Source organism: Mycena indigotica (assembly GCF_014461135.1).
Source record: "Mycena indigotica strain 171206Taipei chromosome Unknown Mind.scaff0009, whole genome shotgun sequence".
NCBI classification, from domain to species: domain Eukaryota; kingdom Fungi; phylum Basidiomycota; class Agaricomycetes; order Agaricales; family Mycenaceae; genus Mycena; species Mycena indigotica.
Window position 1 is genome coordinate 595725 of NW_023503008.1, and position 134600 is coordinate 730324.

Genomic DNA, 134600 nt, shown 5'->3' on the forward strand with positions numbered 1-134600 from the left:
AACTGCAAGGTGTACCCCATCTCGCCCCTCGAGCAACGCGAGCTCGACGCGTTCATCGAGGAAGGGCTTTCGACGGGCCGGATTCCCCTCCAAGTCTCCGATGGCGTCTCCGGTCTTCTTCGTCAAGAAGAAGGAGGGCGGGACTCCGCTTCGTCCAGGACTACCGTGCTCTCAATGCGATGACTGTCAAAAACCGGTACCCCCTTCCGCTGATCAACGACCTCATCAACCGGCTCAAAGGCGCTCGTTACTTCACCAAACTCGACGTCCGTTGGGGCTTCAACAACGTCCGGATCAAGGAAGGTGACGAGTGGAAAGCGGCTTTCCGGACTAACCGAGGCCTGTTCGAGCCCTTGGTGATGTATTTCGGCCTGACAAACTCTCCCGCGACGTTCCAAACGATGATGAATGACATTTTTCAGGACCTCATCCTCTCCGGAGACGTCATGATCTACCTTGACGACATCTTGATCGCCCATTCCGACCTCCGGAAACACCGGCAGATTGTTCAGGGAGGTCTTGCGGCGACTCCGAGAGCACAAGTTGTACCTCCGAGCGGAGAAGTGCGACTTTGAAAAATCGTCAATCGAGTACCTCGGAGTCATCATCTCCCACAACCACGTCGAAATGGACCCCGTCAAGGTCGCAGGCGTCTCCGCTTGGCCGACTCCGGAAAACAAGAAGGACATTCAGCAGTTCCTCGGGTTCGCTAACTTCTACCGCAGGTTCATTCGGGACTTCTCGACCCTTGCGCGCCCTCTTTTCGTGCTCACCAAGAAGGACCAGCAATGGACTTGGGGCGACGCGGAGGCCTCCGCGTTCCAAGCGATCAAGGACGCGGTCACCTCGGAACCGGTCCTGGCGATTCCGGATGACACACGGCCTTTCCGACTCGAGGCGGACAGCTCTGATTATGCGACGGGGGCGGTTCCTTTCACAATCCGCCCCGGACGGGAAGTGGCACCCTGTAGCATTCTATTCCAAAAGCTTAAATGATGTCCAGCGCAACTACGAAATCCACGACAAGGAGATGCTCGCGATCATCCCGCACTCGAGGAATATAGACACTTCCTCGAGGGCGCCGCGCACCCTGTCGAGATTTGGACTGACCATAAGAATTTGGAGTACTTCAGGAAGACGCAACACCTCAACCGGAGACAGGCCCGGTGGTCTCTGTACCTCTCCCGGTTCGACTTCACGCTGCACCACAAACCTGGCCGCGATATGGGTCGGCCTGACGCCCTCTCCCGGAGACCCGACCACGGAGTCGATTCCGACAACTCCGACGTCGTCCTTCTGCGGCCTGAACTCTTCCACGTCCGCGCACTCGAGGGCGTTTCCGTTCCGGTCCCGGCTCTGAACTCCTCCGTGACATCCGTGATGCCCTCTCCGGTGAGCCTGACCTGGAGGAGCCCGTCGCACTAGCGGCCCGGCAACTTCTTAAGGTTCAAGGTCAAGCTCGAGGCCCCCGCTCCTCACGTTCTGACGAGTGGGCCGTCTCCGGCGGTCTTCTCCATTTCCGAGGAAAGATCGTCGTACCAAAAGACAAGGACCTCCGGAGACGCATCATCGAGCTCTGCCATGACACCCGAGTCGCCGGACACGCAGGTCGTTTCAAGACCCTGGAGTTGGTCTCCCGGAACTACTGGTGGCCTCAGATGTCTCGCCATATCGGCCGGTATGTTGCGACCTGTGACTTGTGCTGTCGCACCAAGGCACTCCGGAGACTGCCCCACGGAGAACTGCACCCCACGGAAACGCCTCCCGAACGCTGGCATACCGTCTCCGTCGACTTCATCGTAGAGCTCCCGAAGCCCATGGGTACGACGCGATCATGGTCGTCGTTGACACCCTCGGAAAGCGCGCCCACTTCTCAGAGTGTCATACGACGGTCGATGCAGTAGGGGCAGCCCGCCTCTACTACCGGAATGTCTGGCGGCACCATGGGACTCCGGAGAAGTACGTCTCCGACCGCGGCTCGCAGTTCATCGCGGACTTCACCCGAGAACTTTGGCGTCTAATCGGCATCAAGCCCGCCACGTCCACCGCGTACCACCCGCAGACAGACGGTCAGACAGAGCGCGTCAACCAAGAGCTGGAGCAGTACTTGCGGATCTTCACCAACTACCAGCAGGACGACTGGGATGAGCTGATTCCGGCCGCGGAGTTCGCCTACAACAACCACGTTCACTCCTCCACGCAGCAGGTCCCCTTCATGACGGACACGGGACGGCTCCCCGCATGGGCTTCGAACCCGGAGTCCGTTCCGCCATGGAGTCAGTGAACGAGTTCCCGACCGGATCGCCACTGGTGTTGCTGAAGCCAAGGCCGCGCTCACTAAGGCCAAAGAGGAGTACAAGCGCTACTACGACCGGAGACGGACTCCGTCTCCGGAGTTTAAGGTTGGCGACCGTGTTTGGCTGGATGCCTCTGACATCAGGACGACTCGCCCCTCGGAAAAGTTCTCCCATCGCCGCCTTGGGCCGTTCAAGATAGTCCAGGAGATCAGCAAAGGTGCCTACAAGCTCGACCTCCCTCCGCGCTACTCGAAGCTCCACCCGGTCTTCCCCGTCGTCAAGCTCGAGCTCGCTCAGGACGACCCCTTCGACGGACGCCCCGGCTACGACCAGCCCCCTCTGGACCTCGAGGACGGAGTCCCGGAGTGGGAAGTAGAGGAAATCCTGGACGCAAGGGTGAGGTATAAGCGGCTGAACTACTTCGTCAGATGGAAAGGCTACGACGCATCGCACGACCAATGGGTCCGCTTCGACCGCGTCTTCGCCCCGGAGAAAATTGCGGAGTTCTATCGTAAGTACCCTGGCAAGCCCACGACACATCGCCTCCGCGACCTTCGACTCGATTCCGTTCCGGTCTATGCGTCGGGACGCCGCATTCAAAGGGGGGTGATGTCAGGGGAACCTCCCTTTCGGCCCCTCGGAGACGCCTCCGATTCCGGTCCGACTCGGTTCCGTCTCCGGCCCGGCCCTCCATCTCGCCCGCACAATCACCGATCCGTCAACGCCCTCCCGACGGTCGCCCTGGGACCTCGCCTGCGACGCCGCCCAAGCCTTCTGTGCCCGACAGCGGCAGCTACGGACAAGCAGTATATAGCCAGCTACCTAGCAGGCGGACCCTTAGAGTTTCTTCTCTTTGGATCCTCCCCTGCTAGGTCAGCTTCATTTGTATTCGCTTACCAATGTTCACGCTTTGGATCCTCCCCTGCTAGGACCTTGATCTCAGGCCTCCGGGGTTGCCCTTACAACGAGACGGTATTGTAACCCACCACCGCCATGGAATCGTGAGGAACTTCCGGTTGTGGGAAGCGCGGGAGTTCTTCGAGATGAGACATGCATTGCTCGTACGACCACGATATGCTTCGCCCATCGTATATCGGAACTGCATTTACATCAGCATAAGGAACGGCCGTTTGACAGACATACCAGTATCAGTGAAGTCGAGCTGGTCTCGCCCGACTAGCCCGACGGACGAAGGTGCACGGGTTGAAGCCGTAGCGAAGCAGGGATTGTCGTCTTGTTCATCGTCCGATGCTGTTCAACATTAACTAACATCAACGGCATACAAGAATACTTACGTTCTTTGACCTCACGGTTTGTCGAAAACGTGACGATCCCCTGTCGTATCTGGACCGCAAACTCCGGTTTTTGCAACACCATACAAGTGAAGGACGCGAGCCGTTCGGACTCGCCGCGAGGTATCATGCAGGTGATGCCCTTTTCTCTGACACCTCCTCCAGCGGGCTGGCCGACATTTAGAAAGGAAGTGGACACTCTGACAACTGTCGTCATCGTGGCGACAGCGTTGAGTTCGGCGACGCAAATGGTATATCTAAAACAGAACATCAGAGATCACTTGCATATCAAAAAGCAAAAGAAATCGAACCGTGGTCGGAGCCCAGTGACTGGACGCACGGCAAGTACACAACGGGGAGACGCACGCGATCTGTTGACGAATGACTGGAACATCACGGCTTGCAAAGAGCTGATCAACAACCTGACACGCACACATACCGTTAGAAGGAATGAAGAGAAAGAAGATAGACGAACTTACTGGCCATTGGTGTTCTCCATGGTAACTTCGCTCCGAAGTTGTTCGTAGGTGTAATTAACCGCTTTTTCTTTACTCCAAGACCGCCACGTGCCCTGCCTAAAAATATATATCAGCGTAGAAAGATTGAAGGACATAAAACGTACACCAATGGCGGGAGCGCTTGGAATACAGCGAGTTGAGATGCTGGAATGTATTTGATGAAATTTGGCGTAACCTCGCAGTTAATCGGCAAAACCCTGGAATGAATTTCAGTAAATTTGCTGGATCGGGTGGGATACATACGGCAAAGGCAGTGTTGAAAAGGAAACATTATCAATATATTTGGAAGGAGGGGGTGGAGAGTCTCTGGTATCCATAGTCTTAAACGGCGGAGGAGGCGTTGAAGAGTTATCGTCGTCAGCCAAATCATCGGAGGGAACGCTAAAGATAATGAACACATATAACAACAGTTGGAGATATTCACGAACCGCTTGCGCTTGCCTTTATCCACACTGTTCAGAACAAGAGATTGACTAGCTTCCGCAACTCTGGGACCGAGGGGAGACATCGTAAGTGCCGACGACCCAGCTGCAGCGTGGTCGACAACGCTGATCACAGTGAGCAACAAACTAAAACGCAAGTGGTCGTACCTAGCCGTTAGAGTGGAATCAAGTACCGAGGGCATGGGAAAAGACCCATGCATACGGGCGAGATATTCGCTGTAGGACTTTAATCACTGCACTGACCAGAAAAAGAAGAAATTGCGTACGTGATTCCGGGGAAAGTAGATTCTAACAAATTAAAATTCAGAGGGGCCGCCGCCATACTTGGTGTTCCAGAAGCGCCTCCAGAGGCAGTGGTACTAGTAGTAGACGGCGGGACAAAAGTGACTGGGAGAGAGGTAGATAGAGGCGGCATATTGGACAAGTGCGGAGTACTGCAATGCATCGGTTTTGACATTCGGATTGAGAAATGGACAAACCTAGCGGCAGCCGGTTGGACGATCAGATGCGACTGAGTGTCTGGTAATTGATCTCCAAGTGCAAAGGTATGCTGTGAAGAGGTACGGGGTATAGAAGGAGAGGGTTGACTGAGTCGATTGGAGATAAGCGAAAAGTATTTTGGATTAGCAACATACCTCGAAACTGCAGAGGTTACCAGAACTTTGCCGCGCGTGTCAGTTTGAAAACTGCAAAAACGATTAATGAGTGATTTACTCGACACAGAGCTAACTGACAACGAATTCAACGCATTAGAATTGCCACCCTTGCTTGAAGACGACGCGGCTGCACGTGCCGTGTTATTCTTGCCAGCAGGAGTAGGCGATAGGGTATCGACGACTTTGAGGCGTGAAAAGAGAGAGCTGTTAGTTAGAGAAGGAATTAGCAATTGCAATACCGTATCTTTTTTGGCAATCTTGGCTGTCGTAGACCGAGTGCTTCGTCCGGAAGGAACCGGAGCACTATGAGGAGTCAGTGAAAGACTATATTTTCGCGAGAGGACGAACGACTTGGTTTTAGCAGGGGGGGTTGCGGGAGGATCTGAAAGATCCGAGCTGGAGCGTACGGAAACCGTTTTACTAGTGTAAATGGTGAGCAACACAAATAAGAAACACTAATATAGTGCGTTTACTTCACTTCATCTTCAGGTGGGTTTGAACCTTGCGTTTCTGAAGACGTATGTGAATCGGCGTTCGCAGCGTCGTGGGGTACCGAGCTGGCTCCAGTGAAGAAGGAGGAAAGGAAATCCTCGCGAGGAGGTATATGAGACATGAAGTTGGTTGACTATGAAGGAGAAGAGGAGAATACTCATATAAGTGACGCCGTTCGTCAGGAGTACCCAAGCATTCGATCGCATACAGCTGATGCAAAAACTGTGGTTGCCAGGAACCCGGAGCATGTCGCCAGGTTAGAGCTGATGCAGGGTAAGCTCCTTAAATACCCTGTCGCTGTTGCAAAGTCGCACTTTGACCGAATCCCGAGATGACACACCCAAAGCCAACTGACGCTGAAATGAGTAAGTCAGAGCAGATAAGCGAGAAGGAATTAACAACTACACTCAGCTGAAGCGATAGTAAAATGGCAAAAGGTTATGGTGGACCTCCCTAAAGATACCCAGATAGGCACCCCTGGAACTCAATGCGAAGTTAGTACCTTGTATCCTGAGAGATACGGCGAAGTACTCACGCTATTAGATTAAGAACATATTCATACGCGATGTGGCCGACGGAGCGTTATTCAAAGCGATGGCTAGAACGGCAAAAGGGGGGGCCGAGGAAGCCATATTCACAGTGGTCGGCGTTATCACCGATAAATCCTTACCACCGGTCAGTTGGGATAAGTGAGTGATCATTTCTTGACGACTCACTAAGTGGACTCCTCCATAGCGCAAAACATGCTGCCAGCGGCACGTTGACACAAAGCGTCACTATAGCAGGATATGACACAGACGCGTTCACTAAGGCCATAGGTTTAGCTCGCAAGGTGCAAGAACTCTTTCACGACAAAGTGGACGACGCACCTATAGTATCTTTCACTGGGTTGGCAAATTCTGAAGAATACGGACTTACGCTGACGGCCGATACCCGATATTTCACGCGTTCGACGAAGAACATTCCCGAAGACGCTCGGGTCCGTCCAGAACATCATGTCGACCCCCGCGGTATATTGGCAGAACGGGAGAGCGACAAACTGGCTATTTGCGCTGACAATATTGTGGCGTACCTGCAGTTAAACGATCAGGAGTAAGCAAATAACTTAAGTGGATGCTCGGTACTCACTTCCTGCTGAGGGTTGTTCTCAGAGATCCCACCGCCTTCAAATTTAAGGACGTTGTGGAAGTAGGCTTCACTCTCCACACATATCGAACATTTTCGCCCGACCTAGGTCCTCGCTACAAATGCAAGGTGGTACTGAGGAGCTTGATCCACCTAGATGCGATGTTTTCGAAGGTGAGATTGACACGGCAGGTGAATGTTAACTGAAATACCTGCTAGCGCATTGCCGCCGCTAAACGCTTGGAATTAAAGCGGAGAATCGACGAGGAGACCAATAAATCTGCGGAGGATAAGCGATGGAAGAGAATGCGAAAGAACGCCAACCCAATAGCTATGCGCTTCGCTGGGAAAGGGAAAGCAAAGGCGATAGAATTCGACAGCGAGACGGATGAGGAGCAGAGTGTGACGAGAATGGAAGAACTGAGAGTTCAATAGTCCTTGATGTGTACGGTTCAAAGCCAGGCAAAAGCCATACAGTGAAAAAGCGAGAGGACGTTAACGGCATGAGAAGCACGTCACACCCAGGTCACTAACAGCCTTTTACGGTGAACGTATACATTTTGCGTCAAGCCTTGCAAGTAGGGTTAGGGTCAGAACTGATAATTTCATTACAAAAATAGATTACTCTAGTCTCTAGATCGAGGTCCTGAAACGCGGACGACAGATATTGATAGACGATTACATAAGTACTCGTAATCTGCATTTATATACCGCTACAAGCACACTAACTGCTAAGACGCGGTGGCCAGGACAATAGAGCTGTTTGGCTGCTCGATGGGGTGTTGCGCCGGGTTTTGGTTCAGGCTGGTTGTGGTGTAGCAAATGGCGGGGAGGATGTGATCGTGACGACTCTATTTTTTGGATAACTCGCTACAAGTCGCTACATCGCTACATCTCATCTTCGTACGGCCGAATACCACTCATTCTTTCCATGAACTCCCGAACCTCTGTCTCAGCAAACACCGCAGCCTCCTGAGCAACGATAAGCTTTTTCTCCAATTCATCTGCCGTCATATTCCTCACAACTCCGGCCTCCTCAACAATGCCAATGTTGTCAAATCGACGCAGGGTGTTCCCAACTCGAGGTAAGAACCCAAATCGATCCCAGCCATTGTCATTGAACGACAGCACTGCACGAACGGCTGCAGTATTGATGTCACGGTGTAACTCTTCGAGTTTGGAAAGCTGGACCTCCATCCACCGAGCACGCCGCTCAAGCGCCAACGTTAGCGCTTCGACATTGTTATCTCTGGAGTCGTCCAGGTTGTTGTCGTAGTCCCCACCCTTTAACATCTCCCCCAATACGCCATCAAAATAAGAGCTTTCGTCCCAGGTTGTACGAGGGAGAAGGCGGAGCAACGCGGAGATAGTTTGCGTCAACGTCTCTAACAACTCTTGGAAAGACGAGATGGCGGTGTCGGCAGGTCCCGAGGCAGTGCCATTGGCAAATGAACCGCTGCCCACCGAAAGCGCTGATAACGCATGAACCAATGGCCCATATTCAAGGGGCATCTTGCTAGCAGGATTGATCTTATGAACATCGAAGAAAATATGGTTCGGGAGGTCAAGCGAAGGATTCATCACGTGCAAATCCTCCAACAAATCTTCCAGAGTGGTTGGTAATGCATTTCCGTCTACGGATTGAGCACGAGAGTTGTTTGAGCTTCCAGTTGGGAAAATCGTGGTCTCGATGGCAGAGGTTGGTGGAAGTGTATTCGTGTCGTCAACAGAGACAGGTTGATGATGCTCTTCTCTGTGAACCTGCTTGATAGGTCGCACAACCGGTTTGTTCTTTTTCGGTTTTTTGGAAAGGAGCGGGAGCTGTGATACTGGTTCCTGGGTTGTGGCTGCAGACGTTTGCCGCGTGGTACCTTCCTTTTTCGCTTTTTGTTCGCTAGTTTTATTCTTCTTCTCCTCCGCCACCCTCTGCTGCTCCAATTTTGCTAAACGCTCCTTCTCCCTCGCTACTTTCTCCTTTTCTAGTCGCTCCTTGGCTGTTCGTTCTTGCTCTGTCTTCAGAGCTGCTGCTCGATCCTGCTCTGCCTTCAGCGCTGCTTGTTTTTCTTCCTTTTCTTGGGCTAAACGAGCACGTTCTGCAGATTTTATTGCTGCCTTTTCTTGTGCGATTTTTTGTCGTTCAGCGGCCTTTTCAGCGGCAGCAGCCTTCCTGGCTGCCTTTCGTTCGGCTTTTTCGGTGGCTTTGTCATCGATAGGAGAAGGAACTGGTTGTTGCTCGACAATTGGTTCTTCGCGTCGGAGTGTCGAGGAATCGACCGAGGTAGATGCAGTCAAAGCCGGGAAGTCGGCAGCCGAGAGTGAAGGGGAGTCCGTCGTCGAAGCTGAATCGGACACAACAGCAGGTCAGCGTCAAACTTGGTCGACGATCACCAGAGGAGGGAGATGGGCGATGATTCATTATGTAAGCCGGTCGGTAGAGAGTCCATGCGTAAGGAGAGTGAAGTTTGAATCAATGCCGATAATAGATTTTCCGCACTGAGAAAGCACGGCACTCGGTATCCTGATCTCCCTCCCCTTGGGATAAATGGAAATGAACTCACCATGTGCGGACCCATTATTCTCCACGTTCTCTAACACCCCATGTTGCAGAATACCAGGAGGTCCTCCATAGGAAAGGCCAGGAGGAGGCGCATAAGCCATTGGTTCGGTGTTGAATCCAGGTGGAGGCATTGACGGTGCAAAAGCGGCCATGATTGCAGGATCATTGAAGGATTGAGGGGGATTCATCCCAAACGGCGATGAAGATTCTAAAATAGCCAAAGGGGGGGAAGGAAATACAGATTCGGGATGGCGAAAAGTAGGTACAAAAGCAAGCAAAGAAGAAAAAGTTCCGTCAACATCGAATCTAGACTTCACACAAATAAAAGTGTCATACCAGCTGGTGGGTTCATGCCCGGGGCATTGGCACGTTCACGACTGCTTTGGATGAAATCGCGCAACTGAGCCTCACTGACTTCTGCGCCGAATGGTTGGAAACGACTCTGTTGCTGGTTATACGCCGGCTGTGCTTGAGCTGGGGGCACCAGAGGAGAGCTACCAGCAGAGCCATTCATCGGATAATACGAACTCCAGGGTGGAACAGCCGGTGGATGTGGTGGCTCCGCAGAGTTATAGAATGAGTGGCTTTCGCCAGAAAGAGGTGAAGGCACGTGAACGGGAGAGTTGGTGGCCGCCGTTGAACTCTGCCGCCCACGGGCGAACCCAAATCGGGACATTTTCCTACTCGGATCGTCATCGTACTGTGATCGTGACGCATCTTCGGCCGAGTCTGAAAATGGATTGAACGAGCCAAGATAGCTTGAACCGCCAGTTGACTGTCGCTCAATTGGAGTCATAGAAGGTCGCATTGATAACGGGTCGTATATCGAGCGACTGGGGTTATGTGAATAGGGTAGACCAGGAGGGGTCATGAATGGGGAAGAACCAGGAGAAACACCGGTGCGTAAAGCAGGGAACGCATCCATGTACGAGCCATGGAAAGGCATCTTGGCCTCTGATTCGAAATCAGGAAGCAGATCGACACCCTCGTCCGTTTCAGCACCAGCCAACTTAGGGTCAAGATTGAAACTGAAGCCCCCGCCTCCATCTTGCCCATTGAGAACTTCGAGGGTGCGGTCGAAATCGGGAAGAGGCTGGGCTACAGCCAACGGCTTCTCCCATCGCTGAGTGACATCGTCGAGTAGCGCACGTGCTGCTGTTGACATCTGATATGACGACTGGAACGACAACAACGGAGTTTGTGGTGACGCAGTAGCAACGCGTGGCGGGCGACTCGGTCCTGATATTCCTGGTGGGCCTGATAGACCGGGAGGAACTGCGGGAAGTCCTGGCGGTACAGATGGGGTTGAAGATGTTATTGAGTCGGCGGATTGTGGTCGGACAGGCGACACAACAGATCCAGCGTCTGAATCAGCAGCAGCAGAGGGAGCAGGAGAAGATGGCTGTTGCGCATCTTTCTTGGATCGAGGCGGTTTGTCCGCTGGAGTAACTGGTCGGACTGGTAATGATGCCGCGGGAGTAGATGGGCGGGAAGAAGGAGCTTGAGGCGTGGCTTTGGAAGCCTTTCGTTCTTTGACCGTTGATGCTGTCGAATTGGAGGCCACAGAACGAGCTTGTCTTGATCCACCACGACGTGATGAACGTGTTGAAGTAGGCACAGCCGCCGGCGCAATTGGCGCTGCAGTCGGTGTCGGTACTTTGGCCCAGGCAGAAGTTTTCGGCAAAGCTACGAGCAAGCAAGTTTCATCACTGAAGAGGAGAGTAAACAATGAACAATACCTTCGCCGTCCTCTTTTTTGCTCACGACTGTCCTGGTACGACTTTCCGTCGCCTTCATCGTATGTTTCCTGTCACGCAAGTTAAAAAGGAAACAGCCGAAAGAGGAAACACAAACAAGGTTGTTAAATCCTCTTTAGTGAAACAATCTTTCTCGTCACCCCATTCGTGTAGATTCATACAGTTGTGATCATTGCATGTGACGCCGCGAAGGAAGGCCATGCAATATTTTGTCGTGCCAAAGCTTGCTCGCATCACCTCCCGACCCCCACCAGGGGAGGCGGTTCCGTCAACGGCCGAAATGGCTCGAGCTGCGTCCTCCCGTCGATTGTAGGTGATGTAGAGGCCGACGACAGGCGCCCCGCCGCCCGATGGAGTCCGTTTCACCAAAAGTATTTTGGTGATCTTGCCATACTGGCCGAAGTACTCGTTTGAGCGGAGAGTCGGAATAAGCTGCAAGTTTTATCAGATTTTGACATGAAACCTACTACTACATACCTCTTCTTTGGCAAATCGAGGACCGATTCCAACCACATACACGATACTTCGTTGCACCACCCGGACATTCGCCAAGTGTCGCCGGCCGAGAGTATCCAGCTCCTTGCGCTCTCGCTCGCGCTGCTTCTTCTGTTGTGTAAGACGCTTATGACTGAAGAAAAATCACGTCAGAGTCCAGAAAGAAGAACCTTTGGAAAACATACTCTTGTGTGGCTATGGCCTTGAACTCGACAGCCTCGTCAGTATAGATCCTACGACATGCAGGACAGCGCTTGTTGAGGTTTTCCTTGATGTGATGCCAGCAGAATTGGCAAATCTGGAGACGATATGAGCGCGAGTCAAAGAACTATGAGCAAACGCATCACCTGGTAGCCACAGATACAAGGCTTGAAATTGAGGTCCGAGATGTCCATCTCCTCGAGACAAAGAGGGCATTCCGCGTCGTCCTAATCAGCGGTCAGCAACAAAAACGCGCGCGAAAAAGAGATCTGGCGAACAGCTTCATCATCGCTCCAATACGCGTCTTGGACACCAGCCAACACGGTCGACTTGGAGTGGGGAACGGAAAAACCGGCGTGAACGACGGGCGCTGGGAGAGGGTGAACAACTCGGGACATGGCGAAGATGAGGGTCTGAGCGAGAAGCAATGAGGCGTGACTTGTTTGGTCATGTTTATCAGGGCCCCCCAGATCACACCGCTTTACAAATTTAGGTCTGCTACATCTAAGCTCGTGTCCGTCGCCAACTCCGTCCTTGCTCTTGTTGATACAGCGCTTCATGGGTAAGATACGCGAGTTGATTGTTCTCTTGCGTATGCATAGCCCCAACATTTCCATCAGGAAGTGGTGGCGGTTTAAAGTTCTGACAGCAATGAATAAAAGCCTGAGAGCGAAGGCGGCTTACATATTGACGTCCTTCTCGGTACAGCTCTTCCAGCTTATTGTCGAATTCGCCCGCAGCCTCCAATTCTTGATACGCCTTATAAAGATTCAACGCCGAACGCGCATCTTCAATCGAGTCATGCGTATCTGTCTGGATGTTTTCTCCGAGAACAAACCACGACAAAAAGCGAAGGGAGAGACGCCGTTGCCTCGATTGTAGAAAGAACAGGTCGACAGTGTCGATGACTTGATCTGGCGGAACAAAAATATCTGGTCTCTTGATTAATAACCAAGGCCAAGAAGCACTAAAAGACATACTAATGATCCTAAAGTCTTTCGATAAGCCGTGGCCTATGAAGACGCATCCTCTGTCCACCAAAAGACGCAACTTCTTATATACTACTTTCAGTGGTGTTAGAGTATGAGGCGAAAGGTTAAGATCTAGGTCGCCAACTTGAAAAAAAGGTGAATACGTGTAATCGGAAGGAGGTCATCTCTTACATCGAATGCCAGAAAACTCGGTCAGGTAATCGACGATGACTTCACTAGTGTGAATGTGGTCGTCGATAAAAGGGAGGCCTTGTCTAGGTCCCTCGCATCGCAGAACAGACACACGGGCGAGACTGAGTCTTGCAGGTCGAAGTACCTGTTTACTTCCATCGGATCGGTATTCGGTTTCTTCCTGGTCTGATCAGGAAAGCGCATGGTGTAGATAAAGGGAGTTGACCTGTTGCATAGAAACAAACTCGGCATCGATAGCTACATGAGTGCCAGGGGGAGGCAATTCGCTGTAAGTGAGACATTCATGTTTGATGAGGGCAGGATCGCGGTTGCTAGCGGACGAATATTCAGGTTCCCGGTCAAAAGAAAAAACAAAAAGGGAGTACAGAGATATTGAGGTATCCCGACAAAGGATGTCTGGATTCATTTGGAAGGGCAGACCACTGAGATCAATGGCGTCTGCGCCATCGATTCGCTCATAATAAAGAATTGCTGGAACCTAAAATATATGAGAACAATGCCGTAGAGTAAGCGAAAATTTACCTTCCAAGTATCAGGGAAGCTCAAAGCTTCTCGTTCTGAGATGCTCTGGACCACAAAATCATTAAAAACAACCCACGGAGTGGCTGGGTCATGTGGTTGCTGAACTGTGAGGATGAGCTAGCGCAGGCGGCTCGATAACCTGGAAAGGTACCTTTCACGATGGAGACTAAATGCGACTTACTGTCTTTGGTCACGATTTGAACGACCAAAGACTAGAATGATGAGTCCGTGGTCATGAATAAAACAAACAAACACTCACCCTGAGTAAGTAAACCGTAGCCTCAGGGTCGTCGACGCCGTTGACCTGGCCGTGGATCTCAAACTGAGGCTTAATGAAAGTCTCCTTGTTGTCGAGCCAGTAACTTAAACTCTCTGGCGTGTAAACAGAAGCGTTGACAGCCAAGACGAGAGGAAGATCTTTGGTAGCGATAGATCGACGGACGGAAAAGTTCGCAAAGTGCTTGCAAACCTGACATGATGCCTTGTGCGTCAAGTGGCGTAACAAAGAATTGCGGAGAATAGTGGGGAAATCGAGATCGCTTTGAACCTAGAAAAAAATGAATGATTACTTTGAATGGAGATTAAGATTAGGAACTGACGGGTCGAGGATAAGCGAGGTCAATGACATGAGACATATTCTCTTTCTCTCGTGCAGCACCACAATTCATACACGTGATCACATTCTTTGCATCAATGCCCAATAACTGAGTAATGGGTGCGGCGACGGGCAGGCCGCGATGCAACGCATTCTTGGCAACAACCAGGTTGTTTGGAAAGGTATTTCCCTCGATACTCAGTCGATCCAGTAGGAACCTGTGGAATGACTGGATCATGAGGGCGTAATTGACGTTGGCGGATTCGCGGCCATAGTCGATAAGTTCGATGGCATTTGCAGCTATTCGAGTGAGTGAAGTAACATCAGAAGGAGTAAATATTACCGTGGGCCAATACGCCAACGGCTTTGCAAAAATTGCTTGACTGGCAGTTGATTCCATGGGCATCTTCCAACATACGTACAACAAAGCCCAGTTCACACAACAAGCAGTGTTCTCTGGCGCAATTTGTAGTAATGTGCGATTTGGTAAGATGACGAATGGGGGGACAGTAGTGCATCACCTGGAAATCTCGTCATCCAGCCGAAAGGTCCTGTTTTGGAAACTCACCTGCACGAGTGCGTTCGTATATGAATTGAGGATGTGGGTTTCTAGTCCGCTGTACTCGGTTTTATTGTAGAAACTGAAGATTTAATCAAGTCATATTCCACAGTGTGAGCCTAGCGCACCCGAAGTCAAAGTCCTCCACTCCGAATTTGGAGTATTCGATCTCAACTTTGCGATACAGTCTAGGGATTGAACTAGAGCTGTCCCACGTTGGTGTATCAGGATCTGGCTGAAATGACAATAAGCATCACGTGAGACTGCACAACACACCCAAACCTCGTTTCCCCGCGATTTCCCGCTTCGAAATCTACCCTTCTTTCCTCGAGAACCGACAACGACCAGATTGCGCCTTCCCTTGAGTTCCTTGGGTAAGGCAGCGTAGGCGATGTTATCGTTCTGCTTGATGGACACCAAGACCTGTGGCGGAATTTTCGGTGGAGGGGGATAGTCCACTGCGCCAGAAATAAACAGTGGCGTCCAAGATGACAAGAGTTTCGACTCATAATATGGCATTCCGATTGAGCTGAGTGGACTGAAACAAAACGCTCAACAGTGCGTGGTCTGAGCAAACTGATGCATACGTTGAGTCAGACCACTCGATTTCTGGCAGGGGAGCAGGGGTGTCTGCAATTTCTACAGGCTGCCCATCAAACCCATTCAAAGGTAATGAACTCTCTTCGTCGGCTTGGGTGATAAGATGAACCATTCCTTCAGCATCACCGCAAGCAATATATACGCCTGTGGGAGATGCAGCGACGGAGGTTATGTACGACGCCACGTCTAGCTGAGAGAATGCATTAGTTCGCGACTAGTGCTTGGTCAACCAACATCCAACCTGGTAGAATTCGTGAGATGAAGTCGAGACATCGACAATGTTAACAAGTCCCTGGCTCGAGGTGACGACAATCGATGAAGATCGTTTTGGAAGGATGTTGATGAATGCAGGAGAGGCGGAGAAAGGGACCGGAGCAAGCGGCCTCATCGTTCTAAGGTCATAGACTTTGACGAATGAGTCGGTTATCGGACGAGACTGACTAATATTGATCAGTTGTGTTTACGTCTGAGGTATCAAATAGCACCGTATACTGAGCCCTATAGTGAATACAAGGTTGCCGTTGGTTTGCAGTCCTTGAATCCCAGCATAATGCGCTATGAACTGGCCTTCTGGTTTGTTGATGGCCGTACGGGAGTCATGAGTCCGAACTGATCCATCAGCACCACCAGACAATATGGCAGAATGTGAAAACTCAAGATGAGTTATTAGCGATGGCGTTGGCGCCTGGCGTAGAATGTTGCCAGTCATCGAGTTCATAAGCAGGAGCTCTGAGTTTGTAGAAGACGCAGCAAGGACTGAGGAGGCTGATGATACATTGGAAAAGGTATGCAATGTTGGAGGTGAGCTACAACATCGTTTATGCTAGGAAAGACGGAGATTCGATTCCAACTGACCGACAGAACCATTTGTTCATCCCGCCTTTAGTCCATGTACCCAGTCCTTGACCAGAAACGCCCAGACCCCTGACATATCCTTCGCCCACAAGCAACTTTCTAACGGCCAATGGTCCTCCAACAGGAAAACACACACCCGGTTGACCCTGTGCACCGTAGAAGGCGGCAATTCTACCGGAGTTGGAGCCTGTCCAAAGCGTGTCTGATACCGGATCGAAGCAAAGAGCAGTGACGGGTTGCGGTATTTGTGGAAACGCGACGACTGGAATCGTTCCGGCTGGTCGATAAGTCGTGGTGGTCATCCAGGTTGCATGTCACATCATCAGTCACACTACAACTTCAGATAATAATTCAGAACTACTAATGTTTCTTCCATTCAATCCACAACGCGGTCTCTCCGATATCAAATGCATGTTTACTCGGTCTACGTATGCAGTCGCCGCGTACTATAATCTCGGAACCGCCGGGCTAGTAATTGACCTACTAGTACTTAATACAGCTACGCAGGCAATGCCTCACTCGGCCGGTAGGCGATGATTCTCGAGCCAAGTCCACAAGTAGGATTCGGCATTCCTCCATGCACTCCCCATACGATGTCGAGCTCATTGCCGCGATGGGAAGACAACGTCGCCATCTCCCTCGGTCAAGGGCCTCAAATACTCAAACAAAGCACATACTCCCGTTTTGTAATCCATCCCCAGGTCGACGAAGTACGAACAGCTTAGTGGTTATATCTGCTCTTACATGCCCATAGCTGTCGTCTGCTGTCTTGCATGCTCTGGGAGCTAGTAAAGATCAACACTGTTTTCTTTTCCCAACTGCGCGGCTAGCAAACGAATTTCGTCTCTACCTCGATGCCAGCTTCTCGGCTCCCTGCGCCGTGCACAATGCAAGTGAGCTCATCAATACCCCACCTTGCCATTCCGTTTTTGCCGCCCTGTTCACTGCGGACTTTCGTGGGGCCATGAGATTCTATATGTTTACAGGAAGCGGTATATCTCCACGTCTTGCCGAGGTCTGTTTGCAACGGTTGAAGGGCCGCTTAAATCAACCTCTCAGCCTCCCGTCATCCAACGAGGGTCATTGTTTTGGAGACTATTATATCAGGCATTCGCCTCTAGTGTCCACGGAAGCAGCTAAGCAAGCAATACGGACTCGATTCGCGGGGATATTTGGCAACTCCAGTACCAGAGGCGTCGATAACATATCGGCAGATGACGTATACCTCTACTCCTCCGGAATGCATGCAATTTGGGAAACACACAAGCTAATTCATGATGTTCTGGTATCGCCAAGTAACAAGCTCAAAGTTGCTCATGTCAAGTGCGTTGGTTGCACGCTTCCTCAAGTCACATTTATTGACTGGACTTCATAGCTTCCTTTATTGCGACACATACAAGTTCATCGACTTACCCGGCGCCACCGGTCACCATTTCTTCACGGATGATACTTTGGATAAATTAGAGGCGCTACTCAAAACTGGAACACTGACCCATCCTGCCGTTTTGGCCATATTCACCGATTTTCCCGGAAATCCGCACCTGACGAGCACCGACATGATAAAACTCCATGTAGGGTCTCCCTGAGCGATTTCCAAACGCCTCTAATCCGCCGTAGGCCCTTGCTCGTTGTCACGGCGTCCCACTTATCGTTGATGAAACAATCGGTGGTCTTTTAAATGTCCAGCTCTTGCCACATTGCGACGTGATTGTGAGCAGCTTGACGAAGCTCTTCAGCGGCCTTGCCAATGTTCTAGCTGGCGCGTGAGTCTAATAAAAACCTTCGTTCCATCACGCCCATCTATAACGCAGGATTATGCTGAACCCAGCGTCACCTTTTTATTCTCGATTTAAAACAACTTTGGACGCGACGTATGAAGACACTTTATTTCGCCACGACGCACTGATCCTGGAGATGAACTCGAGAGAATATGTGCAGCGCACCATTGTTACCAATAGTAACACGGAGTTCCTAAGTGATAAGTTGTTTCCACTATCTCAAATGGGTGGGGCACACGAGTCTGTGTTGAAGGCGGTAAGATTGGTTTAGTAGTAAGCTCATGTCAGGTCTTTAACACCTCTTCATAGGTTTATTACCCCAAGTATCGCTCGCGCAAAAATTTCGAAATGATGCGAAATTCTCTAGCTGTTGAAGCTGGCCTGGAAGAAACGGGCTACGGCCCCCTTCTCTCTGTCACTTTCACATCAGTCGAGGCAGCCAAGATCTTCTATGCAGCATTGCGGTGTTACAAAGGTACAACATTGGGCACTGTCTTCACGATAGCAACCGCATTCTCTGCTCTTACCCATCCCCCGGAGAAGATGGATTGGCTGGAGCAACATGGTGTCGAGGAGTCTCTGGTTTGTTTTGTTTCGTTCTAGCCTTGCGCCACGAAGACTAAGACGCCACAGGTTCGGTTTAGTGTTGGGATGGAGGATCCTGAAGCCATCTACGAGTGTGTTCGGGACGCCTTAGATGCTGCTCAAAGGGGTGATGAAGTCGTGGAGATGGAATAGGGTTCCGTTATGGCAGTCTTCTGTTTTGTCATCACAACGTCCATAAATTTATGCACCCTCCACACTCCTTCCATCTCACCTTTCCATGCTCTTCTTTTTCTTCTTCGTATTTGCTGCGTTGGGCCCCGTCATTGTTTTTGGCGCCCAGAAACAGCTAGGGCAAGACGCTTTGAATGATATTCTTGCTCGTGGTGCCCCAATTCTTGGTGGGACATACCACACCGTTCTCAGCCAGCTAAACATAGCCCTAGGAATCGACAATGGATGCTCTCGTACGAGCAAGACTTGCGATTGGATGCGAAACGTGCCAGACCACACAAAGTTGGTCCATATGAACCTTCCTGGCACGCATGATTCGGCCACCTGTGTGTCTTCCCATTGTCATTTTCTGCCCACCGGTGACCTGGAATGAAGGGAACTACTCTCAGGCCACCCAAGACTCTCTTATCCGATACACAGGACCCAATGTTCCCCCGGCCGTGGTATTCCGATGTCAAAATCAGTCTCTGCTCGATTCTCTCAATGCCGGAATCCGTGTCTTCGACCTGCGCTTCGCATACAACCCAGGAATGTCATCAGCATTTACTGGGTCTTTAATTGACGCCCCCTCAAAGGCAACGATACCCTCGGTTTTCATCATGGTGAGTTTTCGTCAGGCTCATTGGGACTTTGCTCACTGTCGTAGGCAGGGCATTACTAGCACCGACAGCAACAGTGGACGATGTGTGGTTTGGCTTGTACAACTGGCTAGACAAACATCCGACGGAAGCAGTGCTCATCTCCCTGAACTACGAATCGGGCACTGGCATGTCCCGCGACCTCAAGCTCGAGCAGCTCATCTATAACTTGATGACGAGCAACCTAGCCTCTCGATACTGGGTCCAGGCCAACGGCACTGTTAGTCCAATCAACTCTCTCTCGTTCTTCGATTCAGTGCCACATTCAGCTTGGGACTCTGGGAGAGGCACGGGGCAAACTGACCTTCCTCCAACGCTACAACTATCAATTCCTCCCTAACACCGAGTCCAAACAGTTCGGAATCCACTTAGCGCCGGAGCAATGGACAGACAACAGTCCTTCGATTGAGATCGTCTACAACAACGCGGCCCACCAATCCGCATTCATCGAGGACTACTACGAGATAGGCCTGCCGAACGGGGCTGGCGTCGCTGAAAACGTAGGGCGGCACCTCACGCGTGGCTTGATGGTGATTGACGGGATGCGCTAGGTCCAATGGAAGTTGAACGCAACCATCGCCCATCTCGAGAATGCAACGACGCTTCATCCCGACCAACTCTACATCACATTTGCTAGCTCGGAGCACAATGACGATGTCCCACCCGAAAACCCCATCGTGAGTGTCTTTTACTTCGCGTAATAAACAACTCTTGATGCTGGTCAGGTCATGGCATTGGGCGATGGGTCAGTGCCCGGGGTTAACCAGAAACTTCTCCCGTGGTTACAACAACACAGGGGCAAGCGATTCGGCGTCATCAGTGAGCGTCCCTCGTCTTGGCGCCCCCGAAACTAAAGTAGTTTGCTAGTGCTCGACTTCTTTGGCGCAGTTCCTGGGCTGGTGGAAGCAGTTATTGGGGTGTAACCTTGGCCAGTTGCATTCAAAATGGATTTTTCTTTCAGAGTTCGGACACCCTTCAAATTTGTATTCTAACTCTACATGGCGTGTCCACGACTACCCTTGACGGAGTATTCTTCCCTCGTCTCCTGGTCAAACTCCTGCTCTACGTCGATCTGGATCTTCATCCTGTTGTTGCCGTCAGTGCGAGACAGTGGCAGTCGCGGCATGGTGGTGTTGAGCGTGCTGACCGCGCTGCCAGAAAGCGTCTTGCTGCGAGCGACGCCAATCCGCAAGATCACCAGGTAGAACGCAATACTGATGATTGGAGTAACCTGCAACACAGCTAAGTGGCGGAGAAGTAGAATGGGGTACGAGGTTACCATATCAAGTACCACGTATTGGCCGTTGCTGTTCAGTGCAAAACAGGTGAGGGCCGCGACGAGGGTCACAGAGTAGAGGACTCCCGCATCAATGACGATCAAGAGAACCGGAAGTACGACTCCCCGGCCAACTCGGGTTGCAGCAACCTGCTTGTTGATTGACCAAAGTTTGTATGAAAGGAGTGCTGGGCAAAGAAAGTGAGCAGAATACCCGAAATCACAGTGATTGACTTACCAGTAGCGGTGAAATTACACGCAAGTGTTGTAGAATAAAAGGCTTTGATCCAGCGACCCAGTTGCAGCGCGTAGATGCTTGTTGGGTCGGCGAGCGGCGTCGTACACGTATAAACACTGCCAGAGCCCGCAACTGTTTGTTCGTGGGCATTGCTATAGCTTAAATTAGAAGACACGCACTGGCGACACCACACCAGAGAATGCAAGGGATGACAATGATCCAGAATGACTGCCAAACTTTGTAGCACCGGAAGATCTGCCATCGCATGAGCTCGACGACTAAACGGCGGAAGCATAACTCTACCACGACGCCATCTCCCAGGACTGTTTGTAAAGTATAGACGGCATTCTTGAAAACCTGGATTCAAGTTCAGAACGGATGTATAGCTGCTGAGGACGACCGTACAAAGGATTTCTCGCTGGGGTTGGCAAACCAGGCTGCTGGGCCCCCGGGAAACGAATCGCGGTAGACGATGAACCCACTATTCAGCCTGTTGATATCAACCCCGATGTGCTAGAGAAAAGGAAACATCAGATAACGAGCAACAATGAGTCCACGACCCACAATCGTGCTCAAAATAAACAGTAACATGGAAACAACGACCATAGGTATGTTGATTTTTGATTTTCCGCGTCCGCGAATTAGAACCCACATAGTCAGGATGAACATTAAGACAGAAAAGCCTGCGAAAGTCTGTTAGCTTGCTTCAGTAGACGACATTGATAGCCTTCACCATAGAGTATTGACTCAAGAACGGTGGACAAGAGCCCCGCCTTGTCCGGGGAGATAAACTTGACCATGGAAGGGGGCGAACAGGAGGGAAGGCGACATGCAGCCGCTGCTATTTAACAGAGCGCGCCCGCGGCGTCTGCGTTGTGAGAGAAAAATGCGGAGACAGAATGGTGAGGTATGCCTAACGAGATGGTCTGTGTGTTTCAATAATGCCAATACCGGCGACACCGAGGACCTGCGGTAGCCGATGCCAATCGCATTTCAGAGCAAGCCAGTGTCGTCAGGGTATGCCTGCAGCGGCGGCATGGCCACTTTGACCACTCACGTGCAAGTAAGTTTAGTGTGGCGAATGAGGACGCAGGCATTTCCGGGCCCGATTCAGAATCGGAGTGATTCTATGTTGGTCAATAGTCAAGTTGTCTTGAGAGCTTCCCAAATTAATCGTTGACAACCAGGGCCGAAAGGCCTGACGAGACCGGGAAAATATGTATACGAGAGTGGGGCTCTTTCGGCTCTTCCGCTGGGGACAATTGAAAATTAGCGAGTGATTCCAGGTCAAGGCTGGCTTGACGAAGATCGTCGGTTGCACAAAAAAAAACCATTTCATGAAAGCGCCCGCCCTCAAAGAGGGTCTTGTGTGAACTTGCGGAAGGCGAATCACGGCGATCACAGCAGTCACTGTCGATCCGGATGGTGGACAAGAAAGTTCGGAATCCGCAAGAATCCGCATCAATGTGGGATCCTTGGCCGCGGCACGCTACCAGTAGTCCAATCAATTGAGCACTGACGGCGGTTCCGACGGGATGTTGCAAACATGTTGCCTCCTGGCAACTTGCTTGAATGGACTCCCTGAAGGTGGGAGACCGAACATTCGGAAGTGTGCTAAGCAGGCACCACTTGGGCATTTTTAGGACGCTTCTCAAGACGCTTCTTTTGTGTGTCCCCAACAGAGAACTGCCAGCAAAAAAAGATTGCCGATTCATTGACCTTGGTAGGTAGCGTTACTTACACATCCGACCAACCGGCCTTCGCGGGAGTAAGTGGTGCTGAGCTTTCGATAGTGAACACGGTTGTAGCATCCACCTCATATTCTGAGGAACGACATTGGTCTTGTGTGCGTTACAAAGCGACGCTAACCGCAAGGAAGAAAGAGAGTGAGTTTTAGAAGCCTCGGAAGTCGGACCTGTCGAATGTCAAAAGGAAGTTCCAGGCGCGGGGGTGCCGTGAGGAGGACCAACCCGATAAAGTTCGCTCTTGAAGCCTCTTCCAAGTTTCTCAGCCATTCCTTCACCCCCAATAGCGATATGCCTAGCGCCTCCGACAAATTGTACCTCCTTGGCGCAGGCGGCGCACTCGCCATTGCTGTATATTCCTATATTTTGCAACGCCGCAAAAACAGTCTGCCTTTGCCTCCAGGCCCCCGGAAGCTTCCACTCATTGGAAACCTGCTCGACATGCCAGCAACATTCGAGTGGCTGACATATATGGAGTGGAGCAAGAAATATGGTGAGTCCAGCATGTCTTTGTCCCCCAAATAGCACAAGAGCTTAAATTTGATGGCGCAGACTCGGATATAATGCACTTGAACGTCGCAGGGACGTCCATTATCTTGCTTTCTTCAGCCGAAGCCGCGAATGAGTTGCTGGAGAAAAGGTCTTCGATATATTCGGACCGGTTAGCCGCAATTCCGCGTTCCTGACAATCAGTGTGCTCAATAGCTGCAGAGCGAGATTGCCGATGGTGAATGAGCTCATGGGTTGGGATTTCGCGTTGGGTGAGCAACGTCTGCAAAAACACGACCGTATCTGACTCGTGTTCGAAGCGTTCATGAAGCACGGTAAGCTTGTCAAAATCGCGGATTGAAAGCATTGATGCACTGGTATGTTCGCAGGCGATCACTGGTATGTCCTCCAAAGCCGTCAGGATTGAGGGTGTCTCAATTCAGTCCAGGCGAGCCCACCGGAAGCTCTTCCATGAAGTATTCAACGCAGTTGCCGTCAAGAAATTCCGACCGATGGAGAAGAAGGCTTGCTACGAGTTTCTAAACGACCTGCTTGCCCGACCAGACCACGATGTTCTGGATCATCTGCGACAGTAAGTCAGCAACACTGCGATTTGTGGCGTCTGGTCTGACCTGAGTCTAGTATGGCGGCCAAAATTATCATGTCGATTGCTTACGGGATCGACATTAAACCTGCCAACGACCCGTATGTCGAGCTGGCTGACAAGGCCGTTGAAGGACTCGTCACTGCGATTGTACCAGGTCGCTTCTTGGTCGACAACATCCCCTTCTTGAAGTATGTCCCTTCGTGGTTCCCTGGCGCCGGTTTCCAACACCAAGCGAACGAATGGCGAAGACTCTCGCGCTCCATGCTGGAAAAGCCATACGCCGAGTCGAAGCAGATTATCGCTGGCGGGAAAGCACCACACTCGCTTGTCCTTGATGGCTCCCGAATGGTCGAAGAGGCGCCGGAGAATAAGGAATACCTCCAGCAGGTAGTGCAAAATACTGCAGCCACGATATATACTGCTGGGTCGGGAACAACCGTCTCTGCGCTGGGGACCTTCATTCTCGCCATGCTATCGAACCCTGAGGCGATGAAGAAGGCTCAAGAGGAAATAGACCGTGTCGTTGGGCCTGACCGCCTCCCTGACTTCGACGATGAACCGTCGTTGCCGTATGTCACAGCTTGCATGAAAGAGTCTTTGCGGTGGCGCAACGTTACTCCCATCGGTGAGGACCGTCTTGTCATTGCTGACATCGCCTGACAAGTTGTTGACAGCTATACCCCACTACCTGCCCGTCGAGGACGAGTACAAAGGGTACCGTTTACCCGCAGGCTCTATCGTCATTCCGAATACCTGGTCAGCCTCGTAAAATTTCTGCTGAACAAAGGCTGACCTACCACCCACCACCCACAGGGCAATCTTGCACGACGAGGTGATTGACCCTCTCCACCTTTTCCTCTCGCTTTGTTGACATGTTGTACCAGACAGTATACCCCGACCCGTACTCGTTCAAGCCAGAGCGTTATCTATTGCCCAATGGTCAACTCAACCCGGATATTCCCAGTCCCGACATGGTCTTTGGCTTTGGACGGCGCATTTGCCCCGGTCGACACATGGCGAATTCGTCGGTGTGGATAACGTTGGCGTCCCTGCTTGCCACTTTCGACATTACTAAGGCAGTTGATGGAGAAGGCAAGGTTATTGAGCCTCGATACGACTACTTCGCTGGTCTGGTGGTAATGCCTTTGCCATTCGAATGCTCAATCAAGCCGAGGTCAGAGAAGGCGGTTGAGTTGATTCGGACGAGTGTCAACAAAGTTTAGTTTTACTACTAGTACATAGTTCATTACCATCACTCTTTCAACAAAGTCACATGCACCATTCGTTTCTGGTGATGGAAAATCGATGTATTGGAAACAGTGTAGAATAAATTTATGCGATTTTGTATGTACGTGGATGGTAGGATGTGGGAGTGATGGAATATGCGCATGGAGAACCCAGAAAGGAAAGAAAAAAAATGATCGCTGAAGGCGCGTGTGCACTACTTTCGACACCTCCAATAGCGTCCTTTTGTAGATTATGGCTTGCGGAATTCGCAAAGCACAGTGTAAATCGTGTTGAAGGCCGTGTAGATCTCCTCACGGACCTGAGGGGCAAGCGAGGGTCAGCTACACGTCCTTCAACAACAACAACGAGGAAACCACGGCCTATTACAGCCGTGGATGCGAGCGAGCTCAATGGCCACGCCGCACGTTCCACAAAACGAAACGAACATACCTTGGCACCAGTCAAAACAATCTTGCCCGAGACGAAGATGAGAAGCACGACTTTTGGCTTGATCATGCGGTAGATGAGACCAGGGAATAACTGCATCGAGATGAGTCAACTAAAGATGATGACTAGATATCAACCCACCTCAGGCTCATAACTGCTGAACTGTCCGTGGCTGTAGGCGAGTCCCTCCAAGCGAATGGGGAACTTAACATCACAGCTGCCGACAATGTTCTGGATCTTGAACTCCGAAAACTTCGCATCGAAACCGAGCTTCTGGACAATGCGGGCGTATTTGCGGGACGCAAGGCGCGAATCATCCTCCGACTTCGCTCCAGTGACGACCATCTTTCCCGACGCGAAGATGAGGGCTGTTGTCTTGGGGTCACGAATACGCATAATGACGGCGGCAAAACGCTAAGCACACGCGAAACAGTTCGACGTGCATAATCAACGGTAAGATGTGGTACCAACCTTGGGATTATATTCGGCATTACGGGCGTGAAGGGCGATGGTTTTAAGGTCGAGGCGACAGTCGAGGTTCACGGTGGCAACAATGTTTTGAAGAGTGGGGACGATACCTTCCACGGCGGTGATATGCTGTTGCTCTAGAGTGAGGGGAGCGGGGGTTGACGGGACCGGGGTAGAGGGCCCAGCAACAGCGTTGGAGGTGGCGGTGGGGGTAACGGTTGGGGGAGGTGGTGGAGCCTGTGGCTGTGTCGACGACGCTGACGACGGTTGGTATGAGTTGGAGAGTGGCGAAGGCCCAGGAAGGGCGAGGCCATTCTGAGGTTGATATGCGAAACCATTCTGTTGCGTCTGCTGGTAGTTCGAACGACCAAAAGTGACTTGGCGAGTGGGCAGAGCAAAAGACATGGTGACGGTTGGGGATCAAAAGAGGCTCGGCAGGACGCCGAGGGCCCACTTATATACCTCTGAGGTGTCACATCACGCGTGACTGATGCACTGCCTCCAACAATGACTCTTACCCATCCCCGCCACATCATTCAACCGCTTGTCCTCCTTTGTCGCTGTCCTTGTTCTGCAATGTTGCTTTGTCTTTGGGTCAAGCACAACCTCAATCACTCCTTTGTACGTACAAAGCAGTCTTCAAACAGTCCTTTCACTATCGTCGCTGCTCGTCTTATCTGTCATCATCAAGCGCCATAACAACGTTTCCATTCTTCATCGATGTTCTTTTAGACGCTCAATTCAACCTATTGCGTTCTTCCCTATCGTCTTTGACTGCCTGAAGAATCTTTTCTGCCCCCGCCTCAATCAAGATCCTTGCCAATCGCGCTCCAATAGCCTCTGCATCTTCCCGCGTTCCAATCTTCTCCTTGAGAGTTCGCTGAATGTGCTCACTACCATCAAGCGCCGTGATGCATCCCGTCATCTCAAAATAGTCTTGTTCGTCAAGAGCCGTAGCGACACCCACAGGGACACTGCAGCCACCCTCTAACACATGAAGGAATGCCCGCTCGGCCATGCAGCGAAGGAATGTCGGCCTGTGTGTGATTTGCTGACAAAGTGCCAGAGCCTCGGTGTCGTCAGCTCGGACTTCAAACCCAATGGCGCCTTGGGAGACCGCGTGAAAGAGGATTGGTGGGGGAAGGTCCGATGTCAGACGGGCGCCTAATCCAAGTCGCACTACCCCCGCTCGAGCTAGGATAATAGCAGCATATGGGGAATCCGGTGCATCGAGTTTGGCGAGCCGCGTATCGATGTTACCTCTCTGTAAAATTGTTGCTGAAACCACCAAAAATCATATTCCGCACTCACGCAGTCCTTAAATTGCAAGTTAGGATAGTTTCTTTTGAGCTGAGCAATTCTTCGAACGCTGCTTGTCCCAACCACAGAACCATCTGGGAGGTCTTCCAACGTTTTCCACTCAGATCCTGGTCTAGTGATAAGGCTGTCCACGGGGTCCTCTCTCTCGAGGACTCCAGCTATCACACAACCATCCGGAAGTGTGGTTGGCACATCTTTAAAAGCATGCACCAGAATGTCCACTTTCTTGTCCAGTAGTGCTACCTCCAGATCCTTCGTCCAGAATGATTTACCTTCCGCGCTATTGAGGGTGTACAGCGCCTGGGTTTGATCTCGATCGCCAGCAGAACTTAGCCATTCTTTGGTGAATTTCGGGGAAGCATCAGACGAATGCGGATGTAACGCTTCGAGAGCAGCAAGGGTCATATTTGTCTGAGCCTGGGCAAGTTGTGAGGCACGGGAGGCCAGCGTAAACGTCCGAGAAGACATGGTTGTGAGCGGCAGGAACCGATTGTCGTTCAGACGCGTTGTGGCCAATAAAAGATCGCGCACGTGTTATGACTATTAATAATACGATTACGTGTCACTTTGCTGCCAGTGGATGGCAAGCCAACTCAGGTCGCTCATCGGCCTCCAGGTTATCTCTCGCGCATTCACCTTCATACTCAACCAGAGCCTCCTTGGACTTGCATCTCCTGGTGCCTATGGAACTGCTGCAATCCAATTCGAACTGATTTCGAGCACGATTCTCTTTCTAAGCCGAGAAGGTGTCCGAAACGCTCTTTTACGTGTCAATCGGGCCAAAGACGGCTCGTGGAATGTCGGAAATATCGTGTTTCTGCCTCTTTCCTTAGGAGTACCACTGGCTGTAGCAACAAGTCTTGGCTACGTGAGACTCGCAGCTCAAGAAACCAAGTCACAACCTGGCTTCTATACTGGTATCGCACTCTACGCGTTAGCGGCCGTGTTGGAACTTTGGTGTGAACCAATGCACAACCAGTACTTTTGCATCTCTCTCTCTCTTTACGCATGTTAATATCTGGTTAGTGCCATGGCCGAAATGAAAACGCACATCCGTTTTCGTGCAGAAGGCTCTGGTGTCATGGCCAAAACGGTCACAACATTCCTCGTCCTCTTCTACGACTCAAAAGCTGGGATGAATGGCGCACTAGCGCTCGTGGCTTTTGCCTGGGGACAATTGTCTTACTCTTTCTGCGTAATGGCGGTCTACCTTGCGCACTATGGGCTCTCTTCATTATTCCCCAAGAAGACCAGCCTTAGACCCGACTCCGATACGCTCCGCATATCTCTAACCATGACCTCTCAATCAGTAATCAAGCATTTTCTCACTGAAGGCGACAAATTCGTTTTGGGCTGGTTCAGTCCTTTGCAGGACCAAGGCGGCTACGCCGTCGCCGTAAATTACGGTGTGTAAGCCGAGTTTCGTGCCATATGACTCGCCTAACACCAACTCGAGGTTCGTTGATTGCCCGCATCGTATTTCAGCCCATCGAGGAATCGTCCCGTATATCATTCTCCAAGACCCTCTCCCCGCCCATCAAGGCAGAAGCCTTGAAGACTGCCTCCCGCGCTCTGACGACGCTGACTTCTCTGCAAACTTCATTCTCTCTCCTCTTACTCGTTTTTGGTCCGGCATATCTACCCATTGTGCTCCCTGTCATCCTGCCAAGACAATACCTCTCGACCAGCGCTCCGCGTGTTCTACAAGCCTGGATATGGTACATACCCGTCCTGGCCTTGAACGGTGGCCTAGAGGCGTTCATCTCCAGCGTTTCCACTCCTAAAGATCTGAACAGACAAAGCAGGTGCGTCCTTCGTTGCTCTAAATACATTTGTCGCTAATTTGACAGATGGATGGCAATTTTCTCGATCATCTACATGGCTGCTGCGGTCCAGCTCTATAGATGGCACTTTGGCGACAGTTCGTTGGTGTACGCCAACATCATCAACCTCACCGCCCGCATCGCCTACGCAGCGCACTTTACCACTGCATTTTTTGCCTCGCGTGGATCATCTTTGCAGTGGAGGGCTGGTTTGCCGGGGGCGAAGTTTGCGGCTGCTTGCGCCGTCTCGTTGGGTATCATCACGGCGAATGAGGGTCGCCTGGGTGGCATCAAAAACATGGTAACGCATATCGGACCGGGTTTGGCCATCGTTCGACATCGGGCGATCCAGATTCATATTCTTGTTGGCGGTATTCTGGGCTGCTTGTGCTTGATGGTATGGTGGTTTACAGAGGGACGCCAACTGCTCCGCGAAAGAAAGCATCCCAAGTCCGACTAAAATTACATGTAACATCATCAATAAGCCCCCAGCCATCGCTCATAGTTGAACGACGGCTGAACATCCTGCCTCCCGTCGAGGTACTGCGACGAATTCTGGCTGACATACGAGATGAACTCTTTGGGTGTTTCTGCTGGCCAGTCTGGGGTGTCGCCTAGTCCGGTGCGGACAGAGTAAGAATAAAGCTCTAAATCCTTTCGTTCAGCGGTTGTCGCGTCCAGTAATTCCTGGTATTGGTCAATATATCCTTGATACTCTGCTTCTTCTTCCTCCGAAACGACAGGATTCAGCTTCTGGCGCGCCATGGCTTCTGTCGACAGCCGATCTCCCTCTGGTTCCGCAGCCGGCTTGCTCGATTCAACACGGTCACTAGTTTGCTTGGTGCTCTTCTTCGAGCTTGTTACGGGGTTGGCTCCGATCCAGCGTCGGACACCTTGAACAACACTAGCATAACATCAGTTATCTGTGCTGATAAAAAAGTAAGACAAACCTAGGCTGACTGCGCGACACAATGCTCTGCGGCTCAAAGGGACTGTGATTCATGTCCTTTGCGGTTTTTCTGTGGATAAATAAGAGGCATGAAGCCAATACCTTCGTTTTACTCACCCCGGAAGCTTGAGCGTGCTGTTCATAGAGTAGGCAAAGTGTTTTCCGAGCGAGGTGAACAACAATGGTCGATAGTACTCGACCCAGAAATCACTCTTGTTCCGGATAAAGTCCCGCAGCCCACGATCACAGTCGTCCAAGGCATACGGCGGTTGAAGGTGCTCTTCGTTGAACCACCTCTGATATCCACTCCGTACTTGGGGTTGCGTTATGGGTCGCTCATCTTGGACCCCAAGGAAGAGATTGATGGCGGTTTGCTTGTCAGCATCTGCAGGAGTGATTCAGCGAGAGGGCTAGTTGTTAGAAACCGGCCGACCGAGTAGTGAGTTGGTATAGAACCGCCTGATATTCTCAATGATATCTCGAGAATGACTGTTCCAATGCGGCATTCGTCGGTAGGTCTCGACACGGTTCACAAGAGCACTTCCAGTATATTGCAAAGCAATGGCTTGGGCACGTGAGTAACTGAGATGAAAAACATATCCAAACTCACTATCGCCATGGTCATGGTACATTTCGGTTAACATGTTGACCGCATCGGAGTCAAATGCTAGATTTGGGTGCTCTACGACTCCCAACGCGTACAGTTGATGTCCAAGAGCGCGCTTCCCAAAAACGAACTGCGCCGCATTGGTACGGTCCAAGCAGTCGACGCAGTTCGTGCGACAAATGCCATTCTGGAGCGAGATAGTGTTCCGCCATGGTTCGTTATTGTTGCTAAAGAACATAAGTGGGAAGAAAATCGGATGTAGTTGGTATTACTCTGTCTGGTTTTGAAGATAATGCGAGTACGGCTCGGGTCCAGAATGGAAGAAGCTCGTGAATTGAATGGACTCCTCTGCCATATCCTCCAGGATGCTGATAACATCTTGGGTCTTCCTATGAGAAGACTCAATTCAAGCGGAATCCTGGACAACGAAACCTACTCCTTATACGCTCTAGACATGTCCCATGCTCGGTATTTCATGCGCTTGTCTGCAGGCAAAAATTGATTCAAATATTCGACGCAGAGCGTATATTCGTCCAGTAATTTCGATTCTCGTGGAACAGGCTCTCGTTTCTTGATTAGGTTCAGGATCATGATAGGTGCTCCATATCGCTTGAAAAGATTGTCAAAATGGCGTGCTGCAGCACTGTAGAAAGGATCGACAACACTGACTGCAAGAGAGTGAGCGTTGAGAATTGTTGATTGATACCCACGGACTCTCAATCGGCGGACGGGGACTCATGCTATTGGTCTCTTGAGTCCAATATACAGGAATACTGCCTCTATACTGGAAAGAGTTGAGAAACGTTATGGGTTCAGAACACACATACGTGGACATAGCTGGTATAATTTGGACTCGGTTGGCGGGTTTCAGAACCATCTCGTCGACATGGGTAGTAAAAAGGCGTAGTCAGCGCCTCCGATACGATCTGTTCTGTCTCAACTTCATTTGCGACGTTGCCCTATTGTGAAGATCAACGAACAAAAACTAGGCGCAAGATTATGAACGCGCCTCGTCGTTGACACCACGTTTCAAATACCGGGCTCCGGCAAAATGGCGAGACCTTCGAGCTATGAGGGTGACGTAGATGACCCGTCCAAGGACCGTCAACTCTAAGGTTGTTGAAGCAAATAAAGCTTGGAGCACTGGGTACTTACTTGCTTGATCTACGTGTCCGTGCACCATAGGCAATATCCAGTATGGCTTCAAATAGGGGTGCTCGTCGTTGCCAAATGGCGCGGTCATCATATGGAAATTCCATGCAAACCGGTCGTTGAATGGCCAACTCCCTTGAACAGAGCGGCTTGACCCGGTGAGATTATGCTGTAGAGTTGAGGTGATGTCGTAGGTATAACTGTGAAGAGTAAGTGGGAGGGTGTGGAAAGCGCGAGGGCGAACCTGAAATAGAAATTCTTGGACATATCGACCTGCTTGAAGATGTTCATTAGACGCTGCTCTTCCGCTGGCTTGTCAACTTTGTGGTTGAAACAAACGGGGATCATTTCGGTATTCTCGCAATGGTAGAGATAGTGGCCACCCAGAAGGGCGACATATGAACGCTTGGTTATGAGGATCATGTACCACCCCGCCGTGAATTGCACAAAGCCTGGCAGAGATGAGCTCACTCCGATTTCACGATGCTCAGACTCACCTGCGATACCGAAAAACACTCTCGCCTTGCCTAACCCTCCTGAGCTCTTGTTTCCGTCGTCGAGCATCTTGAGCATCGCGGTCATTTGTTTGCCGCTGTATTCTGCGTCATCCTCCACCACGTTAAGCTCATCCTGCGAAGTCCTGTCGACCTTGAGAATTCTATGCCGTGAATCTGTAGTATTGGACGCGACGATGAAGAACCGGACGCGGTTTTCGTAGAGAACAAACTTGTTGAAAGCTGGCGGTGCTTTACGTGAAGATGGCAGTAATGAATGCTTGGACTTGTTATTGAGAGGAACTGAAGCACTGGTCCTGGAGCTGAGAGATGGCGCTGGCTCTCTGGCTGAAGCCACGTCGTCTGCCTCTGTCTCCATTTGTGTATGGAGGTTTCAGTCAGACTGTGAATTTGGTCTGAGAGTGAGTGGGTCGACAAAAATAGTATGGACGGCGTGGTGGTTAGCGTTGAGCCATGTTCTCGTGTTGCCGTGAGCCGAGTTCAAGTTCGAGCCAATCTGGCAGCTCATCAATGGTGACTCAGCTTGTGATGGCTCCCCAATCGAGTGTCGCTGCCATTGTCACTCGATGATAGCAAGGGTCAAATAATATAGAACATCCTACTTTCGCCTAATAGAAGGAGTGGTACATTGGTTTCTCGATGCCCCAAAGCCATTGAGCAAAGGATTTCGTGTCAAAAGCAATGGCTTACAGTGCATTTCCATATTGGGCCACGCGAGCTCGATCAGACGGATTTGGGACGAGCCGAGAACGAGCCGAGTTTAGCTCGGCTCGTCGACGAGCTCGTCGTGACGGTCGTTCGCTTCCTTTCACCATGTTCAACCCACCCGCACCGTATGACCCTACTGACACCAAAGGCTTCTCGTTAGTCGACTGAATCCATTGCGTCAAACTATTTAGTATTCCAAGATATCAGACCGTTGTCCACCGTTGGCCTGTTATAATCACTGGGTTCAACACAGAACTGGCCTTTTGTCACGAGTTTTAATCCCAAATACACAGCGTCCTCGACCGACTACATCGTCTGAGCCATGACATAATCATATCCGACGGCCCCGAAGAGGGAGAATCGAAAGTCAAGGTCGATGAAGCAAAGGACATCATTGCAAAGATTAGCCGATTGAAGTACGAGATGGGACGCGATCATGTTCTGGAGTAGGAAATCTTTCGAGCACAAGGCATTCCACCAACCCTCTGTCCAGTCCAATTCCAGACGACGGGGAGCCTTTTGATAGGTATAACGCTGAACTCCAACGCTTGGCCGATAACTCCAAGAACACTTGGTTCACAGCGCCGTGGCTTTTTGCAGAGTATGTGTCTTGCAACATCCACCGCTTATGCTGAGTAACGGTGCCTTAGATGCTACCTGTGGGTATTTTTCAAGCCTTCATGAGGCAAAGGCCTGAAAATGTTCTAGATACCGACTCCTTCGCTCGTATTTCCTCCAAACGACACAGTGGTCTCAATTCGATCCGTTCTCCTTTCAGAAACAAGAAACCTTTCAACAATCGGGGAGGGCGATTGCTCGTATGGCCCTCGCCTACTTTGACCTCATCAACTAACTCGGATGGGTGTAGAAATCGCAAAGAGTATGCACGAAGTGGACATAGAGCATCAAACCGTGGAAGCAGACACGAGCAAGCTCGCCATATTATTCGCAGAAATGATTCAAATGTGTCTCTGGTAAGTCATGTTGCCCTTGTGCGATCTGTGCTTCAAGTTACTGCCAGGGGAAACGCCACCGTACTTCATTTCCTGTTTCTCCCTCCCTTTCTCATTGACTACAGGATCTTTCTCTACTTACCCACTTGTCTTCCGCAGACATTGAGCATCTGCAAACCGTGGGCAAGGATGCTCAAGATGCACGACGAGAATTCATCCTACGGGATGACCAAGCGAAGGTCTGGCAACATATCAGCGGTGTTCTCAATGGCCAAGTCGACTTCGTCCTTGATAACGGTACCATTATTCATGTCTTCGCTTATTCATCCACTGAGACTCTAACAGCTGGCTTCGAGGCTAGTTTGATTCTACAACTGCCATAGAACTCAGTAACAGTTTACAGCTGTATACGGATCTCGTGTTCGCGGATTTTCTTGTTACGCACACACCATATGTTTCTAGAGTCGTCTTCCAGTGAGTCGAGATACTGTGCCAAATCGTTTACTCAAACCATATGCATTAGTCCCAAACTAATCCCATGGTTTGTTTCGGATGTGAGCTTAGACGCATAACTTTGCGGTCTTATCTTATCTTGTCACAGGTCACGCCTAGTGACTTTGCGAGCACTTTGACCTCACTGCTTGATCCTACATTCCTTTCACTCTCTGAAGAAGATCAAGGATATGTGAATATCATGGTAAACCGGTGGAAAGGATATATCGACACCAATGTTTTCTCTCTTTCGGTCCCCCATTCTACACCACTTGGCGGTGGATCGGATTCAAACACGACAGAACTGGCCGGATTCTGGACGGAAGCGGCACCATACTGGGAGATGGAGACGTTGGCACCTCGTCTCTGGCAGACCTTGAAGACCAGCAACCTCGTAATATTCAAAGTAAGCCCCGAATTGCGTCGTGTGTCTCTAACTGATACTGTTGATCATTTACTAGGGCGATCTCAAGTGAGTGAAACACAACTAGTTCGCCATAAAAGTCATCTTTATCCTAGTTATCGCAAGTATGTTGTTGTTCAACTCTGGTTTTACCGTTCATCGTTGTGAGCGATTCACAGGCTCACTGGTGACGTGCAATGGGAAGCATGGACCGATTTCTCTGTCGCGCTCGGCAACTTGAGTGGGTCGTTTCCAATTTTAAGTCTCCGGACCAACAAAGCGGACGTTGTGGTTGGAGTTCCCCGCGAAGTTGCAGAGAAGTTAGATGCGAGCGGATCGAAATGGAGGGTGGATGGAAGGTGAGTGGCATCAGTATCCACGTGAAAACAACTCAATCTCTAGCAAGGTATGCGCTCATATCGTTCCTGCCAGCTGCATAGAAGATACGGCTATGCACAAATAACATCAATGAATTAGACGGCCTTTACTTTAATGACTCAGCAGGGCCAATATCCGCATATAATCCTCGCGCTGCCCTTGAAAGGTTTCCTCGAGCTTTTCCAAACGCTCTTCTTTGTCCATGCCAGTCAACGTTTCCTGTGAAGGAGATCAGTCGAATGTGAAAAAAAAACGCTTCAAAATGACCCACAAAGTTGAAGCGATATAATCGTTCCTTGACTTGCAGACGATAGGCGCGAATACTTGATTCGTCGGTGGGATCCAAACGAAGGAGGATTAACATTTCAATGAGACGGTGGAATTGACGCTAGTAGGATACTCTCAGCACCAAAGGAAAGAGGCGAAACATTAAGCCTACCGCGGCCATTTTTAGATCGCTTCGCCATTTTTCTCGCCAGGCTCTGTCCACGGGTGGCCCCAATTTTCCTTTTCCACCACTGGTCTGGCTACCCCCACGACCACTGCGTCCGCCCTTACCAACCCCTCCCACTCGGCCTCCACCATGAGAAACGGCGTCACCCCCGATAGCTTCTTCCATGAATTGTTTGTTTCCCAAAAGCATCAAGAGATCGTTTTTGTCGCGCAGGTCTTCGAACGCCTCTGCTGGATCTTCCACGGTCAGCTCAGCGATTTTCGGTTTAGACATGACGTATTGATATAACGCGTTGTATAGCTCAGCTGCAAATAACCTTGAGACGCAAAAATACGCGGCAGACCCAAGTACTCACAGCCGTGTCCACTACGCTGGTAAGGTGGTAAAATGACGAACTGACTAATAAAGCTCAATGAACATGGTTGTTCGGGGACTTCATACGGACCTTAGTCGCAGACGAACACGGTCGGGGAAGCAGAAGAATGGATATAGTGATGTGTAGCCCACGAAATGATATGTGCTGACATCTGGCGTCGCTCGCCGCTTGCGCTTCTCGTACCTGGACACAAGTTTGAAAGGTAATACTTGGAACATTACTGCAACTCACAGAACAATGAATTCCCAAGTATCTTCTTCCTCGTCAATGTACGAGCCAGCCTCAATGTAGAGAAGAATGAACAATTGCATCCTCCGATGCAATTCCCGAAAGCCAGGAGACGCCCATGTTGCCTGAGAAAATTGAGAACGCCATTGGGTGAAAAAGATATCTTTGACGCACGTGGTACGCCTCGAACACGACTGTTTCCTCAACATTTGGTTCCAGAATTGCAATACCCTTCCCTTTGCTGTCTAATGGAGGCGCAGAGCGAGTATAAGTGCGGATTAACTCCCCGGGGGGCTTGAAGGCGATGGAGTCCACCTCTACACGCTCCAAAAACGATTTTTCGTCGCGATAGACGTCTGACGCGTCCTAAGTTGACAGAAACACAAAGACGGTTTGAGGACACACCTTCCGGAAGGAATTTGGCCAAAGTCCCCTCAACGTCATCAACGGTGGACGAAGAGTCCAGCTTCTTGGCGTATTTTATGTTGAGAAACGGCGCGAGAGAGCCTGACGCGAATCTAAGCTGGAAGGACGCGTCAAAAGCGCGTTTAAGTGGCAATGAAGACGGACATCAATGGTAAGGCCATTATAGCCATAGATTTTCTCGTCGTCTCCGTATATCTAGATCTGAATAAGCTTGTTCTGCAGAAATGGGCATCCACTCACTGGGTATGTAAATCGTGGGTGAAAGGATTGTGTTTCTTCGACCTGGTCGTCCGCTTGTGCTCGAACTGTGCTGTACTTAGCCGGGAGCATCAAAACCTGCGAAAGACCGACCAAGGGATAGGCACAGTGCCTGATTCGCGTCTGCAGTCCAATCAGTCATTGCAGTCGGGAACAAATTGGGAAAGACGCGCCAGGTCACATGAGCACTAAGATTGGGTGCCCGAAAACTTGACTCGATCCGATATTCTTGCTTTTCCCACTCACATCGCTGGTATCTGAGGAAATGTCTGCCGATTCCATACCAGCCACTGTTGAAACCATTACCGCAGCCGTTGCAGCTGTAGCTATCTCCCCCTCAGTTTCCGGCCAATCTGTTGATGAAGTGGCCAACGACTCCTCTTCTCAAGCCCAAGTCGTCACTCCATGGAAAGTGGAGGGCTCAGTCTCGGCCGATGGAAAACAACAAGCCATCGATTACGATAAACTAATAGAGCAATTTGGGACGCGCAGAGTCGACCAAGCCCTTCTGGAGCGGTTTGAGAAACTAACTGGGCATCGGCCACACGTATTTCTCCGTCGAGGGATGTTCTTTTCACACCGGTGTGTAAGTGTCCCTTGAAGCGATCCCCTTCTTCATGCATTTGCACAGTGAATTCGACAAAATTCTTGATCGGTATGAGCAGGGAAAGCCCTTCTTTCTTTACACTGGTCGCGGCCCAAGTAGCGACAGTATGCATCTGGGCCATATGATACCATTCGTCTTCACAAAGTGAGTACTTGAATTTCTGCTGCTGCCTTCCTCTCAAGCTATATCGCAGATGGTTGCAAGACGTATTTGATGTCCCATTGGTCGTACAACTTACGGGTGCGTCCTTGTAATCTACGACTCTTGACTTCTCTCTCTGATTCGTTTCTAGATGATGAGAAATTCCTCTTCAAACACGAGCTCAAAGTTGATCAGGTCAAGAAATTTGCGCGACAGAATGCCCGCGATATCATTGCTGTCGGCTTCAACCTCGAGAAGACGTTCATCTTCAGCAACTACGACTATGTCGGTGGACCGTTTTACGAGAATGTTTCCAAAATTTCCCGTCAAATCACATATAACCAGGCTAAAGCAACCTTTGGGTTCAACGACTCGTATGTTAACTTGATGTTTTTCACCCGTACAACCTAATACTTCGAAGGGATAACATCGGAAAAATCCATTTTGCGTCCATCCAAGCTGCACCGTCATTTTCCAACTCATTCCCACAAATATTTGGCACGGTGTCGAACATCCCCTGCTTAATTCCCTGCGCGATTGACCAGGATCCATACTTCCGTCTCACTCGCGATGTGGCAGTGAAGCTCAAGTATCCAAAACCGACGCTTCTCCACGCCAAATTTTTCCCTGCGCTGCAAGGCCCGCAAACCAAGATGAGCGCTAGCGATCCAAATAGCAGCATTTATATGACCGACACTGCTGCTCAACTGAAGAATAAAATCAGCAAGCATGGTTTCTCTGGCGGGCAGGAGACCGTAGAGGAACATCGTAGACTGGGCGGAGATACCGAGGTCGATGTTAGTTACCAATACTTGTCTTTCTTCCTCGACGACGACGCGGAATTAGAAAAACTAGGATCAGTAAGTGAACAGGAAATCGCAAAGCTATCATTGACTTTATTGGAGGATTACCGGTCGGGCGAGTTGTTAACTGGGCAGTTGAAAGCTCGGTGCATTGATGTCCTTCAGCACTTTGTCCGTGGTTTCCAAGAGGTCGGTCTTTTGAGAGCACCCCTTCTTACAATCATCCTTATTGGCCTCGCAGCGGAGAGCACAAGTCACCGAGGAAGTTATTAACGCATTCATGGACCCATCGAGGAAAATTGACCCTACCCCCCGCAAAGCAGCCTCATAAAAATTGTATTCTAGAAAAGTCTATGTCGACTGCAACGGATCTACCTGTTTTTTCTCTTTGGTTTCCGTCCATTTGAACAGAGCGTCCTCAGCATCGCGCTTCCAAGTATTCAAGGCTGCGAGTGCGGCTGTTCCCCAATCGAAAGTTTCGTGGTCATCATACGAGCTGGGGCCGTCAACGAAGATGATGAGGTCCCTGGAGTTAGGCTTGATAAATCCAAACTTGATGCCATTGTCCACCAACTGACGAAGAGGTTCGTAGAAACCAAGAGCATTAACCAGGACCACAGCTAACGGGAGTTGAGCCAGTCAGAAAAATGCAGTTTCATATTATACTGACGTTTATTGTGAATGCCTAGTTGTGTCCAGGTTGTCACTTCAAGCACCTAAATAGTGTCAGTGCACCGTGACTGCGTCTTGCCGAATGCATGATATCACTTCTTCATATGTTCCGAATCCTCCTGGTAATCCAATGAATCCACCGACCCTTTGGGCCATCTCAACTTTGCGCTCATGCATTGAATTGACCACGACGTGTTCGATCTGTAGAGAGAGTTATGAATGAAACAGGATTTATAACCCCAACTCACTCGTTCACGTCCCACCTCGTTCAGGTCGACACTAACACCCGGAGCCTTCTCCGATTCTCCTCCAACCATAGCATAGGGGACCACTCCGGTAACCTTGCCGCCGCATTGTATGACTGCGCCAGAAACGACTCCCATGAGTCCTTGATTTCCACCGCCATAGACGAGTTGGCGGTTTTGCGCAGCAATGGCGTGTCCTACAGAGATAGCTGCAGCACTGAATGCTCTGTGAGTTCCCATGGACGACCCGCAGTATACTGCTATAGCATTCGACACCATTTCGGTTGATTGCTCTGAAGTTGCAAGAGGGAAGAAGTAGGAGCTCGAGCTCCGCCGAACATCGGGTAACGCGAGTCATAGAATATGTTGAGCACTTGCTGTCCAAATCTTCTTGGCAAATAACACAGTCATTTCTGAGCTCGTCAAAGAGCTCGTCAAAGCAAGAGGCGTGGAGCGCTAAAAGTTAGATGAACGCAGTCACTACGCCGCAGTGAAGTAAGTGTCACAGCCATATCGAGGCTGACCACAACCCTCATACCCGCCCTCCCTTTCTTTTCCTCCTAGACGCGAGACAGTATGGCTACTGGCGCATCTGGCCTCGGCACTGAGATTGTTGGCACAATCAACAAACTACAAGATGTCTTTACGACCGTTGGTTCATCTGCCTCTGCTATAGACCTGCCCCAAATCTGTGTTCTTGGTAGTCAAAGTAGCGGAAAGAGCAGTGTTTTAGAGGTATTATTTATCCTCTTTCAGAGTTGCCCCCTCACTTCAAATAGAACATCGTCGGTCGGGATTTCTTGCCTCGTGGTTCAGGCATCGTGACGCGTCGACCTCTGGTGCTACAGCTTATCAACAGACCAGCTGGTACTCCACCACCTGCTGGAGATGCTGCTCGTATGTCGCTCTGTCTCCATTCACCCTTCGTGCTAACTTTTGTGACAGCCAAAGTCAATGGGACCGACAAAGCCGGCGACAAAGGTGCCAACCCAGACGAGTGGGGCGAATTTCTCCATCTCCCCGGCGAAAAGTTCTACGACTTCACCAAGATTCGGGACGAAATCGTTCGCGACACTGAGGCCAAGACTGGTCGCAATGCAGGCATTTCACCCCTCCCAATCAACCTTCGAATCTTTTCTCCTCACGTCCTCACGCTCACTTTGGTCGATCTTCCTGGCATCACCAAAGTTCCCGTCGGCGACCAACCTCGGGACATCGAGAAACAGATAAGAGACATGCTGTTCAAGTACATTTCGAAACCTTCCTGCATCATACTTGCTGTTACGGCGGCGAATCAGGACTTGGCTAACTCTGAAGGATTGAAGATGGCACGGGAGGTTGATCCAGAAGGAACGAGGACAATCGGTGTTTTGACCAAAGTTGATCTCATGTGTGTGGCAGCCAGTCATCTCTTCTTGCTGACCCTAACCAATGATATAGGGACACTGGTACAGATGTAGTAGACATTCTTGCTGGGCGTGTTATTCCCCTGCGGCTAGGATACGTCCCAGTCGTCAACAGAGGGCAGCGCGACATTGAAACCAATCGCCCCATCACCGCTGCCTTGCAGAAGGAACGTGAATTCTTCGACACCCACCCTTCGTACCGAGGAAAATCTCAATACTGTGGCACACCTTTCCTCGCCCAAAAACTCAACTCGGTGTGTGACCGTGTCCTTCATTTTTGGTGCTCGCGTGCCAAACTGTATAATAGATCCTCAAGGCCCACGTCCGCAACACTCTTCCCGACATCAAAGCTCGCATCACACAGCAGTTACAACGCTATCAGTTAGAACTTCAATCACTAGGTGGACCTCTGGGAGACAACAACGCCAACGTCATCCTTTCAGTTATCACCGAGTTCTGTGCAGACTTCAGGACTGCTATCGATGGAAATACCAATGATCTGTCGCTCAACGAGCTTTCTGGAGGAGCACGTATCAGCTTCGTGTTCCACGAGCTCTACAACAATGGCATCAAGAATATTGACCCATTTGACCTCGTCAAGGATGGTGACATTCGTCTTATGCTTTATAACACCGCGGTACGATATCTATAGGTTCAACTCCCCTCTCTTATCAGAATAACAGGGCTCTACCCCCGCTCTCTTTGTCGGAACTGCAGCGTTCGAAGCTGTGGTTAAGCAGCAAATTCTGCGGTTGGAAGAGCCCAGTCTCAAATGTTGTCAGTTAGTATACGACGAATTAATTCGAATTCTGGGGCAATTGCTTGCCAAGATTGTGAGTAACCTCCGAATTTTCCTTCTGTACACTAATTGATGTATTCGATAGCAAGTCTTCCGACGCTATCCTGCGCTGCGCGAACGCTTCAATTCCGTCGTCATCAACTTTTTCAAGTCGGCAATGACGCCAACGACGAAGCTGGTTAGCGATATGGTGGCGTATGTTTTGAGTGCATTCACTGATTATATGCTTGACGATCACATAGAATGCAAGCTTGCTACGTCAACACAACCCATCCAGACTTTATCAATGGACATAAGGTACGTTCTTGATTGCTAGAAGTTTTCAGTCCTCGACAATCGTGCGCAGGCCATGACAATCGTCAATGACCGCCTGAATGCCAACAAGCCTCCGCCACAAGCCGCCGACCCGAAGAAACTAGTACCTGGTCAAATCAACAACAACAAGGATTTGGATGTTGAGGCTAAGAAAGAGGAACCGAGCTTTTTCGGGTCCTTCTTCGCCCCGAAAGCAAAGGCCGCTGCTGCCAAGAAGAGTGGCATATCGACCATGGAAGCCCCTCCAGCAGTTATCAAGCCACAAGCCGCCCTTAGCGAGCGCGAGACGATGGAAACCGAGGTCATCAGTGCGTAATCAGTTTTTCTGTGAGCCTAAGCTGATAATGGCTGTTTATAGAGCTTCTGATCCACTCTTACTTTAACATCGTCAAGCGGGAGATGATCGACATGGTCCCCAAAGCCATCTCGCTGACGCTTGTGACCCACTCAACCAAGAACCTGCAACGAGAGCTGTTACAGGAGCTCTATAAGCCAGAGGTGTTGGATGAGCTGCTTCAGGAGAGCGAAGCTGTCGTTCATCGCAGGAAAGAGGTTATCGGCATGGTACAGGCACTCAACAAAGCTGAGGAGTATGTTCTTCATGTTTGTGGCCGTTGACCTGTCATTGACCAAATCATAGGATCGTTGCGGGTGTGTAGCTTGTCGCTGGGTGTCTTTGGTGGATCTCCTACCCTCGCAAACATTATGTCCTCCCGTAATAAATTATATTCGCATATCTGCTTTCTGGTCATCTTCATTGGATTCAATGTTCGTGAAATCTGGGTTGATTCGCGGTCACATGATTTTGTGTCAACTGGGTCGTTGTCAAACGCGTCCATTGTTAAGCATTTCAAGATGACAGAGAAACGATTCAAATATATTTTAGAAGTGTCAGCCACCAAGCTTGAAATCGACGAGATGGACTGAGGACGGTGTCGTTCCTGTACTGGAAACCTGATAAAGCACTGACACCAAGCCATTTCCTGCCCGTGCCCTGTCCAACGTAACTTCACCAAAGACATCAAGGCCAGCCGCAGTCCCGTTGTATGCCATGGCCCAGTCGGTATACCCACTCGACTTGCTCGCGGTGGCTACGCGGAGGAATGGCATGAACACATAAGCGTTGTCCTGCGAGTCAAGCACGATTTGGGAGCGTCCGACAGATTGGATATAATAAGGGATTTCGAATTTGATGAAGCTTCCGTTGGCGGCTTGGTACAGGTGGAATGCATGGGCCCATTGCGGCCGGCCGGTTTCGTAGTCTGGCACGCATTGGGTAAAGCGGCCTACAGTCAGTCAGAAAGTCGAGCAGCAGAAAAAGCAGATATGTAACCTGGAACGTAGGAGATGATTGAATGGATGCGGCCAGCTGAATCGACAGTCTGCGATTCCTGATTCATGAGGGCGTGGTCCGCATTGAGCGAGTCGACAATGATGCCGGCGGTGTTGACATTTATTGGACTACTACCGGAGGTACCAACTTTGGTCCCGGCAGTGTTGAACCATGTGCGGCCTAATAGCGTTGAGTGACATTAGGAATCGTTATGTTGGACGCACCAGAGTCATCCGAGTAAAAGTAGACAGTATCGTGATTCGTCAACCCCGAGCTGCTGCAAGCTACCGCTCCATTCTGCTCTCTCCATGTTCCCGTGACATATGCGCGAGTACCATGGTAGGTGAAGCCATGGATATAAAGATTCCTCAAGGTGCTTGTTGCGCCACTAGGCGCTGTGTATGTCCCAGTTGCTGAGGCCCACGAGCCGACATTGTTCCAAGCACCTGAAACTGGTCGGTTACAATTTTTTGGGTGAGCAAACCAACTAGCCTCCACTGTACTCAGCGAGCTGGGTTGCTCCGTTTCCGGACACTCCCGTTCTAAAAACGAACTGCAAGAGATTGGATGGCGTAACGACAAATCTAGGTAAACAAAGGTTAGATCCGTGGTATCAAACGAAAACAGGAGAAAAGCCATACTGAGGGTAGGTTATCTGACTGTACTGTGTGAAGTAGCTGTGTTAATGGCGCAACTCCAACTCACCTTCCTATATTTAAGTTTCCTAGATTGTTGGTGATCGTTCCAAACCGACTTGCAACCCAACTTGCTCCACTAGTGGCCAGGTTTGCCTCGGATCTGGTGTAGTACAGCTGGAGAGCGGTGATTGACTGAGCATGGATGTTGGGTGGGTACATACCTGCGTGCTGTGGCAATCCAGCGCAACATGAATAACTCCGTCCGAAGGCGAGATTCCAAGTGAGATAACGTTGTGACTGTCGCTGGTGGATAGTTTATGCGGCAACTGAAGCGTCGTCCATGATCCAGAGGGAAGAGTCCTTCGTCCGATGACTGCAGTACCGGAGGCTGTATACCACGCAGCATACTGAAAATTGCCGAATGCAATAACGGCAGACTGCTGGAACGAGTTCACATTAACCACCCCGTCGTAGGAGACGAAGAAGATGCCTGAATCAGGTCAAGAGGAGGCTTGACTGGTTTTAGGTGCAAACCTTGAGGATCAAGTAGGGTGTTGGAGACAACGGAAACCCCGGGAACGCCGCAGACGGTCCGTACGATTGTCAAAACCACAACTAGAAGAAATTGTACAAGTCGTATGAGGCTCATCGATTCACGTTGTAAGAAGCGTCCATGTTCTTGTCGTCTGCATCTTATAGCAAACCGATCGCGAGAAAGCAGGAAGAAACCCGGCCCGTGACACTCGTGACCGTGACATCTGACCCTCGAGCTACTATCAACAGCAACAAGCAGCTTTCTTCATCGACGTCAGTTGTTTGTATACTTCCAACAGAAGAGAAGCCGTCACAGATGCGGGACGTCGCCGACCAGGGCGGTATCACCGAATTCCTAGTCGCCACCGGTGTCCAACGCGCAATCGAATGCTACTTCAGGCCACATGATATATGCAATTCTGCTGAGGCCCTCGCGAGCCAAGGCCAACCATCTGCTTGTGACTGAAGATCGAAGTTTGAGGTGCTTCGTAAACGTCCGCCCAGCAGAACAGACCATTCGTATAAAGCTTCGATTTTATTTCCGCTGACGCGCCATCCACGAGGCTTTCACTCGGTCCGGACCTCTGCCTCCTTTAAAAAGTGCGCTTACTGCACGAAGCCTGTCTCTACGTCGCCATGGTCCACGCGTCTCTCCTCATTCCCCTCCTTGCCTCTAGCCTGGCTACTGCCAAATCTCTTCCAGCCGAACTATTCTCAAGCCTCATCCCCCCAAAGGTCCTTGCAACCTATAATGCCCTTCCATCCCCCATCGAATACCCACAATACACTGATACCTCTGCCGGCAAATGGAACTTTTTTAACGTAGGACCATTCTACTTTGGGAGACAACTGCTCTGACAATATCTACTTACTAGCCTGACACTTGGACCTCCGGTTTCTTCCCCACAACCCTGTACGCGCTCAACACTAGGAAGAACCTTTGTGGTGCCACAAACGCAAACGGCCTCAATGCCGCCAACTGGCTAAAATTAGGCCGCGCTGCAAGCACAGGGTTGATACCACTCGAGCTTAAGAATGGCCAGGTATTGGTCTCACACTTTCACGCGTTTGACTCACAACGCTATTGTAGGGCCACGACGTTGGTTTCCTCAGCTACCCTTTTGTGGAAGAACTTGCTATGTTTGTTCGACTTGCGTCGATTGCCTCAGCTCACGTGTGCCAGTAACCCTACGAATCAAACCGCACTCACGGCCGTCAAGCTCTTTGCTGCCGATCTTGCCGCCCGATTCAATCCCACGGTCGGCTGCACACGCAGTTGGGATTCTTCGGACCCCACTGATTTCCAAGTCATCATTGACAACATGATGAATCTCGAGATCCTTTTCGTCGCTTATGGTCTGACGGGGGACGAGACTCTGCGAAACATTGCAACTACCCATGCTGATACGACCATGAAGAACCACATCCGAGCAGATGGTTCGCCTTGCGTGATCTGAACCCAAATCCTATTCACAGCTATATTCAGGCTCTACATGGCACGTCGTCGAGTACAACTCTACCACTGGCCTGGTTATCCGCAAGAGAACCGCGCAAGGATATTCGGACGACAGGTAAAACCACCATCGACTTGCCGATTCTTTCCTCATTAAGTGATGCAGTACTTGGTCTCGAGGTCAGGCATGGGGTGTCTATGGATTTGCCAACAGTAAACATTTAGCCCTCCACAAAGTTTTTTCTTACCCCATCTATAGTGTATGCCCGTACCAGGAACCCCGAATATCTAAGTACCGCTCGCCGCATGGCTACCTACTTCCTAAATAACCTTCCCGCAAATGGCGTCGTCCCATGGTAAGTAGCCAGAGTTTCACTCTGTGTCGATGTTGACTACATATCTAGGGACTTCAATGCACCTCAGCCGCGTCCGGCTGACTCTTCAGCCGCTACCATCATGGCTAATGGACTGCTTTTACTGGGGTCTGTCGAAACGAGCCCCGCGGCGGCCGAACCATGGATCAATGCTGCAGTCAACGTAAGTTTGTTGAGACTACAGCGGGAGCGGGAGCTGAGGTACACATACAACAGCTTTTGAGCAGTATTACCACGTTGGCATGGAAGCCTCAATGGCAGTCCCTCCTGTCTAACGGAACCGTGAACTTACCTGCTAACAATTTCCTGACCGGTATCGTTTATGGGGACTACTACTACATCAAAGGCAAGTTTTCGTGCTTGTGTTTCGGTCATATCGCTAACGTGGCGTATAGCGGGCAACACGTTGAAGACGATGGGGCTTGCTACTTGCTCTTAATAATGTTAATGAAATTGGACTTGCCCGATGTAACGACTGCGATGAATATTACGACTGCGGTGATTGGATATCCAAATTTAGATCAGGCCCGTACTTCGCTTCTCTTCCATGAACGCCGACATGGCCAGTTGGCCCACAGAGAATGCGAGAGGATATAGAATTCCTGACCAACCGTTTGGCACAATTCGTCCGATGAAGATCGTCGCAATTGGCGCTGGTTGTTCTGCTGCCGTAAGCGAGATAAGACCACTCATACTGTCAACCAGGCATTTCTGGAATTAGCCTTGCACACGATGTCCAGGCAGAGGGCGTTAATCTAGACTTGACAATATACGAGCTCGCATCGGACGTGGGCGGGACGTGGTTTTGGAATCAATGTTGGTTTGAATGGGTATATGGAGCCTGAGGGAGCCTGAGACTGACCGTTGAATAGATCCTGGCATACGATGCGACATACCTGCAGTCAACTACCAGATGCACTGGGCCCCGAAGCTCGACTGGTCTGAGTATTATTCAACGGGGGGCGAGATTCAGCAATACTACAGAAGCTTGGTCGACCAGTGAGCTCGAGTCTGAGCGGTGTGCTTGATTTATTGTGTCTCACTCATCACAGGTTCAATCTTTGGAAATATATCAAGCTCCGCTACGAAGTGCTCAGCGCTGAATGGGACCAAGCTGTATTTAAGTGGCGGCTTCGAGTCCAAGGGCCAGATGGAAGCGAGTTCTCTGACGAGTGTGATGTCTTTCTGAACGGAGGCGGTGTCCTCAACAACTGGAAGTGGCCGTCGATAGAAGGCCTCCACTCGTTCAAGGGCACTCTCTGTCATACCGCGCGATGGCCGAAGGATACCTCACTCAAAGACAAACGCGTAGCAGTCATCGGGTCCGGCTCATCGGGTATCCAAGTCCTGGCCGCTATCCAACCCGAGGTTACGCAACTCTACCACTGGATACGCTCGCCAACTTGGATCACAGGCGCATTTGCTCCGCAGTTTGCCGGAATTGGCGGGGTGAACTTTCGCTGTGAGTCGCCTGTCACGTGACTTCTCTGCTCACCCAATAATGAACAGACACGGAAGAGCAGAAGAAACGGTTTCAAGAGGACCCGAAACACGCGATGAAGTATCGAAAGATGATTGAGGTTTGCCTTTGGACTGTGTCTGGTGTCGGAACCGTAACAAGTTTAGTCTGTAGGGCTTGGTTTTATAAAAATTTTGGCCTTAACAAACGGTTTGTAAAAAAATCTCCCCAAAACCCTGTTTATAAACCGGTTTTGAGGTTTTATAAACACTTCAGGCTAAGCAGCCCAACTGTGCCTCGCGTCATATAATTTTCATATGTTTGTCAAGGTGAAATACTACTAATAGTGGTGCCAGGTGAGGCTGAGAAGTTTCCCTTCAATAGCTACTATCTCAGCTAAATTTTATAGTGTAGGATACTTTTGATGGCAGAGATGTCACACTTTGGCTGACTGTCACAGTAGTGTCACATTGTTTACAAACACCCTTTTCCCAGAATGCCTGTTTATAAACAAATAAAACAGGGGTGTTTATAAACCGGTTTACAAACATCCCTATATAAACCAAGCCCTATTAGTCTGAGCTCAACGAGCGGTTCAAATTCCTCATCCAGGGAACGGAAGAGCAAAAGGCCGCTCTTGAGGTATTCTTTTTGTTTAACTCGGAGGTTTACTTCTCTGCAATAGTTCGGAAACAACGACATGCGCTCGAGGCTCAACGGCGATGAACGATTGATAAAGGCCATTGTCCCCACCGACTTTGCTGTTGGATGTCGCCGACCAACACCGGGCAATGGATATCTGGAGGCATTATTAGAGGCCAATGTGCAAGTCTACACAGACATGTTCCAACGTATAACCGAAAAAGGATTCATCGATGCAGACGGGAACGAAGTTGAGGTAGATGTCATCATCTGTGCAACGTGAGCGCACATCTAATAATGTAGTATCAATTCACCATCTTATAGAGGGTTCGACACGAGTTTTAGACCGAGAATTCCCGTATTCGCACACGGAATTAACTTGCAGGATTTGTGGAAGGATTACCCGATAGATTCGGTAGGTGTCGTATGGTCACCGGAGGTTTGTGGTGTGAAATTTTGCTAGTATCTCTCCATTGCCATCAAGAAGTTTCCCAATGTTTGTAGGGCGTTCCATTTGAGCCCCCGACTGACATGCTGCCAGTATTTCATGTACTACGGGCCACACGGGCCGACAGCACACGGTTCAGGAGCGCCAGTGATTCAGTCTTGTGAGTCTGTTGTTGAAATCCACCGTACAACTTGTCTCAATAAAAAAAAGACACCGCTGCATTTCTGCGAATCATCCGCAAGATGCAAGGCGAGAACATCCAGTCGATAACGATCAAGGACAAGGCTGCTGACGATTACAACGAGCACCGAGAGCTTTATGTGAAGAGAACTGCATGGGTAGGGCCGTGTGCATCGTGGTTCAAGCCACGGACTGGACCTGATAGTGGGTCTTCCTCCCTTGTTTGAATTGCGACGATTAGCTGTTCAGCGACACCAATGCTCTTTCCGGGCAGCAGGATCCTGTTCTTCGAGCTGCTGCACAACATCCGGTGGGAGGACTTTGACTACGAGTATGGCCATGCCGGAAACCGCTTTGGGTATCTTGGAAATGGGTTTACGACGCGGGAAAAGGACGGTCGCGGTGAGTGTTGCTTAGGTGGGGCCGAGTGTCGATGACAGGCTAGTAGATTCGACTTTTTATTACGGATTTTTGGATGGGAAAGACGAGCAGCCGGATTATTCAGATATACGAGCCATGTATGCTTGGAGATGACTCTGATGAGAGCTGAATGTAAGCCGGTTTCCGGATCAATATTTGATCGCGATCACTTTCCACTTGTTCCGAACCCCCACCATGCAGTTACGGCTCTGCACACTCTTTGGTTTTCTCCTCCCGGTCCTCGCACAGAGCGACCAGCAAATCGTCATTAACCAGCCGACCACCATGAAGCCAACTATTGCGGACTTGCTCACCATCGAGTCGTCTCTCAGCATCTTCTATGGATACGCGCGAGAGCTCCATTTAAGCAATACCTTCTCCGACTCGAATGCCCCAGAAATAACCGTCCTCGCGCCAACCAACAAGGCGGTTATGGCGCTCGCACGGAAGCCGTATGTTGCCTAAACTCCGTATGAGCTTATCTCCATCTCCCCAAAAGACACCAAGACCCAGTCCCGGCAGACGACGGCGTGATAATAACCGAAGAGGAATTTGACGCCAAGTCGAAAGAGAATGTCCAGCGGTGGATTTCAGCCCATATCATCCCACACGGCGCAATCCAATTCGACGACCAAACATACGACACCTTGCTAGACGGCAAGAGTCTCACGTTTTCGTCCAAGAAGGGGAGCTCGGGACCTTTGGACTGGAGTCATGCCTCTTTTGGAGACGACATTCATATCGTTGGGAAGCGCGAGGTGAGCTCCAGCTACTGTTCAATTTGGGGTGCTAATCCAACTCGGTCGCAGGCGGCGAACGGAATAATATACCTTATTGACGGCACTGTCCTGCTTGATTGAGCTCTAGTGTCCCCACACGTTGTAATTCTACCTCTTGTTCTACTCCAAGCCTCCCTGGTTCCATCGGCCCGCTCGCCGCATTAGACTTGAGGTTATCAGAGCGCTGGGGCCATGTGCTCTTGCTGCTGGGCATATAAAGCAGGCGAGGTCCTTGGTCGTTTGCATTCACACACCTAGCTCTGAAACAACAAACATGCAAACTGTAGGTTTTCTTTCTGCCTTTATGTTGCGACCAGGCAGCTGAACGGTGTCCAGACCATCTCTGCGCCTGTTAATGCCAGCTGCGGATCATCCTCCTGCAACTGCTCGTCGACGTATGAATCTAATCTTCGTCATCGTGTTTGGACACCCTGATTGTCCCCTGTAGTTGCGGCTGCAAGCCTGGAGAGTGCAAGTGTTAAGAGCTTAGAGGCTACCGAATTGAACACGACGAATACAAGAACTTTAGCAGTGCCACTTTCTCTCACCGTGCTCGTAGTGTCGTTGTCCCGTCGATGATTTGTTCTCTTAGATTTGCGCTCATAGCAAATCACACCTGTAAAACCAAAGCTGGTATGATAATGTAGCGGATTCGAATATTTGTAAGCACACGTGATAAAGCGGTATTTGACTCGGAAGGCAGGCAACTCCGATGTTGCTGGTCATCGGCAGAGTTGTACCAGACGCGGATGGCCGTTCTGTCGCAAATACGAGTTGCTCAAGAGTCAACGGTAGTTTCTCGACCAACTTAAAGTTCTCGACTGGTGCGTAGATAGTACCCCCACTTGCACAGGAGAATTCCACTTGCTGACTCAGACTCGGTGTAGACACTGTGCCAATGTTTACCTGCGATTCTGGTGGGCAAGTGCTGCCGACCTGTCGACCATTGTATGCTAGCGCAACCCCATCGCCATCAATGCCAGCTGCAGGCGTGTGTGTGTGTGTAAACTGAATAATGCATCAGCATTTTCGAAGGCTTTGCAAGTTCAAATCTTGTGGTCAGTCCACATGGCTGTGGGTTATTCGCGGCTACTGCATATAAACGCTCTCGCTACCAGTCGTTCTTGTGGCTTTACAACTGCAGAAAATGCGTCTTCTGGTCGGCACTTTGGGTCTATGGTTCTGTCTTGTTTTGGCTGCTCGCCTTGACCTGCGTGCGACCTGGACTGGTCCTCTGAGCACTCGGGGTCGCTATGTCGTCGATGCCAACGGCAATCGTTTCAGAATGCGGGGCGGAAACTGGCACGGTGGAAGCGGAACCTATCTAGGCTCTGGTGACATCAACGACGATGCAAACCACCACGAGGGGGAGAATGCGTGCGTATTTGCTCTCAGTTGAAGCCATTGCTCAGCTTTTTCCAGGCACACTATGCCGCTTGGTCTCCAATATATCCCAATCGACAAAATTATAGACTCCTTCGTCGAAATTGGGATCAACACAATTCGTCTTCAATTTGCGCATTCCATGATTCGCGACACCACTGTTATCAACGACGCCTGGGTGGCCGCCAACCCGCAGCTCAGGGGGCTCACCCCACTGCAAGTCTATGATGCTGTCATTACTGCACTCACCAACCGCGGCGTTGCTGTCATCATGGACTACCACGCAATTAAGGCTACCTGGGCGGATGATGACAATCAACGCTGGGATGAGTCACAAAGCTTCGACTCATATGCGGCCGACTGGGTATTTATGGTCACTCGCTACAAGTCCAACAAGCGTGTTGTAGGCGCTGATCTTTATAACGAAGTCCGTCGCGATATCTTGACTGACCCGAACTGGGGCAATGGAGACGGCGCCGACTGGCACCAGGCTTCGCAGCGTGTTTCTGACCAGATATTGACTGCTAACCCTGACATCCTCACCATCGTTGAGGGCATTAACTGGGTCGGCATTCCCATCGATGGCTTTCCTCACGGCCGCCCTACCCTCATTCCTGTTGCGGAACTCTCGCACGTTCCACTCGTTCCTCATAAGCTTGTTTACAGCGCCCATTTCTATGCCTACACTGGCCCTAGCCACACCGGTGCGACTGGTCTCGGCGAAACCACCGACTCTCGCTACCGCGACCTCGGCCGTGACGATCTTTTCGCTGTCCTCAAAAGCTCCGCACTCTATGTCGCCCTCACCAGCCAGATGCACTATACCGCGCCAGTCTGGATCTCCGAGTTTGGTGTCGCGCGCACGGACGACTTGGCTTTAGATCGCACGTGGTGGTCGAACTTTCTCGATTTCCTCGCTCAGACGGATGCAGAATACGCGTTCTGGCCGCTTGTCGGCTATCTCAATGCGACAACTATGGCCGGCAACGGGTGGGCGCTGATGAACTGGGAGAAAGTACCTGGTGGTGGCACCCGTAAGGGCCTGCTTGACGGAGACGACTGGCGAGCAACGGCGTGGAACCAATTGCTGAATGCAAATTCAGCGACTGGCCAGATTGCGATTGTCCCGGAGTGGAAACAACTGGCTCTTGACCATGGTGACTTCATCCAGTCACAGTATGCCCGCGCCAACCTTGGCGACTGGGACAACGGCGCATATAAGGCAAACTGCCCCGATAACTTGCGCCTAATCGGACTGTCACGTGGTTCAACGCGGGGCCTCTGCACGGACGTTGGCCTGGGAAACTTGTTTGATGGCGCGACACAGACTGTGTGGGACGAGCGCTATCTCCGTAATGACTGGGCCAGCGGCTACACCAAGTACACCTGCCCCGTCAACTTCTATGCTGCTGGCTATGCTATCCGCGGCGCCAAAGTGTCGACGGTTATTTGTGCCCGCGCAAACAAGCCGCTTGGTACCAATGGCCGCACTGTCTGGTTTGATCAGGGCGACAACAGGGCCGACCAGCTTGGTGGCGACTTTGCGGCATACCAGTACAAGGGGAGCTGCGCTTCGAATGAGTATATCGGCGGAGTTGCGTTCACAACCAGGATCTTCAGCAACGGCGCTCCGGCCGCTATTTATTGTGTGTCGTAGTTGGCCTATACCTTAGCGCTGTGAATGGATGGCATTTATATCTAGGCAAACATTAGTCTTACCAAATATTGCGTACCTACTTGCCCTCAAACATCACCGACAGCGTTCGAGGATTGGATTAAGTGGGAGTTGCGGTCGGTATGGCATCAGAATCGGCATGAGTACTGGACTCAGGAGGGCAAGTTTCGACTCAGATATCAACTTAGTTGGCGGTTATTCCATGCAACGAATACAAACACTTATAGCATATTGCCCAATGCGATTGCTCTTGCTCCATCCTCCTGTAGTGCCCCAACGTCCTGCGAGGTCAGAAGGAATCATCAACGTCGCGGCGCTCGTCTCCTGTTGCGGGAGAACCACATTCCACGGTAGCAGCCGGTGGAAGTCACAGTAGCTAAGTCTGGCCGTCTGCTTTGAATGTGTTAATTTGGTTGCTCAACTCAGCAAAACGCGCGTACCACAGCTCATTTTACATTCCATCGAACTCATAAACTGTCCGACCACCCTCCTCAGCTAAGCTGATGTTTCGGAGTAACGGGTCAAGAGAGGCGAGCTCCTCCTTGATCCCATTCCTCGCAAACTGGTCGAGCTCCTTCAAAAGAACACTTGTGATCTTCTGCTCGTTCTTGTGTGAGAAGCGGGTTCGCATTGACGAAGAAAAAAACTGACCTTGAACTTTCCATCGATTTTCACAACCATTTCGCCCAACGAAGATGTCCACTGGGTACCCAGCATTTGGGATGACAGCTGTACGCCGCCCCCGAATCCGTTGGCAATACTCCAGAGGCTTCCAATTTCATTGTCGCCTGTTGATGATGGGAGATGTGGATTTGATGATAGCCGGGGATTGGAGGCATAATGTGGAAGTGGTGTGCTGTAGGGCCCATCATCGGAAAAAAGGTACGAGACACCAGGCTGGGGTGGAAGCATCCCAAATGGGCCTCTTGTCGGGGGAGGAAAGGGGGAGGGACCTAGCAGTTTCCCGATCTTGTTGTAGACCTCTGAGAGAACGTCGATGAGTGAAATCAGTGTTTGGTGGTAATCCAATGGAAAGGGCTGGGTTTAGTGAGTGGAATTCTCGGGTAAGTTATGCTGACGCACGATATGTGGTGTGACGAGAGAGCCTTCAGAGGCTAACTTGGTCCTGAACAATCGTTTGGTCGTGCGCATCTTGGGTTTGTCGCCGTCCTCTTTTCCCTGCTCGTACTCCTGTAATGTTGCCAGCAAGCCTTTTAGAAGATCTTGAGGCTGCGTGATCTCCAGCAGATTCGAGAGCGACATGCCCAGTATGGCGAATCGGTATGTTCTAACAAATATTCAGTGTTGGTCGGGAGTCTGAACTGGACACAGACCGTTTCTTCATCTCTACATTGGTGAAGACTTTATCGAGGTCGCTCCGTGAGATGAGAATGGTGTGGAACCAGTGGCTCCGTCTGTCGCAACGGATGAGCTTCATTCCATCAACTAGTTTTGGTTTATACCCCTGATGAACACTCCGCATGTAGGTGAGGGTGACCATTCTCTTGTGAATGATATCCCTCAGATACTCGACAGAGGTGCCTTGCGCGTTAGTAGGATTGTTGAGTGTTGTGGTGTCGGAATACAGCGAAACGGAATCAAACTCCTTCGGCGTGGAAATTGTCGGGGTGGCAGGGACAGCCATTGCTCCTTGAGCAGTCTTAAAGCTTGAAAGCAGATTCTGGGCTGAGCTTTTGCGACGCATTTGCGGTCGTTCCATGGTCAGGTCAACCGGAGAGAAAGCGATGTCACAGTTTGATCTCAACAACCATGGAACCTTTCACTCCCCGCCCGCGAACAGGCCCTAGGAAGAAAATCACGCTCTCTGCGAAAGAGTATACCAAGGCAATAGTTGAGGTACTCTGGCTTGGCTTGCATTGCTGAATAACTTTCAGATCACTGGTACTATCGCGTCAGTCCGACGAAACAGACTCACAACAGACGATATCGACGAGGAAATCGCAGTGAATGGTCATCTGTCGCGTGAAAGTCGCGCCAAAAGTGTGTGTTTTCCTTCCCTACGGTTACAACACTTATCGTTTCCAGGTCAAGAACCATCCTTCCTGGCCGAAACGTCCTTTGTGCGAGCACCACTCAATTCACGCGTCAGCTCCGTATCCGCCCTTCCTCCAAGTGCTAAAGGGAAAGGGAAACAAGAGTCGTTAGACCATGTTTCTCTGGAGATTCAGGAGGCGCTGATTCTGGAGGATATGCTCTACATTCTCATGGTGCGCCAAAACTCTGAGCGTAAGTTAGCAAACCCATAACTAACTCCTCACATAGGGTATAGAAGGGTCGTATATCACATACCATCCAGACTACTCACCAGAAGACGATGACCCTTTGCAAGGGATTCGTTTCGTCGTTTCACCCGCTCTCGGTAGGTTTTTCCTCTGTATGCATTGGTTTTAGTGTTAATCGCTGACAGATTCCTCTCTACGCGATCTCGTTGAGCGTATCCTCCCTCTGGGAACCTACTACACCGCCATCAGCTCCTTCGTTGAACTACGAAGTCACCTTGATTTCGGGCTGGTTAACCATGCACTCTGTGCCTCCATCCGCGACATGCTCAAAGACTACCAAACTCTGCTGTCACAGCTAGAGCATGCATTCTCGACCTCCCCTCAATTCTCACTCCAGAAACTGTGGTTTTATCTGCATCCGACAATCCACACACTGTCCCTCATATACCAGCTTGTTCTCGAACTCGGCAGCGCTGATGACCCGAGTGCAGACCTTGATTCTTCGTCGTCAAGCTCGTCCGACCCAGATGAAGACGCCCGGAACGAGGCTCTTGGGCTGGGCGGGGCAAAGCTGAAAGCGATGTTATCCGAGATGGACAAAAACGGACTCGATGTGGCAGGTGGAAGCGGCATAGCGGTGAAAGGTGGCGAAGTTCTTGCTATACTCTACGAGCGGATGCAAAATATGTCGGGTGATCCTACCGCCAAAACGGTATACGGAACCTTGCTTCGTGATGCTGGCGCTCCATATGTTGCAATGCTCCGTATGTGGATTATGAGCGGCAGGCTGGTGGACCCATACGAGGAGTTGCTAGTGAAGGAGAGCAAGTTTATCAACAGAGGGATACTAGAAATCGATTACACTGACGAATATTGGGAGCGACGGTATACAGTGAGTCTTCGTTCATTCTATTCTCCTTTCCTAACCTACCTATAGCTCCGAGATGGCTCAACACTCTCTGGACCATCGAAACGACGGGCTGGTGTGCCCCTACCAAGAACAGTGGGTGGGCGTCTCCCAGGCGGGGCCTGTGTTCCTCCCCTTCTCGAAGGCTGGAAGCACAAGATTCTCCTGGCTGGGAAATACCTCAATGTGATCCGAGAATGTGGGATCGAAATCCGACGGGATTCGACGCACTCTGTCGACGAAAATCTTACAATGGATGACGAGAAGTTCTATGCTTTTATCGAGGACGCATACACCCACGCAAACCGCACCCTTCTCGAACTACTCCTCAGAGACCAACAACTCATGCCGCGTCTGGCGTCTCTCAAACGTTACTTCTTCCTCTCCCAGTCGTCGTTCGTCACCCACATGCTGGATCTTGCCCAGACTGAGCTGCGTAAACTCGCCAAGTCTGCATCGATTGTGAAACTGCAGAGCCTCCTCGACCTCGCACTCAACGCTGACCCACAAGGGGAAGACACCGTGTTCAAGGAGGACGTCAAAGTCACAATAGCCACCAGCGGACTATACGAATGGCTCTTGGACGTGGTCAACGTCAGCGGCGTGATCGGCAAGGAGCATGAGCCAGAGACGCACTATGAAGAGCCCAAAAAGGACAAGGACGACAAGAAGCCGATGAATGCAATCGATGCCTTTGCGCTCGACTACACCGTCAAGTTCCCACTTTCGCTCGTCATTTCCCGCAAAACGATCCTCCGCTACCAGCTGTTGTTCCGCTTCCTCTTCCACCTCAAACACGTCGAGCAATCGCTTTCGTCGATGTGGATGGAACAAAAGACGGGGCCATGGCGCGCGGTGTTGCCGCATCATCAGGAACTCGAGCGTTGGCGCTTACGAGTGTTCCTTCTCAGGGCGAGAATGCTGTCGTTTGTCCAACAGATCCTCGCCTTTGCTACTTTCGAGGTGCTCGAGCCCAACTGGCGGGCTCTCGAGGGCAAACTCGCCAAGGTGACCACGGTCGACCAACTGCTCCGCGATCACGTGGACTTTCTCGACACGTGTTTGAAGGAGTGCATGCTCACAAGCTCGAAGCTTCTAGGCGTATGTGTTCGCGACGCGTGTGTTTTTTTTGACCTGAATGTCCTTAGGCCTACTCACGGCTGATTGTCACGTGCTCGACGTTTGCGGCATACTCTGGGTCGTTCTCCAAGTCGGCAAACCACGCGGTCGATGCCTCACAAACGCCCGATGGAGACCAGTTGATGGCGAAGCGCTGGGTGATCTTGGGCAAGTTTGAAACTCACTTTAATACCTGGTTAGTAGTCTTTTTTTTATCTCATTTCTTTTTTTGACGTTGTCCCAGGTTTGAATCATATTTGAACCGCGTGCAGTTCTACGCCTCGAGCGAGAACGTCTCGCTGCTTCCGCTGGTTGTACGGCTGAATAGCGTGAAGGTCGGGATATAGTGTGGAGGGCCGATCTGTATTCTTATGATGCTTGGTGTAATGCTGTTCTGTACTTGCTATCGTTACGAGTTGAATTACCAGCCGTTTACAACGCGTTAGATGTGCAGGAGAAGACCGTCCCATACGCTGAAGCCCGGTAGCTGTCGATAATTGATTGGATTGAAGTCTAAAGGCGGGTAAGAAACGAAGTGGTGCAGTAAAAAAAATGAGACACGTAAGTGCCACCAACGAGCATGAAGACGCCAAAGACGATGAGGAAATAGTTCATCATGGTCTCAAAGCCACGTAAGCCCTTCCAGCGCTCTTCTTTTGGGTAGATAATCAGGTATGCCATCCCCCAGTAGATGAACCTAACAACGCGAATCAGCGGTAAAGCTATGTGTGATACTTTGATCAACCCACCCAAACCAACAGTCAAAGAGCGAGCTCATGAGGCTGAGCATGTCACTAAAGAACGGAATAACTTCCGCGATAATGAACGCTGCGATCCACGTGAGCCCGATGATGCCAGCCCAAACAGCCCAGCCAACGAGGGTGTTGGAGTGTCTATGCTTCGAGTCGCGGAAGATGCGGAAGAAAATAAACCGTGTGGTGACCGACTGTGAATACTTTGAGCAACGGGTCGCAGATGTAGCTCTATGGTGTACGCACTGAGTAAAGGGAACCGAGGTAGACGATGGTAGGGATGGCAAATGAGAATGCGATCTTTTTGTAGGTAGGCTGTAAAGAGCCGAAGGCTGGGGCAGTGATGTACTGGTTTCCAACGTCTGTAGCGCTTCAGCAGGTAGGTGGACTGAAGAGAACGGAGCATACAATGGTACATGATGGCGCCACTGACAAGAAAATCACCAAATGGCGGCGGCGAGAAAGTTCTTAGCTTACCAAAGGGAAAACACGACAACTTCACAAATTGTAACTGCCCACAAAGCCTTGGGGAAGTCCCTCGGTTCCTTCATCTCAGCAATGAAACTCGGGATGGTGATTTGGCCGATGAGCGTGTACGATATATTGAGGAATGCAGACATTCCTAAGGTGGAAATTTTCGTTAGATAGGGACATCCATCGAGAAACGACTTGCCAGCAATGAAGGTCGTTCCTGGGAGCGGAAACTTGGTCACAATCGGAGTTTCCCCAGGTATATAGCCAAACGGCTCGCTTTGCACCCCAGAGAAGATGATGGCAAGGAGGACCGCGATGCCCATTGTCACTGCGCTGAATGTTCCGAGCCCACTTAGCTGATTAAGCGTACGAGGAAGAGTGAAGATGAAGCAAAGGATGGCCGAAATCGCACTGCAGAAACGTGAACTGAATACCGAGTGGGTGGAACAGAGCTTGTACCTAAAGCCAATGGTGCATAGGGCCGAGTTGGATAGTGTGTTGAGTAGTTTGGCTCCCACAAGACAATGGAGAGCTTGTATGAAAGTGTTGTTGAGGATGAACATGACCGCAGTGAAGTTGTACGCCCATTGCGAGCCTCCAAAAATTATACGTCCAATATCGCAAACGTCGCGGACTTCAGGGTGTTTCAAGCAGAACTTCCAGACAATGAGCGCTCAAAATACTGAGCATGGTTGATATGGGTTACGAAAATGACCTACAAGTATATTGCACACTGGCAGCAACACCGATTGTAACCAAAACTCCAGGAACCAGACCGAGTACGGAGTATGACCTGTAAAGCTTCAACCTTACGCGTTGTAGTTCTCCCCTGTTGCTTACCATGGGAAGGAAAGGATAGCCAAGCAGATGTATTCGCTGAACAGCAAGCCAGCCGTCTAGTAATTTTATTAGTTTCCTTAGTATGCAAATGGGTTTGGAGTTAACCTTTTGCCAGGAGCAGGTGCGATACTGGATGGCGTGTCCGCTCTCTTTTGCAATCTGTTCACCGACACTGTAGGCGCTGGTGCTACCGACCGCGGATTCCTCGTCTGAGTAAGTTTTGCGCTCCGAAACGGCTTCTAGTTCTCCCATGACGGCGGCGATTCGGCGTGGGCCTCCGTTCACTGGTCGTTATTATTGGATAATACCACGGAAAGCTGATTCGGAGTTGGTTCATTTGTTCACACCGCTGCAAGACCCCAACATACCAGTTTCCCAGCAGCCGCGTCACGGTTGGGAGCAGAAGAACTGGCGACTTACACCACTTTGATGCAGAATGGTGCAATACGAATGAATTCTCATGATAAGGTGGTGGGAGCAGAAGGAAAGAGATCATGATTACATAATTATCAAACGGGCGGTTGTTCCAATCTTGTTCGGCACACTAAGCAACGACCCACGGGTGAGAGGCGACCTCAGACAGACTGATCCTTGCGTCTGGATTGACGACGAGCATACTTGAAATCAGGTTTCGACAAGCTTGGGACGGTCAAGTTCAAATTTACTTGTTTTTTTTTGGTGTTCCATACCTTTGGAGACAAAAGATGGAAAACTCGGCAAATGGCCACTCAAAATCTGTCTGTGAATTTCCTCTATTACCTCGTCATCCCAGGGCACGTTACCGCACACGGCAATATAAAGCATGACACCCAGTCCCCAGACGTCGATTTCGGGTCCAATATACGGCTTTGCTTGAAGCAGTTCTGGCGCAGAGAAATATCCCGTGCCACAGGCAAGCGTCAGCCGTTCTGAAGGATTGAAGGCTGTGGCCAACGCAAAGTTGGTCAGTTGAAACGATGTCGGGGTCACGACAACATTCTGGTAATGTACGTCGCGATGAACAATGCCATTGCGGTGACAGAACTGAAGTGCGTAGATGAGGTCTCGAGCAAGATGCCGTGCGTCTTTCTCCTTCAATCGACCACCTGAAATGATTAGATCGAGGAGAGTGTCTCGATCACCAAGTGAAGTGGGTTGCAGTCGAATATTTGGGTGAGCGCTCAGTACATTCTATGCTGGGTTAGACGCGCTGCCTTAGAACATAAATTGACGGACCGTTTGCGTGGTAGTCAGAAACATGAGTTAGTAGGCTGTGTCCCCAGAACGGTCACATGACTTTAGAGGAATCTGATTGCATTCATTCACGGGTCTATCAACATCATGTCACGGTACACTGAGGAAAGAATTGTGCCGCATTTCCCGTCAGGACTACATTCTGGCACAAATATTTCGGCGTGCCCGTAGGAGAGCTGAGGTTGAAGTCTTCAACATTGATATTGGAGCACCGTCCATCGGGAGAGCAGGCCAGATTGGCGACCGTCGCCCCACTAGAAGTACCAGAAATGCTGCAGGAGTTCAATTTTCTGAATTAAAAAAGATGACCCCGTACTTTTTGAATACGATATCTTGGATGAAGGTGTTTGATGGAAACTGTGAGCACTGTCTACAGTTAGATGGGGAGCATGGTGAAATGTAATACTAAGACCTACAGCAGTTGCATTTGTCATGTCTGATTTCGAGATAAAAAAACGTAGTCTCGTCGGGAGGACTAGTACTTACAGCACTCTGCAAGTGGTTGGATTTCAGTTGAGCAATTCCCAAAACGATGAGCGACAGGACGCACGATCAATCACGACAGGGTTGTCAACTTTTATTTCAGAGAAGTTTTCGAATGTTATGTTCTTGACGATCCCACTTCCGACTCCGGCCCCGGCCCAGCACTGAACAGAATTCGACAAGCTAGAGATTTCAAAGTGATGCGCTCACCTTAATACGGGCGCCATTCTGTGCATTACTCATCTTGACATTGCTCCAGTTCCAAGTCAGCGGCGAAAGCCTTGTCAAGACGGGAAGTACTTACATAGCGGTCACGTTCTCTACAATGTCGAACATCCCTGCGAATTGACCCAAAGAGCCAACCGAAATACCGCTGTTTCCAGGTTATGACAATTCGAGATAGATTGGACTTGGTTACGTACTGAGAGCCATTGCAATTGAGATTAGACACCAGAATGTTGGTTGAGTTTGGCTTAAAGGAAACGCAATCGTCTCCATTGTTGATTATCGAATCTTTAATGACAACTTGGTCACTTCGGTAGATATCCCAGCCATCCGTGTTGGCAATGCGATGGCTCGAATTCGAGGAGGCTTGAATATTGATCTTCGTATAGGTCACATTCTTGCCCTCGTTGACCTGGGCGGTATTGACATTATTATTGAGAGCAATTTGCCTAATGACACTCACCAGGTTGAACCACTCGGGGCTGTTGAGCATAGTGATGTCTTTGACGAGCACATTTCTTGCTTGAAAGACAGTCAAGATGATTGGCCGAAGTAGCGAGGAGTTGGATGCAAAAGCATCATACCAGGCCTTCGATACTAGTTTCAGTCTGAATTTCAAAGAGGCTGTAAAAATCCGACCTGTCCTGCACCGTCTAGCGTCCCACCTCCATCTAGAACGATATTCTTCCCTCCCAGCAGCCAAGCGGTTATTTGGGTTTGGAAAGCGAAGGGAAAGCCATTCTAATCATATATAAGCAGTGCTTAGAGAGAAAGAAGGAAACTTACCCCGCTCCAATATGGAATGTCTGGGTTGATGCGAATTGTGCCTTGGAGTTCCTTGAACAGACCTCAGCAGTCGAGGATATGTAGATGAGAGCCACTCACTATGTGCTTGTTGACTCCGCCAGTCATATTCAACCGCGTCGAAATGTTGAGTGTGGTGTGGTGAGGAATAGATATTTTGCTGCATTTTTGCCATGCTCTGAGAAGCTGTGGTGCATCGTCGACTCCTGGCCCTTTTGCAACAAGAGTGCAGTCATCGTGTCCATGTCCTCCATCGTGTCCTGGGTGTCTCAAGTTCGCAGTCGCAACGCCAGCGAGAAACAGTAGAAAGACGGCAGGCCGCATATTTGGTGTCAAGAAGGCGTATGGGTGTTCGCTGTCATGAAACACGCATTTTATCTTCTCTTGGCGGACCGCGACGGCGGGGACCAACCGACGAGGTCATGAGTGTTGCAAGTCCGGACCGGGAGGGCGTGGGAGGACTGTGACGGTCACGTTCACTCAGTCACCTCCATTCCTCTCCATCCCTCTCCATCCCCTCCATCGCATAGGTTCATTTCGTCTGAATCGCGCTGCACTAACCTCATGCATCTCTGCGCCTAGTAACTGGTCAGCGACATAACTACCCGTCTTCACCGAGACATCAAAAATCTACTCGTCATTGGCAATTTGGCCTGCCTTCAGCAATCCACTGGAGGCTCTCCCAAGCTCTTCGGTTGCTGTCTATGGGGACAGAAATCACACCCGCTTCTTGTATTTAGCAATAGTCTCTCTAACTCTCGCAAAGAATGTGACAAGGCTTTCCATCAAGTTTAAACAAGTACAAATTTCTTCGACTCTATCAATACCCATTCGTGAGAGAGAGAGGCAGACACTTGTGCATTCGGAAGACTCGTGGAGGAAATTCTTCTGTGCCTCGTTCATATGGGCGAATTTTCAACTCAAGACTTCTTACTTACTTGAATTCGCGCAACCTCTTCAAGCAGTCACAGTAACGGTGACGGTGTGGGTGCCGTGGTCGTCGTTTCCGTGACGGCCGTTGTCGTCGCCGCCGTGCTTGCGCTATTTTGTCTTAAATCAGAATCAAGCTCCTCAAGTTGTGGCTGAACTGCACCTTGACGGGTGCCGGGGTCAACAATGGGCTCCGGGCAGTAACAGTGACTGTGCGAGTAGCATCATCACCTCCATGGTGCCCATTATCGTTTGGCCCATCGTCGCCGCCATGTCGGCGCTAGAGTGCACTATTCAGCACGATGTTTTGCTCTATTTCGCCAAAGGACTTACAGCGGTCACGATTGGGTTCGCCACTGTAACGGTTACAGTGCGAGTGGCATCATCACCTCCGTGGTGGCCATTGTCGTTTGGCCCATCGTCGCCGCCATGTCGGCGCTAAAGTGTAATACTCAGCACGATGTGTTTCTCTATTTTGCTAAAGGACTTACAGCGGTCACGATTGGGTTCGCCGCCGTAACGGTTACGGTGCGAGTGACATCGTCATTTCCGTGGTGGCCGTTGTCGTTTGGCCCATCATCTCCACCATGTCGACGTTTGCTGTGGTGTCCGTTATCGTTTGGCCCATCGTCACCACCATGGCGACGCTTGCTGTGATGTCCATTGTCGTTTGGACCGTCATCTCCTCCGTGGCGGCGCTAAACGTAACATTCAACTTGAATCTTCTGCTTCTCATGGAACAAAGCTTACAGCAGTAACAATCGAGCCCGCCGCTGTAACTGTCACGGTGCGGGTCACGTCGTCGTTTCCGTGGTGGCCGTTGTCATTGGGGCCATCGTCGCCGCCGTGGCGGCGCTTTGCGTGATGACCATTATCATTGGGACCGTCATCGCCACCGTGTTTGCGCTGCATGAGCTATTTTTCAGCGCAAGACTCGTTTAGCAAAGACCCAATCGTCTTACAGCGACGTTGGTGAACTTGGCGCTGCGCGCTGCGACTGTCTGGGTCACCGTAACAGTGCGAGTGGCGTCATCATTCCCATGGTGGCCATTATCGTTCGGGCCATCATCTCCACCATGTCGAGCGAAGACGACGGTGACAAAGAAAAGGAGCAAGGGAGGGAAGAAGCGCATGTTCGAGTCTAGTGTTTGAGCTGAGCGTTTGCCAGTGAAGTTTGAGGACCATCCTCTCCCGTTTTATACGCTTGCTCGTTTCTTGGGAGATTTCAGAGCTCCAATGCATTACTCCCATGGCCTGGGATGGCGAAATCTTGTGTTAGATGGACCGGTAAGTGCCCGGTAAAAGAGACTATGCCTATGTGAACTGATCGAAGAAAGCTTACTGAGAATCCTGTCTTGCAAGCTTCTCCGTCTTTCTTCGATCCATCGTACTTACAACTTCGCCACGCTTATGGAATGTTGTTCAAGCTCAAGATGTCGCCGCGGCCAATTTTGCTTCAAGTCTGCACCAATTGCCGCCGATCGACATCGTCTTGTTCCAAGCCATTCGAGGCAAAATTAGAGCGTGGTATGTTATCCTCCAGAACAAATGCCGCAGGTACTAACACTGACAGTCCTTGAAAATCACAGTTCTTCGGATTTTACTCTCGCCACAGACATCAGTGGCTGTTCAAGTTGTTCCACCCACTAACTTCGCTGCCCTGATCATAAGGGAACTGTCGATACTGGGACAGAAAACGCCTCAGAAGATTACCAAACGTCGACGTGAACACCCGCTTGGAAACGCTACTCTAACCATTTTGGACTTAGTCCTCGGCATGTGAAGTAAACAATTTTTTCATGCACCGCCGCAGTCTGTGAACGTACACAGGCTCTGGGCTTGGCGCGCAAGCTGTTTTCCGTTCTTCTCACTTGCATTCGCACCCTGGACATCCCAGCATCCCCTTTTTCATTCTTTTGCCCCACACTTGCACGAGGAGCCTGAGATTAGCGAATGTCAACGTCGAGTCAGCATAATGGATGGTCTCTTTTGATATCGAAACCTCTCTCCAAAGCACATCAAAATTATTTGTTTTTCGCCATTCGTTTGCTAGGAGTTGATCCAGATGACCTACAACAGGTTCCCTACTCTATTTTTGTTTTGTCTCATCCTTTTTGTTCGTGGGGTTTTGGAGATGCTTCTTTAGCGTTTATCATCCCATTCGTGTGTTTCCTCCGGCACTTCCTCGCATCGCACTTACCGTCGTCGTGGATATGATCGCTCAGCATTCTCATCTGCCTTCAAGACTTCGGCTACTCTGCATCCTTTTCCCATCCTTGCCTCTTAACGCTGAGAAAAAAAATGACCCTGTTTGCAAAACTGACGCCGCTGTCGCACGTCGAAGATTAAACCTTGTTTCGACTGGCAGAAAATTAAACTTGCAGAATTCAATTATGTGATGCTCCCCTTGCTTCCCCTTGTGATGAAGGGGCCATGCCAGGTCGGATGCTTCCTCTCATCGTCCCTTGAACGTCCTCAGAAGAAGCTTGAAGCCTGTACTGCCAAACTCTTGAAATTGGTCAAACATATTGCTAGTACACATAAGTAGGTCTTGTTTGAGTCTCTACACATTCACATGACTATACACCAGTTTCTGTTCTGTTCTCGTCTCGCAGCTTCCTCAGCCATGGCCTGCTGTCGTCGTCGTCGCTGTTCCTCAATCTGTTGATGCCACCGTTCTTGTATTGCAATCCGTTCTTGCATTGCAATCCGTCTTTGACGCTCTTCTTGTTCAAGTTGTGCAGCTTCCCGCTCAGCTTGGTCTTCCCGCAGTCTCGCATGTTGTCGGGCTGCGACTGCGGGGTCGACTGGCCCGTAGCCGTATGGATATTGAACTCTTGGAGCTGCGCGGGCAAACGGGCCCGGGTTGTTCTGGGGCAACCGGTTGGCAGCTCTGGCCGCCTCCCGGGCCCGTTGCTCCACCATTTCCCTTTGGTTTTCGACAGGGCGAGGTATTGCAGCAAGCTGGGGTTGGGGTCGCAGAGCTGCCGGAACATCAAAAGCGCCGCCATGTGCACTGTTGAGATGGTTGTAGATTTCTCCTTCAGGGAATTGGCGAACACAGAGCCAGCACAGGTGGGCACCACATTTGCAAGTCATGTGATTGCAGCCCTCGGTCTTCTCGATCCAAACGGAGCACACAGGACACCGCTTGACGCCGTTCTCAGCCGCCCACTCCTGATTCCGTCGCTCTTGCTCGCCTGGGTCGCCTTGCAATTTCCATTCGTCACAGCTCATCCCCTCATGTCCTTCTTCATCGCATGCCCGACAGACCTTCAAGAAGCAGGAGGGGCAGGTGACTGTCGCTGGGGTGGTTTGTCGACGATAGACCTGGGTACAGTCCGGTGTCTTGCAATATTTGAACTCGTTCGGGTGTTGCTCGATGTAGCGAATATACGCCGTTTCGAAAAGTTGCTGGAGTAGAGCAGGTGAAAGGAATCGTTCGATGGTGGGAAGCGGAATCGGGGTGTTGCAGGTCGCATCGTTGGCAAGGCAAGTAAGAGGGAAAGTGTCCGCAGCAGAGGAAATGTAGTGGCTCAGACAGTTCATGCAGTAGGTGTGATCGCAACCTAGGGAAACTGGATGGGATATTTCGTCGTAACAGATGGGGCAGAGGACACCGTCGACATTGCGTGTAGTGGTCTCCTCTAATGATTCGGCAATCAGTCGGTCAACGATTTGGCGCGCGTTATCTCCACCTCGTACAACGATTTTGGCACCGCCAACAATGACCAGTGTTGCATTATCTTCTCCCAAAGCCTCCTTCAACGCTGCAAGGCCGCGGTCAACAAAGAACCGGATCGACTTCTGCTTGAGCAAGATGGAGCACTCTGATGCGTTGAGGCGGTCAATTTCAGCCTTGACCATTTCTCGTGCCCTTTCTCTAGCCGCAGTTTCACCAAACACTTTCACCACACATGCTTTCCAATCCGCCCGAGCATAAGCGCCTGTGGCCCGAAATACTGAATTGAGGAATTGTGTGCCAGAACCCCACCTCAATGAACGGTGCCATAGTTCCCTTGGTAGCGCCTCACCACCTGCAAGACTCTCGACGCGGACCTTCAGGGAACCAACGGCCTGTTTGTCCCCTCCAACGACTCGAATTCGGACGCGGACACCATTCTGAATAACGACAGAAGCAGCTTGCTTGCTGGAGACATCAGAACCAGCGAGCGCGTCCCATTGATGCCGTTGAGCGTTGTATTGCTGAGTCGTAATGGAGAGAATATATTGGTGTGGGGTCGGCAGACGAGTTCGCAGAATACGGTTACCCAAGTATGTGAACTTTTTGCCTGACAATTCTTCGTCAACTCGTTTAGCAGCCTCCCAGGAGCTGAAGCGGAATTTGACAATGATGTTGCCGTCGACATCGCCTTCTAGTTGTGTTGCATCCATCGAGATCAGGTCACGAGCAGCAACTGTGCGAATATGTTGTTGAAGCAGACCAAAGCCATGGACTGGGTCGTAAGAAATGGGCTTAAGATAACGCAGTTGATCAGACCCCACAAATTGGACAAGGGTCTCATGGGAGAGGACGAGAGGAAGACCAGTGATCTTGATGGAACATTGCACATCTCCAAACATGGATCCGCGGTAGCCTGGGGTCAACTGGTTCATTTCAACTTTGACACGCCTGCCCCCGCAAACCTGACGATTGAGGGAGTGGACTTTGGCTCGAGCGATCTCTTGTGACGGAAACGTGGCGATGACGGCATTAGAAGGGGCCCAGCACGCAACGGTCAACGTGTCGGAGTCCTTTGTTGCGGAAATACCCATTCCATTTGCGGTTTCGGAGACGTCAAATTGAAGATGCTCCTGCCTGAAGTCGATGCCTTCCAGCCCAATGGCAACAGCGCCTCCCTCTTCAGCAGTTGTGACGAGTGTTGCCTCCAGATGACCATCCACCGGTTTCTGACCAACGATAAACAACCGTTTGCGATCAATGCCTTGTTGAGTGAAAAGAGCAAGGATTTCATCCGACCTCGCATCGAGCGGAAGCTGCCTGATGCGGATGCGGCAGCTCTCTGAGCCACAAATAATGTCGTGAATGGCGATTCCGGCAGCATAGGTAACGAGGGAAGAACCAAGAACGATTCTCTGGATGGTGTGGGCAGCTTCTTGTCGGGCAGTTTCCCGTCGCTGTATTTGTTGTCGCACTTCACGTGCTCTTTGGGCGGCCTCCCGTTCAGCTTCAAGCCTTTGTCTAGCTTGTTCGGCTCGACGGTCCGCTTCTTGACGCGCTTGTTCTTGACGGAGTCGTTCTTCCCTGATCTAGCAAGACTGAGCAAAGAGCGGGCAGTGATGAGCGAACATCGCACTTGTGGGTCATGGGCGAAGAAACATTTATCACCTTTGGGACAGTCGCCATCCCTCCACGCGAAACAAGGTCGTTCTCCACGCTTCAAACGAGGCTGAGTGTTTGTTTCTTCATTATGGGAGTATTTGCAGCGGTCACCAAATCTACAGTGACCACGAAGAAAAAGCTTGCATGGGGCCATGGTGGTTAGGACAAGGGCCTCGGCGCTTGAACGGTGGCATTGCGGCTTCGCAAGCTTCACGCTTGATCGAGGTTAAGGTTAAAAAGCTGTCACGCGTGACATCTCGATAGACTCTTTTCAAGTTGCAGATGAACGTTGGGGAACCCTTCCATCTCGCGTCATACCCTATTTCGCGCCATAAAAAGTCGCCCAAAAGACAACACTTGTTTGCAACACACGAAAAGGTCGCGTCTGAGGGATATGTGACTACTACAGTCCAAGGAGACGGTGTCCATGTTCTCGATGTGGGTTTTGTCTGATAATCTGGGTTCTTTGTTTCCAATCGGTCGCAATATAGCTTTCGACAGTACACCCAGTCATATCCCATACACTCGGACCCTCAACAAGCTTCAGTTGCCCATCTATTTCGGTGGTAGAGTCGCAACAAAATGTTTGCAGGACGTATGCGGTCATCGCTTCATCGGCAGATGTTGAGTTAGACGCCTGTGGACGCACAATATGGGTCTGGAAAGAAGATACCTCTTCAACAGAGCCTTCCTCGCAAACGAAGAAAGTTGCAGTGGTTCGTCGTGTTGCAAACCTTTTTCTACATGCTAATGCATGCATTGAAAGATGCCCCACTCAATTTTCAACATATTCTCGCCTTCTCCGAAGGCAATACTATTCTCGTCTCCCACTGGCGACTGGACTTTGGCAGACCAGGATCTCAATATTCGAGATGCGCGCCTACCACTTGCTACGACTTCGACTGTGCTCCACTCCTTCGTCTTTCCGAGCGCGTTCCTGTCAGCATACTCTGGATGCACAACCATCGTCTCACTGGAAGCAACAAAAGAAGGGTTGACCAATATTCGCGTTCTCGTCGTGAAAGGGGAAACTGAAGTAGCAGAATGCGGGGTCTGCGCTCTCCCGATACTTTCGGACGTATGTGCCTTTACTACAACCTATGCTTACCATTGAATGTCGACAGCAAATTGTCGCTACATCTTGCAGCGCTTCTGGTTTTCTCACCATCATCAGTAAGTAAAACCCTTTCCCCATTTCTCTTCGGCAATGCTCACTCCCGGTAGCAAAGGATGGTTCCTGGAACTCCTTCCAGCTCGAACAGACCAGCGATGCTATCGGCGTCTACGAAGCCGCTCAACCCATCCGCCTGAAATCATTGTCATTCATCGGGAACGAAGATGACCAAGAGATTTGCTTAGTCGCGCTGAACACATCTCTTGTATTCCTCGCGGCCATTGCCTCGTCTTCCCGAACCATCGTTCTCCTTATTTGGGACCTCCAATACTCTGTCTTACTCGCCTCTCAAAGCTTCGCCATTCCCTCAACTCTTTCCGGTCTGACTAGTATATCTATCGCAATCCAGCTGACCAAATCTACCTCTCCGCAAGCCCTCTTAATAGTGTCGCCCCCGTTATCAGACTCAGCACCGCCTAAATCGACGCGCTCAAGCATCTTCGCTGTTCCACTCACATTTCCAAAGTCGTCGACACTGAGCAACGCGATGGGACGCGCAAGTATGGATAATCAATGGCTCGAAGTCCCTAAATCAGAAGAGACGCCGCAGACGAAGATTGTTCAACAAATCCAACAGGCCTTCGCAAAGAAAGACTCGGTGAAAGCCGAAACCGCATTCTTTGCGTGGGCCAATGAAAAGGAGGTCAGAATAATTACTTGGCTTTTCAGCACTTTCCTCATCACAACGATTACAGTCTGACAGCGCTTTTGGTCATTCCCTCCTCAGCGATATCCTCACTGCAGTGCTTCACACCTCCGGCGCATATTCTCACAGGATCGTTAAATTCCTTCTGGAGAAGCGTGTTGTTAGCGCCAGCATGGTGGATGGCGGCTTGTTGACGGCGTTGAAGCATCACAATGATTGGGTATGTATCCAACAGGTTATCATTTGAACCACGACTCACCCTTAACAGAACGCGATCCAAGTATGCACCCAGACTGTGCTCGACATTTCCGAGTCAGACTTAGTGTTTGTTCTACGAGAAGTGATTAGGACCAGCTCAGACCCCAACGCCATGGAAGTCGACTTGCTTGGCACTGCCCCTTCACTCCCCGTATTCCTCGACTCATGTGTCCGCTATCGCACTTCGCCAACAGCCCTGCGGATAGCTCTCCACGAGTACCTCACCCAAGCCGAAGAGGTCCTACCAGTTTTGGAAATACTGGACAAGTGGGTCGTCCATTGGAAAACGGCTCAAGTCGTGGTGATGCCGTCAAAAAAGAGCATCCACAAAGACACGTTTGGTGCTTCTGTTCTCGTTGACGAGTGGCGACATGAACGCGAAGATCCGGGCCACCCACCACTTCTCAAAGTCCTCAGTTTCTTACAAACACTGTTGGATGCGTCCTTCCTTCTGCTCCTCCAACACCAGCCGGCCCATGCTGTCCTGCGACGCGTCAGCGAGCATATCGAGCCTGAACTGCGGCTGACAGAGCAGGTGGATGCACTCAGAGGCCCATTGGAGGTATTCGCTCGGGCGCAAGCAAAGGCGGTACGGGAGGCCAAAGAAAAACAGAATGGGAAAGAAGCTGATAACTGGAGAGAAAGAAGACGACTGGTGCACGAAAGAACTGGGATGGCAGTCGGTGCATTGTATCAGCTGGAAGAGCTGGTTTTATAGCCAAGTATTTAAAATATTTGACAGCGGAACGAGCCTTGTTCGCCTAGCCGTCCATGAAAGGGTGACGAACAGGTCATAATGCTTCATTATCGATCTGCCCCGAGTGAGGTGAGCTCCACGAATGTGGTTCTTGATTCGGGAACTCGTAATTCGATTCGCGGGGGGTTAGATCAACGAACAAGCAAGGAGGAGAATGAATTATGGATCCAGACACAACTCGCCTACAGTTACCCTGTCCAGTTTTTGGGCTGCAGCAATGGTCAGAGGCTTTAGAAATGATCATGTGATGACGCACCTTGACTTCATCGCCGAGCTTCCTTATGCCAATCTCAGTTCCAGGCTTCTCGTGCATTCCCTTTTCGCCCAAGTCCCAATTATACCCAACACCAACCGCAAGTCGTGTCCCATCGCAATTGAACGCTAGAGTCCCTACTGGATTGCCGAACTTGGGGTACTGTCGAAGCCGTTTTTTGACCTTGTGGTCCCATATCGACACAGTGGCGTCTGAGCCGGCAGAGGCAAATGTGTTATATCTGTCGTTACTCAGTCGCAATTCTGGAGTGAGAAAAAAAGGTGATACACAGGATGGAAAGCGAGCGCGTTGACTGGATAGACATGGTCTACGTCGTCGACGGTATGCCGATGACACTTGAAAGCGTATTTTTTGGCTTGCGTTGCTGGAGATGGGTCGAAATATTCGACAGCAATGCGGCCTTCAACTGAGGCAGTTGCGTAGCCCTGGCCATCGGCCATACATGCCAAACTGCGAGTCATATATTTCAGACTGCTTTCTCTCTGTTGCGCGGGGGTGGACATGTTCCGGATATCGTAGATGCTGAACAATCGGCTTGCCATAGCCACGACGATGTTGTGGTTCGTCATGTCGATCGCGTAAATGCGTTCTGGGGTGGTGGCGTTTGCCTGCTGAGGGGTTGCCGACCGTGGATCCCATAGACGGAGAGAGCAGTCCCATGAGCCCGAGACAAGTGCATCTGTAAGCGTGAGCTTGGGACGATAGGAAGCTTTATAGCAACACACGAGACTCGTCAGAAAACACCATTCCAGACACAGCGTCAGTATGAGAGCCGACTGTTGTGATTTTCTCAGTCCCCATCTCCAAACTATCGATATTGAGTGGGAAATGACGCGTCAAAAGGAGGCATAACGTACTGTCGAATGGTTGCATCGAGCCCCCCGCTGAAACCGTGGCTGGCGTCCGAGAAACAACATGTCAAGACAGCAGCTCGATGCTCAAACTTGACTAATTGCTCAGACGGCCGTTCGTTTGGTTCTCCCGCATGATAAAACCGGACAGTCTGTTGCAAGTTGTTAACTTGTAAAAAAGTACACCAAAAGGCACTCACAGAGTCCCAAGACGATGCTAGAAGCTTGTTTGGGTCGGTTGGGGAGTATTGTATACGCGATATCGTGTCGAACGGTGGCGAGGGGAGGGTGGAATATGTTGGGTCTGCCATTTGTTCGTGGTCGGAAGCCAAAAGAGGCACTTTGATGGTATCAATGATCAGCACCATGTCTCTTTCCTCCACCTCCACACTCAAGGCACAACTGAAGTCTGTCCTTGGCACCAATGCCGATACCTACTTCTCGACCCTTAATCAATTTATCATTGGCCAGTCTTCCCGCACTGAATTCGATGATGCGATGCGTGCTATCTTGGATAGTACCCAACTCTGTTTGTCTCTCCACAGAAACATGTGTCTACCGCTAATTCTCTTCCAGTACAACTACACAATGCCCTCATAATCTCTTTATTTGATGCGACAACCCACAAACGACCCCCATCTCCATCAGTCTTGCCTCGTTCCAAACCTCCCGCTCGCAAACGAAGACGCGTACTTCCCTACCAAGGGCCAGATGAAGACAGCAGTGCACTTTCATATCACTCTCCAAGACTAAAGAGATGGGCTCTTTCAGTTGGCAAACGAGAGCGAGAACGTATCAAGGGCTTCCAAGGGGTGCCACTAGATATTCGCCCACTTGCTCACGAGGAAATCGCCTCAGAACGTGGCGTTGTATTACTTGCAGAGCGTGGAGACCCACCCGGAAGTAGACTCCCTGTCCATTTGGCTGCGACATCTGGCCTGCCAAATCTGAACTACATGGCTGAGCGCATGAACCTCATCTGTGCTCAAAATAACATAGGGCAGCCCAGTCGACCTGCCTCATTGTTGATGAACTCTGCTTGTGAAGTGAGCTACCACATTTCCTTCATCGGAAGTCCAACTGAAATTTCCTCAGGTAATGCTCAAACAACTGCTCACGCATGCGCTAACGCTTACTTCTGCGTCCCAAACCATCCCTTCCATCACCCCGTCGACCTCGCGGCATCCCAACTTCCGCACCCAGCCAGTCCTCACCATATCATCCTTCCACACATTGTTCACCATTTCCCCAGCCGACATTCCCAACAAATCTGCAGCCGCCTTGCGTCTGGGGTATATGGGTGACGACGATAGTCACCCAGATTCCGACCGCGACATTGTTCTTTTAAAGGATCGCGAGGTCCGCGACCAGCGTTGGCAGCTGCTGGCTTTACTTAGCGAACGGAGTACCGTGCGAGAGGTTTTGAGTGGGAGGGTGGGTAGTATGTAGTGAGTTTTGTGTCCTTCTATAGATCATTTGTACAACAACACATTCTTCACGGAAGTTGCCTCATAAATCCTCAGAATCCACCACGACAACCTCCTCCGTTCCGACCAGTGGCGCTTTGTTTACTCGCGCCGCTTCCGTCAGCCTTTTGAATTCAGAACTATATTTTTTCTATGTGCATTAGTGAGTGTTGGCACAAGTTTTGGAAAAAGAAACTTGTACCAGATGACCTGAGTCAACGGCGGGCTTCTCCTTGCGTGGTGCATGTCTCTCTGACTCCCACTTCCTTAGCGTTCGCCTAAGTTTCTCCTTCGACTCGCGATGTTCAGTTGATTTATCCAAGTTGGCGTTCCACAGCATGGCCCATCTATCCCCTGCTTTAGTAGTTCAACAAGCGAGCAGGAAACAAGCATACTGCTGGTGGCGAGCTACCAAAACTGAGTGGTCCCCGGTTGTCAACAGCCCGAGTCTCTCTAACCTCTCCCGAAGCTGCTTCTGCGTGAGGGTATCATATGCTAGCTTGGGTACCCTGTCGTCAGATTCCTTTTCCTTTCCCTTCGACTTGGGACCCATAATACTCGACCACTGCGCTTTAGAGTTCTGTGACTTCGGAGACTGGAGGGAAGTTGCGCAGCCGCTGTCGATATGGTAGTTGATGTTGTCCATGGGCACCTCTGCCTTGCATAAGGGGCACGCAACGAGAGAGTCAGATGCTTTATAACGATGAGCGTCCATAGGCAGAAGAGAAGAGAGCTGAGTACGCTCTACCGTTGTCGAATTCGCGCTAGGCGTCCGTGAGGGACCGGCTGAGGATGGCGGGTCTGATTCATCTAGTCTCCGTTTCTTCCGCGCAGGCTGGTCGTCTTGCTTTGCCAGTTTGACAATATATGCGCTTGGACAAGTAAGAATGAGGAGTAAATACACTCGGAATTATAACGCACCGCGCGGGCTTCCACGCCGAGACAATGTCCTCCAGTAGTGAGTTGGGACGAAGGTGACTCTCCTTCGCTGGTGCCCGGCAGGTCGGGCAATGAGACTGGGAGGTGGTGGCCATGGTATTGCGTATACACTGTGTCCGCTTAGTATTACAGCTAGAGAGTAGTATCAAATTGGAACTGACCAGGGAGCAGAAAGAGTGCCCACACTGAAGAGAGACTGGCCCATCGAAGAACTCGCTGCAAATAGAACAACGGACAGCGGCATCCAGCTGTTGGAGGGACTTTGCTTCAGGAGGAAAATCAGTCGGGTCTTCTATGGCTTGTAATTTCGGATTCATCGTCCATACAGACATCGAATTGCCACGCGCAGAGGATTCACGATGAGGGGGAGAGAAGCGTGTTGTCACAGTCACGTGATATGACAAGCGAGTACATTAGTCATGACGCGTTACGAGTACAATTGCAAACATTTTCCAAGCAGTTCTTCAACAACGGCAAGGCATCAACGGCTGCCAGCTGCTTTGCTACAGAGCCTGTCCCTTCAATCGGACCACACACGTATACGTTATGCGCCCAGACGCTGACTCCTTCAGCGGATTTGCGAAAGTCGATGTGCTTATCAATGCGACAACCAGCCTTTGCCGCCCATTCCAGTAGTTCTGTGACGGGATCTCGGGGAACAAAGGGTCCCAGAACTGGGAGTACTTCTTCCATGCAATACTCCACAACTGCACTTGTTTTATCCCAGTCATAATGCGAATCCACGAGAACCGCGCCAATCACACTCTCGAACACGTCGCTGTGCGATGGTCAGACATATATAGCGACACGCAAAATGGCCTCTATACCTGAGAGCCTTAGGAGGGTCGTATTTCCACCCGCATTTTATAATCTCCTCTCCACTACAGTTTGCTAGTCGAGGAACCCAGTCATCGATTTCCTTGCTCAATGCTACGTTATTTGCAAGGAGGAGCTTGTCGAGTTTCAAACGCTTGATAGCAAGCATGGCCTGGGCAGGTGCCGCAACTGCTCTCGTTCGCGGCCACGCCAGCTGATCAGGCGTGGAGTCAGGAAAGGTTCGATACATATAGTCCATCACCACTAGGTAAATGACTGCATCCCCCAAGAATTCCAGCCGTTGATACGAATTGGTTGCTTGGTTGTCGAAAGACGGATGGGTGAGCGCCTCGAGAAGTAAAACACCAGAGTTGAATGAATATCCGAGACGTTCTTGCAAGTCGTAAAACATATCAGGTACAGGCGAGTTCGCTTTCGCATATCGAACCTGCCACGGTACAGCGCCACCTAAATTCATGCCTAACGCCTGGCCAGTAGCCAGCGCCATGTCGATTCCCCCAGTTATGTAGCTCGCTCCCAAAATCGACTCCATGGTCTCTTGTAGACTGCGTCTTGGCAGTTCCCTTGCAACACATCTCTCACCGTGACTGTCGCTGGGGTTCCTTTGGATGTCCGAGAGCCATAATTTCATTCCCATTGTCTCGCAGATGAGGAAAGATTCAATGCCGATCTCTTTTCCGCGGTAGAGTAAGAAACGGTTGGATACGCAATTTTGTCGCCCTTTGGACAGTTCCCCCTCATTGGCAAAAGGAAGCTGGTTGAATACATGAACACTTGTGCAGAGCTGCAGCACGGCATCACCGAGAGTCTCGAGGCGCTGGTTTCTGACGAGATTGAGCGACAGGCACCGATTCACGTCCAATACAACTTACGAATAGTCGACATTTGCCGAAGGGATTGTCAGTGCTTCAACAAGAATGTTGTCGGAGATCGGAGGCAAGGAAAGAGACTTGCGCAGTTGGCCGGCGCGGTAAACGGATGTCAACCGACGATAAAGGGCCGGCAACACAAGTAACACGTCTTGCAAACCATGCGGTATATCGATTATGCGACAACAGCCCAGAGGGTATAGCACAGGCCGGGCTGAAAGATCTGGCGGGGTCAATCGAGACACGGGAATTAATTCGAGCAATGGGCCGTCTAGAGGCACGAAAGGTCCGTAGTTACGTGTATCCTGTCTTCCTGTCCACTTCTGGGTCCAATATTCGCGATAAGTTGGGAATCCCGCCTCAACTGCATCCGCAGGAGGTGTCGACATGGGAGAGAGGTCGCGTCGAATGCTTCGCAACAGGAATATATGACCTGTGAGATTGACATTGCGTACGAGAATTCGACCATAGTGACTCTCACTGATGTGTTGCCAAGTCTTTTCGATATCTGGATTCGGAGGTGCGAGAAACTGATGGATAGCCGCCCAATCAGGCTGGGAATCAAGAACCGGGACGATGTAGAAGTTGAGAGGGTGGGCTATGGGGCTGCTGGATATTCTGGTCCAGATGCATTCTTTGGTGTAGCGATACAATAGTTCTCGCGCATCAGAGGGTGACATGTTGAAGTTGAGACGCTGGCCTTCCAATGAAAATATGCTCTTCAATTTTGCAGGCACAAGTCGCGTTCCAGTAATTAGCCCTGCGACGCATTGCTCCGCGATTTTGATTGTGTGGATCCACAGCTCATCAGAGTGAGTCGTGGTCCACGGGTCTTTTACTAGCACCCCCATCATCTTTGGAATTTGTTCGACTTGGGCCACCACTGCAGCATCATCTACGACAGTCTTCGGGCAAGGGAGGAGGCGTTCATCTAATACCCCAAGCTCAAACAAACGCTTGACTGCAGCAAACGCGACAGCACGCTTGGCTTCTCGTTTTGACTTCTTTGCCGGTCCGGTGTAGCAAAGTTCTTCACGCGGAAGACAGAGGGAAGGGGGCAACACGAGTGTAACTTCGAAGTCGCCGGAATATTTAGGCTGGTGAACGACGTCCCGTGGGAGACGCGAGCAAAGTTTGCTCAAGATAGCACCGGCATTATCGTACGTAAGGATAGCGCCAGTTGATCCAATGGCAAAAGATTCCCTGGGCGTAAGTTCATTGGGGTCATTTGCGCCTGTGTCCCGGTCTTCCTCGTAGAGTAGCTTCAACGTGGGTTCCTTCTCAGTGAAGAGTTGATAGCGGTTGAGTTCAGCCTTGTTTCCCTCTTCGACCATTACGACAAAAGTCGATGCCTCCGTTCGGGCTCGTCCTCGAGATTGAACATAGTCTATGATATGATGCATAGCATCAAATCGGACGACGAGATTGCAAGCCTGTTTGGAACGCTCAGGCGGAGTATTGGCATGTTTTAAGATTTACTGACTGGGAAGTCCAGACCCTCATCTGCGACCGACGTTGCAATAACTAGAGAGCAAATTGAGGGTGAGATAGACAGCTCCAAGATAAGGCTTACCAAGGTTGATGTGGCGCTCGCGAAAAGCCTGTATTGTTTCCTGCGGAGTCAAGTTGCTGCCAAATATGACTGGAAGCGAATCGTTCCCCTCCTTGTGCCCCAATAGCGCTCCACATCGGACAAGACCAACCAGTTCAGGAATGAGAGGGAGCAGATGGGCAAGACAGGCGGCAGTCTGCCGTTGCTCAACAAAGACGATCCCATATGAGTCGGACGTCATATGGGCTAGCAGGATGTCGACAAGAGTATAGAGTTTGTTGGAGCAATGGGTCAGCGACATCGAGCCGGGTTCGACGAGGTAAACATATTCGTTCAAGATAGATTGGACTTGTGCAACTTCGTCCGCTATTCCGATGAATACCAATTCTTTCAGGTCGGCCTTTTGCAGCGCGCAAGTCACTTCGAGATAGACACATAAGGAAGCGCAATGAAGGCCCAAGTTGTTGCGCGTGGAATGATGTCGTCTTCGGACGGAGTCCCAGTCGATGCTGAGCTGATCGAACAAAGTGACAAAAACATCCAAATAGTCCATCAGTGTCCAAGTCAGATTGGCATCCACCTGAACCTTATAGAGCTTTACCTCCTGCAAACTTGAGAAATTGACGCGAAATAGACTGAAGGAATACCTCAACAGCTTTGGGAGTATAGACATGCATTTCCTTCAAATGGCGGGATACGGTCACAATCGCGGCATCTAAAGATCGCTCTAGAACAGCCATCGAGCCAAGGACGTCGCGGATATTCCAGATAGGACTTGCAGTCATGCCGAAGATTTTGGGACGCTAAAATGATGGGGTTAGGAATTGCTTTGTCAGATCAGGTTCGAAAACATACGACGGAGTCAGACAACTGGAAGTATCCACGCATGATTACGTTATAAGGATGGCTCTTCTGCGTGTGGTGACATTCGTCGAAGATGAGGAGGGAGATTTGTTCCATAGACCATAATCCGTGGGTTAGGAGGTTGACCAAAATTTGAGCTAAGGTGGGTCAGACCGATTCAGGTGAGTGTGACGAACTTACGAGTCATAACGGCAACATCATGGAGGCTGAGTTTTCGTTGCCAGGCCTCTCTAAGAAGTCGTCAGTAACAAGGGATTCTGAAGAGGCAGGTATACTTGTCGGAGAGGGGAATATCAGCCATGGCTCCCCAGAGCCGATCAACTCTTAAGGCGCTTTTGGATGTAATGAATTCCGCTTGCTGTTGGACCAAGGCGGCTTTGGGTACGAGGAAGACTGTTTTCGCATTCGTGCGGGTGGAGGAAATCCATTTGATGAGTAGAAGACTTATAAAGGTCTTGCCAGTTCCCGTATCGAGCGCAGCGATGATGTTCTCTTGTTGTGCTCGCTCTAGTATCTCTTCTTGATACAGTCGTGGAACCATGTCCTGTCCCGTCGTCATGGTCTAAAGGCAAGGCAAACTGTGCAGTTCACGTGAAAGACTGCAAAGCAAAAGGGCGATCAGAAAGCATATCGATACAAAAAGTTAACTTTAAAGATACACGTGATGGATCATACAGTCATTCATCATCCACTGGCTGTCCTCGTCGATAAGCGTTCTCAAGCGTATGCTCTACAGTCTGGACAAGAGCAGGGTTTTCTAATGCTGCAGCAACGCGCTCCTTGTCATTGAGTTGCTTGTTAACTGAACCGGTTCAATCCAAGCCTCGACCATGACTGATGGCACTCACCAGCTAATTCGCTCTGGTGTGAGCCAGGCTTGAGAGTGATGTCGACTTTGAATCGACTGGGGAGGGCCCGTAAAAGCCTGACGCGGATCGAGAGGCCGATGAGGGTCGACATGCCACAATGGGGTACGGTTGGAGTGAATTCTACATGGACACGATTGCCTTGAATGGATATTTGGGGTGCAGACACTACACGCAGTTCTTCGAGTGTGTTTGGATGTTCAGGGTCGGCAATCGAGCGAATCAAGTCTATGCGGTGTCAGATCAGCAGCATATAGAGGATAAGAGTCGTTACCAAAAATTTCTTCATTGTCTATGGGTTCAGGCGCGTCGTCTGATTCATCGGCGTTGGCATCTGATTCAGCATCGTGGAGCCAGAGAGGAGCGGCTCTGGATGCTTTGGTTGGAGCAAAAATAGTTGGATTGGGATTATAGACTTCGACCATGAAAACGATGAATTGATTTGGCCAGGTTCGTGGAGGGATGGTGAGAGTTTGAAAGAATAAAAGGTCACAGTCACGGCGCGTGTCACTAATTGCTCTTACCGACGCGCCGCGACGAGCCATGCCTCCCAAAGTGTGTGCCACTCATAATATGGGAATATTCACTCATTTCGATGTAGAGAAAACGCGATACAGAACCAGTCGAGGCTGCGCCAAGCCGCAGTACTAGAAGTAATGCTCGGTCTTCCAATGCGTCCACCAGTAAAGACGCGTCGCCACCACCCGCGAAGAAGACAACCCGCAAGAAGAAGACCGACGATGCCTCCGAAACGGCTCCCGCACCCAAAAAGGCCAAAACTACTGCCAAAAAGCCGGCTGCTAAGAAAGGCAAGAAAGCAGTGGACGATACGTGCGCATATTAATCATATTTTCCCATTAACATTGCTGATCTTCATCATCCTCCATGCCTCTTCCTCGCGTCCCTTCTACCATGCTGCACTCTTCACATTCCGCAAATATTTTAGGGACGATAACGTAAGTATTTATTTGTCTGACCCGTTGCTGCCAAATATGTGACGTGACACAGAGCGACGCTGAACTCAAGCTGTGAGTGTCTACAGCCTATTTTCTTTGCCCTCCTGCATGTGGACACGCGCCCATGTCCCCCTTTTCTTCTCTTTGCAGTTGTCTCAACCATGAATCTCCCCCTCATAGTGACGACGACACGCAGAGTAAGTCTCCACCTACTCCCACACTGGTATGTTTCCCGTCCCCTTCTCCCGCGCCAATGCTAGCTTACCGTCAATCATCAAGGTCTCTACACCTCCAGCACCAATGCCTGCCCCATCCACTCTCGCTGAGCCCAAACCTATAGCCTCTGCGCCACCCCCAACCAAGGCTGCAGCAACCAAATCAACTCCTGGCAAAGTCGAGCCTTACAGTGCTGAACGCGCCGCTTCCATCTTCACCAAGTATGCCGACGAGGATGACCCAAATGTCATCGGTCCAGAAGGTCTCGAGCGCTTTTGCACCGACGCCGAGATACCCCTCGAAGGCGCACTTCCACTAATCATCGCCTGGCAATTAGACGCGAAGGAAATGGGCAAATTCACCAAGGAAGAGTGGACCAAGGGAACGGACTCTATTAGGTATGTGCGCCACTTATTCCCTGATGGGTGACGAACTCCTCTCAGAATTTCTTCTCTACCTCAACTCGCCATGTTTGCCTCCGACCTCGAGCAATTGCTAACCAAAGGCAAGGCCCCAGCGAAGAGCGGGAACAAAAAGGACCCGTACGACCGTAGCGCTATAAGCCGATATACTGCGGACCCCAAAGCGGCTTTCCAAACTTTCTACTCTTATTGTTTCAGTTATGCAAAGCCCGAGTACATTCATTCACATCCGTTCAGAGCACATATTAACTCTTTAATCCAGACAATCTCGCAACATCGACATGGAGGCATGTTGACTGGATTCTCACACATGCGCTCGACTGATACAACAACAGACTTCGGTGGCGTTGTGGGGTGTTCTGCTTACCCCTCAATATCCTATCATGAGCGAAGTCCTTGAGTTTATTGGCGTGCGTCCGGTTTATTGTGCCCAACCGAGTTTAATTGGCTGCAGGAAAAGGACGGAGCATATAAGGCGACCAACAAAGATCTCTGGAGCATGGTGGGCATCCTCCTTTTCCCTATTTCACGTTCCGACCTATGACAGATGCTCGAGTTCTGCCGCACGATCAAGCCTTCGCTGCAAGACTACGAGGCCGATGGGGTATGTCCGGGAATGCACTATTGGTTCACGCTAATTCAATTGCAGGCGTGGCCGACCCTCCTCGATGACTTTGTTGCTTGGAAGAAGGAAAAGATGGGCAACGGAGCTGTAAATTAATCATCATAGGATACCTTATATGCAACTTGCTAGAATGGACAGCTCTGAAAGGTGGCATTTCCCCCAAAATGCATAACGACGCTGCCGACTCGTTTGACCTGGAAAAAAACGTGGGTGTCATGGCTCGCGGCGTTCAGTGATTTGTAAGCCCATCCGTGGTTATGAACAAACTGTTGCGAATGCTCGTTCTGGGTAGCTCAAAACTCGTAAACGTAGGGGTTGTGGGTGCTAGTGGACTTTGTTTGGTCGTCGGGAGCATCTAATCGGAATTAGACGCGCAATGAGGTCATGCCACCTCTTGAATTCTATCTACAAACACGAGGCAACGGCACCAATCTGGATATATGCCTTCAAATCTCACCAAGAGCGTCTGTCTTTCCCCCCTCTTTCTCCCGCTAGAGCTGTATGCAATCCACATATTCGACGACAACAGACGTCAAGATCCACAAGGCGATTCGGCGCGAATGGGAGGGCTTTCTGGGCTGGCTGGTGACCCGTCAACACGAGATGCAGTTCCGCGCGACGGGCCAGAAGCCCGCAAAGCTCCGACAAATGCAAGAGGTGCTGCTTGGCGAGGCCCGCAAACGGTGGCTTGCTTGTGTCCGAGCCCGTCAGTTGCATCTAGAGCATTGGGTGATGACTGAAGAAGAAAAAACTGCTGTGAAGCGCACATTGGGTTGGAGTCAGAAGGAGATGGTGGATGCGTATGCCGCGGAGCAGGCGGCATTGGGCGCCAAATACCAAGTTGTCGACCCAACAACGCTAGGCATTGATGAACCGATTGCGGGGAGTAGCAAGGGTTCCCCTTGGCAGCGATATATGCATCCAGTGAGTCTTGTTTAAACTTCCTTATCCGCCAATTGACTTGGTCTATAAGCCGGGGGAAGCTCCTGCTTATGCCAATTGGGCGGCTGAAATATCGAGGAATACCAAGTCTCCCGCAGCTCATCCAAGCCCCGGAAAACAGTTGCCTGGCGCCAGCAGCCCTCGCAGTGTCGATATTCCAACGATGCCGCTATATTTCATTGGCGCAATAATGCATGGAACCGACCTCGACGCTGTTGCTGCCGCTGAACTCGAGAAATATGCTCTCAATGCGGCGAGAAGGCAATCAAAGAATACTACCGGGACGCCTGTGATGCAACTGTCCAGTTTCAACGGCATATCGGTGAGCTGGATGAGTCTCAGCGTGAGGGAGCGCAGGCTGGTTTCGATGACAAGATGCGGGAGCTTGCTGCAGGGAAGGAGCGGGAGTGGAAGACTAAAGTTTTGGATAAGATGCGGAAACATCAGGCTGCTGAACTGAAGAAACGGGCGGACAAGTTGAAGCATCGGTCAACAAAGTCACCTAAGGCTCGCCCTCGCGGCTATGACCATTACGATGAGTGGGATTATTTGGAGGACTATCGACCATACCAAAGCCCTCAAGCTGATCATGTCGATCCTTATGGGTACGAGTATGGTCATGGCCAAGGTTACGATGAATACGGATATGGAGCAGCAGAAGGCGCTGATTATGGGTACGGGTATGAGATGCCAATTTATAACAACAGTCCACGAGAAGGAAAGCGAAAGCCAAAGAAGAAAGCCTCACGGAAACCGAAACAAAAACAACAGCAAGAAGTAGCTCAGCATCAACACCCACAAGATCTGAATGAGGAGCTGTACTATTATCCCGAGCAAGTGAGCGCTTTCGTCTCTCCGCCTGGACTGAGACGGAAGAATGCCTTGCACAGAGAGCCAGAGTACGAATACGACTACTACCCAGATCAATGGCAGCCGATGGAGGACAAACTGGGGCCGGATCCAGACGAGTACTACATGGAGCGAGTGCAGCCACGCAAAAGGTCATGGTGGACAAGATGGCTTCCGTGAGTGTTTGCGGCGATGTTGTATGCCTGCTGATGCTTCTTAGGGGAACAAAACCCGACAGACAAACGATGTCCTCATTCGATTGGATGGAGAGCCAGAACGGACCGCAAGCAAGCTCATCAAAAAGCGTAAAGAAGAAAAAGGAACCGAACGGGGATTGGTGGGGTGGAAATGGGGAGGAAGTGCTGTCAGAGGAAGAGTTTCCGATGCGGACGAAAAAGAAGGGCGGCTGGAAAAGCAAACTGGGCTGGGGCAATCCAAGTCCAACGAGTACAGACATTGGCTGGGCCACTCCATCCGACCAGGAATACCAGAATTGAAGAAAGAGAGACAGCGAATACGGTTCGGAAAAGTTGGCAACTATCGAGGAGGACAGTCGAGATTCATCGAGACGTTCAGTCCAAGAACAACATCTGTAGCTTCGTGAGAGCCCGAATTGAATTGGCGCTCACCCAGAGCCCTTCCCCCATCCCTTGACTCACCCATCGCAAAGGCTCGCAGCTCGCTAAGGCTCGCGCGAGTGCTCGTAGTTATATACAATTTTCTGTGTATTACGCTATTTACATACATGATTCTAGTACCCGTCGCGTCCACCTCCCCGATCATCTCCTCCTCCCCTGCGCATCCCACTCCCGCTTCCACCGGCTTCTCATCGGCTCAACATCCCCGTTTGCCCCCCATCTCTCCCTCCCACCTCCAACAAAAATCAAGAAAATCCATGGAGAACTCGCCGAGAACGCCTTTTGATGGAGCGCGTCGCGTCGTGCGCAGCTGCTGGACATCAGCAAATTTGAATAAACAAAGTGGAAAACAGACGCACCTGACCGCGATTGGCCAAGGCAAACCAAAGTGACCGCCAGCACAACAGGCAAGGTAGTCGGCACGTGGCGAGGTTTGCGGGCTTCATTCTCAGAACATGGAATTGCAGGACTGAGAAAAATGAAGGTGTTGGCAGCGTAGAGGGCAGGAAGCTCGCAGCCGCATTGACAGCGAGAAGAAATGACAGCAGCGGGAGAGTGCGCGCAATTGCGATAGTGCTGCTGGGGGTGGATTGGCCAGCGCAGCGAGAGTGTCGAGGGAGTTGGAGACAGTGGCGGCAACATGACCGGGGCAATTGGCCCAGTTTGACACCTGTCCTCGTTGCTCCAGCAAACCCGACCCAGTCAGCAGCACCCAAGTTGTCAATAGGAGGGGATGGGCGGCGCTTGAATAGACCACCAGGAAAGTCGCGCCGAGTATAACGACAACGTGATATTGCTTAGCCAACCTGTTCGTTGACAGCGCAAAAGCAATGGCGGCCAGCGCAGCGAGTCGGCCAGCACTAGTCGCGAGGACGGTGGTGATGTCGAGGGAGTTGGAGACAGTGCCAGCGGCAACATGGCCTAGTTTGACCCCACTCGTTGTTGTTGTTGCTCTGACCACCCCGACCCAGTCGCCCGCTGCTGTCTCGGTTCACAGCAGCACCAGACTGAGAAAAACAACGAGAACCGCCAGAGTCGTGGTTCCCGCAAATTCCAGTGGTCCGTAGAGTTGTCGCGACTGCAGAGGTGTTGCCAAAAGGTTTGATGGGCAACACCAGCTAGCAAGCGGGAGATGTGGTGGGTTGCAGAAATGGAGCGGAGAGGAAGGTATCGGATGACAGCGCCGGGACGGTGATATCGTGAGAGTCGGTCGGACAGCAGTTAGCGGGACGGGGGCGCGATGGGTAACGCGTGGCGGGCCAATGCCTGGGAAAGCGCCAAGGCTGAGAACAGCGCATAGGGGCTAAGTGATTGAAAACACGTCGCGAGGTTGTGGGCTAGATGGATGAATGTTTACTGTCGAGTGTGCCGCTTGCCAGTCCCAGTAATGACTAGTATTGGCCTGACGGAAGCCAGACCACAACAACGCGGCTACCCTGGCTGCGTTGTTGACTGACTTCGTAGAGAACGGACCACCGCGCCGGAATTGACCTGTTGTTATGTCTGGTTTGAAGCGACAAGGACGATGTGATGGCGCGGTGAAGGAAAGGGAACGGAGGGTGATGGGAACCACAGGCGTGTGATGGCCGCACAGCCGTGGATCAGCGGCGGACATCTGTGAGGAAGGGTTAGACGATGGACGGAGAAAACAAAAGAGTTAACACACACACATGAGAAGTGGGTCGGCAGCAAATAGCTGCCAACGTTAACTTTGATAGGCCAGCCGGTTTGTTTGCCTCCGGCAGCAAAACCCCGCGAAAAATGAGCTGATATAACGTTTTTGAGCGCAGAATAGCTGCCCAAAATCATCGGATAATCCGGATCATTGATCGGATCGGCGGCCGGCAGCATCGGCAACGTGTCCCGGGACACGGCACATCACCTCCGGGCCTAATCGTAGGGTTCAGTTCATCAAGAATGGGGATTTTGTGAATCATACCTGGCGGGATCCTGCTGCAAATGACAGCAGCCGCAAGGTTGAGCCCAGGCGGTTATGCGTCGCCTCCGGCGGCAAAATATCTGGTAAAAGTGAGTTATTTTCGAGTGAAAATGACAACAGGAAGGCGCTTACGTAATCACAGATTTACATCCAATTTGGCGTTAAAATCCCCCCCAAAAAGGAGTATGTGAGGGGAAAGCAATCAACACACACAGAAGCAGCCCGCCTGTGGTCCATGAGCCGCAAGTGGGAATGGACGACGTCCATCCACTAGGGCGGGCACGCGGCCGCAAGCTGAACAGGCAATGACAATGATTAAGCTAGTCATAAAGACGGGTTGACAGCGCTGTCGCCCGCTGCGGGCGCAAAGACTTGAGTGAGCAAATCCTGAAAGTCTCCGTCAACAACATGCTTAACATGAATGGAATTAACTCACCAGTGTCGCGTAAGCGCAAAAGCACACGATGTTCCAGCATGGTGGCCACCAGCTCGAAGCCCCGGGTTGGTCACTAGGGCTTGACGAACTGAAGAACTTGGAGACTCCGCACTGCAGAAAAACCATGAGAACGTGATGCAAGAAGGGGAAAAACAAAAACATACCACTGGCATGTCAGCGCTGTCGGGGCTCACCATATAAAGAACATAGTTTTGGGCGCAAAGACAAGTGGTAGATTCTTGTTGTTGATAGTCGTGTGACTCTAATAGTTGGCCGAGGGGCGCGGAATTTGCGAGCGGGGATGTAGCCAAAGTCTACAAGTCGTGAGTCAGTACAGAAACAGTGTGAAACAAGCACTACTGACCCAATGACAACATTTCAAGCTGGGGGCGGAGATGCGGAAAGAGGTGAGAGCGCTGGCTGGCAGCACTTCAAGTTGTCCAAACGGTTGAAGTCAACGGCAGGGAGTCTGCAAGAAACCTCCATGAGCACTTGACAGGTGATAAAGAAAAAAAGGCATACCGTGTCAGCGTCGTTGAGGGCTCACTGTCTGAAGCGAGAGACAAGCAGCGAAGCAGACAGCGTCCTGCTTGTTGATAGTCGCGTGTCGCAGCGCTCAAGTCCCGCCAACGACGACATTTCAAGTCGGGAGGGACTGGAATCACCAATGAGTACAGGGAAAAGTTGGGGGGGAAGAGAACAGATACCTGTGGGCAACGTCCGACGCGTCGAGCAGGGGATGGTGGTGGAGTTGTTGACAGAGAGAAATAAACGGGTCACGGAGAGTGACCACGGAGTTGTCGGTGATGATGATTACGGGAAATCCGATGTCGGCCGGTGATATGTGACAAGTGGCGAGGGATGCCGGTAGTGATTGCAAATGATTTGAGCGTCGGCGGAGGACTAGGCGAGTGACGGATAGACGGAGAATGGAGCGAGCCGACAGCGGGAACGGCATAGAGCTCAGGGTCTAGGCGCGCTTAGGGTAAAGACATGTGAAGCTATGTGGGCAGAGATTCAAACGGCTCTTGGCTTAGGTGGTTGCCGACTGATGATTTGGCTTTGGTCATTTTGTCTGTTCCGCCACTTTTGCATAGTTTTGGTTTGAAATCTAACATAGTCCAAACCTTGGTGTGCCTCAAGGAATCACTACTCAACATGGCTTTCCCTCCTTTTCAACCCCCATTTTTGACTTGTTTGGACGCGTCGCGACGCGTCGCTGATTCAGCTGCCCATCCGGACCAATAAGGCAATTCATTATATTCTGAGGTTTGCCCTCATAACTTGTGTGATCAGGTACAGATAGGCGTGGGAAATAATGTTCAAGTCCACTGAACGTTATCCAGAGCTTCATCGCACTTATATCTGAGCATGAATGGACGCGATACACCAGGGGATGTGTTCTACTGATAATGCAACAGACATACATCGCGCCCACCGATAGACTTGCAAATCTTTGGGTGACATGTGACATGTCACCCCGAGCCTCTCCCGTGCCCATATTTGTCGTCCTGCCTTCTCCTACTACGCTGTATTGCTCAAATCTTCAAATGCGCTATTTCACCTTCCGACACTTAGGCGCGGCGGAGCTGGCCAGATCTCCCTATCAACCCTTACCGACAGGGTTGATCTAGCGTGGGAGGCGTTTCACCGGAGCTCCGCCCGCTCGATGTACTTTCATTGCGAAATCTTACTGTTTGTACTTGTGTGAATACAAGCATAAACTTGGGAGATTTGAGGCAGGAAAAGCTGGATACATACAGAGACTACAACCCTCCTTCAGCCACATCCACTCGATTTTATCTCTCACACGGGGTCGGCATTCAACATGCGAAATCTTGAAATCACGCATCTTAGGCGAACATCAATTCCGCTGATTTCTTCAGCGCTCCGCCCGGAATCGGCTGAACATGCCGTTACAGTGGGTATAAAAGCCTGGGACTTGTCCAGACAAGTCCCATCGCCCTTTCCTTCCTTCTCCCACTCAATCTCATAACCTCGTCCTACGATGATGGCGGCGCTCGTCGCTCGCATCGTTCACCGTACTCAGTGGTGCGTGGTTCAAATTACTGTTATTCCTGTCTACCAACTGGTGTAGTTATTGCCTGATACCCCCCCGCTCCCGACCCGCCAACGCTGCCCGACACTTCCCGCGAGCTAACAAATCGGGTGAGTGGTGTTGTCTCTCATCGGAATTACCCACTAACCTTGCGGTGACAGCGAGCCGTCGGAGTTGCTCTTCGCTGGGTCTAAGGGACGGCCGCCGCGTCGTTGGTGAGTGAGACTTGGCTTGTTTTTGCTGACCTCACGCGGCTTGACGAGTGAACCAGCTCGGCGCTGCCTTGGTTTTTTCACAGACTTCGATGGAATTGGTTTGGGTTGTTGGAACGAGATGATGACTACAGTGGCTTGTTGGTGAGTTTTATCCTTTGCAACACTAAATCGGCTCACTGACCTTCATCAAAGTTGTCTCTACCATCGATTTTCTGCCGAAACTGCTCCATTTCACCCTCCGCTTTCACCCGCTCTTATTGTTGGCCGAACCCTACTTTGGTCGACGCGCTTAACAGAGCCGGCTTGTGCTGCGTTGACCTCCGACACTGTTGAGGCATTGGTCAATCTGTTTGGCGGTGTTGTCGGGAAACGTTTGCGAGCGATTAAGCCCGTTTCAAATTTGGTGAGTTTACTGCCTGGACCAGCGAAGCTAACAACAAACCCAGTCCTGAATGTCGTGTTAGTCCAGCGATGTTGACTTGGTGCTAGGTCTGAGGGCGGCTTGGTGGCCGCCAACAATTTGCGCGGAATCATGTCAGTTCGCACCTGTTTGCAGGTTTGGTTTGCTGTTGCGTTGGGCTCGGCGCATTGCGCGGCGGTTTGGCAGATTACGACTTGTGGAGTTGGGCGTGGGGAGGTTCTTGAAGGCGATACAGGTGTGTTCTTGAGCGCTTGCGGCTGTTGTTGTTGTCTAACTTGCTTAGGAAAATGCGCCGAACCAACTTTTGATCATCGCCATCTCGAGCTGGTTGCTGGTCAAGCTAGCACTGCTTTGGTGAGTTTGCCGTCAACCGTATCGATAGCGCACACTAACCTCGTCGTGCTCAAGAAAAACGGGCCGGCGTCGTTGTCAGTTTGAGTGCGATTCGATGAGGCAGGCGGTGATGGACTGAGGGTGGTTTGCCACGAGAAGGGCGATGATTGCGGGCTAGACAGCGTTGGGGTTCAAGTGAGTTGTTCTTGGTTTTGTGGCTCGAGTTTGCTGACCGAGCCAAGCGGACATATTGCCCACAATAAGTGGGTTGCCGTTGTTGAGGCCGCTTGCAAGCTGTTGCGGAGCAGCAACCTCCGGGTGGTTGGCCAGAGAGATGGCGAGTCGTGGTTAATACTGATGCGTTGAGCGGCAAGTTGTGGTGGATGATGGATTCTGCGGCTTGCTACCAGGGAAAGTCGGGCCGGGATAGTGGGCCGCCGATAGCTTGCGCGGCATGATTCTGCCAGCCGGCTCGGTTTACTGACGCGTTTATCGGTTGGGGGGCAGAGAGAGACGGCGATGCAACAGCGTATTGGTTGAGTCGGCATGAGATGTCGAGGGTAAACAGTTTGCGGCGACGGCGGCCCGACATCTGTCGTTGAGAGACTCAGAGCGGGCTCCGGGAGGCGTTACAGAGTTGGGGGTGGTGGTTACAGGCCGTAGCAGCAGCAGACGGGACGGGACGGTGTGTCGACTTGAGCGTTGTGGTTGTTCTTGACAAGCGTGATCGGTGTGGCTGTGAATCATTAGCCGGCGGCCAGCGGGAAGCCGAACACTTTCTTCCCCAACGCCCATGTTGTTGACGACGGTCTTGTGCCCTATGCGGAATACCTGCCTCGACCGGCGTGAGCATCTTGCTCGTTGTCGCTGTTGCTCAAAGGTGCGTTATGTTCTTCATTGATTTTGCCGTACTTATAACCTTTCTAGTGCTTAGCTTCACCACTTGCGCTGTCTGCAAGCTTGTGCTCCAGCCCGCCCTCGGCCCAGCTCACATCTGGCTAGCCCATGAGCACCTTGCTCGTTGTCGTCGTTGATCAAAGGCGCGTTATATTCTTCAATCACTTGCCGTACTTATAATGACTTCTAGTGCTTTTACACTCGCTGTCTGCGCAAGCTTGTGCTCCAGCCCGCCCTCGACCCGGCTTGCATCTGGCTATCCCATGAGCACCTTGCTCGTTGTCGTTGTAAGGTGTTCATCATTAACTCCAAATCGCCCTAAGCACAATACTTAGCTCGGGCCGTTTGCCCTGTCCGCACAACTCAACTCACTTGTCGAAAATCCTTGCGATGCTTGAAAGAGCGCTGACAAACGTGAGATTTTCACTACGAAACTTGACCTGGTCTTACAGCAACGTCAAGCGTTGGACGGGGCGGCAGGCAAGGAAGATTGCGGCACACTCATTGGTTGGTGCTGACACTGTTGTTTTGTGTTGCGCTAACTGGGTTGTTGGCTAGGCACAATTGTCGGGTCTCGTATCGAGATTTTGGCGCAGAACGCCACAACTTACCAAGAGCCTTGAAGGCTCGTCGGTTTTTTGTGTTTATTATCATCTATATGCTTACAATTTGTAGGATCGCGAGTCTATATAGTTGGTGAGTTCTGTCTGCTACAATGTCAAAGCCGCTCACTGACCCTTCAGTTTTCTTCCTCCCACCTTCATTTGCAGCCAACCGCAAGAGCAACAACCTCGCAAGTCGAGTTCTGTGTGGCAGGCGAGGGTGTTGACGGCAGTCCAGGCGCGTGGCTAACCAATGGCGGTGGTGATGTCGACTGACTTGGTTTAGCAGGGCCGATATTGCTTTGGTAGCGATAGTGATTGAAGCCGCCCTCCACACCAACAAGACTATAATTGGTGGTTTTTTTGTCCTCTACACCGTTGAAACCACTGACTGACCTTGATTACAGCCCCCTCTCAAAATTGTCTTGCTGTTCACGCGCTGACGCAGCATCTCGACATCGTTTAGATCGAAGCGCGAGCTGGATGCGTGATCAGTTCAAGCCTATATTTGGTGAGTAGGCTGTCCAAAACATTGAGAGCGAGGACTAACCTTCTTGTTAGCGCTGAACCGGGGTCGTCTTGAATAGTGCAGTTATGAGGGGATGTGGTGACGGACTGGGGTGGTTTTACAGCTTCAAAATGGCTGGTGAGTTCTGTGTCTACAGTATTAACAGCGACGACTAACCTTGTGGGAAGACTTGATCTCGCTGATGAAGCAGTTTGGAGGTCTGCTGTCGACAACGTTGAACGCGACCACCAACTTGACTGGAAGAATGGTCCGCGCCGCCTTTGCTTGCGGAGGAATACTCTGGGGAAAGCGGGATGCTGGACTTGAGGTCGGTGAGTTTTGTTGTCGATGTTGTTACAAGCAGTTGCTGACTTGCAACAAGACTGTCTTGTGCGCGGCTTGAGTTGGAGCGGGAAATGGTTACGCGTTTGCAAGCTGGATCGGGTGAGCTTGCGGGTGAAAATGACGAGTGTTAACTAACCTTCTTGACAGAGCTGTGTGTCGTTTTCGAAGAAAGGCGGGCTTGCGATGGACTTTAAGCAGCGACCGAGTCCGACACATTGCGCGGCATGACTTGCGCAACCTTGGTCTGCTGACGCGTAGGCCGTGGTGAGCTGGGCGGCAAGCGAGGCGGTACGGCGTCTTGAGTTTTGTTAGAGCCAATGAGATGGGTCGTAGCTTGCCTTTTGTTTTCCTTTCGCTTACTCGGTGCGACTGTTGCGCTTGTTCCCGGGAAGCAGCGGGCTTCAAGGCCAAATTACCGGGTGGAGAGAACAGTCGACAAGTAAGAGCTTGAGGTCACAGGTTTGCTCTCGGTGTGCGGGTTATTTTGTCGGCCGAGACTGAGACTGCGCTAAGCAGGGATATGGAGCGGGGAAGTTCGGGCCGCCGCGAGACTTGCAAAGGCAAGGGAGGTGAGTGACGAGTTGTGGGACGGAACGCGATTCGATTTCTGACCTTGTCCGAACGCATACGCAGGCGACACGCTGGGGAAAGGAAATGGCGCGGAGGGTCCAGCACGGGTGTATACTCTGGTGAGCTATTTTATTATGCTTAACGATGGAAAAAGACGCGTTGGCGGGCAGCGATCGAAGGCCGTTTTGTATGCGACGCTGCCGACTCGTTTGACCTGGAGAAAAACGTGGGTGTCATCGAGGCGTTGCGTAAAATGTCGATTATTCACCTCTTGAATTCTATCTACAAATACAGCACCAATCTGGATATATGCCTTCAAATCTCACCAAGAGCGTCTGTCTTTCCCCCCTCTTTCTCCCGCTAGAGCTGAATGCAAGCCACCTACTCGACGACAACAGACGTCAAGATCCACAAGGCGATTCGGCGCGAATGGGAGGGCTTTCTGGGCTGGCTGGTGACGCGTCAACACGAGATGCAGTTCCGCGCGACGGGCCAGAAGCCCGCAAAGCTCCGACAAATGCAAGAGGTGCTGCTTGGCGAGGCCCGCAAACGGTGGCTTGCTTGTGTCCGAGCCCGTCAGCTGCATCTAGAGCATTGGGTGATGACTGAAGAAGAAAAAACTGCTGTGAAGCGCACATTGGGTTGGAGTCAGAAGGAGATGGTGGATGCGTATGCCGCGGAGCAGGCGGCATTAGGCGCCAAATACCAAGTTGTCGACCCAACAACGCTAGGCATTGATGAACCGATTGCGGGGAGTAGCAAGGGTTCCCCTTGGCAGCGATATATGCATCCAGTGAGTCTTGTTTAAACTTCCTTATCCGCCAATTGACTTGGTCTATAAGCCGGGGGAGGCTCCTGCTTATGCCAATTGGGCGGCTGAAATATCGAAGAATACCAAGTCTCCCGCAGCTCATCCAAGCCCCGGAAAACAGTTGCCTGGCGCCAGCAGCCCTCGCAGTGTCGATATTCCAACGATGCCGCTATATTTCATTGGCGCAATAATGCATGGAACCGACCTCGACGCTGTTGCTGCCGCTGAACTCGAGAAATATGCTCTCAATGCGAGCGAGAAGGCAATCAAAGAATACTACCGGGACGCCTGTGATGCAACTGTCCAGTTTCAACGGCATATCGGTGAGCTGGATGAGTCTCAACGTGAGGGAGCGCAGGCTGGTTTCGATGACAAGATGCGGGAACTTGCTGCAGGGAAGGAGCGGGAGTGGAAGACCAAAGTTTTGGATAAGATGCGGAAACATCAGGCTGCTGAACTGAAGAAACGGGCGGACAAGTTGAAGCATCGGTCAACAAAGTCACCTAAGGCTCGCCCTCGCGGCTATGACCATTACGATGAGTGGGATTATTTGGAGGACTATCGACCATACCAAAGCCCTCAAGCTGATCATGTCGATCCTTATGGGTACGAGTATGGTCATGGCCAAGGTTACAATGAATACGGATATGGAGCAGCAGAAGGCGCTGATTATGGGTACGGGTATGAGATGCCAATTTATAACAACAGTCCACGAGAAGGAAAGCGAAAGCCAAAGAAGAAAGCCTCACGGAAACCGAAACAAAAACAACAGCAACAAGTAGCTCAGCATCAACACCCACAAGATCGGAATGAGGAGCTGTACTATTATCCCGAGCAAGTGAGCGCTTTCGTCTCTCCGCCTGGACTGAGACGGAAGAATGCCTTGCACAGAGAGCCAGAGTACGAATACGACTACTACCCAGATCAATGGCAGCCGATGGAGGACAAACTGGGGCCGGATCCAGACGAGTACTACATGGAGCGAGTGCAGCCACAAAAGGTCATGGTGGACAAGATGGCTTCCGTGAGTGTTTGCGGCGATGTTGTATGCCTGCTGATGCTTCTTAGGGGAACAAAACCCGACAGACAAACGATGTCCTCATTCGATTGGATGGAGAGCCAGAACGGACCGCAAGCAAGCTCATCAAAAAGCGTAAAGAAGAAAAAAGGAACCGAACGCGGGGGATTGGTGGGGTGGAAATGGGGAGGAAGTGCTGTCAGAGGAAGAGTTTCCGATGCGGACGAAAAAGAAGGGCGGCTGGAAAAGCAAACTGGGCTGGGGCAATCCAAGTCCAACGAGTACAGACATTGGCTGGGCCACTCCATCCGACCAGGAATACCAGAATTGAAGAAAGAGAGACAGCGAATACGGTTCGGAAAAGTTGGCAACTATCGAGGAGGACAGTCGAGATTCATCGAGACGTTCAGTCCAAGAACAACATCTGTAGCTTCGTGAGAGCCCGAATTGAATTGGCGCTCACCCAGAGCCCTTCCCCCATCCCTTGACTCACCCATCGCAAAGGCTCGCAGCTCGCTAAGGCTCGCGCGAGTGCTCGTAGTTATATACAATTTTCTGTGTATTACGCTATTTACATACATGATTCTAGTACCCGTCGCGTCCACCTCCCCGATCATCTCCTCCTCCCCTGCGCATCCCACTCCCGCTTCCACCGGCTTCTCATCGGCTCAACATCCCCGTTTGCCCCCCATCTCTCCCTCCCACCTCCAACAAAAATCAAGAAAATCCATGGAGAACTCGCCGAGAACGCCTTTTGATGGAGCGCGTCGCGTCGTGGCGCAGCTGCTGGACATCAGCAAATTTGAATAAACAAAGTGGAAAACAGACGCACCTGACCGCGATTGGCCAAGGCAAACCAAAGTGACCGCCAGCACAACAGGCAAGGTAGTCGGCACGTGGCGAGGTTGCGGGCTTCATTCTCAGAACATGGAATTGCAGGACTGAGAAAAATGAAGGTGTTGGCAGCGTAGAGGGCAGGAAGCTCGCAGCCGCATTGACAGCGAGAAGAAATGACAGCAGCGGGAGAGTGCGCGCAATTGCGATAGTGCTGCTGGGGGTGGATTGGCCAGCGCAGCGAGAGTGTCGAGGGAGTTGGAGACAGTGGCGGCAACATGACCGGGGCAATTGGCCCAGTTTGACACCTGTCCTCGTTGCTCCAGCAAACCCGACCCAGTCAGCAGCACCCAAGTTGTCAATAGGAGGGGATGGGCGGCGCTTGAATAGACCACCAGGAAAGTCGCGCCCGAGTATAACGACAACGTGATATTGCTTAGCCAACCTGTTCGTTGACAGCGCAAAAGCAATGGCGGCCAGCGCAGCGAGTCGGCCAGCACTAGTCGCGAGGACGGTGGTGATGTCGAGGGAGTTGGAGACAGTGCCAGCGGCAACATGGCCTAGTTTGACCCCACTGTCGTTGTTGTTGTTGCTCTGACCACCCCGACCCAGTCGCCCGCTGCTGTCTCGGTTCACAGCAGCACCAGACTGAGAAAAACAACGAGAACCGCCAGAGTCGTGGTTCCCAAAATTCCAGTGGTCCGTAGAGTTGTCGCGACTGCAGAGGTGTTGCCAAAAGGTTTGATGGGCAACACCAGCTAGCAAGCGGGAGATGTGGTGGGTTGCAGAAATGGAGCGGAGAGGAAGGTATCGGATGACAGCGCCAGGGACGGTGATATCGTGAGAGTCGGTCGGACAGCAGTTAGCGGGACGCGGGGCGCGATGGGTAACGCGTGGCGGGCCAATGCCTGGGAAAGCGCCAAGGCTGAGAACAGCGCATAGGGGCTAAGTGATTGAAAACACGTCGCGAGGTTGTGGGCTAGATGGATGAATGTTTACTGTCGAGTGTGCCGCTTGCCAGTCCCAGTAATGACTAGTATTGGCCTGACGGAAGCCAGACCAACCAACAGCAGCGGCTACCCTGGCTGCGTTGTTGACTGACTTCGTAGAACGGGCACCGCCGGAATTGACCTGTTGTTATGTCTGGTTTGAAGCGACAAGGACGATGTGATGGCGCGGTGAAGGAAAGGGAACGGAGGGTGATGGGAACCACAAGCGTGTGATGGCCGCACAGCCGTGGATCAGCGGCGGACATCTGTGAGGAAGGGTTAGACGATGGACGGAGAAACAAAAGAGTTAGCACACACACATGAGAAGTGGGTCGGCAGCAAATAGCTGCCAACGTTAACTTTGATAGGCCAGCCGGTTTGTTTGCCTCCGGCAGCAAAACCCCGCGAAAAATGAGCTGATATAACGCGTTTTTTGAGCGCAGAATAGCTGCCCAAAATCATCGGATAATCCGGATCATTGATCGGATCGGCGGCCGGCAGCATCGGCAACGTGTCCCGGGACACGGCACATCACCTCCGGGCCTAATCGTAGGGTTCAGTTCATCAAGAATGGGGATTTTGTGAATCATACCTGGCGGGATCCTGCTGCAAATGACAGCAGCCGCAAGGTTGAGCCCAGGCGGTTATGCGTCGCCTCCGGCGGCAAAATATCTGGTAAAAGTGAGTTATTTTCGAGTGAAAATGACAACAGGAAGGCGCTTACGTAATCACAGATTTACATCCAATTTGGCGTTAAAATCCCCCAAAAAGGAGTATGTGAGGGGAAAGCAATCAACACACACAGAAGCAGCCCGCCTGTGGTCCATGAGCCGCAAGTGGGAATGGACCGACGTCCATCCACTAGGGCGGGCACGCGGCCGCAAGCTGAACAGGCAATGACAATGATTAAGCTAGTCATAAAGACGGGTTGACAGCGCTGTCGCCCGCTGCGGGCGCAAAGACTTGAGTGAGCAAATCCTGAAAGTCTCCGTCAACAACATGCTTAACATGAATGGAATTAACTCACCAGTGTCGTAAGCGCAAAAGCACACGATGTTCCAGCATGGTGGCCACCAGCTCGAAGCCCCGGGTTGGTCACTAGGGCTTGACGAACTGAAGAACTTGGAGACTCCGCACTGCAGAAAAACCATGAGAACGTGATGCAAGAAGGGGAAAAACAAAAACATACCACTGGCATGTCAGCGCTGTCGGGGCTCACCATATAAAGAACATAGTTTTGGGCGCAAAGACAAGTGGTAGATTCTTGTTGTTGATAGTCGTGTGACTCTAATAGTTGGCCGAGGGGCGCGGAATTTGCGAGCGGGGATGTAGCCAAAGTCTACAAGTCGTGAGTCAGTACAGAAACAGTGTGAAACAAGCACTACTGACCCAATGACAACATTTCAAGCTGGGGGCGGAGATGCGGAAAGAGGTGAGAGCGCTGGCTGGCAGCACTTCAAGTTGTCCAAACGGTTGAAGTCAACGGCAGGGAGTCTGCAAGAAACCTCCATGAGCACTTGACAGGTGATAAAGAAAAAAAGGCATACCGTGTCAGCGTCGTTGAGGGCTCACTGTCTGAAGCGAGAGACAAGCAGCGAAGCAGACAGCGTCCTGCTTGTTGATAGTCGCGTGTCGCAGCGCTCAAGTCCCGCCAACGACGACATTTCAAGTCGGGAGGGACTGGAATCACCAATGAGTACAGGGAAAAGTTGGGGGAAGAGAACAGATACCTGTGGGCCAACGTCCGGCCCGCGTCGAGCAGGGGATGGTGGTGGAGTTGTTGACAGAGAGAAATAAACGGGTCACGGAGAGTGACCACGGAGTTGTCGGTGATGATGATTACGGGAAATCCGATGTCGGCCGGTGATATGTGACAAGTGGCGAGGGATGCCGGTAGTGATTGCAAATGATTTGAGCGTCGGCGGAGGACTAGGCGAGTGACGGATAGACGGAGAATGGAGCGAGCCGACAGCGGGAACGGCATAGAGCTCAGGGTCTAGGCGCGCTTAGGGTAAAGACATGTGAAGCTATGTGGGCAGAGATTCAAACGGCTCTTGGCTTAGGTGGTTGCCGACTGATGATTTGGCTTTGGTCATTTTGTCTGTTCCGCCACTTTTGCATAGTTTTGGTTTGAAATCTAACATAGTCCAAACCTTGGTGTGCCTCAAGGAATCACTACTCAACATGGCTTTCCCTCCTTTTCAACCCCCCATTTTTGACTTGTTTGGACGTCGCGTCGCGACGCGTCGCTGATTCAGCTGCCCATCCGGACCAATAAGGCAATTCATTATATTCTGAGGTTTGCCCTCATAACTTGTGTGATCAGGTACAGATAGGCGTGGGAAATAATGTTCAAGTCCACTGAACGTTATCCAGAGCTTCATCGCACTTATATCTGAGCATGAATGGACGCGATACACCAGGGGATGTGTTCTACTGATAATGCAACAGACATACATCGCGCCCACCGATAGACTTGCAAATCTTTGGGTGACATGTGACATGTCACCCCGAGCCTCTCCCGTGCCCATATTTGTCGTCCTGCCTTCTCCTACTACGCTGTATTGCTCAAATCTTCAAATGCGCTATTTCACCTTCCGACACTTAGGCGCGGCGGAGCTGGCCAGATCTCCCTATCAACCCTTACCGACAGGGTTGATCTAGCGTGGGAGGCGTTTCATCGGAGCTCCGCCGCGCTCGATGTACTTTCATTGCGAAATCTTACTGTTTGTACTTGTGTGAATACAAGCATAAACTTGGGAGATTTGAGGCAGGAAAAGCTGGATACATACAGAGACTACAACCCTCCTTCAGCCACATCCACTCGATTTTATCTCTCACACGGGGTCGGCATTCAACATGCGAAATCTTGAAATCACGCATCTTAGGCGAACATCAATTCCGCTGATTTCTTCAGCGCTCCGCTCCGGAATCGGCTGAACATGCCGTTACAGTGGGTATAAAAGCCTGGGACTTGTCCAGACAAGTCCCATCGCCCTTTCCTTCCTTCTCCCACTCAATCTCATAACCTCGTCCTACGCGATGGCGACGCGCTCGTCGCTCGCATCGTTCACCGTACTCAGTGGTGCGTGGTTCAAATTACTGTTATTCCTGTCTACCAACTGGTGTAGTTATTGCCTGATACCCCCCGCTCCCGACCCGCCAACGCTGCCCGACACTTCCCGCGAGCTAACAAATCGGGTGAGTGGTGTTGTCTCTCATCGGAATTACCCACTAACCTTGCGGTGACAGCGAGCCGTCGGAGTTGCTCTTCGCTGGGTCTAAGGGACGGCCGCCGCGTCGTTGGTGAGTGAGACTTGGCTTGTTTTTGCTGACCTCACGCGGCTTGACGAGTGAACCAGCTCGGCGCTGCCTTGGTTTTTTCACAGACTTCGATGGAATTGGTTTGGGTTGTTGGAACGAGATGATGACTACAGTGGCTTGTTGGTGAGTTTTATCCTTTGCAACACTAAATCGGCTCACTGACCTTCATCAAAGTTGTCTCTACCATCGATTTTCTGCCGAAACTGCTCCATTTCACCCTCCGCTTTCACCCGCTCTTATTGTTGGCCGAACCCTACTTTGGTCGACGCGCTTAACAGAGCCGGCTTGTGCTGCGTTGACCTCCGACACTGTTGAGGCATTGGTCAATCTGTTTGGCGGTGTTGTCGGGAAACGTTTGCGAGCGATTAAGCCCGTTTCAAATTTGGTGAGTTTACTGCCTGGACCAGCGAAGCTAACAACAAACCCAGTCCTGAATGTCGTGTTAGTCCAGCGATGTTGACTTGGTGCTAGGTCTGAGGGCGGCTTGGTGGCCGCCAACAATTTGCGCGGAATCATGTCAGTTCGCACCTGTTTGCAGGTTTGGTTTGCTGTTGCGTTGGGCTCGGCGCATTGCGCGCGGTTTGGCAGATTACGACTTGGGGAGTTGGGCGTGGGGAGGTTCTTGAAGGCGATACAGGTGTGTTCTTGAGCGCTTGCGGCTGTTGTTGTTGTCTAACTTGCTTAGGAAAATGCGCCCGAACCAACTTTTGATCATCGCCATCTCGAGCTGGTTGCTGGTCAAGCTAGCACTGCTTTGGTGAGTTTGCCGTCAACCGTATCGATAGCGCACACTAACCTCGTCGTGCTCAAGAAAAACGGGCCGGCGTCGTTGTCAGTTTGAGTGCGATTCGATGAGGCAGGCGGTGATGGACTGAGGGTGGTTTGCCACGAGAAGGGCGATGATTGCGGGCTAGACAGCGTTGGGGTTCAAGTGAGTTGTTCTTGGTTTTGTGGCTCGAGTTTGCTGACCGAGCCAAGCGGACATATTGCCCACAATAAGTGGGTTGCCGTTGTTGAGGCCGCTTGCAAGCTGTTGCGGAGCAGCAACCTCTCGGGTGGTTGGCCAGAGAGATGGCGAGTCGTGGTTAATACTGATGCGTTGAGCGGCAAGTTGTGGTGGATGATGGATTCTGCGGCTTGCTACCAGGGAAAGTCGGGCCGGGATAGTGGGCCGCCGATAGCTTGCGCGGCATGATTCTGCCAGCCGGCTCGGTTTACTGACGCGTTTATCGGTTGGGGGGCGAGAGAGACGGCGATGCAACAGCGTATTGGTTGAGTCGGCATGAGATGTCGAGGGTAAACAGTTGCGGGCGACGGCGGCCCGACATCTGTCGTTGAGAGACTCAGAGCGGGCTCCGGGAGGCGTTACAGAGTTGGGGGTGGTGGTTACAGGCCGTAGCAGCAGCAGACGGGACGGGACGGTGTGTCGACTTGAGCGTTGTGGTTGTTCTTGACAAGCGTGATCGGTGTGGCTGTGAATCATTAGCCGGCGGCCAGCGGGAAGCCGAACACTTTCTTCCCCAACGCCCATGTTGTTGACGACGGTCTTGTGCCCTATGCGGAATACCTGCCTCGACCGGCGTGAGCATCTTGCTCGTTGTCGCTGTTGCTCAAAGGTGCGTTATGTTCTTCATTGATTTTGCCGTGCCTTATAACCTTTCTAGTGCTTAGCTTCACCACTTGCGCTGTCTGCGCAAGCTTGTGCTCCAGCCCGCCCTCGGCCCAGCTCACATCTGGCTAGCCCATGAGCACCTTGCTCGTTGTCGTCGTTGATCAAAGGCGCGTTATATTCTTCAATCACTTGCCGTACTTATAATGACTTCTAGTGCTTTTACACTCGCTGTCTGCGCAAGCTTGTGCTCCAGCCCGCCCTCGACCCGGCTTGCATCTGGCTATCCCATGAGCACCTTGCTCGTTGTCGTTGTAAGGTGTTCATCATTAACTCCAAATCGCCCTAAGCACAATACTTAGCTCGGGCCGTTTGCCCTGTCCGCACAACTCAACTCACTTGTCGAAAATCCTTGCGATGCTTGAAAGAGCGCTGACAAACGTGAGATTTTCACTACGAAACTTGACCTGGTCTTACAGCAACGTCAAGCGTTGGACGGGGCGGCAGGCAAGGAAGATTGCGGCACACTCATTGGTTGGTGCTGACACTGTTGTTTTGTGTTGCGCTAACTGGGTTGTTGGCTAGGCACAATTGTCGGGTCTCGTATCGAGATTTTGGCGCAGAACGCACAACTTACCAAGAGCCTTGAAGGCTCGTCGTTTTTTGTGTTTATTATCATCTATATGCTTACAATTTGTAGGATCGCGAGTCTATATAGTTGGTGAGTTCTGTCTGCTACAATGTCAAAGCCGCTCACTGACCCTTCAGTTTTCTTCCTCCCACCTTCATTTGCAGCCAACCGCAAGAGCAACAACCTCGCAAGTCGAGTTCTGTGTGGCAGGCGAGGGTGTTGACGGCAGTCCAGGCGCGTGGCTAACCAATGGCGGTGGTGATGTCGACTGACTTGGTTTAGCAGGGCCGATATTGCTTTGGTAGCGATAGTGATTGAAGCCGCCCTCCACACCAACAAGACTATAATTGGTGTTTTTTGTCCTCTACACCGTTGAAACCACTGACTGACCTTGATTACAGCCCCCTCTCAAAATTGTCTTGCTGTTCACGCGCTGACGCAGCATCTCGACATCGTTTAGATCAAGCGCGAGCTGGATGCGTGATCAGTTCAAGCCTATATTTGGTGAGTAGGCTGTCCAAAACATTGAGAGCGAGGACTAACCTTCTTGTTAGCGCTGAACCGGGTCGTCTTGAATAGTGCAGTTATGAGGGGATGTGGTGACGGACTGGGGTGGTTTTACAGCTTCAAAATGGCTGGTGAGTTCGCTGTCTACAGTATTAACAGCGACGACTAACCTTGTGGGAAGACTTGATCTCGCTGATGAAGCAGTTTGGAGGTCTGCTGTCGACAACGTTGAACGCGCGACCACCAACTTGACTGGAAGAATGGTCCGCGCCGCCTTTGCTTGCGGAGGAATACTCTGGGGAAAGCGGGATGCTGGACTTGAGGTCGGTGAGTTTTGTTGTCGATGTTGTTACAAGCAGTTGCTGACTTGCAACAAGACTGTCTTGTCGCGGCTTGAGTTGGAGCGGGAAATGGTTACGCGTTTGCAAGCTGGATCGGGTGAGCTTGCGGGTGAAAATGACGAGTGTTAACTAACCTTCTTGACAGAGCTGTGTGTCGTTTTCGAAGAAAGGCGGGCTTGCGATGGACTTTAAGCAGCGACCGAGTCCGACACATTGCGCGGCATGACTTGCGCAACCTTGGTCTGCTGACGCGTAGGCCGTGGTGAGCTGGGCGGCAAGCGAGGCGGTACGGCGTCTTGAGTTTTGTTAGAGCCAATGAGATGGGTCGTAGCTTGCCTTTTGTTTTCCTTTTCGCTTACTCGGTGCGACTGTTGCGCTTGTTCCCGAGAAGCAGCGGGCTTCAAGGCCAAATTACCGGGTGGAGAGAACAGTCGACAAGTAAGAGCTTGAGGTCACAGGTTTGCTCTCGGTGTGCGGGTTATTTTGTCGGCCGAGACTGAGACTGCGCTAAGCAGGGATATGGAGCGGGGAAGTTCGGGCCGCCGCGAGACTTGCAAAGGCAAGGGAGGTGAGTGACGAGTTGTGTGGACGGAACGCGATTCGATTTCTGACCTTGTCCGAACGCATACGCAGGCGACACGCTGGGGAAAGGAAATGGCGCGGAGGGTCCAGCACGGGTGTATACTCTGGTGAGCTATTTTATTATGCTTAACGATGGAAAAAGACGCGTTGGCGGGCAGCGATCGAAGGCCGTTTTGTATGCGACGCTGCCGACTCGTTTGACCTGGAGAAAAACGTGGGTGTCATCGAGGCGTTGCGTAAAATGTCGATTATTCACCTCTTGAATTCTATCTACAAATACAGCACCAATCTGGATATATGCCTTCAAATCTCACCAAGAGCGTCTGTCTTTCCCCCCCTCTTTCTCCCGCTAGAGCTGAATGCAAGCCACCTACTCGACGACAACAGACGTCAAGATCCACAAGGCGATTCGGCGCGAATGGGAGGGCTTTCTGGGCTGGCTGGTGACGCGTCAACACGAGATGCAGTTCCCGCGCGACGGGCCAGAAGCCCGCAAAGCTCCGACAAATGCAAGAGGTGCTGCTTGGCGAGGCCCGCAAACGGTGGCTTGCTTGTGTCCGAGCCCGTCAGCTGCATCTAGAGCATTGGGTGATGACTGAAGAAGAAAAAACTGCTGTGAAGCGCACATTGGGTTGGAGTCAGAAGGAGATGGTGGATGCGTATGCCGCGGAGCAGGCGGCATTAGGCGCCAAATACCAAGTTGTCGACCCAACAACGCTAGGCATTGATGAACCGATTGCGGGGAGTAGCAAGGGTTCCCCTTGGCAGCGATATATGCATCCAGTGAGTCTTGTTTAAACTTCCTTATCCGCCAATTGACTTGGTCTATAAGCCGGGGGAGGCTCCTGCTTATGCCAATTGGGCGGCTGAAATATCGAAGAATACCAAGTCTCCCGCAGCTCATCCAAGCCCCGGAAAACAGTTGCCTGGCGCCAGCAGCCCTCGCAGTGTCGATATTCCAACGATGCCGCTATATTTCATTGGCGCAATAATGCATGGAACCGACCTCGACGCTGTTGCTGCCGCTGAACTCGAGAAATATGCTCTCAATGCGAGCGAGAAGGCAATCAAAGAATACTACCGGGACGCCTGTGATGCAACTGTCCAGTTTCAACGGCATATCGGTGAGCTGGATGAGTCTCAACGTGAGGGAGCGCAGGCTGGTTTCGATGACAAGATGCGGGAACTTGCTGCAGGGAAGGAGCGGGAGTGGAAGACCAAAGTTTTGGATAAGATGCGGAAACATCAGGCTGCTGAACTGAAGAAACGGGCGGACAAGTTGAAGCATCGGTCAACAAAGTCACCTAAGGCTCGCCCTCGCGGCTATGACCATTACGATGAGTGGGATTATTTGGAGGACTATCGACCATACCAAAGCCCTCAAGCTGATCATGTCGATCCTTATGGGTACGCAGTATGGTCATGGCCAAGGTTACAATGAATACGGATATGGAGCAGCAGAAGGCGCTGATTATGGGTACGGGTATGAGATGCCAATTTATAACAACAGTCCACGAGAAGGAAAGCGAAAGCCAAAGAAGAAAGCCTCACGGAAACCGAAACAAAAACAACAGCAACAAGTAGCTCAGCATCAACACCCACAAGATCTGAATGAGGAGCTGTACTATTATCCCGAGCAAGTGAGCGCTTTCGTCTCTCCGCCTGGACTGAGACGGAAGAATGCCTTGCACAGAGAGCCAGAGTACGAATACGACTACTACCCAGATCAATGGCAGCCGATGGAGGACAAACTGGGGCCGGATCCAGACGAGTACTACATGGAGCGAGTGCAGCCACGCAAAAGGTCATGGTGGACAAGATGGCTTCCGTGAGTGTTTGCGGCGATGTTGTATGCCTGCTGATGCTTCTTAGGGGAACAAAACCCGACAGACAAACGATGTCCTCATTCGATTGGATGGAGAGCCAGAACGGACCGCAAGCAAGCTCATCAAAAAGCGTAAAGAAGAAAAAGGAACCGAACGCGGGGGGATTGGTGGGGTGGAAATGGGGAGGAAGTGCTGTCAGAGGAAGAGTTTCCGATGCGGACGAAAAAGAAGGGCGGCTGGAAAAGCAAACTGGGCTGGGGCAATCCAAGTCCAACGAGTACAGACATTGGCTGGGCCACTCCATCCGACCAGGAATACCAGAATTGAAGAAAGAGAGACAGCGAATACGGTTCGGAAAAGTTGGCAACTATCGAGGAGGACAGTCGAGATTCATCGAGACGTTCAGTCCAAGAACAACATCTGTAGCTTCGTGAGAGCCCGAATTGAATTGGCGCTCACCCAGAGCCCTTCCCCCATCCCTTGACTCACCCATCGCAAAGGCTCGCAGCTCGCTAAGGCTCGCGCGAGTGCTCGTAGTTATATACAATTTTCTGTGTATTACGCTATTTACATACATGATTCTAGTACCCGTCGCGTCCACCTCCCCGATCATCTCCTCCTCCCCTGCGCATCCCACTCCCGCTTCCACCGGCTTCTCATCGGCTCAACATCCCCGTTTGCCCCCCATCTCTCCCTCCCACCTCCAACAAAAATCAAGAAAATCCATGGAGAACTCGCCGAGAACGCCTTTTGATGGAGCGCGTCGCGTCGTGCGCAGCTGCTGGACATCAGCAAATTTGAATAAACAAAGTGGAAAACAGACGCACCTGACCGCGATTGGCCAAGGCAAACCAAAGTGACCGCCAGCACAACAGGCAAGGTAGTCGGCACGTGGCGAGGTTGCGGGCTTCATTCTCAGAACATGGAATTGCAGGACTGAGAAAAATGAAGGTGTTGGCAGCGTAGAGGGCAGGAAGCTCGCAGCCGCATTGACAGCGAGAAGAAATGACAGCAGCGGGAGAGTGCGCGCAATTGCGATAGTGCTGCTGGGGGTGGATTGGCCAGCGCAGCGAGAGTGTCGAGGGAGTTGGAGACAGTGGCGGCAACATGACCGGGGGCAATTGGCCCAGTTTGACACCTGTCCTCGTTGCTCCAGCAAACCCGACCCAGTCAGCAGCACCCAAGTTGTCAATAGGAGGGGATGGGCGGCGCTTGAATAGACCACCAGGAAAGTCGCGCCGAGTATAACGACAACGTGATATTGCTTAGCCAACCTGTTCGTTGACAGCGCAAAAGCAATGGCGGCCAGCGCAGCGAGTCGGCCAGCACTAGTCGCGAGGACGGTGGTGATGTCGAGGGAGTTGGAGACAGTGCCAGCGGCAACATGGCCTAGTTTGACCCCACTCGTTGTTGTTGTTGCTCTGACCACCCCGACCCAGTCGCCCGCTGCTGTCTCGGTTCACAGCAGCACCAGACTGAGAAAAACAACGAGAACCGCCAGAGTCGTGGTTCCCGCAAATTCCAGTGGTCCGTAGAGTTGTCGCGACTGCAGAGGTGTTGCCAAAAGGTTTGATGGGCAACACCAGCTAGCAAGCGGGAGATGTGGTGGGTTGCAGAAATGGAGCGGAGAGGAAGGTATCGGATGACAGCGCCGGGACGGTGATATCGTGAGAGTCGGTCGGACAGCAGTTAGCGGGACGCGGGGCGCGATGGGTAACGCGTGGCGGGCCAATGCCTGGGAAAGCGCCAAGGCTGAGAACAGCGCATAGGGGCTAAGTGATTGAAAACACGTCGCGAGGTTGTGGGCTAGATGGATGAATGTTTACTGTCGAGTGTGCCGCTTGCCAGTCCCAGTAATGACTAGTATTGGCCTGACGGAAGCCAGACCAACAACAGCGCGGCTACCCTGGCTGCGTTGTTGACTGACTTCGTAGAACGAAGCACCGCGCGCGCGCGGAATTGACCTGTTGTTATGTCTGGTTTGAAGCGACAAGGACGATGTGATGGCGCGGTGAAGGAAAGGGAACGGAGGGTGATGGGAACCACAAGCGTGTGATGGCCGCACAGCCGTGGATCAGCGGCGGACATCTGTGAGGAAGGGTTAGACGATGGACGGAGAAACAAAAGAGTTAGCACACACACATGAGAAGTGGGTCGGCAGCAAATAGCTGCCAACGTTAACTTTGATAGGCCAGCCGGTTTGTTTGCCTCCGGCAGCAAAACCCCGCGAAAAATGAGCTGATATAACGCGTTTTTTGAGCGCAGAATAGCTGCCCAAAATCATCGGATAATCCGGATCATTGATCGGATCGGCGGCCGGCAGCATCGGCAACGTGTCCCGGGACACGGCACATCACCTCCGGGCCTAATCGTAGGGTTCAGTTCATCAAGAATGGGGATTTTGTGAATCATACCTGGCGGGATCCTGCTGCAAATGACAGCAGCCGCAAGGTTGAGCCCAGGCGGTTATGCGTCGCCTCCGGCGGCAAAATATCTGGTAAAAGTGAGTTATTTTCGAGTGAAAATGACAACAGGAAGGCGCTTACGTAATCACAGATTTACATCCAATTTGGCGTTAAAATCCCCCCCAAAAAGGAGTATGTGAGGGGAAAGCAATCAACACACACAGAAGCAGCCCGCCTGTGGTCCATGAGCCGCAAGTGGGAATGGACGACGTCCATCCACTAGGGCGGGCACGGCCGCAAGCTGAACAGGCAATGACAATGATTAAGCTAGTCATAAAGACGGGTTGACAGCGCTGTCGCCCGCTGCGGGCGCAAAGACTTGAGTGAGCAAATCCTGAAAGTCTCCGTCAACAACATGCTTAACATGAATGGAATTAACTCACCAGTGTCGCGTAAGCGCAAAAGCACACGATGTTCCAGCATGGTGGCCACCAGCTCGAAGCCCCGGGTTGGTCACTAGGGCTTGACGAACTGAAGAACTTGGAGACTCCGCACTGCAGAAAAACCATGAGAACGTGATGCAAGAAGGGGAAAAACAAAAACATACCACTGGCATGTCAGCGCTGTCGGGGCTCACCATATAAAGAACATAGTTTTGGGCGCAAAGACAAGTGGTAGATTCTTGTTGTTGATAGTCGTGTGACTCTAATAGTTGGCCGAGGGGGCGGAATTTGCGAGCGGGGATGTAGCCAAAGTCTACAAGTCGTGAGTCAGTACAGAAACAGTGTGAAACAAGCACTACTGACCCAATGACAACATTTCAAGCTGGGGGCGGAGATGCGGAAAGAGGTGAGAGCGCTGGCTGGCAGCACTTCAAGTTGTCCAAACGGTTGAAGTCAACGGCAGGGAGTCTGCAAGAAACCTCCATGAGCACTTGACAGGTGATAAAGAAAAAAAGGCATACCGTGTCAGCGTCGTTGAGGGCTCACTGTCTGAAGCGAGAGACAAGCAGCGAAGCAGACAGCGTCCTGCTTGTTGATAGTCGCGTGTCGCAGCGCTCAAGTCCCGCCAACGACGACATTTCAAGTCGGGAGGGACTGGAATCACCAATGAGTACAGGGAAAAGTTGGGGGGGAAGAGAACAGATACCTGTGGGCAACGTCCGACGCGTCGAGCAGGGGATGGTGGTGGAGTTGTTGACAGAGAGAAATAAACGGGTCACGGAGAGTGACCACGGAGTTGTCGGTGATGATGATTACGGGAAATCCGATGTCGGCCGGTGATATGTGACAAGTGGCGAGGGATGCCGGTAGTGATTGCAAATGATTTGAGCGTCGGCGGAGGACTAGGCGAGTGACGGATAGACGGAGAATGGAGCGAGCCGACAGCGGGAACGGCATAGAGCTCAGGGTCTAGGGCGCTTAGGGTAAAGACATGTGAAGCTATGTGGGCAGAGATTCAAACGGCTCTTGGCTTAGGTGGTTGCCGACTGATGATTTGGCTTTGGTCATTTTGTCTGTTCCGCCACTTTTGCATAGTTTTGGTTTGAAATCTAACATAGTCCAAACCTTGGTGTGCCTCAAGGAATCACTACTCAACATGGCTTTCCCTCCTTTTCAACCCCCATTTTTGACTTGTTTGGACGGCGTCGCGACGCTGTCGCTGATTCAGCTGCCCATCCGGACCAATAAGGCAATTCATTATATTCTGAGGTTTGCCCTCATAACTTGTGTGATCAGGTACAGATAGGCGTGGGAAATAATGTTCAAGTCCACTGAACGTTATCCAGAGCTTCATCGCACTTATATCTGAGCATGAATGGACGCGATACACCAGGGGATGTGTTCTACTGATAATGCAACAGACATACATCGCGCCCACCGATAGACTTGCAAATCTTTGGGTGACATGTGACATGTCACCCCGAGCCTCTCCCGTGCCCATATTTGTCGTCCTGCCTTCTCCTACTACGCTGTATTGCTCAAATCTTCAAATGCGCTATTTCACCTTCCGACACTTAGGCGCGGCGGAGCTGGCCAGATCTCCCTATCAACCCTTACCGACAGGGTTGATCTAGCGTGGGAGGCGTTTCATCGGAGCTCCGCCCGCTCGATGTACTTTCATTGCGAAATCTTACTGTTTGTACTTGTGTGAATACAAGCATAAACTTGGGAGATTTGAGGCAGGAAAAGCTGGATACATACAGAGACTACAACCCTCCTTCAGCCACATCCACTCGATTTTATCTCTCACACGGGGTCGGCATTCAACATGCGAAATCTTGAAATCACGCATCTTAGGCGAACATCAATTCCGCTGATTTCTTCAGCGCTCCGCCCCGAATCGGCTGAACATGCCGTTACAGTGGGTATAAAAGCCTGGGACTTGTCCAGACAAGTCCCATCGCCCTTTCCTTCCTTCTCCCACTCAATCTCATAACCTCGTCCTACGCGATGGCGACGCGCTCGTCGCCGCATCGTCTCACCCTCAGTGGTGCGTGGTTCAAATTACTGTTATTCCTGTCTACCAACTGGTGTAGTTATTGCCTGATACCCCCCCGCTCCCGACCCGCCAACGCTGCCCGACACTTCCCGCGAGCTAACAAATCGGGTGAGTGGTGTTGTCTCTCATCGGAATTACCCACTAACCTTGCGGTGACAGCGAGCCGTCGGAGTTGCTCTTCGCTGGGTCTAAGGGACGGCCGCCCGCGTCGTTGGTGAGTGAGACTTGGCTTGTTTTTGCTGACCTCACGCGGCTTGACGAGTGAACCAGCTCGGCGCTGCCTTGGTTTTTTCACAGACTTCGATGGAATTGGTTTGGGTTGTTGGAACGAGATGATGACTACAGTGGCTTGTTGGTGAGTTTTATCCTTTGCAACACTAAATCGGCTCACTGACCTTCATCAAAGTTGTCTCTACCATCGATTTTCTGCCGAAACTGCTCCATTTCACCCTCCGCTTTCACCCGCTCTTATTGTTGGCCGAACCCTACTTTGGTCGACGCGCTTAACAGAGCCGGCTTGTGCTGCGTTGACCTCCGACACTGTTGAGGCATTGGTCAATCTGTTTGGCGGTGTTGTCGGGAAACGTTTGCGAGCGATTAAGCCCGTTTCAAATTTGGTGAGTTTACTGCCTGGACCAGCGAAGCTAACAACAAACCCAGTCCTGAATGTCGTGTTAGTCCAGCGATGTTGACTTGGTGCTAGGTCTGAGGGCGGCTTGGTGGCCGCCAACAATTTGCGCGGAATCATGTCAGTTCGCACCTGTTTGCAGGTTTGGTTTGCTGTTGCGTTGGGCTCGGCGCATTGCGGCGCGGTTTGGCAGATTACGACTTGTGGAGTTGGGCGTGGGGAGGTTCTTGAAGGCGATACAGGTGTGTTCTTGAGCGCTTGCGGCTGTTGTTGTTGTCTAACTTGCTTAGGAAAATGCGCCGAACCAACTTTTGATCATCGCCATCTCGAGCTGGTTGCTGGTCAAGCTAGCACTGCTTTGGTGAGTTTGCCGTCAACCGTATCGATAGCGCACACTAACCTCGTCGTGCTCAAGAAAAACGGGCCGGCGTCGTTGTCAGTTTGAGTGCGATTCGATGAGGCAGGCGGTGATGGACTGAGGGTGGTTTGCCACGAGAAGGGCGATGATTGCGGGCTAGACAGCGTTGGGGTTCAAGTGAGTTGTTCTTGGTTTTGTGGCTCGAGTTTGCTGACCGAGCCAAGCGGACATATTGCCCACAATAAGTGGGTTGCCGTTGTTGAGGCCGCTTGCAAGCTGTTGCGGAGCAGCAACCTCCGGGTGGTTGGCCAGAGAGATGGCGAGTCGTGGTTAATACTGATGCGTTGAGCGGCAAGTTGTGGTGGATGATGGATTCTGCGGCTTGCTACCAGGGAAAGTCGGGCCGGGATAGTGGGCCGCCGATAGCTTGCGCGGCATGATTCTGCCAGCCCGGCTCGGTTTACTGACGCGTTTATCGGTTGCGGGGGGCGAGAGAGACGGCGATGCAACAGCGTATTGGTTGAGTCGGCATGAGATGTCGAGGGTAAACAGTTGCGGCGACGGCGGCCCGACATCTGTCGTTGAGAGACTCAGAGCGGGCTCCGGGAGGCGTTACAGAGTTGGGGGTGGTGGTTACAGGCCGTAGCAGCAGCAGACGGGACGGGACGGTGTGTCGACTTGAGCGTTGTGGTTGTTCTTGACAAGCGTGATCGGTGTGGCTGTGAATCATTAGCCGGCGGCCAGCGGGAAGCCGAACACTTTCTTCCCCAACGCCCATGTTGTTGATGACGGTCTTGTGCCCTATGCGGAATACCTGCCTCGACCGGCGTGAGCATCTTGCTCGTTGTCGCTGTTGCTCAAAGGTGCGTTATGTTCTTCATTGATTTTGCCGTACTTATAACCTTTCTAGTGCTTAGCTTCACCACTTGCGCTGTCTGCGCAAGCTTGTGCTCCAGCCCGCCCTCGGCCCAGCTCACATCTGGCTAGCCCATGAGCACCTTGCTCGTTGTCGTCGTTGATCAAAGGCGCGTTATATTCTTCAATCACTTGCCGTACTTATAATGACTTCTAGTGCTTTTACACTCGCTGTCTGCGCAAGCTTGTGCTCCAGCCCGCCCTCGACCCGGCTTGCATCTGGCTATCCCATGAGCACCTTGCTCGTTGTCGTTGTAAGGTGTTCATCATTAACTCCAAATCGCCCTAAGCACAATACTTAGCTCGGGCCGTTTGCCCTGTCCGCACAACTCAACTCACTTGTCGAAAATCCTTGCGATGCTTGAAAGAGCGCTGACAAACGTGAGATTTTCACTACGAAACTTGACCTGGTCTTACAGCAACGTCAAGCGTTGGACGGGGCGGCAGGCAAGGAAGATTGCGGCACACTCATTGGTTGGTGCTGACACTGTTGTTTTGTGTTGCGCTAACTGGGTTGTTGGCTAGGCACAATTGTCGGGTCTCGTATCGAGATTTTGGCGCAGAACGCACAACTTACCAAGAGCCTTGAAGGCTCGTCGTTTTTTGTGTTTATTATCATCTATATGCTTACAATTTGTAGGATCGCGCGAGTCTATATAGTTGGTGAGTTCTGTCTGCTACAATGTCAAAGCCGCTCACTGACCCTTCAGTTTTCTTCCTCCCACCTTCATTTGCAGCCAACCGCAAGAGCAACAACCTCGCAAGTCGAGTTCTGTGTGGCAGGCGAGGGTGTTGACGGCAGTCCAGGCGCGTGGCTAACCAATGGCGGTGGTGATGTCGACTGACTTGGTTTAGCAGGGCCGATATTGCTTTGGTAGCGATAGTGATTGAAGCCGCCCTCCACACCAACAAGACTATAATTGGTGGTTTTTTTGTCCTCTACACCGTTGAAACCACTGACTGACCTTGATTACAGCCCCCTCTCAAAATTGTCTTGCTGTTCACGCGCTGACGCAGCATCTCGACATCGTTTAGATCGAAGCGCGAGCTGGATGCGTGATCAGTTCAAGCCTATATTTGGTGAGTAGGCTGTCCAAAACATTGAGAGCGAGGACTAACCTTCTTGTTAGCGCTGAACCGGGGTCGTCTTGAATAGTGCAGTTATGAGGGGATGTGGTGACGGACTGGGGTGGTTTTACAGCTTCAAAATGGCTGGTGAGTTCGCTGTCTACAGTATTAACAGCGACGACTAACCTTGTGGGAAGACTTGATCTCGCTGATGAAGCAGTTTGGAGGTCTGCTGTCGACAACGTTGAACGCGACCACCAACTTGACTGGAAGAATGGTCCGCGCCGCCTTTGCTTGCGGAGGAATACTCTGGGGAAAGCGGGATGCTGGACTTGAGGTCGGTGAGTTTTGTTGTCGATGTTGTTACAAGCAGTTGCTGACTTGCAACAAGACTGTCTTGTGCGCGGCTTGAGTTGGAGCGGGAAATGGTTACGCGTTTGCAAGCTGGATCGGGTGAGCTTGCGGGTGAAAATGACGAGTGTTAACTAACCTTCTTGACAGAGCTGTGTGTCGTTTTCGAAGAAAGGCGGGCTTGCGATGGACTTTAAGCAGCGACCGAGTCCGACACATTGCGCGGCATGACTTGCGCAACCTTGGTCTGCTGACGCGTAGGCCGTGGTGAGCTGGGCGGCAAGCGAGGCGGTACGGCGTCTTGAGTTTTGTTAGAGCCAATGAGATGGGTCGTAGCTTGCCTTTTGTTTTCCTTTCGCTTACTCGGTGCGACTGTTGCGCTTGTTCCCGAGAAGCAGCGGGCTTCAAGGCCAAATTACCGGGTGGAGAGAACAGTCGACAAGTAAGAGCTTGAGGTCACAGGTTTGCTCTCGGTGTGCGGGTTATTTTGTCGGCCGAGACTGAGACTGCGCTAAGCAGGGATATGGAGCGGGGAAGTTCGGGCCGCCGCGAGACTTGCAAAGGCAAGGGAGGTGAGTGACGAGTTGTGTGACGGAACGCGATTCGATTTCTGACCTTGTCCGAACGCATACGCAGGCGACACGCTGGGGAAAGGAAATGGCGCGGAGGGTCCAGCACGGGTGTATACTCTGGTGAGCTATTTTATTATGCTTAACGATGGAAAAAGACGCGTTGGCGGGCAGCGATCGAAGGCCGTTTTGTATGCGACGCTGCCGACTCGTTTGACCTGGAGAAAACGTGGGTGTCATCGAGGCGTTGCGTAAAATGTCGATTATTCACCTCTTGAATTCTATCTACAAATACAGCACCAATCTGGATATATGCCTTCAAATCTCACCAAGAGCGTCTGTCTTTCCCCCCTCTTTCTCCCGCTAGAGCTGAATGCAAGCCACCTACTCGACGACAACAGACGTCAAGATCCACAAGGCGATTCGGCGCGAATGGGAGGGCTTTCTGGGCTGGCTGGTGACGCGTCAACACGAGATGCAGTTCCGCGACGGGCCAGAAGCCCGCAAAGCTCCGACAAATGCAAGAGGTGCTGCTTGGCGAGGCCCGCAAACGGTGGCTTGCTTGTGTCCGAGCCCGTCAGCTGCATCTAGAGCATTGGGTGATGACTGAAGAAGAAAAAACTGCTGTGAAGCGCACATTGGGTTGGAGTCAGAAGGAGATGGTGGATGCGTATGCCGCGGAGCAGGCGGCATTAGGCGCCAAATACCAAGTTGTCGACCCAACAACGCTAGGCATTGATGAACCGATTCAGGGGAGTAGCAAGGGTTCCCCTTGGCAGCGATATATGCATCCAGTGAGTCTTGTTTAAACTTCCTTATCCGCCAATTGACTTGGTCTATAAGCCGGGGAGGCTCCTGCTTATGCCAATTGGGCGGCTGAAATATCGAAGAATACCAAGTCTCCCGCAGCTCATCCAAGCCCCGGAAAACAGTTGCCTGGCGCCAGCAGCCCCTCGCAGTGTCGATATTCCAACGATGCCGCTATATTTCATTGGCGCAATAATGCATGGAACCGACCTCGACGCTGTTGCTGCCGCTGAACTCGAGAAATATGCTCTCAATGCGAGCGAGAAGGCAATCAAAGAATACTACCGGGACGCCTGTGATGCAACTGTCCAGTTTCAACGGCATATCGGTGAGCTGGATGAGTCTCAACGTGAGGGAGCGCAGGCTGGTTTCGATGACAAGATGCGGGAACTTGCTGCAGGGAAGGAGCGGGAGTGGAAGACCAAAGTTTTGGATAAGATGCGGAAACATCAGGCTGCTGAACTGAAGAAACGGGCGGACAAGTTGAAGCATCGGTCAACAAAGTCACCTAAGGCTCGCCCTCGCGGCTATGACCATTACGATGAGTGGGATTATTTGGAGGACTATCGACCATACCAAAGCCCTCAAGCTGATCATGTCGATCCTTATGGGTACGAGTATGGTCATGGCCAAGGTTACAATGAATACGGATATGGAGCAGCAGAAGGCGCTGATTATGGGTACGGGTATGAGATGCCAATTTATAACAACAGTCCACGAGAAGGAAAGCGAAAGCCAAAGAAGAAAGCCTCACGGAAACCGAAACAAAAACAACAGCAACAAGTAGCTCAGCATCAACACCCACAAGATCGGAATGAGGAGCTGTACTATTATCCCGAGCAAGTGAGCGCTTTCGTCTCTCCGCCTGGACTGAGACGGAAGAATGCCTTGCACAGAGAGCCAGAGTACGAATACGACTACTACCCAGATCAATGGCAGCCGATGGAGGACAAACTGGGGCCGGATCCAGACGAGTACTACATGGAGCGAGTGCAGCCACGCAAAAGGTCATGGTGGACAAGATGGCTTCCGTGAGTGTTTGCGGCGATGTTGTATGCCTGCTGATGCTTCTTAGGGGAACAAAACCCGACAGACAAACGATGTCCTCATTCGATTGGATGGAGAGCCAGAACGGACCGCAAGCAAGCTCATCAAAAAGCGTAAAGAAGAAAAAAGGAACCGAACGCGGGGGATTGGTGGGGTGGAAATGGGGAGGAAGTGCTGTCAGAGGAAGAGTTTCCGATGCGGACGAAAAAGAAGGGCGGCTGGAAAAGCAAACTGGGCTGGGGCAATCCAAGTCCAACGAGTACAGACATTGGCTGGGCCACTCCATCCGACCAGGAATACCAGAATTGAAGAAAGAGAGACAGCGAATACGGTTCGGAAAAGTTGGCAACTATCGAGGAGGACAGTCGAGATTCATCGAGACGTTCAGTCCAAGAACAACATCTGTAGCTTCGTGAGAGCCCGAAGTGAATTGGCGCTCACCCAGAGCCCTTCCCCCATCCCTTGACTCACCCATCGCAAAGGCTCGCAGCTCTAAGGCTCGCGAGTGCTCGTAGTTATATACAATTTTCTGTGTATTACGCTATTTACATACATGATTCTAGTACCCGTCGCGTCCACCTCCCCGATCATCTCCTCCTCCCCTGCGCATCCCACTCCCGCTTCCACCGGCTTCTCATCGGCTCAACATCCCCGTTTGCCCCCCATCTCTCCCTCCCACCTCCAACAAAAATCAAGAAAATCCATGGAGAACTCGCCGAGAACGCCTTTTGATGGAGCGCGTCGCGTCGTGCGCAGCTGCTGGACATCAGCAAATTTGAATAAACAAAGTGGAAAACAGACGCACCTGACCGCGATTGGCCAAGGCAAACCAAAGTGACCGCCAGCACAACAGGCAAGGTAGTCGGCACGTGGCGAGGTTGCGGGCTTCATTCTCAGAACATGGAATTGCAGGACTGAGAAAAATGAAGGTGTTGGCAGCGTAGAGGGCAGGAAGCTCGCAGCCGCATTGACAGCGAGAAGAAATGACAGCAGGGGAGAGTGCGCGCAAGTGCGATAGTGCTGCTGGGGGTGGATTGGCCAGCGCAGCGAGAGTGTCGAGGAGTTGGAGACAGTGGCGGCAACATGACCGGGGCAATTGGCCCAGTTTGACACCTGTCCTCGTTGCTCCAGCAAACCCGACCCAGTCAGCAGCACCCAAGTTGTCAATAGGAGGGGATGGGCGGCGCTTGAATAGACCACCAGGAAAGTCGCGCCGAGTATAACGACAACGTGATATTGCTTAGCCAACCTGTTCGTTGACAGCGCAAAAGCAATGGCGGCCAGCGCAGCGAGTCGGCCAGCACTAGTCGCGAGGACGGTGGTGATGTCGAGGGAGTTGGAGACAGTGCCAGCGGCAACATGGCCTAGTTTGACCCCACTCGTTGTTGTTGTTGCTCTGACCACCCCGACCCAGTCGCCCGCTGCTGTCTCGGTTCACAGCAGCACCAGACTGAGAAAAACAACGAGAACCGCCAGAGTCGTGGTTCCCGCAAATTCCAGTGGTCCGTAGAGTTGTCGCGACTGCAGAGGTGTTGCCAAAAGGTTTGATGGGCAACACCAGCTAGCAAGCGGGAGATGTGGTGGGTTGCAGAAATGGAGCGGAGAGGAAGGTATCGGATGACAGCGCCGGGACGGTGATATCGTGAGAGTCGGTCGGACAGCAGTTAGCGGGACGCGGGGCGCGATGGGTAACGCGTGGCGGGCCAATGCCTGGGAAAGCGCCAAGGCTGAGAACAGCGCATAGGGGCTAAGTGATTGAAAACACGTCGCGAGGTTGTGGGCTAGATGGATGAATGTTTACTGTCGAGTGTGCCGCTTGCCAGTCCCAGTAATGACTAGTATTGGCCTGACGGAAGCCAGACCAACAACAGCGCGCGGCTACCCTGGCTGCGTTGTTGACTGACTTCGTAGAACGAAGCACCGCGCGGCGCGGAATTGACCTGTTGTTATGTCTGGTTTGAAGCGACAAGGACGATGTGATGGCGCGGTGAAGGAAAGGGAACGGAGGGTGATGGGAACCACAAGCGTGTGATGGCCGCACAGCCGTGGATCAGCGGCGGACATCTGTGAGGAAGGGTTAGACGATGGACGGAGAAACAAAAGAGTTAGCACACACACATGAGAAGTGGGTCGGCAGCAAATAGCTGCCAACGTTAACTTTGATAGGCCAGCCGGTTTGTTTGCCTCCGGCAGCAAAACCCCGCGAAAAATGAGCTGATATAACGCGTTTTTTGAGCGCAGAATAGCTGCCCAAAATCATCGGATAATCCGGATCATTGATCGGATCGGCGGCCGGCAGCATCGGCAACGTGTCCCGGGACACGGCACATCACCTCCGGGCCTAATCGTAGGGTTCAGTTCATCAAGAATGGGGATTTTGTGAATCATACCTGGCGGGATCCTGCTGCAAATGACAGCAGCCGCAAGGTTGAGCCCAGGCGGTTATGCGTCGCCTCCGGCGGCAAAATATCTGGTAAAAGTGAGTTATTTTCGAGTGAAAATGACAACAGGAAGGCGCTTACGTAATCACAGATTTACATCCAATTTGGCGTTAAAATCCCCCCCAAAAAGGAGTATGTGAGGGGAAAGCAATCAACACACACAGAAGCAGCCCGCCTGTGGTCCATGAGCCGCAAGTGGGAATGGACGACGTCCATCCACTAGGGCGGGCACGCGGCCGCAAGCTGAACAGGCAATGACAATGATTAAGCTAGTCATAAAGACGGGTTGACAGCGCGCTGTCGCCCGCTGCGGGCGCAAAGACTTGAGTGAGCAAATCCTGAAAGTCTCCGTCAACAACATGCTTAACATGAATGGAATTAACTCACCAGTGTCGCGTAAGCGCAAAAGCACACGATGTTCCAGCATGGTGGCCACCAGCTCGAAGCCCCGGGTTGGTCACTAGGGCTTGACGAACTGAAGAACTTGGAGACTCCGCACTGCAGAAAAACCATGAGAACGTGATGCAAGAAGGGGAAAAACAAAAACATACCACTGGCATGTCAGCGCTGTCGGGGCTCACCATATAAAGAACATAGTTTTGGGCGCAAAGACAAGTGGTAGATTCTTGTTGTTGATAGTCGTGTGACTCTAATAGTTGGCCGAGGGGCGCGGAATTTGCGAGCGGGGATGTAGCCAAAGTCTACAAGTCGTGAGTCAGTACAGAAACAGTGTGAAACAAGCACTACTGACCCAATGACAACATTTCAAGCTGGGGGCGGAGATGCGGAAAGAGGTGAGAGCGCTGGCTGGCAGCACTTCAAGTTGTCCAAACGGTTGAAGTCAACGGCAGGGAGTCTGCAAGAAACCTCCATGAGCACTTGACAGGTGATAAAGAAAAAAAGGCATACCGTGTCAGCGTCGTTGAGGGCTCACTGTCTGAAGCGAGAGACAAGCAGCGAAGCAGACAGCGTCCTGCTTGTTGATAGTCGCGTGTCGCAGCGCTCAAGTCCCGCCAACGACGACATTTCAAGTCGGGAGGGACTGGAATCACCAATGAGTACAGGGAAAAGTTGGGGGGAAGAGAACAGATACCTGTGGGCAAACGCGCCGGCGTCGAGCAGGGGATGGTGGTGGAGTTGTTGACAGAGAGAAATAAACGGGTCACGGAGAGTGACCACGGAGTTGTCGGTGATGATGATTACGGGAAATCCGATGTCGGCCGGTGATATGTGACAAGTGGCGAGGGATGCCGGTAGTGATTGCAAATGATTTGAGCGTCGGCGGAGGACTAGGCGAGTGACGGATAGACGGAGAATGGAGCGAGCCGACAGCGGGAACGGCATAGAGCTCAGGGTCTAGGGCGCTTAGGGTAAAGACATGTGAAGCTATGTGGGCAGAGATTCAAACGGCTCTTGGCTTAGGTGGTTGCCGACTGATGATTTGGCTTTGGTCATTTTGTCTGTTCCGCCACTTTTGCATAGTTTTGGTTTGAAATCTAACATAGTTGGAAACTGGGTGGTCTAGCCCAGAAACACTGAGGAACACACAGAAACACAACAGAATCCTGCTATATTCTGGAACAACAATGGAGGACAGAGGTGAGTGACTAAAGAGGTAGTGCTAATGTGACGGAGGAATGTAGGTAAGGCTCCCAGGCTTACACCCTCCCCCACTTAGAACAAGACCCAATCCATGAGGAGAGACAGTACCAAAAAGAGAGAAGAACCAACAAGTTGCAAGACCGAGAAGTCCGCCCTGAGCAGACGACAGGATATAGGGCCGATACAGGGAACCCCCCTGTAAGAACCGTACACCGAGCGGCATAGTCCAGAACGCCCCAATGGGAACATGCGAGTAGACCCGAACGAAGAAGGCGATTAAAGTGGGAATAAGATAAGGAAATCAGGCCGAAATCTTGCTAGTCATCACGAGTTGCGAGGTCGTCATCGGAATTCGAGTCATCATCGTCATCGGAGTCGAAAACATTGTCAATAGGGAAACGAGGCCTGATACCAGCCACACGACGAGATGCTCCCGGATAGATGCCCGGTGTTACCAAACAGCGCTCCCATTCACTATCGGAGTCCACATCCGAACCACTTCGTATCACAGCGGCCGCAACGGGGACACGGGCAATATAAGCAGGAATACCAAGTGCCGAGTTCCCCTTGCATTCACGTTTGCGATGCGGAACCCAATCCTTGTCGGTAGGCGTCAAGCGGCAGTTGAAGCACCCGCCCGCAGCGCTGATACGATCACGGTCGGCTTGGGTGAGCGGTGGGACGGATGACGAGAGAGCAGCAGGAGCAGGAGCAGAGGGAGCGGCGGAACGGGAAGGAACAGAAAAGGAAGGAGCTGCACGGAGTCGAATTGAGCCATTGAGGATGGCCGCGTCCCAGAGACCAGTCATGAGGCTGACGAGTGCGTTGTAGCGAATGGAATGGAGGTTGAAGCCAGGTGAAATCTTGGTATTCGTGCAAAGGACGGGGTGCGAGAAGGCGAGGACATGATATTTAATAACGGTATCGGAAAGCTTCCACTCGGGGCCAGCTGCATTCAGAACTTCGGTTGGCACGCTCGAAACGTTCGATGAAACCTTTGAACGTGTCATCACCCTGCTTGACACTGTAGACTTCAAGCATTGCATCCATCCGCCAAGTCGGGGCCACGAATTTGTCGCGTAAGGCATTCGTGAAGTCGTCCCAAGACTTCAGGCGCTGCAAGTCCTCGCGGTTGGTATCCCACCATTCTGCGAGCGACTCTTCCTCCAACTGCTTGCCAGCGAGCGTAATCAGCGTAGCCGCTGTGAGCTTGAGATCGGGGTTCCAGACTGCCCATGTGGCGTGCTCGTCTTGACAGCGGCCAACCCAGCTGCGAACCGAGAGTGGAGTCGGCTTCTCCGTGAATGCGGGGAATGTGAGCTTTGTCATTCGTGGCGCGCGTGCGGGTGGTTTAGACGGAGTGGGGACAGTTGTAGGGAAGAGATGCGGAGGGAGCTGACGGTGGGGAACAGGCTCGGCACGTGGCGAGGGTAATGGCGAGACAGATGGCGAGTGAGACGGCGAGACAGAAGGAGAGCGGGAAGGCGGCGCCGAGCGAGACAGCAAGCGCGGCGAGAAAGATGCGTCGGCCGAACGAGAACGGGTGCGAGACGGCGAACGGGGCGCAAAGTGGTCGTCAAGTACAGCCGGAGACTCGGCCACGTCGGTCAAAGGGCCGGACCGGTGTCGTTGTCTTTGTGCAGAGGCTGGGCGCGACGACGCGTTAGATGTCGCCCCAGTCGTTGTTCTCCGCGGATTGGGCGCCAGTGGGGGCAAGAGGGAGTGAAGATGGGTGGGTTGAGGGCACGGTCGAGGCGAGGGAGGCGGCGCTGAGAGGCGGGAAGGGTGCTACGTGGCGAGAGAGAGGTGGGAACGCGTGTGACAGGACGTGGGAATCCGCCGCGAGCCTTCCCGCGCAAACGCCGCGACGACGTCGCTTAGCTCGCCAAGCCCCAGATCGGCCGAAGAAGCTCGGCGAGGCCGTCGGGAGGCCGGGAAAGCCGCCGGGTGCGTCGGGGGAGGTCCGGGAAGGCCGGGAAGGCGCCGAATGGACCAGGGATGCTCGTAGGGACGTAGTTTTTCGATTTAAGGCCAGGAAAACAGGTAGTGGGTTGTGAAAAAAGTGGAAACTGGGTGGTCTAGCCCAGAAACACTGAGGAACACACAGAAACACAACAGAATCCTGCTATATTCTGGAACAACAATGGAGGACAGAGGTGAGTGACTAAAGAGGTAGTGCTAATGTGACGGAGGAATGTAGGTAAGGCTCCCAGGCTTACAATAGTCCAAACCTTGGTGTGCCTCAAGGAATCACTACTCAACATGGCTTTCCCTCCTTTTCAACCCCCATTTTTGACTTGTTTGGACGCGTCGCGACGCGTCGCTGATTCAGCTGCCCATCCGGACCAATAAGGCAATTCATTATATTCTGAGGTTTGCCCTCATAACTTGTGTGATCAGGTACAGATAGGCGTGGGAAATAATGTTCAAGTCCACTGAACGTTATCCAGAGCTTCATCGCACTTATATCTGAGCATGAATGGACGCGATACACCAGGGGATGTGTTCTACTGATAATGCAACAGACATACATCGCGCCCACCGATAGACTTGCAAATCTTTGGGTGACATGTGACATGTCACCCCGAGCCTCTCCCGTGCCCATATTTGTCGTCCTGCCTTCTCCTACTACGCTGTATTGCTCAAATCTTCAAATGCGCTATTTCACCTTCCGACACTTAGGCGCGGCGGAGCTGGCCAGATCTCCCTATCAACCCTTACCGACAGGGTTGATCTAGCGTGGGAGGCGTTTCACCGGAGCTCCGCCGCGCTCGATGTACTTTCATTGCGAAATCTTACTGTTTGTACTTGTGTGAATACAAGCATAAACTTGGGAGATTTGAGGCAGGAAAAGCTGGATACATACAGAGACTACAACCCTCCTTCAGCCACATCCACTCGATTTTATCTCTCACACGGGGTCGGCATTCAACATGCGAAATCTTGAAATCACGCATCTTAGGCGAACATCAATTCCGCTGATTTCTTCAGCGCTCCGCTCCGGAATCGGCTGAACATGCCGTTACAGTGGGTATAAAAGCCTGGGACTTGTCCAGACAAGTCCCATCGCCTTTCCTTCCTTCTCCCACTCAATCTCATAACCTCGTCCCCACGCGATGGCGACGCCGCTCGTCGCTCGCATCGTTCACCGTACTCAGTGGTGCGTGGTTCAAATTACTGTTATTCCTGTCTACCAACTGGTGTAGTTATTGCCTGATACCCCCCCGCTCCCGACCCGCCAACGCTGCCCGACACTTCCCGCGAGCTAACAAATCGGGTGAGTGGTGTTGTCTCTCATCGGAATTACCCACTAACCTTGCGGTGACAGCGAGCCGTCGGAGTTGCTCTTCGCTGGGTCTAAGGGACGGCCGCCGCCGTCGTTGGTGAGTGAGACTTGGCTTGTTTTTGCTGACCTCACGCGGCTTGACGAGTGAACCAGCTCGGCGCTGCCTTGGTTTTTTCACAGACTTCGATGGAATTGGTTTGGGTTGTTGGAACGAGATGATGACTACAGTGGCTTGTTGGTGAGTTTTATCCTTTGCAACACTAAATCGGCTCACTGACCTTCATCAAAGTTGTCTCTACCATCGATTTTCTGCCGAAACTGCTCCATTTCACCCTCCGCTTTCACCCGCTCTTATTGTTGGCCGAACCCTACTTTGGTCGACGCGCTTAACAGAGCCCGGCTTGTGCTGCGTTGACCTCCGACACTGTTGAGGCATTGGTCAATCTGTTTGGCGGTGTTGTCGGGAAACGTTTGCGAGCGATTAAGCCCGTTTCAAATTTGGTGAGTTTACTGCCTGGACCAGCGAAGCTAACAACAAACCCAGTCCTGAATGTCGTGTTAGTCCAGCGATGTTGACTTGGTGCTAGGTCTGAGGGCGGCTTGGTGGCCGCCAACAATTTGCGCGGAATCATGTCAGTTCGCACCTGTTTGCAGGTTTGGTTTGCTGTTGCGTTGGGCTCGGCGCGCATTGCGTGGTTTGGCAGATTACGACTTGTGGAGTTGGGCGTGGGGAGGTTCTTGAAGGCGATACAGGTGTGTTCTTGAGCGCTTGCGGCTGTTGTTGTTGTCTAACTTGCTTAGAAAAATCGCCGAACCAACTTTTGATCATCGCCATCTCGAGCTGGTTGCTGGTCAAGCTAGCACTGCTTTGGTGAGTTTGCCGTCAACCGTATCGATAGCGCACACTAACCTCGTCGTGCTCAAGAAAAACGGGCCGGCGTCGTTGTCAGTTTGAGTGCGATTCGATGAGGCAGGCGGTGATGGACTGAGGGTGGTTTGCCACGAGAAGGGCGATGATTGCGGGCTAGACAGCGTTGGGGTTCAAGTGAGTTGTTCTTGGTTTTGTGGCTCGAGTTTGCTGACCGAGCCAAGCGGACATATTGCCCACAATAAGTGGGTTGCCGTTGTTGAGGCCGCTTGCAAGCTGTTGCGGAGCAGCAACCTCCGGGTGGTTGGCCAGAGAGATGGCGAGTCGTGGTTAATACTGATGCGTTGAGCGGCAAGTTGTGGTGGATGATGGATTCTGCGGCTTGCTACCAGGGAAAGTCGGGCCGGGATAGTGGGCCGCCGATAGCTTGCGCGGCATGATTCTGCCAGCCGGCTCGGTTTACTGACGCGTTTATCGGTTGCGGGGGGCGAGAGAGACGGCGATGCAACAGCGTATTGGTTGAGTCGGCATGAGATGTCGAGGGTAAACAGTTGCGGCGACGGGCGGCCCGACATCTGTCGTTGAGAGACTCAGAGCGGGCTCCGGGAGGCGTTACAGAGTTGGGGGTGGTGGTTACAGGCCGTAGCAGCAGCAGACGGGACGGGACGGTGTGTCGACTTGAGCGTTGTGGTTGTTCTTGACAAGCGTGATCGGTGTGGCTGTGAATCATTAGCCGGCGGCCAGCGGGAAGCCGAACACTTTCTTCCCCAACGCCCATGTTGTTGACGACGGTCTTGTGCCCTATGCGGAATACCTGCCTCGACCGGCGTGAGCATCTTGCTCGTTGTCGCTGTTGCTCAAAGGTGCGTTATGTTCTTCATTGATTTTGCCGTACTTATAACCTTTCTAGTGCTTAGCTTCACCACTTGCGCTGTCTGCGCAAGCTTGTGCTCCAGCCCGCCCTCGGCCCAGCTCACATCTGGCTAGCCCATGAGCACCTTGCTCGTTGTCGTCGTTGATCAAAGGCGCGTTATATTCTTCAATCACTTGCCGTACTTATAATGACTTCTAGTGCTTTTACACTCGCTGTCTGCGCAAGCTTGTGCTCCAGCCCGCCCTCGACCCGGCTTGCATCTGGCTATCCCATGAGCACCTTGCTCGTTGTCGTTGTAAGGTGTTCATCATTAACTCCAAATCGCCCTAAGCACAATACTTAGCTCGGGCCGTTTGCCCTGTCCGCACAACTCAACTCACTTGTCGAAAATCCTTGCGATGCTTGAAAGAGCGCTGACAAACGTGAGATTTTCACTACGAAACTTGACCTGGTCTTACAGCAACGTCAAGCGTTGGACGGGGCGGCAGGCAAGGAAGATTGCGGCACACTCATTGGTTGGTGCTGACACTGTTGTTTTGTGTTGCGCTAACTGGGTTGTTGGCTAGACACAATTGTCGGGTCTCGTATCGAGATTTTGGCGCAGAACACAACTTACCAAGAGCCTTGAAGGCTCGTCGTTTTTTGTGTTTATTATCATCTATATGCTTACAATTTGTAGGATCGCGAGTCTATATAGTTGGTGAGTTCTGTCTGCTACAATGTCAAAGCCGCTCACTGACCCTTCAGTTTTCTTCCTCCCACCTTCATTTGCAGCCAACCGCAAGAGCAACAACCTCGCAAGTCGAGTTCTGTGTGGCAGGCGAGGGTGTTGACGGCAGTCCAGGCGCGTGGCTAACCAATGGCGGTGGTGATGTCGACTGACTTGGTTTAGCAGGGCCGATATTGCTTTGGTAGCGATAGTGATTGAAGCCGCCCTCCACACCAACAAGACTATAATTGGTGGTTTTTTTGTCCTCTACACCGTTGAAACCACTGACTGACCTTGATTACAGCCCCCTCTCAAAATTGTCTTGCTGTTCACGCTGACGCAGCATCTCGACATCGTTTAGATCGAAGCGCGAGCTGGATGCGTGATCAGTTCAAGCCTATATTTGGTGAGTAGGCTGTCCAAAACATTGAGAGCGAGGACTAACCTTCTTGTTAGCGCTGAACCGGGGTCGTCTTGAATAGTGCAGTTATGAGGGGATGTGGTGACGGACTGGGGTGGTTTTACAGCTTCAAAATGGCTGGTGAGTTCGCTGTCTACAGTATTAACAGCGACGACTAACCTTGTGGGAAGACTTGATCTCGCTGATGAAGCAGTTTGGAGGTCTGCTGTCGACAACGTTGAACGCGACCACCAACTTGACTGGAAGAATGGTCCGCGCCGCCTTTGCTTGCGGAGGAATACTCTGGGGAAAGCGGGATGCTGGACTTGAGGTCGGTGAGTTTTGTTGTCGATGTTGTTACAAGCAGTTGCTGACTTGCAACAAGACTGTCTTGTGCGCGGCTTGAGTTGGAGCGGGAAATGGTTGCGCGTTTGCAAGCTGGATCGGGTGAGCTTGCGGGTGAAAATGACGAGTGTTAACTAACCTTCTTGACAGAGCTGTGTGTCGTTTTCGAAGAAAGGCGGGCTTGCGATGGACTTTAAGCAGCGACCGAGTCCGACACATTGCGGCATGACTTGCGCAACCTTGGTCTGCTGACGCGTAGGCCGTGGTGAGCTGGGCGGCAAGCGAGGCGGTACGGCGTCTTGAGTTTTGTTAGAGCCAATGAGATGGGTCGGAGCTTGCCTTTTGTTTTCCTTTCGCTTACTCGGTGCGACTGTTGCGCTTGTTCCCGAGAAGCAGCGGGCTTCAAGGCCAAATTACCGGGTGGAGAGAACAGTCGACAAGTAAGAGCTTGAGGTCACAGGTTTGCTCTCGGTGTGCGGGTTATTTTGTCGGCCGAGACTGAGACTGCGCTAAGCAGGGATATGGAGCGGGGAAGTTCGGGCCGCCGCGAGACTTGCAAAGGCAAGGGAGGTGAGTGACGAGTTGTGTGACGGAACGCGATTCGATTTCTGACCTTGTCCGAACGCATACGCAGGCGACACGCTGGGGAAAGGAAATGGCGCGGAGGGTCCAGCACGGGTGTATACTCTGGTGAGCTATTTTATTATGCTTAACGATGGAAAAAGACGCGTTGGCGGGCAGCGATCGAAGGCCGTTTTGTATGCGACGCTGCCGACTCGTTTGACCTGGAGAAAAACGTGGGTGTCATCGAGGCGTTGCGTAAAATGTCGATTATTCACCTCTTGAATTCTATCTACAAATACAGCACCAATCTGGATATATGCCTTCAAATCTCACCAAGAGCGTCTGTCTTTCCCCCCCTCTTTCTCCCGCTAGAGCTGAATGCAAGCCACCTACTCGACGACAACAGACGTCAAGATCCACAAGGCGATTCGGCGCGAATGGGAGGGCTTTCTGGGCTGGCTGGTGACGCGTCAACACGAGATGCAGTTCCGCGACGGGCCAGAAGCCCGCAAAGCTCCGACAAATGCAAGAGGTGCTGCTTGGCAGGCCCGCAAACGGTGGCTTGCTTGTGTCCGAGCCCGTCAGCTGCATCTAGAGCATTGGGTGATGACTGAAGAAGAAAAAACTGCTGTGAAGCGCACATTGGGTTGGAGTCAGAAGGAGATGGTGGATGCGTATGCCGGAGCAGGCGGCATTAGGCGCCAAATACCAAGTTGTCGACCCAACAACGCTAGGCATTGATGAACCGATTCGGGGAGTAGCAAGGGTTCCCCTTGGCAGCGATATATGCATCCAGTGAGTCTTGTTTAAACTTCCTTATCCGCCAATTGACTTGGTCTATAAGCCGGGGAGGCTCCTGCTTATGCCAATTGGGCGGCTGAAATATCGAAGAATACCAAGTCTCCCGCAGCTCATCCAAGCCCCGGAAAACAGTTGCCTGGCGCCAGCAGCCCTCGCAGTGTCGATATTCCAACGATGCCGCTATATTTCATTGGCGCAATAATGCATGGAACCGACCTCGACGCTGTTGCTGCCGCTGAACTCGAGAAATATGCTCTCAATGCGAGCGAGAAGGCAATCAAAGAATACTACCGGGACGCCTGTGATGCAACTGTCCAGTTTCAACGGCATATCGGTGAGCTGGATGAGTCTCAACGTGAGGGAGCGCAGGCTGGTTTCGATGACAAGATGCGGGAACTTGCTGCAGGGAAGGAGCGGGAGTGGAAGACCAAAGTTTTGGATAAGATGCGGAAACATCAGGCTGCTGAACTGAAGAAACGGGCGGACAAGTTGAAGCATCGGTCAACAAAGTCACCTAAGGCTCGCCCTCGCGGCTATGACCATTACGATGAGTGGGATTATTTGGAGGACTATCGACCATACCAAAGCCCTCAAGCTGATCATGTCGATCCTTATGGGTACGAGTATGGTCATGGCCAAGGTTACAATGAATACGGATATGGAGCAGCAGAAGGCGCTGATTATGGGTACGGGTATGAGATGCCAATTTATAACAACAGTCCACGAGAAGGAAAGCGAAAGCCAAAGAAGAAAGCCTCACGGAAACCGAAACAAAAACAACAGCAACAAGTAGCTCAGCATCAACACCCACAAGATCGGAATGAGGAGCTGTACTATTATCCCGAGCAAGTGAGCGCTTTCGTCTCTCCGCCTGGACTGAGACGGAAGAATGCCTTGCACAGAGAGCCAGAGTACGAATACGACTACTACCCAGATCAATGGCAGCCGATGGAGGACAAACTGGGGCCGGATCCAGACGAGTACTACATGGAGCGAGTGCAGCCACGAGAAGCAAGCAAAAGGTCATGGTGGACAAGATGGCTTCCGTGAGTGACCACAGCAATTTCGTTAATGTATGTCTGCTGATACTTGCATGTCAGGGGAACAAAACCCGACAGACAAACGATGTCCTCATTCGATTGGATGGAGAGCCAGAACGGACCGCAAGCAAGCTCATCAAAAAGCGTAAACAAGAAAAACAAGAAAAAGGAACCGAACGCGGGGGATTGGTGGGGTGGAAATGGGGAGGAAGTGCTGTCAGAGGAAGAGTTTCCGATGCGGACGAAAAAGAAGGGCGGCTGGAAAAGCAAACTGGGCTGGGGCAATCCAAGTCCAACGAGTACAGACATTGGCTGGGCCACTCCATCCGACCAGGAATACCAGAATTGAAGAAAGAGAGACAGCGAATACGGTTCGGAAAAGTTGGCAACTATCGAGGAGGACAGTCGAGATTCATCGAGACGTTCAGTCCAAGAACAACATCTGTAGCTTCGTGAGAGCCCGAATTGAATTGGCGCATCAAGGCACGCGTGATGATGAATGAGTGTGACCGGCGTGACATCCCGAGCCGAAACCCCTTCAGCTCGCGACCTTTGCGATACAGGCTGGCCTAGTCGATTACGGGGCTGCGGTGAAAGAGCTCTAACCCACTTCGCTGCACCTTATCGTATGCTTCTGTAACCTCGCCTCTCACTTCCTCGCTTCTCGAATCCTCACAAGACGTAACGGGCAGTCTGGCCTGCCTCACAACTTACACCGTGCCTTTAGCATGGTCGACCTCTCCCCCAGCCTACTCCGGCGCGCCAGAACATACGGAGGCAAGCTCCTCTACAAGTTCGGACTGTACGTGGCCTTGGCACCGTCAAATTTTTACATTGACTCCATGACTTTAGTCATTGCGCAACCCACCAGATTCGTATTATCCTCGTCTCATGTGTCGTTATAACATCCCTCTTCTACCCCGCACTCGCCCTCTACACTTGGTCAGCCCGACCGGGTTTCCTCTCAATTCTTGATGTCACTCGGTCGCAATACCCGCAGGACTTGGAGAACCTATGGAGTGGCCACGAAGCCTTGCGCGTGTTGGAAGATGCCGTTTCGCGGGCAAAGACCCGCGCAAGCTGCATTGCTGACAACGCACTTCGTGTTGAACGGATTCTAATTCACAGCCCGTTCGAAGCTGAGGTCAATAACCAGATCCTTCAATCAACGCTCGACTTGGAGCGCCGAATTGACGAATTGGACCTCGCTTGTCTGAAGCGCGACGACGGTTCTTGCTTTGTTCTGTCCCCACTTGCCTTCTGGCGATACGACGATGCAGAAATACGAAGCGACACGAATATTTTGGACACGCTCTTAACGCGCAATGCTTCTGTAGCAGGAATTCCCATAACTCCGCAAATGGTATTAGCTGGCCGAGGCTCCGATGAGCCTCAAGTCTCGAGCTCTCATTTTGACTACGCCATGTTCCTTGCACTCACCTATTTCTTCCCGAACTCTGACTGTGTCGGGGAAGCTGAGCATCGCGCTTGGCTGCAAGCAATCGACGCGGCAAGCTTGGGTGCCTCGAGGAGGAGCGACCCAACGCAAGACCCTACTTTGATCGCACTCCAAGTGAGTAATGAGCAATCACCCGTTGCTGTTTGGCCCTGACGGCTTTCGCAGTTCGATGAGACCCTGTCAAGTCCGAACAAGTCGACAGCCATCTCGGCTCTTCTCTATCTTGCCTACACGGGATTTGTCATCTTCGTTTCGTGGTCGGTCCGACGGATGGACTCTTTGCATTCTCGTATTGGTGTGACCTTCACTGCCCTCGTCGAGATTGCAGTGAGCACAATCACGAGTATCAGCGTCTGCGCCCTTGTTGGGTTTAAATTGACTATGGTTCCTTGGTAAGTTTTTTGCTGCAGAACTATTCGAGACTGATGGATGCATGTAGGGAACTTCTCCCCATTGTAATTGTTTTTGTCGGAGTCGAGAATATGTTCAATCTCGTGCGTCAATTACCATGACTTGTGCGACCTACCGTTAACGCTTCTCGTAGGTTGATGCCGTTTCCAAAACCCACGTGACTCTTCCAGTAAAGCATCGCATCGCAGAAGGTCTCAGCGTGGCTGGAACCTCCAACACGCTCAAAGTCGTGTCCTATAACAGCATCCTCGGTGTAATTGCGGTCTTTTCGGTTGGCGCAATCAGGCAATTCTGTGTTTTCGCTGTTGTTGTGCTCGTAGCACATTGGTTCCTGGCCCATACATTCTTCTTGGCTGTCCTGTCCATAGATCTCCAGCGCCTTGAGGTCCGTCTTCTCTATCTTTTTGACCAATTTTGGTTGACACAACCGAACAGTTGGATGATCTTTTGCGCCAAGATCCTAACTTCGGGCCAAGTAATCCGCCCCCAGCTGCACGGCAGGTGTCCGAGAAGTCTACATCTGCGCGAGACAAGTTGGGGACTGTTGTTCACGGCCTGCTTCGTGGACGAGCGACTAAAAACATCAGTTTACTCATGGTAAACCCATAACCACCATTTTTTTGCATCCAATTGATTCCTGGTCAGCTCTTAGCCATCACCGGAACCCTCTATTACACTATCTATCCCACACGACCTCTGTCGTCTCACGTCGAAGAAGTCCACCATCCAGCAGTGGCGCGCAAAGCCAATGTTTCCTCAGATCTCCCCCACCATCAAACTCCTGCTTGGGATATTTGGCAAACACTCAACCCGAATGGAACAGCTTTGCATCTTCGCATTGAGTCTCCAACGATATTGACCTTTGCTCCCGACCCGACTCTCCAGACCAGGCTACACCAACGACCTCGGTCATCGATGCGTTTTCTTGTTTGGTTCATCAAAATCGTCATTCTACCAATCACGGTCACCACAACTGTTCTCTGGGGTATATTATTGTACCTGCTCAAGGATGCAGATTTGCTGGAGGCGCAGAGAAACCGGCTTGATCCAGACTCTCCTGACGTCGTCGACGATGGCCATGCTTTCGAAGGCCAAATCTCATTCTCGACACTTCCGAGGGCTTTTGTGAGCGATGTGGAGCTTATCGCCTCCAGTGCAGACGGAAGCATTGTGGTTTCGGTTGGCGTTCAGAATGAAGCAATCATTTGGCGGATGCCAGGGTGGACCCACGCCACGATTGGGGTTACCGATGCGCTTGTTCGTTCCCCAAGCACTTCAACGGCAGCTGCAACTTTGACTTGCGCTGCCGTCGATGCGGAGGGGAAGTATTGTGCCCTTGGAACTGGTGCGGGCGTTATCGTCGTCTTCAGTATCGGGAAGACGGCATTGACTCCTTTACCGCTGCTCACTTTGGTCAACTCGTCCGCTGCTGTTGTAGACCTGCATTTCAGCAGCAATACACCTTCAAGCATCCGCCCAACTCCGCCGCCATCTGAATCTGGCTCCCCCGCCGAACCAAAATCCGGTCCATTTTTACTTGCTGTCTACGAAAATGGACTGGGTGCAAAGTGGAATGTCGGTTTGAACTCGCAGGTTACGTTTTTTACACCATCCGCTCAGGCACCCCTCGTTCGCACCCAACTCTTGCGCCTCCCACACTCCGATGGCGCCTTCTTTGGCTTTTGTCTGGACAACGGAACGGTGCAGCTTACTGAAGCCCACGGATCAAAGAATCTGATCTTGCCGGACAACTCGTTCCGTGCCGGGAGTGATGCTGATCTTGTAACCAATGTGCATCTATGCCCTGTGGAGATCCTCGGAAGTGTGAGGCTTGTGGTAGCTGCGGCAACTGAATCTGGGAGTGTTTCGCTGTGGGACGGGTCAGGTGAATTGATTTCCACCATTGACGATGTGCGTGGCCGGGTAACTCAGTTGCGTGTTGCACCGACCCCGTCTGGTCCATGCCCCTCCTGCGCGAAACCCCAGCTAGACGGATTCCTGCTTGCCTTCTCGGTTGACAGCATAGTCCACGTTTTCCGAATATCCATGTCAGATCAGCCTCGTCGCTGCACGTGTAATCTTCATCTTCCCCGTCGGGTCTCGTCGCGAGACAGCCTTGGCCGTCATTCGCGAACGACTAGCATTGCGCCTTCTCCTGGCTCTTCCTCACCTCTCATACCTCGAGCTAGTTTGGCCACCATCTTTGAACCCCCACCTCCATTTCCCGTGTCAGGACACGGTATCCATTCTCGACGGGCGTCAGAAAGGGACGCCTCGTTGCGACGATCGCTGGAGAGCTTGACAGTACCATCTGTGCTTGATGACCAAGACCTGCTTTCGCCTCTGGACCCAACAAAACCTTCGGTTGGGGTGTCACTTTGGCAGCATGTGTTTGTTGTGTGTGTTGCCGACGCTGATTGCGAACGGGGAGCGTGGGATTTTGTGGACCGGTCAGTTGTTGGTATCCGCCGCAAGCCACGAACGGTGAAAAGCGGGGGAGTCGGCTCTGAAGTGGGTGGCCTGAGCCTGGCGACATTGGAGCGATGGGAACTGTGGTCGTTCGAGATCTCGCGTAGCAATGTCCGCAGTTCGACTCTGGCAACACTCGTCGAGCAGCATCCAGACACCCCCCGAACTTCGATTTCCTCTATCACTTCATCCAAATCTTTGCGAAAGCGGGACACTGTACCTCGTCTACCGTTTACCCGCGTTTCACCGTTTACAATAGCGGGGACGCACAGTCTCGCAGGATTCGGCAACACTGTTGGAATATTTAACTTTAAGACTGTTTAATTGTACGCTAGGATCCGAAAATGCTTTGTATCGTTATTAGATTGTAGACTAACGTTTAGATCCATTGTTCATTGACTATAGCTATCAAGATGCTGCCAAGATGCTGCCAGACAAAAAATAAGTAAGTCGTCAAAAAAAAAAGGGGGAAATTGGCAAAAAACTGCAAGTTTTACAGTGTCACGGAACATGTCACAGCGGTCAATCCAATCTGAAAATGACCACGACCATTCTGCAATCGCCAGTTGATTTTCTCGACACAGGGAGCGAGAAACTGGTCACCGGCTCACCTATTCACTTTTTCAACGCCACCTGTTCACACCCTGCTACCACATCCAGGCCTTTCAAGTCTCGCCGGGCAGTCTCGTTTTTCCCCAACGCTGAACAATACCGTCGATCAATGGCTGCCTTGCGTTTCAAACTATTACCCTTTCCGAAGCCTGATCCATCGTTGTACCTCTTCCTGCTACATTTTCAGCATTGTTGACAAGCCTAGTGGGACAATATTCCAAAAATACGTTGAACCAATCCTAGACCTCTTCGAACGAGAATTCGTGCCAGACCACTCCTCGTACCCTCCACTTTATTTTGATCATCAGAACGTATCAAGTGATCAACGATCTAATGACCTCTATCCTACTCATACTTATGCTGTACAGACCGCGACATTGTGCGTATATACCACAGTGGCTCGCTGTTACCGGAGAGGGTGCTCTTCGCTATCCTCATATTCCAGGTCTGTTGCTCGTCTCCGTCGCTGCTTGACTAATGCGGTGGCTCAGCGCTCAGGAACTATCTGTTGGCATGGCTTAGATTCTGGCCTCATCAATTGCTCTGCCTGTATCGCGTCCTTGACCGAGTGGAACGGATTTCTGAAGCAAGAGCAACCCAAATATATTCTCGTTACTGACGAGTTCAAAGCATCCATCGTGCGTTATATCGACATAAGTGCGCTGTATTCCGTCCAATGCGTGGTCTACGATGTGTCTTCTGGCCCAAATTCACTGCGAAACCTCGTCAAC

General features: G+C 51.5%; 30 protein-coding genes across 30 annotated transcripts; 15 read left to right on the forward strand and 15 right to left on the reverse strand.

The window, feature by feature from the left end:
• Positions 1-3256: 3256 nt before the first annotated feature.
• On the reverse strand, positions 3257-5819 carry MIND_01004700 (uncharacterized protein; the record flags this gene model as incomplete). Its single annotated transcript, XM_037366646.1, has 16 exons — positions 3257-3396; positions 3441-3548; positions 3593-3846; positions 3901-4011; positions 4069-4164; positions 4212-4304; positions 4351-4488; positions 4536-4655; positions 4698-4766; positions 4817-4984; positions 5030-5137; positions 5186-5236; positions 5285-5396; positions 5451-5509; positions 5555-5626; positions 5680-5819. The coding sequence occupies 16 exons, from the start codon at positions 5817-5819 to the stop codon at positions 3257-3259; spliced, it is 1839 nt and encodes a 612-aa protein (XP_037216040.1).
• Positions 5820-6029: 210 nt separating this feature from the next.
• MIND_01004800 (uncharacterized protein) lies at positions 6030-7258 on the forward strand (the record flags this gene model as incomplete). Its single annotated transcript, XM_037366647.1, has 6 exons — positions 6030-6063; positions 6110-6192; positions 6242-6387; positions 6434-6790; positions 6838-6997; positions 7043-7258. 6 exons carry the CDS (start codon positions 6030-6032, stop codon positions 7256-7258), a joined length of 996 nt encoding a protein of 331 aa, XP_037216041.1.
• Positions 7259-7444: 186 nt separating this feature from the next.
• Positions 7445-16450, reverse strand: MIND_01004900 (PAN2-PAN3 deadenylation complex catalytic subunit PAN2; the record flags this gene model as incomplete). The annotated part of the gene is made up of 28 exons (XM_037366648.1): positions 7445-7456; positions 7769-9162; positions 9382-9588; positions 9717-11066; positions 11120-11187; positions 11235-11569; positions 11615-11765; positions 11818-11930; positions 11980-12060; positions 12112-12203; positions 12361-12475; positions 12518-12765; positions 12814-12948; positions 12997-13177; positions 13223-13495; positions 13540-13643; positions 13691-13751; positions 13799-14086; positions 14139-14434; positions 14478-14655; positions 14703-14775; positions 14822-14928; positions 14976-15231; positions 15281-15483; positions 15535-15733; positions 15779-16099; positions 16149-16227; positions 16285-16450. 28 exons carry the CDS (start codon positions 16448-16450, stop codon positions 7445-7447), a joined length of 7086 nt encoding a protein of 2361 aa, XP_037216042.1.
• A 231-nt stretch (positions 16451-16681) lies between these two features.
• Positions 16682-18664, forward strand: MIND_01005000 (PLC-like phosphodiesterase; the record flags this gene model as incomplete). The annotated part of the gene is made up of 7 exons (XM_037366649.1): positions 16682-16858; positions 16903-17471; positions 17524-17719; positions 17766-17911; positions 17960-18182; positions 18236-18508; positions 18560-18664. The coding sequence occupies 7 exons, from the start codon at positions 16682-16684 to the stop codon at positions 18662-18664; spliced, it is 1689 nt and encodes a 562-aa protein (XP_037216043.1).
• Positions 18665-18749: 85 nt separating this feature from the next.
• MIND_01005100 (PLC-like phosphodiesterase) lies at positions 18750-20264 on the forward strand (the record flags this gene model as incomplete). The annotated part of the gene is made up of 9 exons (XM_037366650.1): positions 18750-18870; positions 18916-19029; positions 19079-19235; positions 19279-19305; positions 19354-19561; positions 19611-19841; positions 19893-20018; positions 20067-20160; positions 20209-20264. The coding sequence occupies 9 exons, from the start codon at positions 18750-18752 to the stop codon at positions 20262-20264; spliced, it is 1134 nt and encodes a 377-aa protein (XP_037216044.1).
• Positions 20265-20335: 71 nt separating this feature from the next.
• MIND_01005200 (uncharacterized protein) lies at positions 20336-21655 on the reverse strand (the record flags this gene model as incomplete). The annotated part of the gene is made up of 8 exons (XM_037366651.1): positions 20336-20572; positions 20621-20805; positions 20856-20987; positions 21035-21110; positions 21159-21212; positions 21261-21368; positions 21420-21538; positions 21589-21655. The coding sequence occupies 8 exons, from the start codon at positions 21653-21655 to the stop codon at positions 20336-20338; spliced, it is 978 nt and encodes a 325-aa protein (XP_037216045.1).
• Positions 21656-25173: 3518 nt separating this feature from the next.
• Positions 25174-26255, reverse strand: MIND_01005400 (TBP-domain-containing protein; the record flags this gene model as incomplete). Its single annotated transcript, XM_037366652.1, has 4 exons — positions 25842-26255; positions 25512-25784; positions 25374-25463; positions 25174-25242 (listed from the first exon to the last, which is right to left on the reverse strand). The coding sequence occupies exons 1-4, from the start codon at positions 26241-26243 to the stop codon at positions 25174-25176; spliced, it is 834 nt and encodes a 277-aa protein (XP_037216046.1). The 5' UTR covers positions 26244-26255.
• Positions 26256-26574: 319 nt separating this feature from the next.
• On the reverse strand, positions 26575-27626 carry MIND_01005500 (Porphobilinogen deaminase; the record flags this gene model as incomplete). Its single annotated transcript, XM_037366653.1, has 2 exons — positions 26575-27102; positions 27150-27626. 2 exons carry the CDS (start codon positions 27624-27626, stop codon positions 26575-26577), a joined length of 1005 nt encoding a protein of 334 aa, XP_037216047.1.
• A 97-nt stretch (positions 27627-27723) lies between these two features.
• Positions 27724-29441, forward strand: MIND_01005600 (Oligosaccharide translocation protein RFT1; the record flags this gene model as incomplete). The annotated part of the gene is made up of 4 exons (XM_037366654.1): positions 27724-28136; positions 28185-28564; positions 28615-28963; positions 29009-29441. Exons 1-4 carry the CDS (start codon positions 27739-27741, stop codon positions 29439-29441), a joined length of 1560 nt encoding a protein of 519 aa, XP_037216048.1. The 5' UTR covers positions 27724-27738.
• Positions 29442-29458: 17 nt separating this feature from the next.
• On the reverse strand, positions 29459-32562 carry MIND_01005700 (Polyphosphoinositide phosphatase; the record flags this gene model as incomplete). The annotated part of the gene is made up of 13 exons (XM_037366655.1): positions 29459-29885; positions 29932-30000; positions 30048-30315; positions 30364-30495; positions 30541-30764; positions 30810-30926; positions 30974-31205; positions 31252-31321; positions 31365-31496; positions 31547-31647; positions 31693-31889; positions 31934-32141; positions 32187-32562. The coding sequence occupies 13 exons, from the start codon at positions 32560-32562 to the stop codon at positions 29459-29461; spliced, it is 2553 nt and encodes an 850-aa protein (XP_037216049.1).
• Positions 32563-33011: 449 nt separating this feature from the next.
• MIND_01005800 (uncharacterized protein) lies at positions 33012-35200 on the forward strand (the record flags this gene model as incomplete). The annotated part of the gene is made up of 16 exons (XM_037366656.1): positions 33012-33067; positions 33113-33154; positions 33206-33358; positions 33406-33513; positions 33563-33571; positions 33621-33730; positions 33781-33886; positions 33934-33946; positions 33991-34162; positions 34249-34339; positions 34389-34419; positions 34467-34763; positions 34819-34829; positions 34877-34885; positions 34940-35119; positions 35167-35200. Exons 1-16 carry the CDS (start codon positions 33018-33020, stop codon positions 35198-35200), a joined length of 1416 nt encoding a protein of 471 aa, XP_037216050.1. The 5' UTR covers positions 33012-33017.
• A 49-nt stretch (positions 35201-35249) lies between these two features.
• On the reverse strand, positions 35250-37037 carry MIND_01005900 (Histone acetyltransferase type B catalytic subunit; the record flags this gene model as incomplete). Its single annotated transcript, XM_037366657.1, has 11 exons — positions 36974-37037; positions 36863-36927; positions 36767-36817; positions 36602-36719; positions 36371-36552; positions 36200-36321; positions 36038-36151; positions 35948-35991; positions 35578-35897; positions 35410-35526; positions 35250-35357 (listed from the first exon to the last, which is right to left on the reverse strand). The coding sequence occupies exons 1-11, from the start codon at positions 37020-37022 to the stop codon at positions 35250-35252; spliced, it is 1290 nt and encodes a 429-aa protein (XP_037216051.1). The 5' UTR covers positions 37023-37037.
• Positions 37038-37130: 93 nt separating this feature from the next.
• MIND_01006000 (Tryptophanyl-tRNA synthetase) lies at positions 37131-38762 on the forward strand (the record flags this gene model as incomplete). The annotated part of the gene is made up of 7 exons (XM_037366658.1): positions 37131-37462; positions 37512-37631; positions 37681-37727; positions 37780-38002; positions 38050-38488; positions 38534-38620; positions 38673-38762. Exons 1-7 carry the CDS (start codon positions 37146-37148, stop codon positions 38760-38762), a joined length of 1323 nt encoding a protein of 440 aa, XP_037216052.1. The 5' UTR covers positions 37131-37145.
• Positions 38763-38782: 20 nt separating this feature from the next.
• On the reverse strand, positions 38783-39627 carry MIND_01006100 (uncharacterized protein; the record flags this gene model as incomplete). Its single annotated transcript, XM_037366659.1, has 4 exons — positions 38783-39051; positions 39102-39147; positions 39200-39304; positions 39352-39627. 4 exons carry the CDS (start codon positions 39625-39627, stop codon positions 38783-38785), a joined length of 696 nt encoding a protein of 231 aa, XP_037216053.1.
• Positions 39628-39924: 297 nt separating this feature from the next.
• MIND_01006200 (uncharacterized protein) lies at positions 39925-42527 on the forward strand (the record flags this gene model as incomplete). The annotated part of the gene is made up of 11 exons (XM_037366660.1): positions 39925-40083; positions 40128-40245; positions 40294-40738; positions 40789-41008; positions 41062-41391; positions 41438-41587; positions 41639-41748; positions 41796-41850; positions 41900-42176; positions 42227-42458; positions 42509-42527. 11 exons carry the CDS (start codon positions 39925-39927, stop codon positions 42525-42527), a joined length of 2115 nt encoding a protein of 704 aa, XP_037216054.1.
• A 232-nt stretch (positions 42528-42759) lies between these two features.
• Positions 42760-44572, reverse strand: MIND_01006300 (uncharacterized protein; the record flags this gene model as incomplete). Its single annotated transcript, XM_037366661.1, has 8 exons — positions 44374-44572; positions 44061-44329; positions 43907-44013; positions 43843-43860; positions 43700-43785; positions 43426-43653; positions 43202-43381; positions 42760-43154 (listed from the first exon to the last, which is right to left on the reverse strand). Exons 1-8 carry the CDS (start codon positions 44486-44488, stop codon positions 42760-42762), a joined length of 1398 nt encoding a protein of 465 aa, XP_037216055.1. The 5' UTR covers positions 44489-44572.
• A 4972-nt stretch (positions 44573-49544) lies between these two features.
• MIND_01006500 (FAS1 domain-containing protein) lies at positions 49545-50209 on the forward strand (the record flags this gene model as incomplete). Its single annotated transcript, XM_037366662.1, has 3 exons — positions 49545-49801; positions 49849-50107; positions 50159-50209. 3 exons carry the CDS (start codon positions 49545-49547, stop codon positions 50207-50209), a joined length of 567 nt encoding a protein of 188 aa, XP_037216056.1.
• Positions 50210-51275: 1066 nt separating this feature from the next.
• MIND_01006600 (Glycoside hydrolase) lies at positions 51276-53168 on the forward strand (the record flags this gene model as incomplete). Its single annotated transcript, XM_037366663.1, has 2 exons — positions 51276-51505; positions 51551-53168. 2 exons carry the CDS (start codon positions 51276-51278, stop codon positions 53166-53168), a joined length of 1848 nt encoding a protein of 615 aa, XP_037216057.1.
• Positions 53169-53637: 469 nt separating this feature from the next.
• On the reverse strand, positions 53638-54906 carry MIND_01006700 (uncharacterized protein; the record flags this gene model as incomplete). The annotated part of the gene is made up of 4 exons (XM_037366664.1): positions 53638-53784; positions 53838-54224; positions 54270-54474; positions 54521-54906. The coding sequence occupies 4 exons, from the start codon at positions 54904-54906 to the stop codon at positions 53638-53640; spliced, it is 1125 nt and encodes a 374-aa protein (XP_037216058.1).
• A 50-nt stretch (positions 54907-54956) lies between these two features.
• On the forward strand, positions 54957-57802 carry MIND_01006800 (Spindle pole body component; the record flags this gene model as incomplete). The annotated part of the gene is made up of 8 exons (XM_037366665.1): positions 54957-55043; positions 55082-55187; positions 55233-55414; positions 55470-55566; positions 55615-56321; positions 56367-57437; positions 57485-57651; positions 57700-57802. The coding sequence occupies 8 exons, from the start codon at positions 54957-54959 to the stop codon at positions 57800-57802; spliced, it is 2520 nt and encodes an 839-aa protein (XP_037216059.1).
• Positions 57803-57887: 85 nt separating this feature from the next.
• Positions 57888-62590, reverse strand: MIND_01006900 (Protein kinase domain-containing protein; the record flags this gene model as incomplete). The annotated part of the gene is made up of 23 exons (XM_037366666.1): positions 57888-57968; positions 58017-58152; positions 58205-58401; positions 58454-58569; positions 58616-58635; positions 58685-59092; positions 59141-59354; positions 59401-59474; positions 59522-59577; positions 59627-59805; positions 60211-60606; positions 60854-61026; positions 61071-61120; positions 61171-61190; positions 61241-61246; positions 61305-61401; positions 61448-61490; positions 61542-61610; positions 61660-61874; positions 61926-62051; positions 62102-62203; positions 62249-62299; positions 62348-62590. The coding sequence occupies 23 exons, from the start codon at positions 62588-62590 to the stop codon at positions 57888-57890; spliced, it is 3072 nt and encodes a 1023-aa protein (XP_037216060.1).
• Positions 62591-64432: 1842 nt separating this feature from the next.
• MIND_01007000 (uncharacterized protein) lies at positions 64433-64846 on the forward strand (the record flags this gene model as incomplete). Its single annotated transcript, XM_037366667.1, has 3 exons — positions 64433-64483; positions 64534-64723; positions 64770-64846. 3 exons carry the CDS (start codon positions 64433-64435, stop codon positions 64844-64846), a joined length of 318 nt encoding a protein of 105 aa, XP_037216061.1.
• Positions 64847-65767: 921 nt separating this feature from the next.
• MIND_01007100 (RBR-type E3 ubiquitin transferase) lies at positions 65768-68694 on the reverse strand (the record flags this gene model as incomplete). Its single annotated transcript, XM_037366668.1, has 2 exons — positions 65768-68467; positions 68515-68694. 2 exons carry the CDS (start codon positions 68692-68694, stop codon positions 65768-65770), a joined length of 2880 nt encoding a protein of 959 aa, XP_037216062.1.
• Positions 68695-68822: 128 nt separating this feature from the next.
• MIND_01007200 (uncharacterized protein) lies at positions 68823-71336 on the forward strand (the record flags this gene model as incomplete). Its single annotated transcript, XM_037366669.1, has 7 exons — positions 68823-68978; positions 69032-69256; positions 69307-69618; positions 69665-69713; positions 69765-70357; positions 70410-70580; positions 70629-71336. The coding sequence occupies 7 exons, from the start codon at positions 68823-68825 to the stop codon at positions 71334-71336; spliced, it is 2214 nt and encodes a 737-aa protein (XP_037216063.1).
• A 227-nt stretch (positions 71337-71563) lies between these two features.
• On the reverse strand, positions 71564-72835 carry MIND_01007300 (WD-REPEATS-REGION domain-containing protein; the record flags this gene model as incomplete). The annotated part of the gene is made up of 6 exons (XM_037366670.1): positions 72701-72835; positions 72507-72652; positions 72375-72457; positions 71917-72328; positions 71632-71869; positions 71564-71584 (listed from the first exon to the last, which is right to left on the reverse strand). The coding sequence occupies exons 1-6, from the start codon at positions 72809-72811 to the stop codon at positions 71564-71566; spliced, it is 1011 nt and encodes a 336-aa protein (XP_037216064.1). The 5' UTR covers positions 72812-72835.
• Positions 72836-72866: 31 nt separating this feature from the next.
• Positions 72867-73949, forward strand: MIND_01007400 (uncharacterized protein; the record flags this gene model as incomplete). The annotated part of the gene is made up of 3 exons (XM_037366671.1): positions 72867-73029; positions 73077-73546; positions 73596-73949. 3 exons carry the CDS (start codon positions 72867-72869, stop codon positions 73947-73949), a joined length of 987 nt encoding a protein of 328 aa, XP_037216065.1.
• Positions 73950-74009: 60 nt separating this feature from the next.
• Positions 74010-75237, reverse strand: MIND_01007500 (DNA repair protein; the record flags this gene model as incomplete). Its single annotated transcript, XM_037366672.1, has 5 exons — positions 74010-74117; positions 74169-74313; positions 74362-74838; positions 74888-75015; positions 75067-75237. 5 exons carry the CDS (start codon positions 75235-75237, stop codon positions 74010-74012), a joined length of 1029 nt encoding a protein of 342 aa, XP_037216066.1.
• An 85-nt stretch (positions 75238-75322) lies between these two features.
• Positions 75323-80318, reverse strand: MIND_01007600 (uncharacterized protein; the record flags this gene model as incomplete). Its single annotated transcript, XM_037366673.1, has 12 exons — positions 75323-75683; positions 75733-76566; positions 76615-78044; positions 78095-78135; positions 78185-78767; positions 78811-78966; positions 79019-79164; positions 79208-79257; positions 79303-79589; positions 79720-79829; positions 79876-80121; positions 80168-80318. 12 exons carry the CDS (start codon positions 80316-80318, stop codon positions 75323-75325), a joined length of 4395 nt encoding a protein of 1464 aa, XP_037216067.1.
• Positions 80319-80549: 231 nt separating this feature from the next.
• Positions 80550-82208, forward strand: MIND_01007700 (Defective in cullin neddylation protein; the record flags this gene model as incomplete). The annotated part of the gene is made up of 10 exons (XM_037366674.1): positions 80550-80849; positions 80902-80921; positions 81030-81046; positions 81190-81463; positions 81509-81700; positions 81750-81774; positions 81823-81897; positions 81942-81989; positions 82035-82091; positions 82137-82208. The coding sequence occupies 10 exons, from the start codon at positions 80550-80552 to the stop codon at positions 82206-82208; spliced, it is 1080 nt and encodes a 359-aa protein (XP_037216068.1).
• Positions 82209-129646: 47438 nt separating this feature from the next.
• On the forward strand, positions 129647-133581 carry MIND_01007800 (Sterol regulatory element binding protein cleavage-activating protein; the record flags this gene model as incomplete). Its single annotated transcript, XM_037366675.1, has 7 exons — positions 129647-129720; positions 129771-130491; positions 130543-130769; positions 130817-130871; positions 130922-131173; positions 131224-131385; positions 131434-133581. The coding sequence occupies 7 exons, from the start codon at positions 129647-129649 to the stop codon at positions 133579-133581; spliced, it is 3639 nt and encodes a 1212-aa protein (XP_037216069.1).
• Between the last annotated feature and the right edge of the window lie 1019 nt (positions 133582-134600).